General features: G+C 37.6%; 5 protein-coding genes and 1 long non-coding RNA gene across 13 annotated transcripts in view; 2 read left to right on the forward strand and 4 right to left on the reverse strand.

Moving 5' to 3' along the window:
* Positions 1-1725: 1725 nt before the first annotated feature.
* Positions 1726-81330, reverse strand: larp (La related protein). Of its 4 annotated transcripts, none has more exons than XM_019061848.2 (20): positions 80059-81329; positions 42329-42411; positions 37072-37128; positions 28750-28906; positions 25895-25987; positions 23154-23332; positions 22829-22947; positions 21870-22056; positions 20758-21373; positions 20432-20535; positions 19492-19649; positions 18475-18688; positions 17520-17699; positions 16759-16967; positions 15732-15880; positions 13912-14056; positions 13211-13320; positions 12255-12388; positions 11210-11363; positions 1726-10373 (listed from the first exon to the last, which is right to left on the reverse strand). In XM_019061848.2, the coding sequence occupies exons 1-20, from the start codon at positions 80684-80686 to the stop codon at positions 8665-8667; spliced, it is 5385 nt and encodes a 1794-aa protein (XP_018917393.2). In that variant the 5' UTR covers positions 80687-81329; the 3' UTR covers positions 1726-8664. The 4 variants fall into 4 exon arrangements, with proteins under 4 accessions (XP_018917393.2, XP_018917398.2, XP_018917395.2 ...); XM_019061853.2 differs by lacking the exon at positions 80059-81329 and adding an exon at positions 58216-58358; XM_019061850.2 differs by lacking the exon at positions 25895-25987 and having other exon boundaries at positions 80059-81330.
* On the forward strand, positions 35568-50160 carry LOC140224216 (uncharacterized). The gene is made up of 2 exons (XR_011899481.1): positions 35568-36232; positions 49613-50160. It is a non-coding gene; the product is annotated as an uncharacterized lncRNA (long non-coding RNA).
* A 1553-nt stretch (positions 81331-82883) lies between the features above and the next one.
* Positions 82884-89820, reverse strand: LOC109044360 (cilia- and flagella-associated protein 263). Of its 2 annotated transcripts, XM_019062067.2 has the most exons (8): positions 89467-89819; positions 88927-89043; positions 87927-88113; positions 87164-87388; positions 86652-86884; positions 85459-85589; positions 84265-84348; positions 82889-83419 (listed from the first exon to the last, which is right to left on the reverse strand). In XM_019062067.2, exons 1-8 carry the CDS (start codon positions 89597-89599, stop codon positions 83240-83242), a joined length of 1290 nt encoding a protein of 429 aa, XP_018917612.2. In that variant the 5' UTR covers positions 89600-89819; the 3' UTR covers positions 82889-83239. The 2 variants fall into 2 exon arrangements, with proteins under 2 accessions (XP_018917613.2, XP_018917612.2); XM_019062068.2 differs by lacking the exon at positions 87164-87388 and having other exon boundaries at positions 82884-83419; positions 89467-89820.
* A 1615-nt stretch (positions 89821-91435) lies between these two features.
* Positions 91436-96766, reverse strand: RpS16 (ribosomal protein S16). The gene is made up of 5 exons (XM_019062069.2): positions 96529-96766; positions 95242-95379; positions 94426-94557; positions 93279-93393; positions 91436-91649 (listed from the first exon to the last, which is right to left on the reverse strand). Exons 1-5 carry the CDS (start codon positions 96682-96684, stop codon positions 91504-91506), a joined length of 687 nt encoding a protein of 228 aa, XP_018917614.1. The 5' UTR covers positions 96685-96766; the 3' UTR covers positions 91436-91503.
* Positions 96767-97676: 910 nt separating this feature from the next.
* LOC109044338 (protein angel homolog 1) lies at positions 97677-110737 on the reverse strand. 2 transcript variants are annotated; one of them, XM_019062027.2, is made up of 10 exons: positions 110511-110737; positions 108830-108882; positions 107321-107398; positions 106687-106865; positions 104638-104701; positions 103896-104214; positions 102851-103127; positions 102207-102310; positions 101323-101448; positions 97677-100785 (listed from the first exon to the last, which is right to left on the reverse strand). In XM_019062027.2, the coding sequence occupies exons 1-10, from the start codon at positions 110543-110545 to the stop codon at positions 100623-100625; spliced, it is 1398 nt and encodes a 465-aa protein (XP_018917572.2). In that variant the 5' UTR covers positions 110546-110737; the 3' UTR covers positions 97677-100622. The 2 variants fall into 2 exon arrangements, with proteins under 2 accessions (XP_018917572.2, XP_018917571.2); XM_019062026.2 differs by having other exon boundaries at positions 108142-108882.
* Positions 110738-110969: 232 nt separating this feature from the next.
* Positions 110970-144179, forward strand: part of fry (microtubule binding protein furry) — a 41914-nt gene continuing 8704 nt past the window's right edge. The window contains exons 1-32 of one of the 3 annotated variants that reach the window (XM_019061957.2): positions 110970-111186; positions 111988-112134; positions 113093-113268; positions 113724-113926; positions 114711-114893; positions 115208-115415; positions 116186-116323; positions 116987-117221; positions 117881-118059; positions 118938-119162; positions 119637-119780; positions 120416-120644; positions 121253-121425; positions 121831-121972; positions 122791-122958; positions 123238-123433; positions 124478-124654; positions 127644-127808; positions 131014-131187; positions 132157-132306; positions 132678-132841; positions 133359-133687; positions 134117-134271; positions 134991-135151; positions 135876-136013; positions 136889-137022; positions 137579-137683; positions 138141-138275; positions 138857-139125; positions 139529-141791; positions 142374-142748; positions 143214-143288. In XM_019061957.2, coding sequence (XP_018917502.2) covers positions 111147-111186; positions 111988-112134; positions 113093-113268; positions 113724-113926; positions 114711-114893; positions 115208-115415; positions 116186-116323; positions 116987-117221; positions 117881-118059; positions 118938-119162; positions 119637-119780; positions 120416-120644; positions 121253-121425; positions 121831-121972; positions 122791-122958; positions 123238-123433; positions 124478-124654; positions 127644-127808; positions 131014-131187; positions 132157-132306; positions 132678-132841; positions 133359-133687; positions 134117-134271; positions 134991-135151; positions 135876-136013; positions 136889-137022; positions 137579-137683; positions 138141-138275; positions 138857-139125; positions 139529-141791; positions 142374-142748; positions 143214-143288 — 7755 coding nt within the window. In that variant the 5' untranslated portion in view covers positions 110970-111146. The remainder of the gene's footprint in view (positions 111187-111987; positions 112135-113092; positions 113269-113723; positions 113927-114710; positions 114894-115207; positions 115416-116185; positions 116324-116986; positions 117222-117880; positions 118060-118937; positions 119163-119636; positions 119781-120415; positions 120645-121252; positions 121426-121830; positions 121973-122790; positions 122959-123237; positions 123434-124477; positions 124655-127643; positions 127809-131013; positions 131188-132156; positions 132307-132677; positions 132842-133358; positions 133688-134116; positions 134272-134990; positions 135152-135875; positions 136014-136888; positions 137023-137578; positions 137684-138140; positions 138276-138856; positions 139126-139528; positions 141792-142373; positions 142749-143213; positions 143289-144179) is intronic. The other 2 variants (XM_019061959.2, XM_019061960.2) reach the window with 2 other exon arrangements.

The raw sequence follows: 144179 nt of genomic DNA on the forward strand, positions 1-144179 counted from the left end.
GTTTTACAAAATTATACGATTTACATGTTGATTTACATTTTTTCTATGACAAAATCCCGATTACACATTTTCTTTATGGCACCCTCGATTATACATAATGTAGGATAATGAATTGGAGGATTCATACAGTTTTTCAATATTCATGAAAATCCTGTGATGGGTGAGGGGGGGGGGGGGCATTCCCTCCCTCCGGGTGGGAGGGAATGCTTAGGCAGGGTGTCTAGTTTTTTCCATTGTGGGAAATCCTGATTTTTGACAGTTTAATCCTGATTTATTGCGGAGAAAATTTAAAATTTCTGCATAAACGTATGCGAAAGCATAAAAAACTCGGATCGGACAGCCGAATTTTCTCAAATCCTAATTTTACGGCCGATTTTCCCTCAAATCCTGATGAAATCGGGATTAAATCCTAAGAGAATCGGGAAAATCCTGATGCTAGACATCCTGTCAGGGGAGTCAAAGGGCGTTTTTCTCCTATAATTCATCTGTTTCTTGTGTACCTCTTGCAGGGCCGGATTTACCTACTTGCTGCCCATGGGCCGCCTGTATTTTTCCGCCCCCTTCTCATTCGTTTTGAAACATCAATAGATCGTATTCGACAGTGGTTCGATTTATCGTTTGGTTCAAAATAATAGAAACAAAAATTTTAGGATTTAATTCGGAAAAGCTGAAAATGATAAAATTCCTAACAATTCCACTTTTTTATTGCCATTTGGTACTCGAGAGAATAAAAATTCGATCACATAAGACCCGTTACCTCAGATTTCTAAATTGACTTTTGGGGCTGTGGTTACGTATTGAACCAATCGATATCAATATAATCTCACCTGTGTGATCTGTCGAATACGATCTATAAAAACCATCAAGTGAACGTGCTGGTGGAGGAGGGGTGTATATGAGACGCGTTTACTCGTGTTGAGCACATTTTTTGTGAAGGCCTTGTCAACACTAACAAAAGCTCGGTTCCGTAAATCCATCCCTGTTTGGACAAGGCCTTCCATTTATAAAAAACGAACGAAAAAATTATGAAAGAATAAATATAAATGTGGTTAATAATTTTAACTTCCGCCGCTGCCCGACCGCACTGTGTTGGCGCAATGCGTGAAGTATTCATGCAGTCTTGTAGGCGCTACGTGTTTCACGCCGACCGCTGCTGACCACACTGTTTGGAGCAATGCGTGAAGTATTATGCAGTCTTGTAGGCGCTATGCGTTTCATGCCGACCGCCACACCGCTCCGTTCCAGGCCAAATTGCGTGTTTGGTTTCTCTCTTAACTTGACTAATTAAAGGTGTTATCTCTTGTATCACCGGAAGACGACAAAATTAGAAAATTCATTTAGATGATGTAGAAATTTGTAGATGTCATGTTGATGTAGAGAAGATATTTAATGTAAAGAACTATTATGCACCTATTTTGTAAAAATGATGGAATGGATATCAATGCATACCTCCATTGCAACTTTTAAAAGTCTACAATTTTGCTTAATATGCACTTTTATAGGGAACACGACCAACTTATTTCTTTGAAATTTTCGGTGAAAATTTTTGGGTGGATGGAGGAAAATTCACAGAAAATGTTTAAAAACACTATTGGTTCATTACCTTTTTAAAGCGTCAAAAATGAGCCTGGACTTGCAACATTGTATCAGCTGTTTATACCACGTTTGAGATTCAGTTTTGTCGGAAAAAAAGGACATACATGTAAAAGAAGACAAGCCACTGAGTAAAAGAATAACTGTTTAATGCGTTAGAATATAATGAAATCTTAACAACACAACAATCGAATAATATTTACACAGTTTGAGTCAAAAGTCCCCTCCTACCCTTGAATTTTGAAACCCACCCATGCAGACAAAACTTGTACTTCAGTCGCAATGAAAACTACTTTTCTGCGGGGTTAAAATTTCAAAGAGAAGGGAATATGAAGCGGAGAATCCCTCCAGTGTTTGGTGTAGAAACTTGAATTGAGAGAAAATATAGATACATTTTATGCAAATAAATAAAGAAGTCTTTGAATTTGTTTTCAGGAGAGTTTGAGGGTGAAATAGATCCACTTAAACGGTACAGACATTAAATTCCAAGTAAGTAGAGAGGAGGAAAAAAAAATTGAATTGTGTAGTAAAGTAAGAGCGAGCAATAGCAAGAATCAAACGCAAAAAATAAACAGGCATAGCTGGCATAATATAACTTTTAAGCATGTTATTCCTAAAAAAACTACAGATTTAAAATTTTTATTCGACAGGTTCATCAGCAAACGTTGGACAACTTGGGATCTTCTCCACACATGGGAACATCCTCTAGAACTTTTTGTAGGCCCCAAAGGTATAATATATGCTTATTATCCTAGTTGACACCAAAAATTACATTTCCCAACAAAAAAAATTTCAAAAGTTGGTAGGAGAAGGCTTCTGACTCATGCTGTAGAAAGAGCAATAATATTACTTATTTAGAATCATTAAATAAAGAGTAAAATTACTGATAAAAAGGATACCTAATTGTAGGAATAATGAACACAGCTCTTCACGAAATTATTCACAACAAAAAAGTAAACTTCGTTGACTAATTACAGCATCATTGAGTTTACCTCTTCCACAATGGGGTCTTCCAAAAGCCAAATCTTTCTTCCTTAAATCCATTGTGATCAAATATTTTTGAAAAGAATACATACATGCAAAATGTGCTAACATTACCTGCCCTTCAACGTGGCAGGTGAAAGAATGATACAAAATAATGAGAGGTGCCTAAGTATGGGACATTTGTATGGTCAATCTGTATGAAAAATACACAATTACACACAAGAGAATTCTTTCAAGAATTTGTTTCTGAGACCTGCTCTCCATTAGAATTGGTTTGACAAATGGGAAAATCCTACACAGGTTTTTAATAATTTTGATCTAAAAATTCAACTTTTTTTTTACGTCGACACAGACTGAGTATAGTAAATGCAATCTTTCATTGTGCACGGTTCTAAGTTAATGCTTTTGTAAATAGGTACTGGAAAATATTTCAGTACTGTCTTAAAGTTATTGAGTAGAGCTCAGCAATCCTACTTTTCAACAAAATATAAATAAAGATCGGTGAAAACTATCTGGTCAAGTTTACTTTCCAGGTAATTCTTCTGAAGCTCAAATGAAAGTGCAACACCCAGGGCACCAAAATATTGATACAGAGTTCGTAGCCGAATCATGTAAAAATTCTCTATATTTAAACTGTAGTTGTTAGTACAGCAGGCATCAAGTGTAACTTAAATATATTTTAGGTTACTTGATAATAATGAACCAGAAATTCTCCTGGCAAGTCTCTCGGTGGAGTGATCTCTTTCACCTGTGGAAGACTAATATTATGTATTATCAATTTAAATCCTTGTAATCTCGTAGTGTTCTACAAACAAAGACAGGATTAGAGTAGGGTGCAAGTCTATTAAGCAAGCTGATTTCAAGACAACTGGAAAAAAAAGGATGTATAAAATGTGTCCTCTTTCGAGTTCCTATGATTATCAGATTTTTTTCCCCCTCTTTTATCTGATTTAGCTGCCTCTACGTATCAAGAGAGATATTTTTGGAGTATTTTGATTAATGATTTACCAAAATTTAGGGAAACTTTCTATCATTTTCCCAGAGTTGACCTTACAGTTGCCTAAATAACTTCACATGTGGCATTAGGGAGTTGCATTGATAGAAGATACGTCCTTTAATCTTCCCTCTGACTGTGTGTCAAACAACTGGGCTTAACGAAGCTCCATGTATAAAGCTAGACTCCCTGTTTTCTTCATGAAATTCCTCAAATCATCCTGATGTTCTTAACATTTTTAGATGAATTTCTTCCCTTCAATGTTCTGTATCCAGCCTTAAAGACACACCATACTAAAACCAAACTTTTCTCAAAATCCTTTTATTCCAATTGAAACAGTAATCAGCTCACTCCAAAATAAATTTTTTTCATAGAAAAATGGGATTAAGTATATCATTTTCAGACTTCAATTATAGATAAGTTATTGCTTTCAGTTTTAAAGGTTTCGCAAGAGGTGGTCGTTGTAGACACAAGTCCGTTTTTTCTTGAATTGGTTCACTGAGCATCAACTGGTTTAGGCACTTCGTGCATATGGTTGTGGGGAGGCACTTCAATAAGTCCACGCCCAGAAACCACTCAAAGAATGAAGGAAGTGTAACTTCTTTTGGATGAAATTTAGCACACATTTCATGACGAACATTCTCTCAGTACAAGAGAGTCTCAATTATCCTTGTAGCCTATTATCTTGAACCTTACCAGAGGTTTGCCACCTATTTTCTTGCGACTCATCAAAACCAAGAGGTCTCTACTCTAGCTGTTTTGCAACAGTAATACACATGGTTAAAACTTGGAAAATTCAAAGATAACCATCCTTTCTAAATATTAATTCTGGTTGATTGGAAAAAAAATCATGGATATTGGTTCAACCAATCTCTGGAAATATACTAAGAGAGCTTATGATGATAAAAACTTTAAAGGAAAGTGTTATTCTCTCTCTGATCTTCCAATGAGTCTGATCACTGATTTGTCTTGAAGTCTACTTTCCTTCAAGGATACTGCCTTTGTTGATTTTAGAGGCTTCATTTCTGAGATAAGAATTATCCACAGTTTTGCAATGTCATTACATCCCCTCCTAGTTGTTAAGGATAATTGAGACTTCTCTGTAATTACAAAGCCTTTGACAAGCAGTACCTTACTTTCTTCCTGACTCATTAAAGTGAGTATCTTAGGATGAATGTATGCATTGTGATAAATAATACTGATTTATTTATTTTTTTTTACTTCTCATTAGGACAGTTCAGAATTCCTTAAAGGGGCAAGAAAAAGAGGTTTAGGATCAAACCAGAAATATACCACGTCTTTTAGAGCGACCATGATCCACAAATGACAAAACAAATAATTTTCAAAAAAGACAGATTTGAAACCATGAGTTGAAGAGGGAAAATGCTGTGTTCATGAGGGATGTACAACTAATTAAAACTAAGTAAGAAATTGGTAAAAGAGAATAATGATCACAGGATCGAGAGGTTTTTTTAGACTAAACGAGGAGGGAAGAACTGGAACAGACTATGATGGGGCTCAACTCACAGGAGAGGAAAAAAGAAAAGAAAAAAACCTCTCCTACGGAGCATCTAATTATCTAGAATCAAAAAACATTTAAGAGTAAAAATGTCCTTCCTTCGCTATGGAAGAATGAGACTTAAGGATACTTCGGTAAGTTGTAAAAAATTTCTGGAACAAAACTTGTGAGGTAAAAGAAAAAACAATCTATTACATAGCTTTTCTTCACTACAATGATTTTTTACATATCTACCGTCATGCCTGTGGCTAATTGTCACATCTGACTGGCAGCGATACTTTCTTCCACGCCCGGCTCATCTTATGTGACATGTATGCCATATGGAATCAAAGATTCAATGTAGTCCTCAGTCTCACTGACAGTAGCACCTCCTTTGGGTTTACCACTGGACTAATTTCAGAGTGCCTAACATTGTAGGCAGCCATGTTTTCACAGGTTTTCAAGGTGTAAAGTGGCAAAAATGACATGAAAAAGAATGTGACTATTTAAAATTGTTTAGAACTCGCCAAGTATTATTTTAACATTCCTGCGACTAGTAAGTAGTCTCTGATTTAAGATTTTTCATAAAAACAATTGAATATCTCTCTCAGGAGACACTATAATTTTCCCACCAGTCATTACTTTTTCTTTTTTAAAAATTAACTGCAGTTAAGGTTTAAACAGTGGAGTGAAATAACTTTCAGTTAATAAATTCAATAGCCTCAAATTTTACATCAATTACTTTGACATATATGATTCAAAATTCTGTCACATCCAAAATAATTGTGTTCAAATGCAAAACACTGTTTCTGAGTATGATACATTGTCTTAAGAATGTTCACTTTTTTTTATTTGTACCACAATATTCTTAAATACTGTTAGTGAGCATTTAATCTATGAGCATTTGAAGTTTGATACAATTATTAAAGTGGAACCTGATTACCATAAGGTAGCCTACTGCATTGAGAAGCAAATTTCTTCAGTCGAAAAAAAATCATGAATACATACTTCTGGAAAATTTTCCAATAGCTCAAATCTGAGGAAATAGGGGTTTCCATAACACCTTAAATGTGAGCGACAGGTTTGAACCACTTAACCAGAGACTACACCAGTGCAGTTGTGAATCGCAAAATTCATGATATGGATTTTGGACACCTCAAAAGCAAGAGAAACAACCAAGAAAATACAATATGAACAAACAACAATATTATTCGTAAAAATCATGGTTAAACAAAGTCAATCATAGAAATACAAATTAAGAAAAAAACGATAATTATGAGCAAATGTAACATAATGTAAGTTTTGCGAATTTTGGAATCATCGCGAAAACATCCTTCCTATCAAGAGCATTGGACAAGATTGGCATATCGGAATTCACTTTCTTCGTCAAAAAGTTTGAACATGATTTATGAAGAGATAAACACTTTAACAATTTGAAAAATTGGTGATAAGTTTTATCAAAAGTGAAATTCTGGGTCATGCGTCAATTTCTGTAAAATGAATTGAAATGGAGATTAGAATCATCACAAAACAAGCTAGAAAGCAAACAAAATTTTAACAAAAAAAAATGGTTTTTAAGGGCAATGAAGAAAAAAAACCAGATTGACTGAGAAAAGTTTGACTTAACATTATCTTGCTCCTTGGAATTTCACTTTCCTGTCATTTTTCATATTAAGGGATAGAGATATGCCAAACTTTAACCAACCTTACCAAACTTTTCAGACATTTACTAGCTGGTGTCAAACAATATAATTAGAAAAAAATAGACATTTTAGCACTTAATTAAAAATTGAGCCAACACGCCTTGTTCCCTTAATGCCTTCTAAAACTTGATGCACTTGACATCAAAAATCATTGGGAAATTATAACTTAATCGAGGTAAAGTTAACATAGAAACTTAAGAAGTAGGTTCATGAATTTAGATTTCTGCGTAAAAGACTGACTCCAACGATCGGGTCGGACATCATAATCAAGGCATAACACTTCCACATAACGGCACTACACTTCTTTCAACCAGTCGCAACGGCGATACGACGTACTTACGATAAATAAGCAGAGCTAAAGGCAACGGTCCTTGAAATATAAAATCGATATATGCTACAAGCTTAGTGTCTAGTCCCAAATAAATAATACAAAATAAGATTTCTTACAACTAAAACTAAATATCATTCTTTTCAAGTTGACTAACATGTTTGAAAAGAAACTGTACAGAATTTACAAGGTTACAACAGTGACGGAAGAAACGATTATTTTTGGCAGACTTCGTAGAAAACAGGATAATATACGCTGGTGCAATGAAAAAATAATTTTTCCATTTCATGAAAAGTCCCCTTCTCTTATTCGCTCATCAGACTTGGATATTTGTAATCACTTATTGAGTCAGATTTAAATGTAAAACTACTGATGCCATTATCAGTATATTTCACATTGTTACAACATTTTCTTTTAGCAAGAGCCAAAACACTTTTATATAGATCTTTGGCTCTTTATGAAAATGTCAAAAAAAGAAGAAAAAAGAAAAAAAAAACTTTGTTCAAACTTCACAATAAGCAATCATGACCTGCTTGTTATCAATGCATAGAGTAAATTATCCAAAATCAAGAGAGAGGGAGCAATGCATTCGTCACTGTAGTAATATCACGTTTGTGTAAAAAATCATGCATTGAATTCAAGGGGACTGTACAACAGTTTGAAATAAGAAACAATAAAAGGAGAAAATTATGCATGAGAAAAAGAATTAATTCTTCTTCCAATCCTTGAACTTTTCCAGGATTTTTTTTTTTTTGTGTTTCCCTAAATTACCTGGAAACTAAAAATAAAACGGTTCATCCGAGTGACGGTGATTGTGAAATCAAAACCATAACAGCAAATTCAAAAGAAACCTGAGACAATAAAGCACTTTTTAGCTCTCAAAAAATTATTTAATTTTAAAAACGAAAAAAAGAAAACTTCTATTGATCAAAATAATAACAAAACTTGGTGAAACAAAAAATATCTCCGTTAGAAAAAAAAAGAAAGAAAACCTGCCACCTTTGTACTTGTGGAACAACAATGATAATGGGCCAATTTAAAAGTCTGACTCTTATTGTGCAGTGAAATCTGAGATGTTTTGGGTCACTTTGCGGTGTAACTTGATTAACACGGACACAATTTAATACAATCATCAGCTTAACTTCTGGATTATTCCAGATGGAAGCATTGGACATCATTTTTCAAAGAACAGTGGAAAAAATAATACAAAATAAAAAAATATGAAACTCACAGAGAATTATAAAACAGCAACTTAATTAATTCAAAATGACTGTTTCAGAAGAAATTTTTAAAAAATATCTGTCAGGGCACATAATCACAATGGAAAATCTCAACGGTTGCTTACACAATTTTTCAAAAATCTATCCGAAACAAAATGTTAAAACTTAACCTCGGCTTTTGAGCAAAGCTCAGGGTTTGATGATAGTTCTGTCCAAATAATCCGAAAATAAGTTGAAGGCAAATAACCGCTCTTCAACTTTTTATGGGCAAGGGCAGGACATCCGAGACACAAACATTTGATCTTCACGAATTTGAGGGCAACAAAATCTATCAGCAGTTAAAATTATGCACTTTTTTCACTAGACTGAGGCTTGGCTTCTGTTGCTTTCGGCTTAGCAGTGGTTGCAGTTTTTGCACTGTTCTTTGCTGCGTCTGTTGATTTCGATTTGAGGCTGAATGCGGATTTGAGCACTGACTCGGTTCTGCTGACTTTGGTCGCAGGTTTTACAGAGTCTTTTTTGTCCTGAACAGGTGTGGCTGTTTTGGTCTTCTTAGCATCTTCCACTTTCTTCTCTGCTGCTGCTTTGTCCGTTGCTTTTTCAGCATCAGTTTTTGGCGACTTGCCACCAGCGGCAAGATTGCAGAGCGACTTCACACAAACTTTGAGATTGGATCTAGTCGACTTGGCAATATCGGATAATGTAGACTTTTTCGCTGGAGGAGCGGGAGACTCAACTTTTGCTTTTGAAGCAGCGCTACTTGAGACTGGTGTTGTGACTTTGGAGGATTCTGGTTTTGTTACTTTGTCAGCAACTTTTGATTTCTCAGGGAGAATTTTTCTAGCAACACTGGGCGATCCCACAGAAGGTACAGCCCTTTTTGTCAAACCTGGTGACCCTGTGGTAGGTTTCTTTGCAAGAACAGGCGATCCTGTGGTGGGTTTCTTTGCAAGAATTGGTGACCCTGCTGCTGATGCTACTTTTCTGGCTAAAATAGGTGATTCAACGACTGGGATGACCTTTTTACTGAGTCCAGGCGATCCGGACGCCAGAGTAGATTTTTTTGCTAGACTAGGTGAGCCTGTAACACTGGTTTTTCTGACCACAGTCGGTGATCCTGTAACAGGGGTTTTCACACCAGACCTACTTAAAACAGGACTATCTGAAAGTTTCTTGGTTACGGTGCTACTGACAGACTTGGGTGCTACCTTGCTTGTAGTGCTGACTGGCTTTGCAGTGGTTACACTTCTACTGGTCTTCGCGTCAGTGGTTTTGGGAGCAACTTTGGACACTGAGCTGACCGGTTTCGCCGAAATTTTAGTCTCTGGAACTTTGTCTTTGGGCTTTACGGTAGATTTTGCATCTCCCTTGGCCGGTTCTACTTTGGCTTTTGATTTACCAGCATCTTTCTTCTCTGCTGCATCTGACTTCAACTCCATCTTTGACTCTTCAATTGGAGTAGATTTTTCAATAGCCTCAGGTGATGCTGGTTTGTTACTTGACGCTGTTTCTGTCAAAACTTGGCTAGTTAATTTCTCAGTTACAGTTTCTTCGACTACACCTTGATCTTTTAAGATTGATTCTACTGCTTCCTTCGAAGTTTCTGCGTCTGACTTAGATTTGATTTCTTCCTTGGTTCTATCTGCTGCTGCAGACTTTCCCGTAATAATATCACAGCATTTTTCTTGTGGCAAACTTGAGGCACTTTGTCCTTGATTGGTTTGATTACAGGGGACTTTATTGGTATCAAGTGCTACAACTTCTTCGAAGTTAGTCACTTTAATCGTTGGTGTGGTAACTCTGTTGGCAGAATCTTCATTTTCAAGAGAAGAGGCTTTTTTCAGAGCTGACTTCGGAACAAACGGCTTTGATTCTGGGTTGATCCTCAAGGCAAGTGGAACATCTTTCTTGCCTGAAAATGATATTGAAATAGGTTTATTACTGTTATAGGATTCATGCCGGGTGCGCTTGAACTTTGGTGCTGCTGATAGATCAAAATTGACTTTGAGAGTTTTATTTGAAAAGTTCTTCTGGATTGAGGTCACATCAGTGGCTGTAAAAAAAAAAAAAAAACGAAAAAATGTATTAGTAACAGAATGATCTTCAGTTTTTTATTAATTCTCAATAGAAATTGATGCAAAATTTACCTTTTTCTCCCCTTTAGATTTTTTTGATTTGTGGTATATTGAAAGAGTATATTAAGGGGTATCTTTTCCTAAAATTCCAACCCCTGAAAAAAAGGAAGGGTTCAAAGTTGAAATACCCAGTGAAAGAGTTTGCTGATTAACAGATAAAAATATTAACACTTGGCTTATACTAACAACTTCCAAATTAAGTACACTTCTAAGTTAGTATACATGTTACATACTTATCTTAACTCAAAGTTAGGATAATTTGACCCAGTCGCATTCAGGACAAATTTTTCCCCTTTGATTTTCATGGCTTTAGGAGGTCTTTAAGTTACAGGAATAACTATAAATACCACCCCAATTACATACTGATTAAGGCTCAAAAGCCAGATTTTGACATACAGAAGTTTTTTGCTGATCTTTCAATGTTGTGCAAAAATCTGAGTTAAACACACAACCAAACATTTTTGATGAGGTTCCTTAAAACGAAACAAATCCTATTTCTTGTTTGAGTTAATAGATCTTTCCAAAGATTCCTGCATTTTCCCCTGACTTATCAAAATTACTGACATTTTTAGCTTCATCAGCTTTTTCAACAAAACTCCTCTCACTAATTCTGATGCTTTGAGATGCTACAATTCTTTGAGTACAAGAGCTAGTCTGCAGAGAATAATTTCTTGGATTTACATCAGTGGATTATTTATTTGCTAACTATTTTATAAAGTACCTTCTGGAATAATAAGAAACATTTAATACTTACAGGAGCCAGAATCAGCTCTCCAGTCAAGAGACCCGGAGCCCATGAACTCGACTCTTTGACTTGCTACAGAGCCCCATGAAGACGAACAGCCAGCACTCTCTGATACACTGCGGTTTCGGCGTCCTCTTGAATTTCTTTCCTGCTGATCTCTCAACTGAAACAATGAAGGGTGAGGTTACTTTCAGAAGAACTGAAGACACTTTCATCTTTTTTCAAAGCCAAGAACCTGTAAGTTCTTAGTTCTTTTGAGACTACGGATTTTAGATTTTTTCATGCAAAGAGGTTTATTCTGCTTAGAACAATGCAATTTTCAAAGTTGGCTACGTTTATGTGAAAGAAGTTTACTAACACAGAAGTTCACACTTTTTTGTGTGAAAACATCTGATTCTGGATAATTTATAAATCTACAAGTTCAGAATGTGCACAGCCCAATTTTTTGTCAATGATCCTTGCATTGACTTGGCCTCACATTTCATTGGGGTTATGGAATGGGTATGGAAAAAAGCTATTTCAAAGCTTTAAAAATTTCAAAATTGCAGTTGTCTCTTACACCAACAAATAAATACACCCTGAGTAGACTGAATGATGAGTCAAATAAAATTGGTTCAAAAAATAATTGGAAATTTAGAATAATTTTTATGAGGTACTAGAATGGAGAGGAAGCTGAGGAAATCAACCACAGTCGAAGATGTTGGCTATCCTTGAAGATAAAATTCTAGTGCATTAATATGAGAGGGCACTTGATATAAAGCGAGGATTTTGACAGTTGGGTTGAGATTTTGGAGAACTTAAAAGCAAAATTTTTGGAAAAAAATTAATTTTGGTCTTTGGCACAAAATCTTTTTTCAAGTGACTATTCGCGATGTCTTTCCACAATTTTTCAGTTTTTGCCTGTCCACTTTCCATTTTGACATTGTGTTCGGCAGAAGAGATTGAGAACAAAAATTGAAAGAACAGTAAATACACCGGATTTTATTGCAGAATTTTCATTATTAAAAAGTTAGAGTTGAAGCATTAGATAAACAACGTGAGAGAAGATACTCACATTTCTCATCCTAAAATCTTCGATAGTCTTGAATTTAGACAGGTATTCTTTGAGTTTTGGACAAACTTGCAGTTTATCCGCATGCTTGTAGTACTTGAGGAATGCCCAGAATTTTTCCAAACCATACAGCTGACCTGTAGAACAGAGTAAAAAATATATTGGCAAGATAGTTTGAAACGAGACAACAAAAAATAAATGTTTTTCAAAAGAACCCACACATTTTCTATAAATCCAAACTCAATATGATTGATGACCTGGGATTAAGCTGGGGACGGAAAACGAGTCATAGGAAGATGATATGAGGATACTCGTTTCACGAGTTGATCATCAAGTTCTAAGGTCAGTTTGTAAATAAGTGAAGGCAAAAATACCGCAGGTGGAAGCTTCAAAGTGAACTGACTTATTTGAAATACAGGCTTTAGTTATCAGTGGGCTGAAAGTCTACTTAAAAATCAATGCGAAATTTTGCTCACCTCAAACAAAAAAGCCTACCTTTTTTTCCAAAAAAAATTAGAGTCCTTCTTGCTGAACGCTGTCCTTACATTAAAGCCAGGGATCAAAAATATGATACAGATAGGTTCTGCTGTACTCTACAAATTCTGAACGCTAATCTACAAGAGACTACGATCTAGAAAGTGATTAACAGTTCTATTTGAGAGGAGAAGGCGCCTCGGGAGAAATAAATGATAAATTTTTCGAGTGCTGCCTTGTTTAAAAATTTTGCTAAGAAGAAATCCTGCGATGATGAAGTGATGAAGCTTGAATTCTACTGAAATTGAATATTTAAAGATAATTTTGAGCCAAAATAGAATCTAGTAATGTTGACTAGAAACATTTCAATAATTGTTGAGAACGAAAATCCAAAGATAGTTATATTCCCTTCTGACTGTTCATTCTTGTGGAGCAAAATCATGTCACATTATCGAACACTTTTAAAAGTGAATTGAATTACTTACCATTTTCATAGTCAGAAATTGTTTCTGCCTGGAAGTCCTGATATAATTGAGGTCTGAATTTCCTTTCAAGACCGTAGCTATAATATCTAAACAAACACTCGTAGCCATACCTGGAACAAACGAAGAAACAGATAAATATCAATATATGCCAATTAAAAAAATTAATCCAGAGGTAAAAGATTTCTTTTGCGTTGTTCAAGAAATAAATTTGCAAAAAGATTAATAGATAAGCTTCTCGGTAAAGGCCAATACATAAGTACGTCCACAAAATCATGAAAAAGCGGAAAATAACCACTGTCACATACAAGTATCAGCGAGTGGCCACCATTGTGCATAACTTCTAGGTCCATTTCGTTCTATTCTAATAGCAAATATCCAAGGGTTGCCATTCAACTTCTTGAAAGATCTGTAGCAACCCACAAGTGTTCGCCAGAATAAAAAGGAACAAGTGAGGTCAATGAGGATTATAACTGATAAAAGCCCTTGGGTTAAAAGGAAACTTTGGTTATGATACTCCACAATTTAAATTAAATTAATTTATTTATTGCTCCTCAACTTCTTTTGGTTTTGAATTTTTATTCCAATATGGTCCAAAAGAGTAAAAGACAAGATGCAGAATACAGTCAGTTAAAAACTCTAATAAAAATGAGAAAAAAGGATTAAATTGACGACAAGGGACTGAGCGAGACAGATGAACTTACCTATGCCCATGCTCGGCATCTTCGATGGCTAAATTGCGGAACTCATTGTACATATTTTTATTGAAATTATCACGTAAAAAGAAGGACCAGAATCTGAAGAGAGTATTCATCTCTTGCGACTGACCAATCCCAAGACGACTCCTCTCTGAAACACAGAAAAAAGATGTATGTCACAGATTAGAATTGTAAATCTAGTAAAACTTTTTAGACAAAGAAGCATTTTGTCATAGGTAATCATTGAGTAAAGTGTAATAATAATTAATTAAATTATCAAACTTACACCTCCCAGGATTACTGGTATCATGATGTTGCCTAATGAAGGCATGAAAATTAACCATGGCGTTGCATTGTGCTTAATTATAGAATTTATTACAGTAAAACCTCGCTAAGTCGGTTTCCGGATAAGCCGGTAACCCGCTTTAGTCGGTAGAATCGCCCGGTCCCGTTTATCACCCATATAACACAATGCTAAATAAGTCTCGGTATCTCGGTTTGGTCAGATTCTGAACCCGCTTAACTCGGTGAAATTTTTCCATCTCGACCTGTTTTTCTTCGATCGTCACCCGTGATCAAGCGTAGGTAGTGTTTCCGTGCGCGGTGCGGTGCGGGTCGGGTCAAGTTACGCCACGAAGGGTGAGCGAATCTCCGAGAAAGCGCAGCGCAGTGCGAGAAACGACATCGGAAATAGAGAGATAAGGAATCAAAAACACTCGATAACGACACGAAAGATGAGAACAGTAGAGAGTAGGATATCTGATACCGCGTGTTATCTTATCGCGCGTGTGAAAACACGCATGCATAATTAAGCAATTTCACGCATCGATGAGTTGACAGGTCAAGTCGGCACCGGCCCCTCTCCCCCTACCATCTTGCATTGCCCTTCCCCGCTCCCCCCAGGAATCTTCCGCAGAGTTTTTCGGAGATTTTAGCGAGTATTGATACGTTGCATTTTCAGTTCAACGACCCGCCGTAGCGGGTGGCCGCGGCGCATCACCGCGCGGCATGCCGCGTGGGGTGCGCGGGGGGTGATACGCAATGGGGTGCCGCGGCACCCCAACATACGATTAACCCGATGACTTCATGATGCCCTGACACTTACAACACGCAATTTCAAGTGCATCTCATGAAATTTTACTCTTTAGTACCATTCTCTTCGATCAAATGGCTCTCCTAAACACTCCTACAAGTCACTCTACACGCACGTTTGCGTTTGTCCAATTTAGGGCGCGAAATTTGAAAAAGCGCGGCAGGAAAAGTGGCAGTCCGCGTAAGTCGGTAACCCGCTTAACTCGGTAAATTTCCTCGGTCCCGATGAAAACCGACTTAGCGAGGTTTCACTGTATAAGTTGAGAGTGCATTTAGTTCACAAGAATTTCCTCAGATTTTTCGAACAACATGGACCCATAAAAAATGAGTTCAAAGGAGCATGTTTTAAGCGTCCATAACAAGGCGCATGTCGGAGAAGCCAAAATGGTGTCCAAAAATATTTCTCATTGCAGTCAATCTCAATCTTGGTTGTCTCTGCCACCATGCATGGTCTGGGTAGCCGTTATCAATGAATGGCTGCACATACTATTCATTGCAGAAGAGGAGACATGCAATCCACATAGTGGCTGTATGATGGGAATGCCTGAAAGATATACAAGTTATGAAAAGTTTGAAAAAAATAAGCTATACCCTGGGATTTCAGCTCTTACAGGGCCTAATGAGCATCTTGTACTCGTTAGCCTATGATACTTGAAATGGAATTTGAAAAATGCGCAAAGATGCGCAATGGTCTAGGCTGATTAAAAAATTAAAAAAATAAAGTTGAAAATTACCTTTAAGGCATCTGTCATGGTATTTATGATACACCTGTTGTGTAAAACCATTCTCCTTGAGCAAGGCGTGAGAGGGGTGTTGGAACGAGGGAAGCGATGTTGGCGTACTGCTTAAGAATCCATCCTTTGGACTGGTTCCAGTGCTACTACTGCGTAAGACAAGGAATGATATATATTTCAAGTTTTTTTTTCATTATAGAAAATTAACTAGCCAAAACTGTCATGGCTGTTTGATGACTTTCAGGACATAAAAAATACCTTAAAGCTAGATATTTGAGATTTTGAACAAGAGGCTGGAATAATACACATGGCTTAGTTGTAAATTCAAAAAATATTACAGCTTTAGGAGAAGGAACTTTCTACACACGACTTGGTAAGCTCATCAATGAAGACCAAGGAACAAATTAATGGAGCACAGAACTGCTGCATGTGTATAAAATACTGAATTTTCTAATTATAATGAAAATTCTACATTGACAGAGAGTGAAAATATCGTTTGTGGTTGTAGTAATGGAGTAGGCAAAGTTTTAAAACCTTGAGGCAGTCATAAAATCACTTTTTTACTTGAAAATATTACGTCATAACTCATGTAATTTGAGCTACATGACTTCCGGACCAGGGAAACAAGCAATGACACCACAAAAAGTGTAGTTAAATTAGTTATTAAGATAACCACCACTATAACTTATCCGTGATTCTTGCAACCTCTGCAATATCTTTTAGTTGAACTTAGATTGCGCTTTTCTCAATTAGCACTGAAATAGACTGACAGTTTGATTGTCCATCAACTGGCAATGTGATTTCAACACTGATTACGCTTGATCACACCCATCAAGGTATGGCCATCTTGCTGAGGAACATATTATAAACTCAATTCTGATCAACTCTACAGGACCTTCCGTCTCCTGGAAAAACTTTACAGACTCAAGCCAAAGATTGACTTCAAGAAAATAAGTTTGGTTCTAAAGAGAAAAATTCTTTTGAGTGCGTTATAAATGATAGATAAAAGTTGCTGCCAAATGCAAACCTCATAGATGAAGTTCTGGGCCTGTGTTCTCTGACATCCATCACCCAACCAACATGGTGCTCGACAGGGGGGTTGGCACTGTGTCGTGTTTTGTGCTTGCGTCCGTGGGCTAGCCACTTCGTGCTTCTAGGATCCTTTACAACACCATAGAATCTGGGTTTGTGCTGGAATTTTGATTTGGCTTTGATTTCTTCGATCTTCTCCACAGCCTGATAGTGTACAAGAAAAAATGGCACAAATAAAACTATTACTTATCCATTAAGTTTCAAAAAACAGAAGGTTTTGATAAACACTGAGATCTAGTTTTAGAAAGTTATTCAAAATTCGTTCTTAAATCACAAATCTGAAAGACATGCAAGAGCTCCATTGCTTTATTTTTGATCATGCTCATTGCATCCTGCATGAGATTTTGATGAAGGGATGTGAAGTGTTGAGCTTCAATTCTTTCTCTGTTCAGTGGTTCTTTGACTCATGATCCGTAACTCACAGCAAGTTTGATAAAAAAAGATATACTTTAATTGGGTCTTGAGGATACCTGTATTTGAGAACTGGAAAAGATTGAAGAACCTCAACTTTTCTCTGTTTTAGGCAGATTCTTAGATATCATGACAAAATCACATTATTCAATTTATTTCTGGGTCTGAGGTTTTTTTTTTGTGACACATGAAGAAATCACAATCACTTCTCTTCATACTTTGCATATAACAGCACTTAAAATTAACTGAAGCATCAAGGATTAGTGGAAGGGGCAATTTACTCACAGTTGGAATATCATCAATCTTCTTAGAAGCAACTTCTGGCAGGACAGCATCATTGACCAGAGATGGTGGAGGTGGAGGCGGTACATACTCAGTATTCGTCACTGTCTTATTTCTCGGCATAAGTTTGTCAAAATCTTCTTGAGAAATGATGTTGACACTCTTATGTTGCTGAGCATACGACTGTTACAAAACAAGAGACGGAGATGAGTAAGACAGAGCAAAATTAATAAATGGATGCAAATATAGACCCATTTGACTACACATCAATTCAAGGATACAAAAAATAGCAGCTCACAAGCCAGAACAACATTTTTGGGTATGATGCAAAGAAACTTCATATTCGAGTAGGGTCAGATTGTCTTCTTGAAACTCAGTCATCAGTTTTTCTTAAATACCAAGGTTGATGAAATGAAAAACCTATGATAAGGCTACAATTTTTATCTTAGATGAGCCATTGAAATACAATTTTGTTAAAATGAGCATGGTTAAATGCCTTTAGATTAATATCTACATATTTCCTTTTGATTTGCTTGGTCTTTATCTTAGGAATAGCTGGATCATTAATTTTGTACATCATCATTTCTGAAGGGAGCTATCTGGATTACAGCATAAATATTTTTAGTAATGATTTAACTGTTCATGCAGATAGGCATAGTTTTATAAAAAACATGTGATCATCAAATCTAGAGAAATGATTAAAATGATGGTTATCGTGAATTTTTCCCAAGGAGTTCACTTACAAAAATGATGTGATTAGATTATGTCTCTGATATTGTAATCTGGGGTATTGAGAGGAAAAGTATGGTAAAAATATTCTGCGGAGTAAACTGTTAACAAAAATGGGTTTTTATTCATTTTTTTTCAGAAACAGGAATTATGAAAAATGGTTCTTGCTCCCCTACGCATACAGAGACACCCACCATGAATCAATACTCTGACATTTAAAGATACAAACCTTTTCTTTCCAAAGTCCATCTTCATACTGTTGCAATCCGATGTTGATTGCCTCTTCTAGATCTTGACTGATCTTAACTCGAGACAGAACTTCACCAGAACGGTCATAGCCCTCATGTTTTGGTGCTCGAGTGGGCGCATGGGTATTCTGCGTTATGATAAGCAATTTGTTGAGATCTCTGTCACTCATTTCATAGTCATCTTCATCTTCCGACCTGAACAAAAAATATTCATTGTAAGTAGAAGAAATACCTCTATGTGATTAAAACAACTTTGAAGATGGAACTCTCCATTATGTTGAGAAGAGGACAACTGGCGGCAATCTAGCAAGCCATAAACAGAGCCAGCTGGGTTGCGTTAAAATTTAATATCTTTGGCTTATGGCAATACAGAAAGGTCCACAGATTTCAGATATACTAAAACCTTGGGACAGCACTTTGTTTGTATTAAAAACAGGAACAATTTCTAAAATCAACTTTTTACTATATTCATTCTGATGATTGTAAAAATATAGTAACAGAGAAAAATCAGGCAGGAGGACATAATTCCAGTCTTTTTTGTGAAATCCTCTGACATTTTGCGGTAAAAACTTTTCCCATAAAAAGTTCGGGTTTTCTAGCTCTGTAAACAACCTACACTCATGGTGGAGACCACAAATGACTTCCTTAATGGTACAATTGTTGATGTTTGGCTCCTTTTCCTGCAATATTCCACTTCACTTAAGTAACCCTAACACACATTCATTCTGAGATTCTACAGTCCTTGAAAAAACACCTCTTGTCCTCATAAGCTGGGTTGGATCTCTAGGCAAAAATTCATTTAAAAACGAGCTAAAGGCCAAACCCTGAGAACACCTCACATACAGATAATGCAAAACAAATAGTGGCACTGTGATTGATCGATGAATTTAAGGTTGCGGGTAATAAGTTCAATTTGGCAAACACAGCAAGGAGAGTTTGAAAAGTTGAAGGCTTGGCTTTGCTGGATTTTAAAACTTTCTTGGAAAAAAGGGACTGACCATTCAGTGAATTGATTGACTTTGCCACCAGGCAGCGGGTTGTCTAACTCTTCATCGAACTGGAAATCCAGTTCCTCTCTCTCTTCATTGGCCAGACTTGGTTTCTTGCCACTCTTCTCAGGCTTTTGAGATCCAGATTTTGTGCGCCTCCTATTCACCTGCAGAAAAAAGAATTTTTTTTAGTACCGTCAGTATGTCATACAGTCGTGTGGCCAATACGGAACTGACCCTAAAAATCTTTCTATCTTCAAATATTCGAATTTTCATTTTTTCCCACCCCTCAAGGAATCTTCTACGAGCTAATCTTGCTTAATCCCTCCTCCCCCTTCTTACTCTCATTTGAAGAGGGATGCAAGTGCGGAATTCCAGTGGCATTACAATTTTCAATCGAAAATGCCATTTAATTAAATCATTTTCAGACTTCTTCACAACTTCGTATGGGTAGAGCCTCATAAGACTGATCACTTTCCAAATAATGTAATCGCCATAAACTAGATTTTAAGGAGAAAAGTATTATTCAACCTGCTGCTAATCTTGGAATTCCAAAAAATGTGTGCTTCTTTAGACAGCTCTTCAGAACTTAGAAATTATTGATGCCCAAAAAAATTTGCAATGGCGACCACTGTGATTCGGAATGGTATGAGAATAAATTGGAATACGTTAGTTTCAAACAAGTAATAAAAACATCATTTTTAAGAAAAATAATATCATTGAAGACTCTCTGGTGAATGATAGTACGGATTACAGTCTCATCATACAGAACACTTATGTATACTCTGAGTGCCTATTTTAAGATCAAAAATTTTGATTTATTTATCATTATTTTCTTTGTACATTTTTATTCTTGAAGGATCAAGAGTCTGACCTACAAATGAGACACATATTCAGGATTATGAGGATTGATTCATCCTGAATTAAATAGTAGATTTTAAGTTCTTACCTGGCGCCACTGTTTTTCCTCTTCATCTGAATCAATATCTTTACCAAGATGACTATCGTCTGTGAGAGAGGAAGAAATCGGTATTGGAATCACAGGTGTTGATGCTGCAAAAAGGAAAAAAGGTATTGAAGTTTTCTCGAATTAACTGACAAACAAATTACTAAATAAAAGCAGCAATTCTATTACATAATAGAAACATGTTCAATAGGCGACTCTGGGTGCAATAACTATGAATGGCTCCAGTTGCATTACTCTCACTCATTCATGACCGATGTATCACAGACTTTTCAAGAGAATTCATTACTAGCAATGCTTAAATGTCTTACCAGAAAGTACAGGCTCTTTCTCCATTTTAGATTCACTCTTCTTGACATCTACAGATGCAGTCTGTTTGATTTGATTTGCTTCTGTGCCTGCATTGTCAGTCTTGACATCTGCCTCCTTGCTGACCTCTTTGCTAGAAACTTCCGTTGCTTCTGTCGCCTCAGTTGCCTCAACGCACTCATCGAGATCTCCCAAATCACTGGCACGGTCCACTGTTACAGGGACAAATTCTGGCACGTTGGGATTCAGGTTCTCGACATGGGGGATGAACTCTGCAGGATTGATGTTCGGAGGCAGGACAGGGTTGTTAAGCTGAGGCTTAGGAGGCGGTACAACCGGCTGCGGAAAACTGACGAAGTGGGGCAGCGGAGGGGGGGCTGGAGCAGGTGCCTGCGGTGCAATGACAGTTGGAACAGCAGGCATAGCAGGCATGGCAGGTATCGCAGACATGGCAGGTACAGCAGGTACGGCAGGCATAGTTGGTAGACTTGGCATGGAGGGGATACTTGTGGGAGCTCCTAGGGGATGCATGGCCAACGGATGGATCGGTGTTACATAAATGGTGTTGCCCACAGTGTCTGGGATCGGCCATCTGGTAGGGTCAGTTTTCGTTCGAACCTGAAAAAGGCAAATAGAGAAATGAAAACTTAAGAGTGGGAAATTTTTCGTGCCGCTTATTGGAGTAAATTTCACTGTTGTCTCTCAAAAGATGGAGGTATTGAAAAATTCTTGAGATTACTGGGTCTTTTTCTGAAAGATCTACCAAGAGTATCTTTCATGGATTTTTGTGAATCAAAGGGAGTCGTTATTTAGGCATGCTTCAAGAGCAAAATTGGTGAAGGAGAAACTGAGGCAAGAGCACAACATGAAAACGTGTGAAATTAAAATTACATAATAAACTGCATTCACAAAATAAATTATATCAAATCCGACATTATCCAGGGCACCTGGCTCTTTCTGAATTGGAATCCACCCTGAAGAAGAAGACTTATGTCTGGAACCTTTATTTTGTTTGCTTTGTGAGCTGAGTTTAATAATTTTAAATTTAAAAATAAATTTAGAAGTAAACTTTAAAAAAAGAAAAAATCCACGGGGCCAGAGTCTTGAGACTTACCTTGAAATTATCAAGCTCCAACTTGTCTGACTGTTGTATTGCTGCAATCACCTTGTTTAAGTCTGGAGTCAACCCTCGCACACGATGGAAGGAAGCTATTAGAGTCACAGGCAGGAAGCCATTAGGATCCATTTTACGACGCAAAAAGACATCTTTACATAGATTTTCCTCGCTAAAATAATATTCTCTGGAAAAGAAGAGAGGTTTATTCATTACATTTAAAAATTAATGAAAAACTGGATTTGTTTTCCGAGATATTGACAAAAGCCTCGTAAGTTTTTGAGAAAAATTCAAGAAATGACACCTTGGCAGGAATTTAAACATCGACCTCCATTTTTGGCTTAAGATACTCTCATCTGATCATAATTGACAACGTAAATTCTGGTGCTGCAGTTAATCGAAGTCTTCCATCCCATCTCACTCAACCTGCGTATGCAACCAGAAAGTACACTTTTCTCCAGCCTATTGAATGTCACTTTCTAGGACCCCATGAAAATGTGCCTCTAAAAACATGAAATTTTAGGTTTGCCATGATTCCAAGCCTCGTCTACAAAATTATTTTCTGGTGTTCAGCAACCACTACAAAGCTGCACTACCTCCCAGAATTACACCAGTCATGTTACAAAAAGATCAGCATCTCTGGAAGCAGTGATAATGGTAGATTTTTCCGGTTTAATAAAATGGCTACCTACTTTGTAGAGAGAAAATAGAACAAGACAATTTTTGATGACCCTTTTCTATGAATTATGAAGAACAAGGCAAGAAATAAGGCTGGTGTTAAATATAATTTATTGACATATTGTAAGATAACATTAGAGAAATTTTGTGCCTAAGTTGTTCCTTTTCCGTTCTTTTGTGATGCGAACCGTGGAATACAAAAAACTCTTTGAGGACGTCTGATTTTATACAAAAAGCACTGTTAAAGTGTTTGAAAGATAACATAACTTTTTAATACTTACATTTGCTTTTTAATTAGTTCCGTCAAAGTATTGTCATCTAAATTATTGTACGGTGCAGCATTTTCGAAGTATAGAGTTCCATTCATTGGCATAATATATGTATTTGGAAACCTATTGACCTGTGAGTAAAAAAAAACAAATGGCTCACTAATATGGCAGAGAAAACGAAAGGCGTTATTGAAAAATTGAACACTACAAGGTCGAAACTGGTTAGTAACTGAAATGTTTAAAATTGTACTTCTCCTTTGATCATTTTAAATTACCATAAGAAAAAAGAAATCAGAATTTTTTTTTTTTCTGGAATAAGGATTGTTAGAAACCTTACGTTGGAAAAATCTGCTGGGAAGTCATAATTTTTGCGCTGGATCCTGCCTTGACGCATGTTTCCACGGTAGTTGTTACGATGGCCACCTCTGCCAGGTCGATTGTATCTTGTTCCTTCTCGACCCCTGTTTCCATCATCAAAATCTCGCTCTCGATCATAATAGCGGTTATTATAGTATCCTGAAATCATAGTTCAGTTGGTGAGAAAAGAATAACAAATAGGCAAAGTAAATGACGCGCAAACCGAAATTGAAAACTTAATTTGAATAAAACTTTGAGAAAAACTTACAATGACCCACTTTGATCACTTGCACAGTAGGTACATGGAAAAAAAAATTGCTGATTCAACAATTCAATTGCTAAAAACAGTGAGTGCAATGTTTCAACGCAGATTTTACAACAAAAAAATGCTACTTTAACCACATTGTAAACTAATTTAACCACGGGAGTGGTTAAAGTAGCATTTTTTGTTGTAAAATCTGCGTTGAAACATTGCACTCACTGTTTTTAGCAATTGAAGTGCTGAATCAGCAATTCTTTTTTTTTTTCCGTGTACTTCTTGAATTTTTAGAGTTTTGCATGAGCCCCAGGCAGCCATTTCTAATGAATAACGATCATTGTTTTTTGCGACGGTAGAAGGGCACCGCAGCAGGGATTTTAACACACATGGTTTTGCGAAATAAGCTGCAAGAGGTTTTTGAGGAGCTTTGCAATAAGTTTCTAAAACAACATCAAAAGTAACAATGGATATCATGGGCTGTTGAACTGCTCTAACTAATAAAATCATCTCTTGCAGTGCTCAACTTCTGAAGGTAATCTTTCAATCAATCTTCAACCTTTCTACTATCCTCCTTTGATTGCTAAATGTTTTGTTATCATTTGATTATCAGATTGTTATTTGCACACTCTCGCAGCTTTTCATTTATCTGAGCAGCTTGCTGCCTACCTAGGTAGCTTGATATCTACCGAGGCTGTCACAGTTAACTTAATTTGCGCCTTATCTGAGTAGGCAAATGACTATTTAATGTTGGAAATGGCTTTTTGCCTTTACCATATGAAAAAAAAAGAAAAAAAAAAAAAAATAAAAAAATAAATTGGCAGTGTAAGAACCAAAGCAATCAAACACTTTTCAAAGATGTGTAGAAACATTATTAGTTGTCACAAGGCCACCAAGCCAGTTTGCAAAAAAACAATACCATGCAGTTAGTAACTAGGTTAAGAATAGTTCTCATAAGGGGATGCTTGCAAGGTAGTAAATGATATCTACAACACAGACTAAGCAACTGATAAGAATATTTGAATCGGTGAGTTCGAAAACACACCAACTCGGAAAAAAAAATTGTTCAGGAAACACCTAAAACTGGGCAGCAGGCGAGGAAGTTAGTTTAAGATAAACCTTTTTGGTGCCAAAGGACAAGTACTTAGAGACATTGTAAAGCACCAAGTTGAAATCGATACACCATGCTTGATGACAGAGAATCAAGCGTTTACAAATTTCCGAGTTGGTGTGTTTTCGTTCTCACCGACTTTCAGATACTGATTTTTCATAGTCTGCCCTGAAAAATTTATATTTTTCGACTTGAATAACCCTTGAATATTTATATAAAACTTGTTGGTACAAGGTATACTGAACCGAAAAAAGAAAACCGCAAAATCGGATGGTCACCCGTTTCCCTTGAAATGGCCAAAGATTGGTATTTCCAATGAAATACTTTGATTTTTCCCTTTTCCTGTCGCTGTTTTGAGCACTTCCGATTGCAATTTCAAAATTTCCTTTGGCGTGCAGATACTTCTATCCATAATTGTTACAAAACCGTAAAAAAGTGAAAGTCGAAAAAAACTCGAGTTGGTGTGTTTTCGAACTCACTGTTTCATTTATGCTTAACTGTCTTACTTACTACCAACCATAGCTACTAATCATTACCACTCATCTATAGAAAATTTAACGCCTTTGGTGAACAAGGTGGACAAGACATTTCGTTGCTTGAAGGAAAAATTAGGTAGAGGTTCGATGACAGGGTGGGGTTTAACCGCATGTGCAAGATCTGAACTCGGGTAATAAAGCTAAGAATTGAATAGATAAGATAATTGACTTCAAAAACGACAACTGATGAAGCCTTCAGTTGTGAAGTTTCAATTTATTTAAATACACTGCTATCAATCAACTAAATGATACATTTTAAAGTCAAGAAAAAAGCAGAACAGTAAAGCAAGAGCAAAGAAATTTTTTAATATTTCTAAAAATAATTGAGATTTACTCATTTCCTCGATGACTGAAAATATATTCCCTCATCAGTGACTTCAATATAGTTCCACTTAATCCTCTCCCGCTATCTCACTTAATAATTATTAATTAATTTTTCATTTCAGAAGTTTTCTTGTACAGTTGTAATTGTAAACAAAACATAAACTAATTGTGAGTTGAGTGTTCTCTCAGAAGCGTTCATACTTTTTTATGCAAAACACATAAAAGCACACAAACACACACATGGAAACAAAACACTAGAAGCTGAGTCGTCACAAAATCGTCCTAAAGATAAGGTTTAAAGCAAGTATCAGAACTCCCGTGCGAGGTAAATCTGATATCAGTTAGGGTATGGTTCCTAAAAAGAAGCAACAAAATAATGACATAAGTTACTGCTCAACTAAATGAAATGGCTGCTCAATTCAATGAAGTGGCCATAATTATTATTTATCAAAAATAAAACACTCTTAACAATCACAAATGAAAAACGTCTTTACCATTTGATCTATTTTGATCCCTTGGACGGTTCATTCTATCTTTTTTATCGTAAGCTAAATTATAATCTAACGTGTCCCTTGTATTCCGGTAAGCTGTAAAAAGAAGAAAGTAAAATGTTTGATGTTAGAAAGGATAGAGTAAATTAGTAGAGTATTACAGTTTGCTGATTGTATGTTGGTACTTAAGTCAGTTAATGATGCCATCAATTAAGTGCAGTGGCGTGGCGAGCTTTGCGATGTATTGATTGATATGCCATTTAAACCTATGAAAAAAGGTCGAATATCAGGGCGTTCGCAACGAACACCATAATAATTGATTCTTTACCATAGCTTCAAATGGGATATTATCTTTAGTCAATTATCTTGCCTTGCCACTGATCAAGAGTGACTTTAAAGGACTTATTTTACCACCACACAGAGCAAGAGTTAGTAACTTTTCCAACTTTGCAAAATTTATAGTACCATTAAGTTCCTGATTGCAGTACATGACTCTCCTTTAGACTGATGAGTCTTAAATGATACAAATCTTCAGATATATCGTGTTTCTCCTCTCTATTTCACAGTTGAATTGAATTACTTTCTGTCATTTTTGCTTCTTGGCACATGAACACAATCAATAATCAGATTAGCAAGAACATGGAACCTTCATGTACAAGCAGAAGACTATTTCATTCTGCTCTTTCTGATCAAAGTCAGGAGATTTTGAAAAAGATGGCTGAGAAGAAGGTTTGGTAATCAGAGGGATATTAAAATTACTCAGTTGTCCGCACTCTGTTAGCAGTTTCATTATTAGTTTAGGATAGAAAAATTGTATGCATGGAATGAAAGTAAAATAGGTAATTGAACCCAAAAACACTATCATCTGAATAGGTACTGAAATGATTCCATAGGTGGGAGGTACAAAAAAATTGAGTAGAAATGGAGTGACATCATGAGACGTTAGATTACAGAATTTCCCATTGCATCATTACTTAGTAGATATAATTTTAGTTTAGTTATTGAAATGAGTAAGGGGTTCTTATCCCAATAAGGAATGGTAATGGGATTAATTGATCCAGCGAATGAATTGTTAGTTCCCTTTCCATTTCTACTCCTTTTTGTGGTAATTTCCAATAAAAATACACTTCCTAATGACATGTCTGCTTCAATACACGAGAAAAGCTTTTGGATTAAATTAACCCTCACAAGATGGCAATTTTACAAGCGCAGAATGGCAAAAGCATTTCTATCATTTGCAGGCAAGCTTTGGGGTCAAAACAGGTTTTGACAGAATAGAGTAGGAATCGTGAAAAATTAAAAGCTCCTACTTCATTTTCTTTTATCTTTCCCTTAATCAGGTAATACTGGATAAAGTAAACGGAAACAAGGCACTGGACTATTTTCGTGAATTAGGTAGTTCTTGAACCCATATCTAATTCTGGCAGACAATTGATGATTTGGTTTGTGAATTTCCCTCCAGCTTTCATTATACCTTAAAGGACTCTGAAAACTAAAATAATTACGGCTGTTGGAGTCAGAGCTGCTCTGCTGCATTTTAAAATATTTGATACGGACATTATGAAGCAAAAGCAATCCATCTTCATTCATTTGTGATCCCAAGTTGTATACAAATATACATTTCTCGAGGTCCACGAAAGACAGAGCTACACTACAAATAATAAATGCTGTGTGATGTGCATCAGTCTGCAACCTTTGAAGGCATTGCTACATCAGTCTCTTCTACAAAGCAAATCATTGCCTCAGCATTCATTGTGCCACTATGATCTCCACCGTAAGTTAAGAGTTTTGAAAATGGAAAAAGGTTTTTCCAAGGAAATAAGCAAGATAAGTTAAGCGATCAAAAGGGTGGCTTGAAAAAAAAGAATGAAGCACAAGCAACAGAGGCCAAAAGCAGAGGTGAAAATATGAGAGAGATAAAACAATTTAAGAATTTCAACAAGACTAAAAGATTATATTATTTACAAAATGGTTTCGGTGACCCGTCTTTCCCCTGTTTTAATCTTCGCAGATGAAGTATTTTGACATGCACATCCAGGGTAAGGTTTCATACGTTAAATTTTCTAAACTAGACTCCCATCACAAAATGGGTGGAAATGAAGTAATAACCGACGAAGGATACATGTGCAATATCACAAATACTACCCTTACCTCCTGGATCGATTTCTAGACGATTAAAATGAAATTTTCCAAGTCAGATTATAACTGATCAAATTTTCACTACAACAACGAAGAAATATTTTTTAGAATTCCATTGCTGTAAAAGAGGAAATGACTATCTGTGCAACAGAACGCCAATCGAAGATACATGTCCCTGATAATTGGATTTGCTTTTCAGGAGATATTTCTTTCCAGACAACAGTTTGACTTCCTCTATCCTCTTCCTCCTTAAATTTTCCACCCATCCACTCAAAAAGACAAACGAAACAAAGCTAAAAGCCGGCTATACCAAATGTGAAAAATAACTTGGATCGACCCCTCTGCTGCCGTGCTAAGGAAAAACGCCGTATGAACATCCGAGAGTTGCCAAATTTCCTCTCTTAAATAGTAATTTTTGAGACGAATAATGAATATTTCTACTCGAAAGTTTGTGATAATTTAGATCACACTGGAAAGAAAATTATCTGAGAAATGGACGGAAAATTTTCACAAGTTTTCCGGAAAATTCGTTTTACTAAAAGAAATTTGGCAACGCACGAAGGTTCACACGGCGTTCTTCCTAAGAACGGCAGTCTGGCGATGAGAGGTTTTCCGGGACGCAACACAATATTTCCTCCTTTTTCGTTTCACAAGCTTGGTAATCAATAGCTTTCAATGAGTCAGAAACATACAATGAGGGCGGAAAGTTGAGGACTTACTTTTCTTTCTCCTGTCCGAGTTATCGGCGGCAGAGGACTGGCCCGACGAATTTCCGGAGTAGGCTTCGTCATCGTGGTTCTCTCCGTGGATCCCATTCTGCCTCACTCCATTGTGTCCATTCGTTTGACTATTCCATTGCGCTAGATGGAGTTTTTTCTGCAACAAAATTGGGCAAAAATTAGGGACCGAAAGATCTTTCCATATCTGCAGAGAAAAAATAAAGACGCGCTGGCCAAAGAGTCACCCGGCGACCACTAACAGAGTGTCTACTCAAACAGGTGGGCCAAAAATCAGTACTTTCACAGTACATTCCCAACAAATTCAGTACTTTTTCAGTACCTCCATTTGACGTAATTCGAAAAATTTCAAAAATTTGAATTTCTCGCTCAAATAAGACAAAAATGACCAAAAAATGAAAAAAATTCCGGACCTTTTGCGGAATTTCCGCACTTTTTCAGTACTTCCGGACCCCCCTTAAAAAATCGGTACTATTTCCGGACTTGTAGACACTCTGCCACTCATAACGAAAGAGGCACCAGTTCCCAGATGGTAAGTAATAAAAGGTGGCAACAGAGCCGACAACCAGGGGTGCAGGACCTTTCAAGTTTCCATTTTTCCAGGCGCCCGCCTTCCGGCTTTCTACATTTTTCTCATCAGATTTCCAGAAAATTTTCCTCAAATCAAAAAAGAAAACCTTTTTCTCCCAACTCCTTCGACATTTGACTTTCGACCCCTGAAATTGTTCCTCTATCCACATTTGCATGCGCCCGGGAGGGGGCGTAATGGAGCATTTTCTGTACGATGCCGACAACCCTTGTTACCTGGTTTTTTTTTAACTTCGCAATTATCTAATAATATAATATAATAATATAAATACGAATATATGAGAAACGACGGAATGACTCCTGTAATCTGCGATGGAGTTAGGTACCTCGTTCAATTTTGTCCTTTCGTTTAAGGGCTCTTTAACCTAACTTCATCACAATTCTCAATTTTTTTCTCAAAATTTTGCGGAAAATGTATGTTCGTGCCCCGGAAGTTTTAAACTCAAGTTAATTTTCGAAACCCCTCCATGAGTGAACATTAAGTCGTAGAGTAGAATTGACTCTGATCAAAGCGTACAGATTGAGGACCTTCTCATATGTATAAATATGCTCGTAAATGTCAATGCTAACGTCTCCGTCTGGGCCCTAAGTCTCGCCGCCCCGCGCCCGCCGCACACTGGAGCTAGTCCTCAGCAGACGTCGGACAAAAATTGTTAACTAAATTTCATAATTTCGATGGTTATTTTGTCGAATAATACATTTTAAGAGTTGCTTTACACGAGAAATTATACGAGAAACCCGATGGAACCACTATTAAAACTTCAAATTTTTGTATTAACGAAGCTTTTAAAGTCTTCATGTTGGTCCGACTTCTCTCATGACCTGTCCCCTTGCGCGCCGCGACGTCGAAGCGTGGAACGATCGACGCGATCTTTCGCCGACACGACAGTTATCTCGCCAGCCTAGATGGACTTAAATCGAGCGAGTTAGTCCAAACCAACACAGACACAGACGCACACACACGAAAAAAATGAGGAATTTACTCGGCCTTGAGGTTCGCAGGTTCGGCGTGAAGTCGCTGAGTACCGACCGAGACGGTGTGCTTTTTCCTTCTCTCTCCGTCGAAGCCTCATTTTTCAGTTCGGATATAAATATTAATTTTTTTTTCGAAATTACGAGTATTTTCATTAAAGTTTTCGGCTTAATTTATAACGGTGATTTAGCGGGTGCGTTCGGTGCAGGGTATCTACTAAAACAGGCTGCCCAAAAATCAGTACCATCATAGTACTTTTTCAGCACATGCCTAAGAAATTCAGTACCTCTTCAACAGAAAAATTCAGTACTTTTTCAATACCTCCGATAAACGAAATTCCAAAAATTTCAAACATTTGAATTTTTCGCTCAAATTGCGACCAAAATGACAAAAAATGAAAAAAATCCGGACCTTCTTGCGGAATTTCCGCACTTCTTCAGTACTTCCGGACCACCATTAAAAAATCAGTGCTAATTCCGGACTTGTAAACACCCTGGTTCGGTGCCTTCGTTGGGCTAAATGATCTGAGTATCTACACCAAGGGATCTGCCTGCCTGGGATCTTCAGCCTGACTCAGGGTTGGTTCTACCGCCTATCGTCAAAAAATTATTGACCAAGTAAAACTTTTTAAGCTAATTTTGGGGACTATAGGGCATGTACGAGACATTTTACGGTCCGGACGAAATTTTTGGTTCTGGTGGGACATTTTGGAAACTAGAGTCTGAACGAACTTTAACAGGTGCCCAGAGAGCTTGCCAAATATTAACGAGAGGCTTAATCCGTATACGAGAGGTGATGGAACCGAGCTGACATCACACACATCGTTTTTTCTTCTATACGAAAGGACGTAACCTCGCTCCGAGGTTGCAAAACTGACTTAAAAAATTGCTGATATTTTGCGGGGTACACAATCAGGAGAAAACCAGTGAAATTTTAATTTAAAAATTCCCGACGGTTTTGGAGTTAACGTGCAATTTCGAAGGAACTTTTAGCGGCGATGAAATATGGTTACTTTCCTTTCGTCTGGAATACGACGCAGGGTGGATCGAGTCAATGGGAGAGGTCGGGCAAAATTTGGAAACTTCAAACGATAATAACTTCGTCTATACAAACTTTGAAATTCCAAAATTGGTTCCATCGATTTTTTCGTGAAATTTCCCTCTTGAGCCACTCCTTAAAAATTAAAATGTGACGAAGTAAACATCAAAATTTGGAGTTTCAGTCAAAAATTTCATGTCCGAACTCTCTGGTTGACTTGATCTACTCTGTGCGACGATAAGACCGTGGATTTCGTAGATTAATCCGCAAATCTCTAGGTCGAGTTGTTGTGAGAGCTCTAAATTTTTGTAAAAGCAATTTTCCCCACACTTTAGGGTCAAATTAATCCTCATCCTTGACTTTTCCTGGTTTCTCCGATAGCGGCCCCCACTGTTACTATCGGGACGGGATTTTCAAAGCCTGGTCATACACCTCTATAATCACACTATATGTAGACAAGGCTATGGAAGCAAGTACTCGAGTACTTGTTACACTGTATCCGGAAGTTAAGTTCGGTCGTATCAAAATGCTCCGCTTAATTTAGGAAAGACGTACAGACTAAGAAAAATATCCTCCCGAAATCAGAATTTCCGAAAAAAAAGTACGGTCACTTTTGCTGTGATCGGAAATTATGGGTGACAAATGGTTGTAAAATCGGGCCTTTCCCGCGACAGTTTAACAACTTTTACGTTGCAAACTTACGTTACAACTTTAACGTTGCAAACTTACGTTACAACTTTAACGTTGCAAGCTTACGTTACAACTTTAACGTTGCAAGCTTACGTTACAAATTTAACGTTGCAAACTGAGGTTACGACTCTAACGTTGCAACTTCGGCTTTGTAACTTTAACGTTGCAAACTTACGTTACGACTTTAACTTTACGACTTTAACGATGCAACTTTGACGTTACAACTTCAGGTAACGAAAGAGTGCAAACTGGGTGAGGAGGAATCAACATCCTCTAGGGAGGTGTAAAATTCCAAACTCTTGAACAGAAAAGATTTTTGACTCTTCAAAAGTACCACGGGCAAAAAATGCTAAAAAAATACCTCGAACTCGCACATAATGCATCCGGCTGTGTAAAATATGATTCTTCTTCTCATCCAGCGATTAGGACGTTTCGACTTCAGATAGATACGCTTGGGATTTTTTCCGGCCATTTTTAAGAGAGGGTTCACCGTACGAACAAACAACAGTGGACACCGTCGAGAATTACTTTCATCCTTGCGTTCGTTTTAAATGTTATTTTCGGAGAAGCACAATGCCATACGTCCAGAATGACGTCAGCAGACCATTACCGTCATAATAGCGACCTAACGACGGAAGCATAGCTGAGATTTCCGATTACCTACTGATAATCGCGCACAGAGAGGCACTTTTGATGATGATTAATTGGCGTATGTGAGATGTTGCCAAACCTGTGGGCCTACGATTCATAACGAAAAGGAGAGCTAAACACATACGTATTTAATTTCTCCAAACGGAGGTGAAATCTTTCGCTCCAATTAGATTAAGATTGTTCAGAAGATTACCGAATCATACAAAAAATCAGGAGTGATAACCCAGATTGGTCGTGAAGTATTTGAGAATAAGGTCCGTTAAAACACGAGTTTCAATAATTGGAGGCATGAAAGATGAGGGGTCGAAATGAACGTTTCAAGTTGAATTATGAAAAATTACAGATGAGCTCATTACATAATTAATTTTCGAACATTGAGGCGAATCAGTAATCTTGTTAGTTCAATTTCTCCTCAAAATATGACGTGAATTTTACTAAAAACGAATAAAAATGCTCAGGAAGAGATCATAATACGCGATTCGGCCTCTGCCGATTTAAATCGGCTACCTGTGCCTAGAATTGCGTTCGATGGCTGTTTGTTTGAATTAAGTCAAGGAAATAGTGCATTATCAGTTCGCAAATATTATGCCTAGGGCAGGGCACGACACACAGTGGATCGAGTCAATTAGAGAAGTCGGACATGAAATTTTTGACTAAAACTGAGAATTTCAGTGTTTATTTCGTCACATTTTACATTTCAAGTGGTGCTCCAAGTAGAAAATTTTACAAGAAAACCAATGGAACCACTTTTGAGACCTCCTTAATTTTTTATAAACGGAGTTATAAGCGTTTAAAGTTTCCAAATTTTGTACGACCTCTCACATGGACTTGATCCACTGTGCGGCACTGGAAAAATCACGCCATACAGAGAGAGACGAGCGATCAACACGTGATGCCGGCCGGCACGACCGAGTTAAATACGGCGACTCTACGGACATTTATTTGTGTTGGTTTCTTTTTTGAGACACAGGACCGTCCACGGAAAACGGGACCTTAAGGTGATTCGATAAGCTTTCTGGCGTGGTCGAACTGACATGCGATAAGTCGCACGCCGATTCGATCACGCCAGAAAACGTGACGAATCACTTTAAGTCCTCGTAGGGGTAGAGTCCCTCCATACCCGGAGCCAAGACATCTCGACCATAAGCTGGCCTCGGCTGGCCATGGTGTCACAAAAGTGTGCACCCAAACGAACGATAGTGGGGGATAAGGATAAGGGATCCTGCGATGTCTGTCATCCAAAACAACACCATCAACAAATATGATCATAACCTAACCAAAGAAATTGCAATAAAATAAAATGAGATTGTTTTGTGGATAATTTCTGTATCTATTTTCATTTTGGTGCGATGAAAATAACACTTTACTCTTGATAAATCACAATTAGGTTATTTTTCCATTACATTTTTTTTACATTCGAGCTACGACCCCCATCTTCGTGCACTCTTTTGTGACTCCATGAGCGAAAACCAATCATAATTGGATTTATTTTTAGGTCACTTTTAGCCCAACCAAGCCTGACCAGAATGGAGATGTCGTAACTCTGGGTGTAAAGGGTTTATTAATTTAACAAATAAAGTGCGACAACGAGTCTGCACCGTCAGTTACTGAGGTACATATTTTTCTTAGTCTCTAACTCTCAATGTCGATATGCATGCTGAATACTGATCGATAATCGACAATTCGCGGAAACAACTTCGAGCAATTTTCCGAGACGAACAGCATTTTAAACGATTTCATGATCAAAGTGCGAATGCTAACTACGGTGCGCCTACATTCTTTGAGGCAGGGAGTTTTTTCACAGTGCTGTCTTGACATTTTAAAGTATTCATACATCGGGGTGATAAAGCAGATCGTTACGCGAGAGTCGCAGACATGTCCCAAGAGTATGAAATTCTCAAATAAATTCAATTTACGGTACTCGGAAAATGCTGCAATTTCGACACTTGATCCCGCGGGCGCACAGTGGATCGAGTCAATTGGGGAAGTCGGACATGAAATTTTTGACTAAAACTGAGAATTTTGGTGTTTATTTCGTCAAATTTTAAAGTATAAGGGGTGTGTCTGAAAGAAAATTTCACAAGAAATCCAATGGAACTACTTTTGAGACCTCAAAGTTGTGTATGAACGGAGTTATAAACTTTCAAAGTTTCCAAATTTTGTCTGATCTCTCCTATTGATTCGATCCACTGTGGGGGCGCACTGTAGTCCTGATTCACTTTTCAAGGACTAGAACAGTGGCGTAGCGTGAATTGCGATATATCGATTGTTATGGCATTTAAACCTATGGAAAAAGATCGATTATTTAGGTGTTCGCTGCGAACACTCTATTTATCGATCTTTTTCCATAGGTTTAAATGCCATAACAATCGATACATCGCAAAGCACGCCACGCCATTGGACTAGAAATCATCAAAGCTGCTTGCTTACAGGGTGTCTAATAGAACAGGCTGGCCAAAAATCAGCACTTTTACAGTACTTTTTCAGGACATTCGCAAGAATTTAAGAACCCCCTCAAAAGAAAAATGCAGTACTTTCCTAGTACCTACCCCCATTTGACTTCATTCGAAAAATTTCGAAAAGTTGATATTATCACTCGAATTGCGACAAAAATGACGTAGACACTAAACATAAGTATGGCTTGAAGATTAACTAACTGCATAATCGCGATCTTGCGGGAAAATGCTCCTCTGAGCATCAACGCGCAGGGTATTGTATACTTTCCGCGCTTCATTAAAAGGGCGTAGTATGAAGGAAAAAATTCCGGACCTTCTTGCGAAATTTCCGCACTTCTGCAGTACTTCTGGATCGCCCTTAGAAAATAGTACCGATTTAAACCAATGCTATTTCCGGACTAATGGACACCCTGGTTTAAATATCACTGCATGATCGTGTGGCCGTGTCGATTTTTAGTAGACATGATATGAATTTAAAAGCGTGAGCAGCGTAGGTGGGTTACTTGAACTTACGAGTATTTCAGGAAAATCGATATATCTACAATGGCATTATTCCCTGTGTGGATACAAGAAAGACCTCTTCTTCGTGAAAACGTCGATTGAAAATCGTTGTTCTGTACGATGCGCGAGAGGACTCTCATTTTCTCGTCGGAGCGGTGATTCGCGCGAGAAAATCGCGGAGTGGGAGGAGGAGGAAGAAGAAGAAGAAACCCCGCAAACGAATTCGAAGCGGTCGGCATGTTAATGACGGAGCGATAGTCAAATGGGTTTCGCATTTACTTTGTTTCCGCACAGCCCGATAAAATAAGCTGCGCAGACTCGAACGCACACGTGAATCGGAGAAAGAAAAAAATGATTTTAAAACCACGTGGTAGAGAAACAAATTGACATCGACAGCGAGCACCATAATAATAACGAAAAAACACATTTTTCCTTTTATTTTAAGAAATTAGTTAGATCCAGTAACGGTATACTGCGTAATCGCACAGTTTTAATTACATCACAAAAATAAATACTGTCTTTGTTCCTGAAAATTTCTGCGCTGCATGCCGTCTTGGGCGTAGAGGCCGTAAGTCAATTTGAAGTTACTTGATTCAGGGAGAATGGAGGGGGGGGGGGGAGACTGGGAGAACCACCAGCTCGGAAAAATGAAAATGTTCAGGAGGCTCTAGAGGGTGAAGAAGTTGATTTAAAAAAAGGTTTTATGGTACTGTTTTGAGCCCTTCTGATGGCGATTTCAAAATTTTCTTCTTCATGTAATTGCGTAGCAATGCTGACCCGTAATGGGAAACTTTTTCGGAGAAACTTACTGGCTCTTAGAGCCAGTTTTTCATCACTGGTTAGAATTCGTCCTAAGCACATATTTCGATCAGTTTTGTGAGAAATCTGAGCCAAACATGTACAATTATACTCCAAGGTTGAGCATCATTGGTCGATTTTCGAGAGAAAAGATATTTAACCAGAACAATTAAACTTGAGAAATGGTATTCTTCACTTTTGGTACTGAGTATCACTTTCGAAACCGGCAGTGATGGGACTGGCTGTTCCGGGAAAACTTAGGGGGGCTCTGGCGAAACCACTAAAAATTTGTAACTAGGTAATAATTTGTATCACTCCAATTGAAAATTTGAAAAATTAAAAATTACTCTATTCTATTAGAACTAGCACCACACTGAAGAAAAAGAAAAATAAACTGAATGAAAAAAAAAATAATAAAAAAATAATAGGAATAAAATACAAAAATACAAAAAATTATTTTTGTGTGAGTTCATTATGTTTACAAGGACGCGGATACATTGAATATGATTGCTAGAGTCTGTTTCATTCTGTTATGTTCTGTTAGGGTATGTTTGCTAGGGTATAGATCATTGAGAGAGGGGTGAAACTATACGTTAACATTAAGCTTACCTCTGACACATTGATTGCAGTTTCTAGGGGCGGCCAATCTCCGATATCCGCCAAGTCCTGAAAAAGGAAACAGAGCGTTAGAGAAAGTTCAGCAAAGGGAGGAAAAAAATAAAGCAAAACGATGGGCTTGGACTTTTCCCACCTCGGGGAAGCCACACAAAGCTGTTTGACAAACTTTCGAGCTCGAAAGAGCAACGATCAACTCCTGAAAATGCTTTTCCTCCAAATCTGGCTATTAATGAAGCTTGAAGCTTCTACCGTTATATGGACGGAGTTAAACAGAAAGGAACCAAGCCACATCGGGATCGAACCGAGAAAAAAAGAGGTTTAAAGTTTGGCTCCTGCATAAGACTCAATGTAAAAGATAGACTTTAAGTTCAATTTATACAAAATATGCTCCAACAAAAACTTTGAATTTTTGGCGATAGATAGTAGAGCAGTGGTTGAGTTCAAAACCATTCATAACTCAATTTTTACCAAAATGTGAGTTGGTTCCTTTCTGCTTAACTCAGTCCATATTTCGGATGGTTGCAGACCGTTACGGCTGCGATTTTCCAGGGACCGACAACTTGTTGTGCATGCGCCCTCGACATTGACGGATCCAGCAAATTGGCAACGTTGCTTTTCTTCATCTAAACCGATAGAAATGTATCGATTCTTGGAGGGGCCAGGTGCTCCAACAAGAGTCGATTATTTAACATAGGTTTGAATGGAGGGAATCCGGTGTTGCCAAATTGCTGGCCCGCCTCTGGCCCTGGATTTTTCAAAAAATCGACACTACACAGATTTTAGCGTGGCGTAACGCAAGTCGGACCCTTGACCTCCCCCGTCACGCCCTCCTAGTAAAACACTCATCACCCGATCTACATCACCCTCTGTATAAGTAAAATACAGGCTTTTATGGACGCTTCTTTACACAAAAATAACCATGAAATATCAAAAGATCGACGTCTTACACAGATTTTTTCGAGACGCAATACATATGGGACCCTTCTTGCGGGTTTTAATTGAGTGCGTTGTGGTAACGAAGGATAGTTGGACCGAGACCCTTAGAAAATAATCAAGTCGCTGATCGATCGATCAGAGAAAGATCCAGCAGGCTGATTTTTGAAATTGATAGACAAAGTGATAGACAAAGAAGACATAGGAGTATGGAGCGATCCTGTTGGTTGAAATAGGTAGTTCTTGTAGACTAAGGGGGTAAATGGATAAACTATAGGGTCTCTCGTGGGTTGCCGTCAGTTCTATCACCTACCTTCTTTGTCCATTGCAACCAACCGCTTCCACCAGTAGGATCTTTCCATATCCCTTTCGTCTCTTTCGTCTAAAGCTTTGTTTACCAATCTAAACAATCAGCCTACAGAAGATCGAACCGAGAAAAAGAGGTTTCGAAATTTTATCCTTCCGTAAGATTTAGCAGCAGACCTGAGAACCAACGCCTACTCCACTTTCGAAATATTTCTTCTCATCTTTATATTTTTGACGGAAAAAGACCTACGGCTAGTTAAGCTCAAAACTACTCCTATAGCTCCTTCCCCGAATGTGATTTAGCTCTTTTCCGTTTAATTCGATCCAGTTTCTCAACGGTAGATCGGGATCGACATCGAATTTCAAAGGCGCCACCATCAACGTTTACCGAAACACATAAGAGGCGCTTTAGCGATGAGCAAAATCACTTTGTCTGACATAGAATTTCATTTGGTGCTGCCCTGCAAACAGGAATGCTGAATGCAGACACTGCTGACACGATACTTTCGAGGAACTGCATTTCCGTGCGAAAGGAACAAATATTTTTCTCCTGTGAAGCGTAAGTAATGAATAATTTCAAAATGAATGCTTCTGGGTGGAAATGCATACTCGGGTCATGTGATGTAAACAAACGTTTAGAGTTTCCGTTTTTGAAACTAAGCAGTCATTTTTCAATAAAAATAAAAAAAGGTCCCTGTCTTTGACCGTTGACTTCCGAATCACAAGCAATAATGTAGATTTGATTCCCTTAAAAAACCATGTTAATAGGAGCAGAACTTTCAGGGCGTTGCGATTGAGATAAGTGTTCTTGGAGATCCAACATAGACTAGTTCGATCCAACAATTGACTTCACAGAGAGAAAATTCAACGCGAAAGTTTGGTTAATACGGGAAGTAAACCACAAAATAACCCAAGTCTCCGGTTGACTCTCTGGGGTTTCTCAGTCTTTCCATTGCTTTCTGCACTAAATTCACCGCAGACTGAACCAAAACAAACACAAAAGGATTGGTTTGTGTTTTATTTTCTATATTAACCAAAAAGTAACACAAAAACAGTAATATTTTTATCAGTATAGTAGAAATTCAAAACATGGTAAGTGCTATCAGGTAGTTGGAAGATCGTGCATGGTGTTTCTCACTTCTGAAAAACTTAAGTACTCCGGCTCATAGACTTTTAATACGAAAATGTTGATCATATTTTTAGGACAGAATCATTACACTTCAGCATCAGGGTTCTTATTAAGCGAAAGAAAGAGTCACATACAAACTTAGGTACACCTGATGGCGCTGACCACGTTTTTAACTTCTTCTCTTCATTTCTGCAGACTTATAAGGTTAGCAACTGCGAACGAATCAGTCAGTTACAAAAGGGCTCTAGAGCCAGGTACACAAATACGAGAAAAACAGAAGAAACTGTACGAACTAACTCGTTTTAAATTGCAGCTTAATTAATAATGTGATCAAGTACATAATCCATCGCTTAAATATTTTAGGGCTCTGCGTTTTAGAAGAGGTCAAACAAAACGGTTAGTACCATTTTTCTCGAATTCTCATTTTTGGCGCTTGAGTCCTTTCGTAACTGACCGATCCTTGACATCAAGCTAAACGTCGCATGCGTCTTGAAGTGAGAGGCCTTTGGAATAAATTATATTTTGAAGCGAACTATTTACGAGAGTTAAAATAGCGCACCGGCAAGACAAACGCGCAATTCTAATCACTGGATATGAATATTAATGGAGGGATTCAAGTGCGAAGTTCTAAATCTTTTGGTGCTCCCACTCATGAACCTGACACTCAGGCCCAACTTCGCTGACGCTGACCCTACTGAGGGTCGCTCTCGCTCTCCTTTATCTCTAACTGTAGGTACAGGCGAAGCGAGCAGGTGGTCATGCCTCTTTATGTTCTTTTAAATTCTGCGTTTGAAAATCTTCACTATAGGGGTTTTCTTTTTTTGATCGGTGGTACCGCCGATCACCAAACTGTGTTCGTTAATTGATCCGTCGGTGCTGACGTCACGACCGGTGGAAGTACGACCGGTGGATTTGGTACCACCGATCAGTGATCGGAGTGATCGGTCATTTCTCCGATCACAGCTCCACCGGTGGACAACCTAACCTTACTTCAGCCAGATCTCAGGCCAAAAACAAGCAAACAAACGAGAAATCGTGAGTATTTCGCGCCTCCCGCCGTCGCTGAGTCTGATGATTCTGCTTGGATCGTCATTGTCGCCTATGTATTGAATTATGTAATATTTTTAGTGATATTTTCCCCCGTACTTTATTTGTAGCAAAAAAGGAGTTAATGCTGGTACATTGAGTATATATTTGCACTATTGCAGTATCATTGCGGTAAAGGTTTGATGAGAGGAAGAAATCCATTTGTTTACATTGGTGGAAAGTGTGTTCTTAAACTCCCGACTGATCGCGGGCAATTTCGTACCAAAATGGCGGCCGATGGATTTCCATCGGTGGATTTAGGCAGATCTACCGATGCAGAGCATGGTCTGGCTGAGGACCACTTATACGCTTCTGGAATGGACTGTTATACAAGGTTATGATTGGACTTTCTGCGATGAGGAGCTACTACTTCTGGTTCATCTGAGAACAGAGTGTCTACTAAAACAGGCTACCCAAAAATCAGTACTTTTACAGTACATTCCCGAGAAATTCAGTACCTCCTCAACGGAAAAATTCAGTACTTTTTCAGTACCTCCATTTGACGAAATTCAAAAATTTGAATTTCTCTCTCAAATTGCGACAAAAATGATAAACATTCCGGACTTACTTGCAAAATCCGCACTATTTCAGTACTTCCGGACCGCCCTTTAAAATTCGGTACTGCTTGCAGTTTTCCAAACTGCTTCGAAAATTCGAAGCTTTTCTGGGAGAGGCCCCCCGGACCACCCTTACGCCCCCCCCTCCCTTCGAGGTGTCTGGGTCCGCCTATGAAAAGTCAACAACAATAATGAGTTGTCGTTGAGAAAAATATCCACCATGTTACGGTCAGGACGTTCACTTATGAAGTAAAAGTGCTATCCTGTCTCGACTGAAAGTTTCATTGTTTTTCCTGTTTTGTTTCTAGCACATTCAAACAGCCTACTCTTGTTCTTTATCTCTTATCTCTGTTGTGTCTGCTCGAAGACTACCTTCCTTTTAAAACTCTTTTGAATTTTCATCTCAAAGCCTCATTTCCCATTAACGATGCTCTGTTCAAATCAGTCAACCCTCACTTTTCTGGTAAAGAGGATATTTCTCAGCACTCCTCAGTCCTTATCCCTCTAATGCATTTAACATTTGAACTTTCTATGTTTTATTACTACTGTACAAAAAATTATTTCACCAACTCTCCTCTTATCATAAGGATACCTTCTAATTCTCTCGAATCTTGTATTTGTTACGTTTTCACTTATCACAAAAGTCACAATCCTCTTCCTTATCTCCTTACGTCACTATTTTTTCACTTTCCTAACATTTCCGCTCGCTCCGTAATAATCACAAGGCTCTTTGGGACATCAAACATTTTTTTTTTTTTTTTTTATGGAAGATTCGTCAAAACACTAATAATCAATTCTAAAAATTATCTTACAGCAAGGATTAAAACACTTCGAGGTACCTAAAATCCAAGCCAAAATATTTCACCGAATAAAATGCGACATAAAACAGGCCATCTGCATTTTTGCACTAAAGTAAATAAGAAAAACAAGATGGCGGATTTTCCACATCATTAAAAAGAGAGGGAAGTCAGTGGACGTGAACTCTACATTAAATTCAAGTACTTCGAAACCCTGGAATTTACATGGGAAAAGTTGTCAATCGAACACTCGTCGTGAAAAGTTCTCAATCATACATTCATCAATTGTTCAAGGCCGCCGGAGTCTAACCATCGTACCTCTGCTCATGTTTCATTTTCATGATGGAATCCACCGAAGACTGGTATGATATAACAACGGTTAAACGAGAGCAACGCTCCGTGAAAAACGAGGAAAATGCAAATAAAGGGGAAAACCTTACCTTCTTTTTTCTCCTATCCTTGTTGGTCACTCCGTTGGTTTCCGCGGCAGGCAACGGGTCAACGCCATTGACGACTCCATTACCTGGAAGAATATAAACCATCGTCAGACCGTGTTCGGCAAGAGGAAAAACTCGTGGATCAACACAGAAAAATACGCTATCTCAACTGAAATATAACTTCTGATAAATCAAAAAACAACTTCAAGCAAAATAAGAAAAGAAATCGGCCGAGAAAGGCCTGAAATCGTAGTCGAAAACGCGCGTCTTGCGGGAGGAACGAAACAACTGGCTTTCAGTACGGTTGGAAATCGTCATTTGAACAGGACAAACCGTGCACGACAGACTGAGGACCTGAAAAATGGCTGAAACCATGGACCGGCAGGACGGTGCTCGGTTGCCAGATGGGACGAAAATCAGAGAATTGGCGCTGAAAATGTTCAGCTGTACCGTGCATTCAAAATTGAGTAAAACATTTTCCAAGATGACCAAGAAAAATCGTGGAACATTTCAAACCTTTCTATTTTCCTCTGGAAAATACAGCATGCGCGGGTATTTCGAACCGCTGGAACCAAAGGGCTTGTCGTGATAAAACATCTTTACATTTTAAACTTGAGGCATTTTTCGGTAAAAGGGCGTATGAGACTTGTAATGCGGTTAAGATTGTGCAACGTAGTTCTCTATTTGGACGTATTTATGCTAAAAGGAACTATTTTGCACGCAAACACTAAGCACTTAGTTCCTTTTAGCATAAATACGTCCAGTTTTAAGTAACTTATCCGGCAGTTCTACTATGAATTTTCCCGGAATTTGCTTCCAGTTTTTCCGCACTTTTGTAAGGAGGTGAGTAGACTGTGAATGAATTTCATCTGCCGCAAACGCTATGAAAAATGGCGTGCAATCTTAGCAGCATTGCAAACCTCATTTGCTCTTTTACCGAAAAATGCCTCAATTTATTAGCTTAAGCGATATACTTCCTTCTTTTATCTTTAATCTGGCAACGTTGGAATTCTTATCACAGATGCTCCGATGGCCGGCGGGGGTTTGTTGTCACCTTGCCGAAACCGAAGCGAAGATACGCCGATAACGATCTCGCTCGACGAAGTTGCCAATACTAGGGAAAATTTCCCCGAAAATCCCCGCACAAGTTGGGAATAATCTCCCTTCGTTGCTGCATTGCAACCGCGGCAAGCTCTTTATCATTTCTTCGACTCTCTAACCCACCTCTTCAGAATTAGAACCGAAGAACCGACAAATAAAGGTGGGCAACGCGATACCTGCGCAGTTGATGGGCTCATCGATAACTGCATCGATGACTACGTCATTCGATTGATCGAAATATAAATCCGGCACAAAGGAAGGCGAAACGATTAAGGAGAAATAGAACTAAAGAAAATATAACATAATAAGTGAGGAGTTCTTTGGGAAAAGGGCGTATAAGACTTGCAATGCTGCTGAGATTGTGCGACTTTGTATACAATTTGCAGCGAAATCAGTTACACGCACATGTAATTATTTTCACAGAAAAATAAATTAAAAATAAGATTTTTTCAGAAAAAAATTCCTAAGCAGTAAGGTTTTTGAACTGTTCCACTAGAAACGATGCCCTAAGTGGCACAATCTTGGCAGCATTGCAAGTCTTATACGCCCTTGTTTCAAAGAATTCCTCAATTGTTGAGGACTTCTTCGATAAAATGCTTCCAGGACTTTGTGTCCACCTACCTTTCGTCCATTAAATACATGTCCACCGCTATTTATGTCCACTAAACGTTAAGTCCAGTCTTCATTAAGTCCACATGATTTAATGTCCAACCATGAATACGTCCAAAATTGTCCAAATTGTGGACATCTTATGTCCACATTTTTTTCTTCTCATTTAAATGACAGGAACCACCTCAAGAATAAATGCATACTACTACTAGTTAGTTAGTTAGTTAGTTTGAGGCGTTCAACGTCACATGCTATTAACGGCTTTACTGAGACTTTAGAAAATAGGAGTATATACGAAAATTTAGATTTTTAAATTAAGAGAGGTGAAGAGCTCCTTCATTCTTAAAAACATTTCATTCATGAATCAAGTCATGAAAGAGAACAGACTCTAAGAGCAGATAAAAACATTTGTTCATGTGTACACTGTACGGATATGATAAGATGAAAACCAAAGCGGGAGCCTAGGAAACGCTCCAATGCCAAATTAAACATTTTTCAGTAACAGATGCAGTCAAAATTGAAAGTCCTCTTTAACTAGTTATTTCGTGCACCTTCAATCTTGTAGGGTACTGTGCAACGCCTCTGACGCGAAATAGTTGCTTACAGCGTTGCGGCGCGGCAGGGAACCAGCGCGACACGCGCATAGGCGCCTACAAACCTAACGGGATACTTCACGCGTTGCGCAATGCGTGAAGTATCCCGTTAGGTTTGTAGGCGCCAGTGCGCGTTCTGCGCTACTAACACGCCGCTCCACTCTGTGTTAGGTTCTAATATTTAAACTCGCGGAGTCAGCGTTTTTCAACTCATGATTTTGAAATGTTTCCACTCTCTGCATTGATTGTTTGTTGTGATTTGTTTTTAAAATGAAGTAATCAATTTCATTTAAAAAAAAGAATGTGCATTCAAAGCATATTTTAGATCGGAAATTTCAAGGATAGAAATGAAACCAAGTATTTACCAAAGACAATTTGAAAAGATGAATCAAAAGAAGAAATTAGCATTTCATTTAAAATATGAGTTACGATAACAACACCTCATTCTCTCTTCATTTTCTCATTTCGATATTGTCAATATAATTTTACACACGGACTAAAATATGACGCTTGAATTTGATTTAAGTGGACTTTACATTTGAGGACTTAACTTTGTGAACGTTTAAGTCATGGACTTAACAATAGTGTGGGCTTTAGAACTGTGGACGTAAAAATTGTGGACGAAAAGTCTGTGGACGTAAAAAAAGTGGACAGAAAGTCCGCGTACCGATAAAATACCGCATGAGGCTTACAACGTTGCTGAGATCGTGCGATTTCTCATACGATTTTCTGCGAGTGAAATGCATTTACAGCCAACTTTTTTACAGTTTTTACGAGCATTTTTACGAAATTTTTGAACCACCGAAAGTCAACTTATAAGACATTTCAAAATTCGGAATTTCAGAACGGCAATGACTTCAAAACGGGTACCGAGTATTGTTTGAGTCACAATAACTTGTTTATCAATTTCGCACAATGTATTTCTCCACGAGGAAATTTAAGTCGATTTTCAGAAACGCTTATCGCGTAATCGATGATACTTTGTCAAAAAAGAATTTCAGAAATGAAATCTTCGCACCTTTAAATGGTAAAAGCGACTTTTTGAGAGTCATGGACCAACGGAGTAGATTTTATTATTAAAGAAAATTGTCGGCAAAGCGTTAACTTCTCACAAAAATGGAGATTAGGATCCAGCTGCAATGACGAATTTTCAGTCTCATGTCTCATGTGTTAGCCTTTCCTTAAAGGTATTCTGTTGCAGAATAATTTGGAAAACCACTCAACATTGTGACACTTGTTTGACGCTCAGTTGGATGTTAAAGTCAGTTGTGATTTCTTGATATTTTTCCCCGTGTCTCTTTCCTTCGCAACGAAAATGGTAGAATGGAAGTCATGAATAATGAAAGGCACTCACCAATGGTACCATCGATACAACAAGGAAAAACATGATTAAAATGATGGATGAGAGGTATTTGTATAGGGAGTCATACCAAGCTGTACACACATTTTTCCTCAGCAGTGTTCCACAACTTTAAAATTATTGAAAGAAATGCGAGTGTTGAAAAATCGTGGTAAAGTCCTGAAAAATTTTCGGCTTTGATTCCTGAATTTTTTCCCTCATAATAAACGAAGTATCCTCAATTTATTTACGAGATAAGCGACATCTAATTTCTTGCGGAGAAAAAACAATGCGCGAGATGAAGAAACCAAGTCGGTCAAATAATGTGACGTCACAAATGTCCGGGATCCGTTCTCACCCAAAAGTGATCGTTTTAATTGGGTGGATACCAAAAAAACAAACTTGTTCTCCTCTCAAACTATGCTATAGGGAACACTCGCCATGTAAAAATCCTCGCTCCTTGCGACAGGCCTGCACTGACCTTTGTACAGAGATGCATGTCCAAACTGAATAAAATATTAATCTTTCGAGACAAGCGCTGAAGAAAGGTAATTTAAACTTATCAGATCCCATGGCTTGCAACTCTCACTATCAGCGTTGACCGTTCATGTTGATACCTACATCAGTTCAATCATACAAGCAACTGATTATAAGTGTCAGCACCATACTTTGCCCAATAAAGTCTTCCATTGGTAGGAGACGGTCTCTTTCCGGATATCACCTACGGGCTGCGAGAATCCTTAAAGAAAAACAATTCCGGCTCGAAACGCCTTCATTGTCGTAAGATACTTTCCGATTTGCCTCACTGTTAGTTTAGTGGCTTGGTCGGCCTAACCCAACTTGTAGCTAACGGTGTCCGATTGCCCACTTTATTCGCTCACGGGAATTTGTACAAATTTGACCTAATATATACGTTTAGAACCTCTTTGAATGTGAATTTTGACCTCGGTACTTTCTGTATTAACACCTAACATTTTTTTCCGGGAGTCCGTTTTTTCTCCGCAAATTTTTTGGGATGAGGGCCACATGCACGACTTATGCAATAAAAAACTACTAGCGTTGGCACATTGCCAAGTTTTTCTCACCGAAAGCAGATCAAGAAATATAATTTACGCATACATTACTAACATTTTATGATTCGCAAATACAGACTGCTTAAATATTGACGATTCCCTTCCAAAATAAAGGACGATGAACAATCTTGGCAACTTTGCAATGCTAGTAGCTCCTTCCTGCAAAATTAATAAGTATTACAAATTCCTAAGTACAGTCAAAAACTGTGCATAAAAATTCCTGATGCAACTTTAGTGAGGTCAGGCCTATGCAGTTCCTCGTAATTAAACACGTGTATTGACTGGTAAAGAATTGGTCTATGGGTCAAAATCTCAAAAACTTCAAGGTTAATTCTACTGCGAGTTTAAGGTTAAACGCTGTCTATAAATCGTCGTTTCCCGAACGAGCGAGCTTAACTCCATTCCAAGATTACAAAATTGACTCAAACAATTCGATATTTTACAAGAATATACCTGTGGAATTTTTCTCCAAAATTTGTTAGATTTTCGTATGAAATCAGATGAAAAATTAGTGAAAGTTTTAGTTGGAAATGCCCAAGAATCTATGGTTACAATTTAAATTTGCGAGGGGAAATTTGGCAACAATGAAATGTAATTACGTTCTTTCGTGAAGAACACGACAATAAGACCCCAGAAGCTTCCCCCAATTTTTAACCCACCCTCGATCCCTCCCCTTGGTGGATCCCCTTTACCCCTCCAAACCTAAGCAAATAAGGGGTTTGTTAGGGGGGGGGGGGGTTCAAAGTGCTTGACGTCGTTTAAGGGTCTGTCCCACGTATTCACACCATTTGCGGCCGACGACGGTAGCGAACGAAATTCGGGCCATATCTTATAGGCCGGTTTACGTGCGGCTGAAAGTTGCGGCAAAAATGTTGACTTCGCTATCCGATCGCTGATTAATGGTTCAAACCGTTGAGGAACCAACCCGCAAGGAAGGCGCGAGCCAGCTGTAAAAAAAGCTCGACTTGCGCACGGCTCGAGTTTATAAATACAATTTTCCCCACTAAAAGTCGAATTTAGAGGCCAAGTTTCGCAACTTGCGGTCGACCGCAAGACCGCAAGATTCGGGCCCGGATCGGCGAGTTATCAAAGCCCCGGAGGGGATAAATGAAAGTAAAGGAAAAGACGCAAGAGCCACGCAACCTCCCTTGGACGACCCGCGTTTCTGATATCCTAATCCTCGCGAGCCGTCGCGGCAAAGGTGATCGGGCGACCGGGGAGAGGGGGAGCTTTTAAGCCCGTGGGAGGGGGGGAGGGGGGAGGGAGTACCGGTGGAACGATCCGCGGACCCCCGCACGACCCCTCCCGCCCCCGGCCGGGAATAACCGGAATGGGAGGAGTCCTGCTGATCGGCTGATCGCCGACTGCCACCGCGCCGCTGCTGATACGATCTTGTGTAGGTCAGTGTGCACCGGAGCAGCTTCGTTCTTCTCCCCAAGAGCCGGCCGCGGAGGCAGTTGTCAAGACAATGGGCTCAGGCTCAGCGCCGCGTGGACCACGCGATTTTTAACCCCAGCCAGATGATGAGGACTGGAAAAAGAAAACGAGAGGAAGGGAAGAAAGAAGAAGAGAAGAAGGGACGAAAGAAGAAGAGAGGAAGGACGAAAGAAGAAGAGAGGAAGGAATGAAAGAAGAGAGGAGGGGAAGATAGGAGAAGAGAAGAGGGAAGGAGAAAAGAGAGAAGGAGAAAAGAAAGAAGAGAAGAGAAGAAAGAAAAAGAGAAGAGAAAATAAGTGAAGAAAGGAGAGGAGAAAGAGGGGAAGAAAGAGGAGAGGAGAAAGAAGGGAAGAAAGAAGGGAAGAAAGAAGGGCAGAAAGAAGGGGAGGAGAAAGAAGGGAAGGAAGAAGGGGAGGAGAGAGAAGGGAAGAAAGAGGAAGGAGAAAAAGAAAACGACAAGGATGAGGAAATTTTTCATTCTCCTTTCTCCTTCCGCCTCTTCCATCCTTACCCCTCTTACTCCTTTTTTTAACTCCAATCTGAAGATGAAAACTAGGGAAAGGCAGAAGTGAAAAAAGAGGAAGAGGAGGGAAGGGAAGAAAAAGAGGAGAGAGAGAAAAGAGAAAAAGAAAACGACACGGATGAAGAAAATTTTCAGAATTTTTCTCCTTCCTCCTTTTCTGCTCCTTACCCTTTTTACTTTCTCTTCTTTTTCTCCTTTATGTTTTTCTTCCTCTAATGTAGTTATTTTTCTTCTAATTGCTCCTCCTCTTGTTCTTCTATTTTCTTTCTTTATCTATATTTCTTCTCCTATTTTTCCTCCTGCCTCCTCTCATTCCTCCTCTTTGTTCTCTGTCTGACTTAATTTGAATCTTTTAAACATCAGCTCTTTCGAATCAAAAAGCAAAGACTGAGAGGAAAAAAGAAGAGGGAAAAAGAAGAGTGGTCCTTGAAAGTTTTCAGTTTTCCTTACAATAACTGCAGTTTTCGGACGTCTTCGTTCGACTGTCACGAAAGCGCAAGAGTTACAAAAGAGAGCAGGAGAAGAACTTCCAGACTTTAGCGTAAAATTTACGAACATTTACAGGTCTCTGCTAAAGTCCTTCGTTTCCTCTAATTTTCTTTTCTGTTTCAGCCCTTCACCAATGAAAAAAGCGATACTTGCTAGTTCACTGATTTTCTCTCGCTTCATAAATACGTAAGAAATCAAAATTTATTTTCTTCTCAGAAGAAATTGATTGTTTCATAGAAAAACTTGGTCGAAAGAAAAAAAAGAAATAGCTTAATTCCAAATTGGACAAAACCCGGTACTTGGAAACTTTTAAAATTGCCACTCCTGCGTACACCTCATAGGAACACCGAGAAAAGAGACGACCAATTTCATTGCATTGAAAAAGTGTGCAACGCATCACGCGTTACGGACAGCAGTAGTTGAGTCCATGCAAAATAACACGCATAAAATAATATTAAAGATACGGCTATTTCTTCATGAACGATGCACCGTGTCGTGGAAGAGCACCGAATGTGCGGGATCAGCATTCTCAGAAAATTCCCGTCAGCATGGCAAGGAGATCCGTGCGAAAAGTGTTCACGGCAAACTTCCTTAGCAACAGCACCACTCAACTCGGGCATGTAATTTCTTTCTTTGTAATTAATGAATTTTTCAATAAACGATAAGTTGAATATTTGCCTCCTTCCTTACAAAATTTCTTTACCCTTGGAGAAAAAAAAAAAATTAAGCTTTTCCAGGTAAGTAATAGAGAATTTGCACGCAAATCTTTTAAGTGCTTCATTTGAAAAGGCTTAAATAGCTGATTTCGCAGTATTGTTTATAATTTCTTTCTGATAAAGGGAAAAAGTATGAAAATAGATTCGAAAGTGGGGAAATTGCACCGCCTACAGTGACGTCATCTGGTAGCATTTTTTAAATTAAAACACATGTATTTAAGCAGATTAGATCATTTTGTCATAATCTTCTCCATATTATAATTGTTCCAAGTATGAGGCAATGGTATCTTTGTGTTAAGTTCAATCAGTCGTTTCCACTTGAGTACGAGACACATCAAATTTCAGACACCTGCAAAAGCTTAATTAAATCCGATTAGGAGGTTCATAAAATTGCGTTCCTTTGTACTCCCGGACATTTCTTGCGTGTTTTTATCCTTTGACTTTTCCCGGTTTTTTGTGTTTTCCCAAAAAGAATGGACTAGGCGCATCCGAACAGATTTGTTCCTCGTGGCCAAATCTCACAATAGTTGTCGGAGGACTTCCGCTTAAAAATACACAGAAAAGTTTATTTACTATTAATTACAGGTCGTCCGTAGCAGGGAAACCATTAGTAAACCATAAGAAAGAAGAACATTTTCCCTTCTGCAATACGCTTGAAATAGCGACACTAGGTCTCATATACAGATAGAGAAGATGTGTTTTACAGACCACGCACGCCAACAATCAAAACACTGCATGAATCGGGGAGGGGGGGGGGGGGGCAAAAGTAAAGTTCGGAGATCGACACCATTTTTCGCGTAGTGATGATTGGTGAGGATAGAATTCGCCTAAAGATGATGACTATTAAATTTCGAAATGAGCAGTTTGCTAGGCGAGTTGACGCAAATTATCTTATAGTGCACTGGAAAAAAACACATTGGATCTAGAGTCCAGACTCTAGAAAACATTGACAAGAAAAAGGACTCTTGATTCAATCAGATTTAAGCTTAAATCAAAAGAAAATCCGCTCAAATTAAGAGGCTTGGTTCTTGATTTAAGCTTAAATCTGATCGAATCAAGGGTATTTTTCTTGCCGATGTTTTGAAAAGTCTGGACTCTAGATACAATGTGTTTTTTTTCCAGTGTCTAGGTTTGCTAAGCGTTGCGTTGACTTTCGAACATAACTTTTACACTGAGGGGACAATATAATTGCGGGATCGCCAAAATATATTTGTTCTGGTTAATTGTGACAGTTTTGAAGTGCGAGCAAGACGGTCAAGATCAAAACGATTCGAAATGACGGGTTCGATGATTTTGAGGAAAGAAATCGGTCACCAGCGTCATTGTTTCCATGACAACAGGCAGCGCCTCACGGCCGAACTCTAATGACCTCTGTGTATTTCATTGATAAGAAATAACGTGAGAAAAAGGCTCGAACAACGGTTTAGCAGAAGTTTCGACACGAGTTCCCTACAAAATACGCAAAAAAAACAGCAGAGTCTACTTCGAGGAACAGTAACCGATCATAACCGAGAAAAAAGAGGAAAAAACCATGCAGAATTTGTTTCAGAACAATGGACCGTGCGAAACTACCTCTCTTTCAGTCACTGGTTACAAATAAAAGCTCCCTGACTTATCGAACTTATTCTGCTTATTTTTTCTTGTCGTCATATCTTTTGCGATAGATAACGGTTAGTGCTAATTATTCTTACATTGAAGTCTCTCTGAGCTAGCTGGCACGCAGCAGCGATGATGGGCGTTTGCTGAGTTTGTTATCACCGAAGTATGAAACCTATGCGTTGGCGGAATGTGCAATTATTAATTTCCCCCGGCCATCATTTTATCTTCGGCCAGTTTCCCGCTTCGAGAATGATGAGACCCGACCTCATCGATGTGCTCGGGATTCACCAATTAGCGTTGTCTTCACTCGTCAAAATGTCGTCAAAATGGAAGCTGAAAGTTAATCGATTTCAACAATACGTGGCTCAAAGTCGGGACTTGATGCGATTGATGAGTGTTGCAACTCAAAATAGAGCAGCGCGACTCTCTTTCAATCAACAATCGCGATCAGATCGTATTTATCGATTCACTTTGAGCTTCCATTTTGACGCCATTTTGACGAGTGGACACTGGGCTATTCGGCTCACCGTTTGAAATCCTATTTACACCCTAGGACTGCCCTGCTGAGGAATAGCATGTCATTCATGGAGAGAGGGTAGAGGGACAGGTAGACGGTGATATAATTGATAGCAAAAGCACGGAGACAAAAAAATACCTGATACAATATATTTTCAACACTTGGTAAAAATAACTACTTAATTAGTGGGAAATTCACTTCAAAATTCAAATTTTTAAGCATCGAACAGGGAGTTTGCCCTTCCTTACCTTCATGAGGCCCCATGTAATTTGAAACTTTAATTACATATATCTCGAACTGGCGAAAACTGCACTTATGAACCTTGCCCTCTAAGCCCCTCATTGCAGCCATGTTTCGCGCTGTTTCATTTGTTTTTAAACCTAAAAACTGGTGGGGGACCTCCACTTACGATTTATGACTTTGTCTGTGAGCAGCATGCGTCCATACGGTGTTTATGGACGTCTGTTATCAGCGAGGTATGAAGCATGTGCAGCTCCGCGTCGGCTCGCGGAGCACAATGGGTCGAGTCACAGGAGAAGATCGGACAGCATTTGGAGACTTTAAAAGCTCATAACTCCGTTCATACAGAACTTTGAGGTTTTGAAAGTGGTTTCATTGTGAAATGGAAATGTTGCATGTGTGAGGGCTTTGCGATTTGACCATCGATTCTTACATAAAAGTTCGCGAGAAACACGATGGTGCCACTGGTTTTCTCTGAAATCATCTCCCAAGCTCAATAAAAGCTCTCAAAGTGAGGCCAAAATGGAGGGGATATCCCACCCTACCCTGAGAGTCCACCTTTACATCAAAACAAACTCTCCTTACATAGATAGGGAGAAAATACATTGACAGGGCTGCCACTTTATCTGGGGACTCCAAAACTGAAAACACGGCAACCCTGCTAATGTATTTGCTCCCTATCTTTACATGGAGAGTTTGTTTTGATGTAGAGGTGGACTCTCAGGGTAGGGTGGGATATCCCCTCCATTTTGGCTTCACTTTGAGAGCTTTTTTTGAGCTTGGGAGATGATTTCAGAGAAAACCAGTGGCACCATCGTGTTTCTCGCGAACTTTTACATAAGAATCAATGGTCAAATCGGAAATCCCTCACACATGCAACATCTCCATTGTCTGCCGAACGCATCCCTTATGATTAAAAATTTGACGATTTAAACATTAAAATTTGCAGTTACAGTTAAAAATGTCATGTCCGACCTCTCTGATTGACTCGATCCACTGTGCGGGGGTTGTCCCGAGTCCGCGTCTGCGGTAGTACGAATTTTCCGGGAGCCGAGCTCCGAGCCTGTCTCACTGAACCGGTTTCTCCTCGGCCCGGAATCGCGCACCGTAAACGCTGCAACTCTGTTGCTAACATATTTTTCACGATTTTTAAGAAGCAATAATAATGGTCGTTGGGTTGGCCAAAAACCATTATTCTGATCGTTCGGTCTTGTAGATTAGTAAATGATGAGATCTGTCCTTTTGTCAACTTTCTACGTATTATTCTACGGTCTTCAGTAATAGTCGTTCCTTAAATACTGGAAAAAAGTCTCTTGCATCCAGAGTCCAGGCTCTTAAAGAATTTGACCAGAAAAAGTACTCTTCATTCGATCGGATTTTTGTTAGAATCGAGTCACGCCTCTCGATGAGAGCGGATTTTCTTTTGATCCAAACAAAAATCCAATTGCATGCAGGGTTGCCATAAAATTTAGAAAATGAAATTCCCTGACATTTTCCTTATTTCCCTGACACATTTTGGTAAAATTTCCTGACAATTGAGGATATGCCAGATGGTTAAAAAGACATAACTTCGAATAGGTTTCACGCAAAATCTATTGTTTGAAACGTTAAACCTAGTCTAGAAAGCAAATGAAGTTGACATGACAATTTTTCCCAGACACTTTCGTCATTTTCCTTGACTTCTTAAAATTCCCTGATATTTCCCGGGTTTCCCTGACTATGGCAACCCTGTCATGAGTATTTTTTCTTGTCAAATTTTTAAAGAGTCTGGACTCTGAACCCGAGAGACTCCTTTCCAGTAAACAGCCTTCCCCTGGAAAAGCTCCTTACGGTTTAAATTGCAGCTAAGGTATGGGGTCCAGAATTCTTGACCAATGTTGGCGCATCAAAGGTTACTTCCTCTTTGACTTTACTGAGACTGAACGCGGAGCAACCACTACAAAGTCGCGCAAACCAGCTCATTATTGATTTATAAACCCAAGGCGAAAAAAACCATGGTAATGGTATGCAATATCGCTGAGGATGACGTCAATGACGGTAGCGATACAGTGCATGCTGAACCAACTTTGGTATTTTTTCCTCTCCTTTCTTCGACGGCACACGGTACTCCGCGCTGCACCTGTCTCTTTGACGTAGAGGTCGCTGATAGTGATAGTAGCTCAGAAAACAAGGGCAGGACCGTTTTTGAAGTTGTGGACTGATCGGTCCACTCGACACCGAGATGAGGGAGAGCAAGGGAATTGGAAGTAGGTGATGGGGGGAGGAAAGAGAAAGAGAGAGGGAGAGATAATAAAATTATCATAATATAAAAAATAAAGTTCGAAAAAGAGAGGCCGATTGGCTTTAATCGATAGCTTTGACGTAATCCACCAAACGGGCAAAAAAATAGGACTGATGAACGAAGACACGAGAACGAGCTTTCTCTTGCCAGCGGCTCTGACATAATTTTTCGGAAACGGGCGCTGGACCTTCGATCGTATGTTTGGACAAAATTCGTCAAAAATAAACCAAGGATAGTCAGAAACAGGAGGTCTCCTCTTAAGTGCGGTATGCAGGACGTTTAGAGAGAATCAATGGTGAATCCATTCCAAGTGCTATATAACTGATGAGCGCCCAGGATGAAAAAGTAACCAAAATTTTGTGTTAATTTGGGAAGTAGAACTAAGTAACCTAAACGTGCGGTTATTATGTTTGGGTATTAACCAAATTTTTGGGGTTACATTTACCAGATCTTTGGGTTGAAAATTTGCAACTTTGTTGATGAACAGGCGCGAAAAGCTAAGATCGAACCTGGATCTTATATATTGGTGAGAGTCTAATATGCTAGCAACCTCTGATGTGAATATGAATATTCGAATGTTGCCAAATTGCCCTTGATTAAACATTTATTTTTGAAGAAAATTGAGTTTACTTTTCTAGGCATTTTTAGGATACTTCAGAGTCACTGACAAATAAAATTCCATGAAAAATAAATAATCACAAATTTTCCATTCGTATCTCATCAAAGCATAAGTGACGTCCAAAATCTCATTCATACATGGTGTTCTTCCGTAGCACGACAGTTATCTCCTAGCAAGGAGGTTACAGTCGATGACATTCATATTACTTAATGAAATTGCCAATGTGAAATCCTGCAGATGATGAAATCCGACATCACCGCGAACCGCGCATGTGCTTGGCAAAGATCACCGAAAACTCGTAAAAATTACTAGAGATGAAGGTTAAAATTACGTTTCTGTACCTTCAATTCCTTTAAACATTCAAAAGTTCCGTTCGCCCCCCCTTTTTTTTCCAAGCCGAATATTTGAACTAGCCCTCCGTACTGATGTCAATTTCACATCCTGAGAGACATTCAAAAAATCTGATAACATTGATTGGTGCGAAGAGTTTATCGTTCAGAGAGGTGACTACACGTAAGATTAGACAATTGTCAGCCGAATCATGTGTCATGTTTAAAAATAGCATTTTCGCGGTCGGGGGAAGGGGGAGGGGTGTAGATCAACAGCACAACTGAACATTGTATATAGACGCTACTAATGGAACCTCAAAGAAAAACGACGTATCTCCAGTTTATTATGAGGTTAAACTTTTGTTTTTGTTTGGACCTGATTGGTAGGACGGAAAATGCTTGTGGTAACGTCACGACTAATATACGAAATCATTTTCACAATGCATATCTGCAATGAGATCATGCAAGTTTAGTTAAAGTTCAAATTTTCCGAACTAACCTTAGCTTTTTCTACAAAAGGTAAAACTTATTTTCGATGAAAGTACCGTATAAGTTAAGTGAGAATTATTATTTGGTTGTTTATTAAAAAAATTGAAGATTCAGATAGCGCATCGTAGAGTTTAACCGAGCACAAGAGACTACTGACCAAGGCATGATAATGATTACCCTCCCAAAATACTAGTGACTTTCGCTCAGAGATATAATAGTGGCGTGGCGTATACTTCGCGATATATCGATTGATATGCTATGTGAACCTTTTGAAAATGATCGATAAACAGGGTGTTCGCGACAAATACCTTGAAAATCGATTCTTTACCACAGCTTCAAATGCGGAAATATCGATAATCGATCATTCGCGCCCTGCCACTGAATGACCGACCACGGGAAAGGGACTTTATTGCATCGATGCAATTTTTCTGGGAAGGCGATCGTAGTGTAAGGGCTGCGAGCGGTTTAGCTTTATGACAACAGAAGGCGCCAAAGTGCACTTTGTTTAAAAAAAATTCAGCCTCCAGCTCGTCAAGTTAACATTGTAAATGCAACTTTATTTTTAGAACGAAGTATTTTGAACTTCTGACTTCAAACTTCATAATTCCGGTTCGACTCAACACTTTACGACTATTTTCCGTGCCAAAATTCTAGTAAATCGCTCAAACAATGGTACCAGGAACTCGCCTTCTAGTTTTTTCGACACTATACGGAAAAAAATATCGATGGTTCCTAAATCCCTGATTCTGGCTGACCCCTAAAAAATTTAGTGGCCATAGTACTAGATTTCTCACAGACCTTATTACGCGTCCAGCAAACGTAGTTAGATGCGAGGTTGATAGTGAAAAATGTCTATCGTAGGTCACTAGATTTTAAGATTTCATGGGGATGACATACTACCGGTAATATAGTAACAAATAATATTATTTTCGTCCGAGTTGGGTCCGTTATCCTTTGAACGATCACACGCACAATACTTACTCTTCCCAGACGAAAGGACGTAACTAAACAACACCATTGCAAAATTATGCAATTTATAATGCAATATTTGCAATTCCGTAGATTGTGTTTACACTAGAAGACTATTACTGAGGAATCTCTAGCTGTAATATCTCTGGTTTTTTTTTTTTTTTTTTTTTTGGTCACATGCAAAAGTTGGGAGATGTTTATTAGGAAAATTACGCGATCATGCTCTTGCAGTAAATTGAACCGTTTGCGTTGATTTTAAGGCCTTAATATGGAGTTACGTTACGTTCTTTCGTCTGACGAACGCCGAATTCCGGCATCATCCAATTGAGGCGTTGGGTGCAGAAAGGGCATTACTTGGTTGCGGTGTTTCAAAATCCTCACTGCTAATTTATGTTTTAAAGAGAAAACTATTTAGTGAATTTTCGGAAATTTCTCGTTTTCAGCATTGCCAACTCATATAGTACATTCCGTAAAGGTTAACACGAATTACATGCATTTGCTTTAATCACTATGGATGACACGTAAGCGGAAATTTTGAGACACCGCAACCAGGAAATGCCCTTTCTCAGGGTGTCTACTAAAACAGGCTGGCAAAAAATCAGTGCCTTTACGGTACTTTTTCAGCACATTCCCAAGAAACTCAATAATTTTCAACGGAAAAATTCAGTACTTTCTCAGTACCTCTATCTGACGAAATTCGAAAAATTTAAAAAATTCAATTTTTCGCTCCAAGTGCGACAAAAATGACAAAAAGTAAAAAAAATTCCAGGCCTTCTTGCGGAATTTCTGCGCTTTTTGAGTACTTCCGGACCGTCCTGAAAAAAAAAAACAGTACTTCCGAACCGTCTTTAAAAAATCAGTACTATTCCCGGACTTGTAGACACCCTGCCTTTCTACACCCAGCGCTTCGATTAAATGCACAGAGAATCATGTCATTGAATGCACAGGAAAAGGACTTGCACTTTACCGGATGAGTCTGGGTTGCGGGGGGTGCTTCGCGGGGAGGGCCGAGGAACGTGAGGGGGCGCTAGGAAGCCCAAACAAAAACCCCGACGAAACTCAAAGCGTAAATAAAAACACAACAACGCGGTCACTGCACAGGTGCGGTGGACGCACTGACACCAAATTTAGGCCATGGGACCATGGGAGGCGTCTCGAGTCCCAACTCCCGGCTGCAGCCAAATTTATGGGAAATTTTCACATTTTCCCGTAGAATAAACCACGATAAGAAAGGCTTGTATTCATGGTAAAACTGGAGACTCTTGAATTTTCGTTTGCCTTGATCCAAACTTTCCCTCACAACTAATTTACTATTCAATTTCGCCAGTAATATGATAAGATATAGTAGGAAAGACATATCGCTGATGAAACCAAAATCCAAGTTTACGACCTGAATGCGGTTTTTCTGGGTGACTTCATTCTACTGTGAGAAAAGAAAACCCTCTTCAGTTCGTGAAGTTTTGGGTTCCTCTACCTAAAAATATTCTCTGAGAACTTGATGCAGAATTTATTTCGGAAAATTCTTCGGGAAAAATAAAGTAAAGCAGCGAAAATTTTGAGACGACGCAATCAAGTTATTTTGCCATTATTTTAGGCACAAAATAAAGATAAAATGTACTTAATAGTTAATTAAAATTAAATTAATCTAAATGTAATTAAAGTACTTCGCAATGCGTTGTGGCAAGGGGAGGGGGAGGTCCCTGATTCTGCGTCGCGAGCGTTTCCAAAAGTTTGAACGGTGGCTGTCTACAAAATGAAATAAGAAAGGACTGAATGATAATCAAAAATTAGTATGGGGAGAGAGGGGATGGACGTTTGTCTCCTTATTTACGTGCACAAGAGAAATTAAACACGACCTTGGAATATTGACAACTAAATAACTCTAACTCAAATACTCAACTCAAACTTAAGGCCCATCTCCGCAACATGTATCTGAACTTTACACGAGCCTAAAAACCCGAAGCGCAATTTTGTTTCTTAAAAAATAAAACTTTAAACTAACATTTTTCAAACAAAAAATAATATTACTTACGACCCTTCGTGCACCGGAGGATTTAATGCACTTTCAAGATGAGTATAATTACAAAATCACTACCGAATTTTTATTTTTTCAAAAGTCGGACTAACGTACTCGATTAATAGATAATATTTTCAACACGATCTACTCAAGGCTATGATTTGTAATTGAAACGAAAGATGAGAGCGGAGGGATTATGTCGAACTCGTCTGCGACGTGCAAAAGTAAACAAATACACTAAAAAATGGCTGCGTTGTTGTAGAGCTGTCAACCGAGTGCGACATGTGCTAAACTATGACGAAGACAACAGAGACGACGCATGGACCCTGATGCCGCGCTCGAGTGCAAAACAAATCAAATATGAAAACCCGCATCGAATCGCGACAGGGTTGGAAAAAACCGAGAGTTTATTGTTGAAAATATTTCAAAAAAGTGACAGCCTGCAAGAATTCACTGGAAAAAGTCTCTTGGATCCGGTGTCCAAACTCTAAGAGGATTTGACTATTCTGATTCAATCGGATTTTAACTTGAATCGAGAGCCAAGCATCATATTTTAGGTGGATTTTTTTGGGATTCACACAAAAATCAGGTTGAAACAAGAGCAGTTTTTCTTGTCGAATTTTTTAGGAGTCTGGATTCAGGGTCCAAGAGACTTTTCTCCAGAGTTGGGAATTCGGGTCACAGACGCAAATTCTTCAGGGGGGGGGGGGGGGGGGTAATTTTTGTGAGGCTGGGTTAAAACGTCAGAATTTGAAAAAAAGTCGCGTGAGGTTGAGATCTTGTGCCAACAGAGGCCGTAATGTTATTCATTCCTATCCAACACTTTTGGAATAACAATAAAAAATAAATAAAATTTAAAAAAATAAATAAATAATAAATAAACAATTTTGAGCCCCGATTGGGGAAATTTCAAATAATTTTGAATAGCTTTCTTCCGGAGCAGCGTTTTTGGAACAGCTAATTGGGGGCTTAAAAAACCAGAAATGCGTTCCAAAGTGGATGACGGGTCCCTGAATTTTAACACGTCTGGGGAAGCGTGAAAATTGGCAATGGAGGCGCTACGATTTTGGCCCGCAGAGATGGTGGTGGGGAGGGGGTGTGGATAAATTGGCACGGTGCTTATCAACACGGGGAGACGAACGCGATTGCCACGTTGCCGGCGGACGAACTTTCGAAGACACCCTCCTCCCGCCATTGTCCCGAGGGAAAGCAGGCGCCACCAGATTGAAACCGCGAATGAGCGTCCACTAAGGTGGGGTCAAGAGACTTTCATGTTGTCATTGCGAACTTCGCTTCGAGGTGACGCGCTAACTTGGATTTATATGGAAGGTGAAAGGGTTAATGGGGGATGGGAAGGGGTCGAGGAAGTTTTTTCCCCTCCCTTCCTTCCTCCTTTCACACAGAGGTGTAAATGGCCTTAGATGCTAAAGCACGGCTTTAAAAGAAACTTAACTTACTACTACTACTACTTTCTTTCTTTCTTATTTAACCTTCCCCCTCAATTCTTTTGTATTTTCACTGATGTAACCTTGATTTCCATGTAAACACACAGAGGTGTAAATGGCCTTTAGATGCTAAAGCACAGCTTTAAAATAAACTTAACTTACTACTACTACTACTACTACTACTTTCTTTCTTTCTTTCTTTCTTTCTTTCTTTATTTATTTATCTGTTTATCTATCTATTTATTTATATATTTATTTATTTATTTTTGTTTTCTTTGTGCACGACTTAGCACAAGAATTCCTAAATCAATTTGTTAATTTGTAAAAAAAAGAGCACATTAAAGAAGTAATAATTCATTTTGCGCTATGAGACATTATATCGAGGGCTAAGAAACAAAACCGCTTGGCTGACAAAGTTGGCGAAAATGAATTAGTGACTTTGCTGCACTCTACATTATAAAACCCGCAAGCTCATGTTTTTATGGTCTTTTTAAATGTTGCAAGGGAGCGCTGCTGAAATTTATAAAAAAATAGCAAACCTTCCCTAAAAATGACTAAAATTGCTTAGTTTTTCCTTCGTCCTGAAAAATCGTCAGTTTGCAGATAAGCGGTACTGCACCTCAGCCATCGATATGCAAATTAACTATATCAAAAGGCACCGTGTGCAGAAGATATGGGTGCTTCACAGCCCCTTCGACTTAAGTTCATTTCCACGTGGTTCCTCTTAGGAAAAAAAAACGTGCACATGAGGTGTCATGGCAAGGACCCCTTGAATTTCACAAAATTTCATACAGAAGTTCGCAGCGTGAAGACTAGAAAAATAAAACAAAAAATGTTCGAACACCGGATTCCCACGCATGATACTGACAAAGGCATCGCCTTTAGAATCTAGTTTGCCGGGAAAAATTAACTGAGAAGGAGATACAAAGAAAAGCATCACGGTACTCACGAACAATTTTTGCGAATCTTCGACTCACAATCAGTGGCTCTTACCTGAAACAGAAAAAAACAACAAAAACGTTAATTAGATAGAAGAAGGACGATAAAAGCGCCGAGGAGGGTCATCTCCGTGCTGTGAAGTGACATATTTGAAATTTAGAGAAAAACCGGTTTAAAGAGGAAAAATTGAATGGTGTCTGCCGACCTAAGCTCCTGAAAAATGTTTTCAACTTTAGTCAAGTGAAGTAGTTCACATAACTGGCTATTTTTTGCATTTAAACTTTGAGTATACTTGATTTTAAACAATAACTAAATCCTGAAAACACGTAATACAATAACAGCGTTTCAAAATCTTCGTTCACAATTCGTTTTCTTTTTTTTCGGAGAACTTGCAACTAGAAAAGCAGGGTTGCCATAACGTCTTCATCTTCAAATTACCTAAGTTTCCCTGACTTTTTTTGCTTTTCCCCTGATCCCAAAATTTTTGGATTCCCTAACTTCCCTTGACATTTGAGTAAAACTTCCACTTTGATATTTTCCCCTTACAGTTACACTCACTTCTCCTAAACGCACCTCGGTAAATTCCATGACTTTTCCTTTGAATTCCCTGACTTTTCCTAGTCGCCTTAAATTCCCTGACTTTCTCGATTTTCCTGACTGCCGGCAACCCGGTAACGTTAAAGTCTGCCGGGAATAATTGAGACAGGCTGAAGAAAATCACAGAAATATTTAAAACAAAATAGTATAACGAATTACTTTTGTTTTAAAAATAAAACACAAGAGAAAATGCTCAACGCCGCAATTTGAGATACGTGTCATTAGATTAAGTAAACCATCAAGCTTTTATTAAAATGTCCGATCGTTGAAATGTCATTGGAGCGTTGTCAGTCACACCGCGTAGGAATTGAGAAACTCGGCGGCGGACTAATTTTTGAGTGATAATTACCCGCTGACCGCGAGACCTTCATAGGTCGTTATTATTTATACATAAATAAAGCGTTGACACCGTGGGCACTGGTTGTGAGTCTACGGCATTCTTGTCGCTGATTAACCGTGCGCACTCCATGATGCATGGCTGCAACTCGCATGGGTCGCGCGTCGGCTGCATTTCACTTTTTGATCGCTTTTTCCCCATTTGAAGTCATGGTAAAGAATCGATTTTTAAGATGGTCGTTGCGAACACCCTGTTTATCGATACTTTTCCATAGGTTTAAATGGCAGATCAATCGATACATCGCAAAGCACGCCACGCCACTGTTTCTGATCCTTATTAGTAATTTCAATCTCAAGATTGCATGGACTCGACCGGAATCAGCCCGACTAAAACACCACTTAAATCCATTATAAATATCGATTTTAGGTGAGGTAAGCTGCCTCACCAGGAATCGACTGTTTTACATACATTTAAATGGAGGAAGAACAGTGTTGCCAACTTGCAAGAATCGCGACGGCATGAAACGTCGCCTGTTTTCATCTCATGTTTTTGTTTTTTCAAAAACTAAACTCACTTAGATTTGAAATATTATAAGGATACTCTTCACAATCGGAGCAAAATTCAGAGAAAATTTCAAAGTGGCATGCTGCTTAGTTCTCTGGTAAAAAAATGAAACATGAGAGGCAACTTGGCGACGTGAAATGCAAAAAGGCTGATTCTGGTTTAATGCATCTGATTAAACAATTGAAAACAACATCGGTCTGCGATATGTGCATTTCATGAATGGTCCATCATTTTGACGCGCTAAGTTTCAAGAGTCTTTTTTCCTTATCTTTTTTTCTTATTATAGGCAGATTATTGATTAGGAAAAAAAAAATACAGTAAGATCTATAAAAACGCCAAACTTCTTCGTCCGATATAAACGAAGAAATCGAACTTCGAAAAACAGGTTACCTGATGTCATCCCTCACTATACCATACGTCATGGCTCCGTTCACCTTGGTTTCATTAGTGATGTGCGTGTAAAAATCGATTTAGATGAGTGCACCACTGGATGATGAATCAATGTGGAGCACATCGTGGTAAGCATTACGGCGGTGGGTGACACCAATCACAGTTTTTTTGAAGGTCGATACAAGCTTGACGTTTGCACTGATTTTATTTTTCTTTGCTAGCCTAATTAAAATCGTACGCACACACAGTAACAACAGCTGTCCAAACGTAAAGTTTTAACATCCAATATTAACGCGAACATACTTTGGAAAAAACAAGATCAAAATCGATGAATATTTAATTTGGTTGTTACACCTGCATGACGGGTGAGGCCGATTCGGAATAATGCACAGCGAGTGCTCAAACGGTTAATGATGTCATCGAACATTTTTTACGAGAGGCGATACTTGAGATGTTGGACGAGTTAATGCACTTTAAATCGGGACAGAGTGAGGCTCACTACAAAAAAAGAGACGTTCTTCACAAAAAAAAAAAAAAAAAAAAAAGACTCCATGGGAAATTTAAGTGTGTAACTCACAAGAATTTTATAGCAAGTTTGATGATAAAGTTAGATGTACCTCACTGGCAATTTTGCCCAACAAGAAATTTTCACAGTAACTCAATAATCCCCGCGAATCATTTCTTTCAATGCTTGCGTAATGTGTGCGATTCAACCATTAAAACACGATTTCGTGACACGTAGAACTAGAGACCCACACTGGAAAAAAAACACATTGGATCTAGAGTCCAGGCTCTTAAAAACATCGACAAGAAAAAGTACTCTTGATTCAATCAGAGTCTAGCTTAAATCAAGAACCAAGCCTCTTAATTTAAGCGGATTTTGTTTTGTTTCATTCAAGCAAAAATCCACTTGAATCAAGAGTATTTTTTCTTGTCAATGTTTCCAAGAGTCTGGATTCTAGATCCAATGTGTTTTTTTCCAGTGCATCCCCATTTTAAAATTCTCAATAAGAATGATTCACTGTTGAATACCTCGACTTCCTCAAAAATTTTCTCTGCGATCTCGCCGGAAAAAGACAAAGAACTCAGCATTTGAACAGGCGAAAACCTGATATATACATACTTTTTTCATGAGTCCTGAAACGTCAACATTCAAACTGACTTTAAGACTCGTTGGCATAGGAACATTTCGAACTTCAACACCCTCAGCCTCAGTCGATTAGCTTTAAAAAAAATGCATATGATAAAGAGAGGCTGAGAAAGAAGTCCTGACGCACACGCCTTCTCTGGCGCCAACCGCCAATCTACGCTGCCGTATTAACGGAAAACAACGTATGAGCATTTAAACGTTGCCAAATTTCTTCCAGTTAACTTTAATTTTCCGGGGGAAATAATCAATATTTTCATTTGATTTTCTTACAGAATTTCCTTCACGATTCTATCTACTAAAAAAGGAGGGAAAATAATGAGAGAGAGCGAGAGAAAGAAAGGGTGTTACTAGAAAGAGAGGGAAAAGGAAAAGTAAAAAAAAAGAAGCAAATTTAATTTAATTAATTCAGCCGAAAAAATATATTATATTTATTGTTTTTTAATGTTTTTTTACTTTTATTCGAGAAAGACAAGAGCAGATCGCATTTTTCCCGACAGGAGTTCAGGCTTACAATAAGTGGGCAAAACCCATCCCTCCAATTTTTTTCTTCTTCCTTTTTCGTTTGTACCTACTATACTATTTCTATATCTATTCTTTTAGTTTATGTATATTTATGAATTTTACCTTCTTTTTACTTTAGTTGTATCCTTTTGTTGGAGCAGATGGAGAAAAAAAAATAAATTATATTATTATCACTGAGTGCAAAAGTTTCAAGGAAAAATATTCATAAATATTCTATAAAAAAAATTGTCTTTTAAAAAAGAAATTTGGCAAGGTTCGAATGATGATACGGCGTTTTTCCTCAGTAGAGTGCACGGCAGAATCGAAGGAATTAACGTGACTCCTGCAGCCAATTTGTCGGCTTAGTCAGCGATAGGCTGAGAGTGTCTTTTTTCCGTTCTATTTTGCAATTTTTTTTCCTTGTCTTCAGCCACGGAGACTCGTAGGCATAGGACGAGAGGGTGGGGCCGATGAGGTCCAGCTACTCAACCGAGGGCGTCTTGACATCGCGACAAGTTGGCCGAGGAAATAGTCGACGCACCGATTAGTTCTGTTTGTAGCACACCTGTGTTCTAACTTTCAATCTCGCGGAAGAACACTTTATTACGTAAACGAGGTCCGAACAGGGTCCGAAACTGCGGCAAAAGCCTTTTGTTTGAAGGCGGCGCCGGCGCATCTTGGCCTTGCTCATGTATACGACTTTGAAAATATCTTAATTTTTTCAGCATTGGCGAGTAAAGAAAAATTGGACTACAATTTGCAATTTGGACCTATAGATTCTAGCCCGGTTTATAAACAACGTAAGCGCCATTAATTTCCCTATGCACATGAGTATTTTTTCAGAAGAGCCAGAATTTTTAGTTCCATATTGCAAAATGCAGTCCAATTGTAAGTTTTTCGTTTTGTCTATAGTATTTTCGGCTATTTACACACATTTTTTCGGCATTTCCCTGATTTACTCCGGTTTTACGAGAAAAATTCCAAAGTAGGTAAACGTATGTCGAAATTCCCTGAATTGTTACCACAACATTCTTGACCGCGAAGACCATTTCATGACATTTCCCGGAGAGACTCTACATCGATGTAACCTGGCCCAATTTTGGCAGCGACACTCCGAGTCAAAAAACTTACATCATCAAGGGCATACTTCAGGGTGACAAGTTCTCAGATTACAAAATTCTTTGACTTTTCCGCATAAAGTTTCAATGTTTTCTGGGCATGGTTTCTTGGAAAAATGCTCTTCACAAAGAGACTTTTCAATTGAAGTCTCATGAACTTTGAAAAAATCCAAATATGAGAGCTTAAAGGCAAAATTTACACATGATAGTAACATTCGCAATACAGGGGTATGGAAAGAAAAAAAGAGAATTTTTCAGCCGGAAGAGAGACTTTCAAGCAGGTTCCACGGGAAAATTCCCTGGCCATTCCAGATTTTCAAATGAATTTTTGAGTAATATGCCACTCCTGGCTTACCATGGCTTAACCGGAATCGCAAGACTTTCGCAACTATCTTCTTATCAAGATACTTGCTTTTGTTTTTTACTAGCCTTTTGGAAAATTGAAGGGGGGGGGGGGGGGGGGCAACGAGCGGTTATCGGTGAAACCTAAAGAAATGAACTGCAGCAATTGGAGATTTTAATTTCAACAAGAGATACAAATCCATCGGAAAATAGAGCAGCAAAAATTCCAGACGAAGGAGAGACGCATGCTTACGTAAAAAACAATAATTCAATTTCAGTCCCCTATACATTTCCCCCTCATTTTGTGCACTTGTTTGTCTTTGAGATTACACTGTAAACATTCTCTCCATTAATTTATTTTCTTCTTTTTTTACAATCAGCTACTTCACGACTGCTTCTCCGCGTCGGAATCCGCTTAAAGATAAACCTCTTTTTTCGGAGCGAACACCAGCGTAGGTTGGTTCCTTTCTGCGTCACTCACTCCGAACGACTGTAAAATCATTTAACTACCGAGTAAACGTGTTTATCAACCGACTGAACATGCACTTCGCTGGGCTGGGAGAAAACTCGCTAATTTTCATGGAATTCTTATTGAAGTTACAGGATTCTTCTTATGGCGGGCAGTCAAGGCTACAACTTTAAAATTGACCGGAAATTTTGGGCGGGCGCGTAAAAACGTGGAAACTTGGTTGTTCCTGCGATCTTGCCCTGACTCTTCTCGCATTTTCCGATTTTTCCTATCCCTAATAAATTTTGCAGTGCTTACACATTCAGAATAGTAAAATAAAAAGTTTCTTAAGATCGACCGTTCCGCACAATTCGGCGTGCCACTGCGGCAAAAGGTGCGATTTGCCTAACTTTCCGACACTATTCTAGACCTTTTAATTTTCAATACATCTTTTTCGAGGTAATGATTTTTACTCACATTTCGAGAACTACTTCACGTTTGCAGTTTACTACGATGCGCAAATCACGAGATTAGGCGTATTTTTAGGGAGCTTTTTTTTCTTAGACAATGAAAACTGGGAAATAATTCAAGAAATCTCATAAATATCGCATGCTGAAAAACACGTTGCCAAAGCAGGTTTACCAATTGTTTGCTCAAAGGCGGATCCGGACACTCCGAACAGGGGAAGGGGGCGTAAGAGGGGTCCGGGGGGTTTCTACCAGAAATTTTTTAAATTTTAACAGCATCCACAAAGCAGTTTGCTTTAATTTCGTCATGAATAATTACCTAATGTCTTTCCTTCTTCGTCTCTACGCTTCTTCCTTCTTTTTTCCCTCTCTTTTTCTTCCTCCTTTTTTTCGGGCGAATTGGGGGGTAGGGGGTTAGGTACGACGACCCCCCCCCCCCCCCCGGTTCGCCAATGCGTTTGCTTTTCAGCTGCAAACATCATTAATTTTCGCAGTATCTGCGTACTTGAGTGCAAATCTTATACTCTGGTTCCAGAAGACTATTAAATATTTCACAGCTTTGTTAAATTCCATTAAATATTTTACGGAAACAAATCGTTCCAATCTTCCTTTATTTTCAAGGCACCGTGCATATTTCGCACGGCTGCACACATTATCGAGTGCGGTGATCCATTGCATCACAGACGGACGGCTCAGAGTCGCAGGGATTAGCCTAATGTGGCATCGCCCTGAACTTGGGATTTCAGCCTAGTCTAGCGCTCAGCGACTTCCCCCGTAATCCACCCCCCCCCCTCCCTCGAGGGACAGGCCTCCATAACCTCACAATTTTTATTGCACCTCTCACGTGCTCTGCTCTCTTTACAACCAATAACGCGCGTTTCGATCGGCAGTAACGCACATGGCAATTTGCACCCGAGTCTAGACGAGAGCTTGATGAGAAATCTTCGAGCGTCGAGTGTTGCTCGAAATTCTCGGCGGCGGGTCCAGAATCAATAGATTTCAGGGACCCCGTGCACTGCTATCACACTGAAAAAAAATCTAGTAGATTTTACTATACCCTGATACAGTGATACGAGTATGGTAATTAACACCAGATTGTATGGGAGCCTTTGCCATATTTTGGTAAGAATCACCTGAGTTCTGGTGAATACTACATTAATTCTGGTCATTTTTACTAAATAGTATCACTGTGTAAAAAATCAAGAGGACTTACGGCAGCCGTTACCATACTTTTTTTTTCTTCAGAGTACTAGTATCAAAAAGTTATGTTCGTAAGTAAACGCTTGGATTCGCCTAATGATGACTGATAACCAAAGTTTCGAGCATCATTTGTAAAAGTCGTTCCGGAATTCATCATTCACAGGTCCTTAATACTGCCGTGTTACGGAAAAACGCCGTATGAACATTCAAGAGATGCTAAATTCCCTTCAGGAAAATGTTTATTTTTGAGGAAAGATATGAATATTTTTCCTTGACATTTTCAGGGACTTTAGGTGACATTGCGTACGAAAATATCTGAAAAATTGGAGGGAAAATATTCATAAGTTTGCCAGAAAATTCGCGTTTAAAAGGAATTTTAGCAACGCCTGAACTCCTGAAGGTTCATACGGCATTCTTCCTTAGCACAACAGAATAGGCGTATTGCACGCTCCACAATCAGCACTGGACGCGGAATGAGCGAATTTTACCGGTAACGTTGCGGTGTATTTAAATATTGCATTTCTCAAAAAATTAACACTGTCGCGGTGTAAATCAGTAATGCTTCAGTTTCACGGCACAATGGGCAACGCTGTAATTTAGTTAAGACGTAAGAGAAACAATCAAAACTTCAGTTCGTGTCGACGGATGCTAAACGAATTTCATTTAACCCCTAGATGCAACTATTCGAACTCTGCGGATGTCCGCGTTGCATACTCATGGAAGCGAGGGCGTTTTGACTGTCTTGCTGTCCAGGCACTCACTAGTTACCACTTCGCCCGCGGCGTTTAGTGGAGCGAGTTGATGAGAGGACTTTGCCAAAATATGGAAACACTAAAAGCTCATCTATATATTTAATATCCTAAGGCCTTTTTTGGCCTCCAACAGTTTGTGCTAATTCGATCTCGGAAACTACTGGACCGATTTTCCTCGGATTTGTTTTAAATGAAAGCTCATAGGGTCTAGATGTGCCAAGACCCCTTCGTTTTTCGATTTGCGCGACTGACGTTGCAAAATTTACCTCGATTTGATAACGACATATTTGCATTTTTGATGCTGGACAGTTTGTGCTAATTCGATCTCGGAAACTACTGGACCGATTTTCCTCGGATTTGTTTTAAATGAAAGCTCTTACGCTGTAGACGTGCCAACATCCTTTGGTTTTTCGATTTCCGCGACCGACGTTGCAAAATTTACCTTGATATGATATCGACATATTTGCATTTTTGACGCTGGACAGTTTGTGCTAATTCGATCTCGGAAACTACTGGACCGATTTTCCTCGGATTTGTTTTAAATGAAAGCTCATAGGGTCTAGATGTGCCAAGACCCCTTCGTTTTTCGATTTGCGCGACCGACGTTGCAAAATTTACCTCGATTTGATAACGACATATTAGCGTTTTTGCCGCTGGACAGTTTGTGCTAATTCGATCTCGGAAACTACTGGACCGATTTTCCTCGGATTTGTTTTAAATGAAAGCTCATAGGGTCTAGATGTGCCAAGACCCCTTCGTTTTTCGATTTGCGCGACCGAAGTTGCAAAATTTACCTCGATTTGATAACGACATATTTGCGTTTTTGACGCTGGACGAGTCATATGGTTGGGCGACCTCCCACTCTCTGATTTTCCGTTTCCCTCTCCACGTTAACCCATCCCTACCTGCTCACAACACGTGTCACCCTTCTACCCTAGCATGGGTCCTACGGCAGTTTCACTCATGTCGGGGGTCGGCTCATGTCTTCTTCCGAGAGAATTGGTGATTTATCTTCACCTTTTCGCACCGTTACATTTTCAAAATGTGTTCCAATTTTCTTTTCCAGGAGTGTTATTTATTTTTCAAGGTTGTTTCTTTTTCTAAAAGTAGGTAATTTTTAGTTTCCTATTCTTTATTTTTGAATTTATCATTTTGCCTCCAGGAAGTCCTCTACGCACTGGTAGTAGCAAAATTTGGCTCGCGGAGCGAGCCAACAGTTACTCGCGGAGCGAGTAACTGGGGGTCCAGGGGGCTTGCCCCCGGCTAGCGGCGAAAGCGAGCGTAGCGAGCTGAAGCAGCTAGTATGGATGTTAATACCTAACGTAGATCATGTAGAAGTCACTTCATTGACTCACTGGAAAAAAATAAACCACATTGGATTTAGAGTCCAGACTCTTAAAAACATCGACAAGAAAAAGTACTCTTGATTCAATCAGAATCTAGCTTAAATCAAGAAGCAAGCCTCTTAATTTAAGCGGATTTCGTTTTGATTCAAGCAAAAATCCGATTGAATCATGAGTATTTTTTCTTGTCAATGTTTTCAAGAGTCTGGACTTTAGATCCAATGTGTTTTTTTTTTTCCTGTGTTCCCTAGTCCTCTTCGAGCAGCATCCCTTACGATGGAGATGTTGCATGTAAGAGGCATTTGCGATTTGACTATTGATTCCTATATAAAAGTTCACGAGAAACACGATGGTCCAACTGGTTTTCTCTGAAATCAACTCCCAAGCTCAAAAAAATCTCTCGAATTGAGACCAAAATGGAGGGAATATCCCACGCTATCCCGCGAGTCCATGTCTACATCAAGACAAACTCTCTATGCAAAGATAGGGAGCAAATACATTGACAGGGCTGCCACTTTATTTGGGGACTCTAAAACTGAAAACACGGCAACCCTGCTAGGTATTTGCTCTCTATCTTTGCATGAAGAGTTTGTCTTGATGTAGAGGTGGACTCTCAGGATAGCGTGGGGTATCCCCTCCATTTTGGCCTCAACTTGAGAGCTCTTTTTGAGCTTGGGAGTTGATTTCAGAGAAAACCAGTGGCACCATCGTGTTTTTCGCAAACTTTTATAAAATAGTCAACAGTCACATCGCAAATCCCTCACACATGCAACATCTCCATTGACTTGATCCACTGTGCGTCGGGAATTAGCTGCCCAACAAGAATCGCTGATGGTGAAAGAGCCATCGCTGCAGAATTTCGGGGAGTTCAACGCTCGTTACGGTCGGTGGACTCAAACGCAACTAGTTGCTGACTAATTAGAGTAGTGTTTTGCTGTTTTCGTAAAAAAGTGTTCCGTGTACATTTTTCGTAGCTGAATTCTACCCTGCGTTGCCTCCAACTTTCCACTTTCGGACCAAAGTCCACTTTCTTTCGCCGAAGCGTACAGTGCCGTTCATAAAATACACGACAAGAACAATGTATCTTAGAGACCTCGAGCACCTCCCATCTAAGCACACTGGGGGAAAAAAAAACACATTGGATCTAGAGGCCAGACTCTTGAAAACGTTGACAAGAAAGAATACTTTTGATTCAATCGGATTTTTGCTTGAATCAAAACGAAATCCGCTTAAATTAAGAGGCTTGGTTCTTGATTCAAGCTAGATTCTGATCGAATCAAGAGTACTTTTTCTTGTCGATGTTTTTAAGAGTCTGGACTCTAGATCCAATGTGTTTTTTTTTTCCCCCAGTGCATGTGATCAGGCGTAGGGCAGTAGCGTGGCGTGCTTGGCGATATATCGATTGCTCTGCCATTTAAACCTGTGGAAAACGATCGATAAACAGGGTGTTCGTAGCGAACACCTCAATAGTCGATTCTTTACCACAGCCTCAAGTGGGGGAATATCGATAATCGATTATTCACGCCTCGCAACTGGCGTAGGGTGTATCTTTTCGAGATATTTTCTGACTGATTCGCCGTTTCCCTGACGAGAGACAGTAACTCCATTCCAAGGTTGCAATTTTGCCAAAATTGCTTCAAACAATTCGATTTTTTACAGAAGTGTACCTGTGCAATTTTTGTTCGAAATGTGTATGATATTTGCAGGAGATCAGAAGAAAAATCAGAGAAATTTTCAGCAAAACTTTCCCAAAATTCTCCTGGTAAAAACAGGGTTGCCACAGAATTTAGAAAATGAAATGCCCTGACATTTCCCTGACATATTTTGGTGAAATTCCCTGCCAATTGAAGATGTGCATGACGGATGGTTAAGAAGGCATAATTAAAAATAGTTTTCAGGCAAAATTTGTTGTTCGAAACCTCAAACCCATTCAAGAAAGCAAATGAAGGTGATGTGACAAATTTTCTCTGACACTTTCGTCATTTTCCCTGACATTTCCCGGTTTTCCTTGATTGTGGCAACTCTGTAAAAAAGCAATTTGCGCAGGGAAATTTGACAACAGTGAAATGTAGTTGCGTTCTTTCGTAAGGAAAACGACGAATTGTGAATCAGGGTAACAAAAATTTTCTTGGATTTCAAAATTCCCTGACTATTCAAGATTTTGGAACATAAAATTCCCTGGCTTCTCAACAAAATTTTGGCATGATTTCTCCTCAACAAGTTCTTTTAGCCGAAAATGTAAGTGCAGTCTCTTTATAATTGAAAAAAAATGCGTTATTTTCCGGCGTAAAGAAAAAAATTTAAGGTGACCCAGTCTAACCATGGTAACGGAAGTCGTCCTCAAGGGTCTCAGGATGTGAAAATGGTGTTGGTCTTCTAGATCCTACCCTTTTTTTCTTCAAAACAATCACCACAAATATTCCAAACCCTACACCTAATAAATCCTACTCCTAAAATATTATACTAAATGTCTCTAGATGGCTATAGGCTCCTCTACGGGAGTAAAAGCCACTAAAATAACAAGAAGAAGAAGAAATTTAAGGTTACGCAACGAAATTTCCAAATTGTATTCCCTAATTTTCTAGAGTTGGGAAAAATTTCCTACGTTTTCGGTGACTTTTCAAGGAGCTTGTCACCCTTGCCTTCTGACTTCAAAGACAATACGGGCTGAAAAAGGATAATTTTGTCGATGCAGAACGCTAGAAAACGTAGACGATACTAATATTTCGATTCTGCCGTGATATTAGTTTATATTTTAAATTTTTGATTCGCTTCGGTGATAGGCTGAACGGATAAAAATAAAATTGAGACCGAATCCAAATGAGGTACACGAAGGTAGATACTTCGTGAAACTAGCGCGAGCGCGCGACATTCCAAAATGGTGGGTGAAGTAATTATGACCGCGCACTGATGCGGCAATTAAAATTTCACGCTTTGAGAGATACCTGATACCAATTTGGTTGAAATGGCTTTCCTTGCAAACTGCCATCACCCATCCATATTTAAAATATATGAACAGCTTATTAAGAGCAAGGACCGTACTGTGAAAGATTTTTTGGAGCATTGCCTCACATCATTCCCTGCTCATAGTCGAAAGGAAAAAAGAAAACGAATTTTGCTTCACCTTTGTAATCTCCCTTTCAAGGTTGCTACAGAATTCGGAGGATGAAATTCCCTGCCATTTCCCTGACCCATTTGAGTAAAATTCCCTGACAATTGAAGATATACCGGATGGTTAAAAAGACATAATTTGAAATAGTTTCAGACAAAATTTGTTGTTCGAAACGACAAACCCTGTCTAAAAGGCAAATAAATGTGAATTAACAATTTTTCCCCCTGACATTTCCAGGATTTCTCTGACTTTTTAAAATTCCCTGACTGTGGCGACCCTGTCCATTGATACAAAAAAATAATTTTTCATGCGTTAGTCTGCGTTGGTTCGTGTTGTGTTTTAATCTTCAATACAAGATAATTGTCCTTAACTTAGCAGCATCTCAGTTTGCGTCACGCACAAAATGAACAGACAAACACGAAAAACTAAAATGGAGACATTTAGTCATATCAATGCCTTGCTTCCGGACACAATCCGATAATTTTTCATGGAAAAAAACTCCGTGTAAAGCTCTTCGAGCCCAAAAATGTCATGCAAACACAGAGCTCGTGTTGATGTGACATTTGAGATTCTGCGAGTACAGGTCGTCAGAATCTCCTGTTTTATTTCAGGCTATTATCAATTCGTTTGATACCGAAGTAAATAAGTACATAAGTACAGAGATAAATAAAATATTGCAAATTAAGCAGAAATGCGTGCAGAGACACTGAAACAACGATACATATACAATGATTGGAGGGCGTAGCCCCGCATTTTTTCTCCGCATTGATTCACGGCAGCTGAGGGTTAAGAAAAGTCTGACTTTCCAGTAATCGTACGTTGCCCCTCTCAATTTGATAACGTCACCAATGAACATACTTAGACGTTTTTCTCCCTTTGCAGCTTGAAATTGCGATACGTTCAGTCTCGATATATTTGTCACCCCCCTCTTTCCCGGGGCCCCACTACATCAAAATTAACAATTTTTCTCCCGGTTTTTGGCCGGGGTGTCTACTAGAACAGGCTCGTCAAAAATAAGTACTTTTACAGTAATTATTCAGTACATTCTCGAGAAATTCAGTACCTCCTCCAACAAAAAAATTCCGTGCTTTGTCAGGACTTCCATTTGACGAAATTGGAAAAATTTCAAAAATTTGAAATTGCGACAAAAATTATAAAATTTAAATTGCGACAAAAATTTAAAAAAATTTCGGACCTTTTTGCAGAATTTCCGCACTTTTTCAGTACTTTCGGACCGCCCTTAAAAATTCAGTACTATTCCCAGACTTTCCGGAAGTTCCGGACTTGTAGGCACTCTGGTCCGATACATAGACCTTGCCTCCACCTGGGGGGGGGGGGGGGGGAGAGGAGGTTGTCCGTGGGATTTGTTTCAGGGAAAAATCTCACTTGCGGAGTTGGGAAAACTAACGAGTTAGTCAATACTAATCACAGTACCAAGCAGAGTCCTTTCGGGGTCCTGAGAGTGACTCAGAGAGAAGGAGGAAACATTTTGATGCTTTATTCGGGAAGAAGCCCAGAAGTTTCATTCTTGCGATTCGAACTTGGGACATACTCCATGAAACGTTCCGCGGAGAGAAAAGCCTATTCATGAAAGGAAATTGAATTTCGAGTATCTCTCCAGCTCAAGCAGAAATTTTTCTTGTGCACCCATCATTGTTCTTCAAAAAAAAAAAAAATAACAATAAATAGATAAATACCTAAATAAATAAATAAATAAAATAAAAACCGAAGGCCCCAGAATTGATTTTAGGTCAATGTTTTTTATCTCTCTTTTGACTGGCAGGGAGAATACCATATTTTTTTCTTTCTTTTTTTAAAATAAACCTACGTATAATTAGAGGTACCTTATACTTTCATTCTACGGCAAAAAACAGGGAGGATACACTCAAAAAACCATGGAGAGGCCATTATTTGCGGGAAATGACTGGACTAATGACTGTTAAACGGAATTTTTATGCCTCAGCAGTTGGAAAGAGGGGGCCAACCCGGTGACTCGTGCTCGTTATCAGCAGATTTGATTGCGAATTTCGTGCGTCGCGCAATATTTCTATCCTAGCAGAGACGTGAAATAACGAAACCTTAAAATCGTAAAATTTCAAGTACGTGAAACAGTTCCGTAAATTTCCGAAATTCATGCGCTGCGTGCTTCAAATTGCAAATTATCAGTCAAACACACGGTGTCTATAACTAAGTCCTTAACTTTACCAGCTGCAATAATATATACTCGGGGCGATATTATCAAATTTCCCCGATTTTTCACATCGACAATCCGCACGCATACGAATAAAAACGAAAAAAAAAAAGAAAAAAGAGGGGGGGGGGGGGGGAATGCATTCATTTCACTGCAAATGTCAGAAAATTGTGAGCCATTTCATCCACAAGGGTCCATCATACGATTAACTTAAGATTTCAATTACTAGTTGAGATTTATTCCTCTCTTCACAGTTCACACGAAGCTAAGGACATCGGGCTCCCCCTCGCGCGTGGGGTGACCTAAGAGAAACCCCCCCCCCCCCCCCTTTTTACGAGTCGTCTCTAATTGGCCAATCCGCCTGGTGCCCACTTGCTGGGGCCCTTAGGAAAAGTTAAATGACTTTCATTTTTCACCGAAAATGTCTCGAAAACAATGAAAAATTGATACGTCGAAGATTTCAAAAATCAATTTTCCAGATTTTTCTGAAGAAATTGATGGCTTTAACAATCAATACATGACTCATTAGTGCATGTATTACAACACATGTCTTTAATCTCAACACACTGAACAGCACGAACTGGATTTTTTTTTTATTTTTCCAACTTGAAATAAGACGCAAATTGTCAAGCAATTTGTATTTCAGCTCTTGTTTTCTCCTTGGGGTGCGAAATTTTTCGATGAAAACTGTTTTTCTCGACAAGAAATGAACTACAACAGAGGAGCAAACTGATTTCTCAAATTCTCGGGGCTAATGCGAACTTCTGACCTTGATGTTGTAGAATGAGGAATGTGCCGAAAATACAGCGATATTGAGATGGAGATCTCGATTAATTCTTACTCCAAGGAACTTTCTGCACCCCTCCACCGTGATATAAATTTGTTAAATCTGCCTGGTGATTCAACGAAAGAGCACATGGCACGAATCGCCAGATTTCAGTGGTCATTTCCGCAAGTTAGCAACGCTGTTATTCCCTTATTTAGATCGATTTCGAACGATCGATTCTTGTTGAGGCAGCTCGTCTAGGTGGATATCGATTGTTTTACATATACGTCAATGGACAAGATCCAGTCATTCAGTTAGTTTAGTATTATCCAGTTTCTAGCTCTTACCACACTCGAACTGTGTTCCTTGGTAGAGCGAATAAAGTACAATATTTTTGCAACTTTGCAATTCCTCATTAATTTTCCACCGTCAGTGTCTCATAAGGACTCATGGAATAATTGGTAAAAAAAAATGTATAGCACATTCCTTCCAAAAGTTAAAAAAACACGAATGATTTTGAAAGAAGCTGGGAAGTGGGCTGGCATGGCCTGATATTTGGTATCATTTAATTTTTTCATTTAGAATTAGAAATTGCTGCACTGATGGGAATACATAGCTGTAGTGTCGTTTTCTCCCTGCCAATATTCTTAAGAGAAACTTTTTTGATTTCTAAGAATTAAATAATACTACATCTAACTCATACTTAAAGAAAGGAAAAGAACCTGTCTGATTGAGCCTGAACAAAAATTGAACTATTGCGTTATAAAACAAAATTCATTAAATATGGCTGACAAATAAAAGAAGGAGTATGAAAAAATATAGGAAAAAAAAAGAAAAAATAGGTGATGTAGCAGTTTGAAAAAAAAAGCGAAGGGTCTATTTCATTATATTATCGAGCTAGGTGGAGGTTGGACATTTTACGCAGTAAATAATATTAGCTTGAGAGTTATTGGTAAATAGACTGTCTCACTTTCCTTATCTGTACGTACAGAGTATACGTATTGATACAGCTGCTCCTAACTCTAGTGTGATTTTGACAGTTCACAAACAAACGACTGTGATTCATTTAATCAACAGCGAAACAGTGGTAAAGCTAGGGTAAGATGCACAATGAATTTTAGATACTTGAGGCTTCCATCAAGGGAATAAAACTCGGAGAGAGAATTTAAAAAGTTAGTCCCTTGATAAGCACGCCTCTTGGTTTTCAACACTGAAAATTTCAAACTAATCACTGGATCAATTTTTAGAAAATTTTTGAAGGATGATAAGTACCTAAACGATTGGGCTAAAAAGAGATTTTCAGATTAAACGCTAAGACCGGGGCATGTTTTTGTTTCATAGTATGTTTCAGCATCAAAATGCGGCAATCATATTGACTAATTCTTTTTGGTATTCATCAGAATTGTTTTGGGGAAATGGTGAAGTTTCTTTTCAACTTCAATCACAGATCCCCATTTTAATTTCTGATTAAGGCACCCCTTTAAGTGGTACCTTTCTGCTGTATTGAGTAAAAAACCTCTGACTCAAACAAACATTGCTCTCCTAAAGTGAGGAGAAAGTCAAAGAAAAAGTAGATAAATCTTGTGACGATGCCGATTCAGAGGTTCTTTGAAACAAAGGCACATAAACTGAGCAATGCTACCAGGACAGCGCGACTGGTGCATCATATGCAGATGAACCATTTAAAAGATCTATAAGAATTTGTCTCCTACAAACTTATTTTCCTTTTTTCACGCATTTTGCTCTGAAAACAATGTGAACACTACTTGCTTTGGTATGCTACAAATGAAATAAGCCTTGCACAACCTTACCAGCACTGTAAAGCTTAAACGCCCTTGCTCCTTGAAAATTACTTATTAATGGGACGGATAAGAAAATTTGTTACTAATTCTTTTAATTCTGGTGATTATTTTAGCACCTTTAAATTTGTAACGATTACCTGACAGTTCTTCAGGATTCATCAATATTTCATAAAATAATTAGAATCTGTAAGAACCAAATAAATATGTTTCCACTAGCATTTGACTAATAAACTTCTTAGTTGATAAACATACCCATTTTTCTTATGAAAACAAAAATAATGACCGCACTTACTCTGGAATTTAACTGGTTATCCTGTTAAAATTCTTAGTGATTTCGATAAATTTTGATAATTAAAAATACCTATGCAAGAGCACACTCGACAATCAAAACAACAATATAATGACCAGCACACAGCCACCATAACAGTACTGATCATTGACTTGCGGTGCTGAGTGAAGTCAGAAGTACAGTACAGCACCTAAAAAAAGAATTTTCATCCTGCCGTAGGAACAATAAGAAGCTTTGGGAAAAGAGAAAGTTGTTAGGATATCATCTCCGACCAGCAGGTCAGTTTCAAAAGACAGTAAAATGCGGAAGACCTTTGAATCGAATTAAACCGGAATGCTCCGTAACAAATTGATCAGTAGAGTCACAACGGAATCTTGAAATTCAAGTTTCTAATAATTAGTTGCCGTAGATATTTATCGTTCAGCTTCTCTCCAATTCATTACACATTTAGAAATGAGTCTTGAAATTGGATTAATTTCGAATTGTTGACAGCATAATACACATTCCAATTGGGACATTTGTGACACAAGGTAAAGATATTAGCACAGCCTAGAGAGTGAGAAAGATTTTTGGCTTTCATCGAATAGTTCAAGCACTTTACACAGAGCAAGGAAACACAAATTTTCAGCTGCTGCAACATGCAAATTGCAGCATTTGAACTTCTGGATCTGGAGATTATGAACACACATGCGTCCCCCTGGTTAAACAAATGGGTCCGACGAGTAGAGGTAATTGGAGGGTGAATTTTACACAAACGTTGAACATAAAGCAGCCGGAGTCTCTGTATGTACAAGGCTGGGGGTGTTGAAAAAGATACCTGAAATGTTAGAGATACTATCTAAAATTCTTGAAAAGAAGGCTGAAGAAATGCCACAAAAATAGATTAGCGGATAATCCCATTCTAAACAGGATCGGGGTGCTTCCTGAAAGAGGTAACTTTTTCATAGGTTAGATAATAAATCAATAAAAAGTAAACGGTGCATTTTGGAGCAATAATAAATAGGAGAGAACTGAGAAGTTGGAGGTCCATGCCTGCTTACCTGTTGGGTGTTGTTGATGGGGTTGCAGAACACGTTTTTCGGCTGTCGGGTTGCCGTCAGCTTTCCCCGTAATGACAGCTGCACCATTTTTGAGGGTCCACGGGTTCACTTTGGGGATCGATGCTTCTACATAGGTTATTTTCTTTTCTGCCGATGCTCCATTTACTTTGTTTTCATCGCCAGCCTTGCCCTGGTTCACTTTACTTTTGTCTTCGCTCTGACTATCACTCTTATCGCTGACGGGACGTTTATCAGGCTTGCTCGGGTGTTTATTTTCTTTAACATGTCGAGAGGAATTTCGGGGGATTTTAGCAGCACTGGGGGCTGAAGAATTGTCAGCCACATTGGAGCTAGTTCCATTTTTTAAAGCCGTTTTGGGGTTCGAAAGTGCCTCACTTTGTGGAGCCGTAGCTGGCTTGCCACTTTTGGGGAGAGGATTTGAGGCTGTTTTAGGGACTGTTTCTTCAAGAGGGGCACTTTCCTTGGCAGAAGAACTAACAGCAGCCGTTGCGTGAATATTTTCTTTGTTGCTGTCGATGTTCTTCGCAAGGGCACTGGCATACGAGATGCCGGTGGTCTCCGGACCACTGGCCCCATCTTTAGCTTGCGCTGCAACGTGCGCCGCCATTGTAAATAAGCGAGTCTAGCGTCCTCTAAATGCACCGTCCACGAGGCACGGAGAAACGAAATAATTTTCGTCACAAACTACACGATCTAAACCGGTAGGAATTACGAGAAGATGTTGTCCACAAAATCATTTTCAACACAAAACCATCGTGCGAGACGAATAACACTGATTACAGATTCTCAAAATCTGTGAAAACACGTTGCCACTGACCACCCGTAAACACCATCCGTGCACCTGACCGAATTCAGAACTTGCGAAGCGAAACCGCACTGCTGATCGATAAAAATTATGCGCAAATGTGTGAGAATGATAAGTAAACCCGAAAACTGATCAGTAATTCGATATGAATCCAAAAATAACAGAAGCACAATGAAGAACGCCCGTGGTTGAGAGCGAGGAACGTATGTGTAAATATACAACGCACTAAGGTGAGGTTAAAAGTTGACCGAGCCTTCAGTTCGATACTATAATTTAAAACTATGGATATTCACACTTAAAAACACTAAATTATTACCGGATATTCGATAACTTCGTCAAAATATTTGATTTTCGAGTAATTCACCAGGGAAAAAAGCTAAACTTGCCAACTAACCATGTGGTGTTATCGTGAGTTCGACCGTCGGTAGTTCTTGTTTACGCCGACAGGTGCGCCACCTACTGAACTGAGCAATTTTTTTTTGTGCTATTTTTTTATGGTGTTTTTGTTTTTCCAAGACGTTTTTACGATTAGCGTGGCCAATGATTCAAAGACAAAGTGCTGAAGAGGGGGTGGAGCTTGCTTACTTCATACTAAACTAAACGATAAATTTGATGGCGAATGCCGAAGTTGATTGAAAATAGCGGCAGTCACGGCGTTACGAACTTATTGCGTGTGAATGTACATCAAGCATCTAATCTGCCGTGCTAAGGAAAAACGCCGTATGAGCCATCAGGGGTTGCCAAGTTTACTTCAATTAAAACCGAATTTACTAGGAAAATTAGGAAATTTTCTTTTCCAACATTTTCAGACAATTTTGAATAAAATATCTGCAAATTTCAAGGAAAAATATGCATGAGTGTCCTCAATAATACATGTTTTATCAAAGGAAATTTGGCAATTATTAGATGTTCATATAGCATTCTTATGGTAATAATGTGCTATGTCATACGGGCACAGGTGATGCTGGGTACAATACTATCAAGTAACTACTTATGATCCAGTTTTAAACTATGCTTATTATCTCAGAATATTTTGAAAAAAAGACCAAGTTTTTGAAAGCAGAGAAAAAATGAAGGGTGTAAAAACTTTCCTCTCGAAACTTTTCATTGAGGATCATACGCCCAGTGGCGAGGTCTAAGGAGGGGGGGGGGGGAGGAGATTTTTCCATCCTTGTGAACAGGATAAAGGAAGAAAAAAATATATGCATGCTCCCGGTGCAATTTTCAGTGTGGAAGAAGATGCCTACTTCAAAAAATTACTTTCGGCAGGAGGAGCAAAATTTTTTTTTTCAGGCCGGTGATGAGGAATATCCAAGATGCTATTTCAGTTGTTGCTACCCCAGTGCTGATAGACATTTGTAAAAAAATCAAAAAGGTAGGGAAATCTTTAATTTTTCGGCCTCAGTTATTGAGGGAGGAAATTCGCAAATTCTGTTGACCAATACCAATATGGAAAAAAAAGCAATGAGTGAAAACACAGTGCAGAAGCACCCTTTTCCATGTATTCCTGTCCATTGTATTTTCGTTGCAATTGATTAGAAAAAAAATGATCCTTACAGCATGGGCCGTTCTAGACCTCTATGCTTGAGGGTGCCGAGAGGCTTGGAACGAAAGGCCAAAGGCTTAATTATAGCGCTTTAGTGGTGGGAAGCATCCCAAAAATTTTTTGTTATGTGAAAGACAGTTGGGCTGATGTATTGTAAAAGTGTCCTCTTTTCGTCTTTTCTACGATGACTCCTTAAAGCTAACGATATATCCCTTTTTCCAGGCACGCATGATATGCAGTAAAATTATCCAACTGCTCAGTACAGTAATTACTTTTCAAAAAGAAGAAATTCAATTAACCAAAATGATACTGCCATTCATTTTTAAAAATTAAAATTAGATCTAAAGTATTCGGGCTTTTAAATCAATTGCTAAATCTTGATTGTACATTAGACACACTACCAGAATTACATTACAAAATTCAACATTGAGCACAAAGGGACTGAAAACTTTTATATGTAATCTCTGAAGCAATTCTGAAACTAAAATGATGAAGATTTAAGCTGCTCTCACACAAGCAGTCCCAACTGTACAGTCCGGCAGGGGGCAAATATGCCCACAGAATGTCAATTTTGCCAGCGAAATGTCATTGATTCTACAGTCGACCTGCTCGTTTGACAGTGGCTTGAAAATAAATTGATTAGTTCCACATTTTCTGAACTTAAATTAACTCCTCATTATTGCATTCTAATAAGAGAACAAAAAATAAGGCAAGATGATCAAATTCAATTTCATTTAATTTAATTCAAATCATACAAGATAGGTGGAGGATACTTGTACACTTCAAAGAACATTTTTTTTTGTTGATAATTACGAAACCCGGGAATTTCTGTAGGTCATATTTGATTTGTTGGTTAGAACTTTGAAATGATGCCTCACACAACTGAGCAATCCCAATTTGAGATTGTGCTTCCTTGAGCTGATTTTCAGTTTCCGTTCCAGATCATTGACGCAAAGTTTAGTTAATGCATATGACACCACATCTAAAGCCTTAGGAGAAGAAACAAACAAAGATAAAAATTAGTTGAAGTGAAAACTAAAATTTTACTTTTACGCAAAACGAAGGTTTTACTTTTACACAAACAGGATATTTATAGTCCTTTCAACTTCAAATTTTTCCTTGAAATTCAGCAAAATAAAAATCAAATTGAGTGAAAATGAGCAAATAAAAACGTAAGAGCAGATCATGAGTAGCTATCGTGAGTTTGATCAATATTCATTTGTGTGACTAATAAGTAACCGAGAATGAGAAAAAATTTTCAATGGTATATTGATCGAATTATGACAGTATATTGACAGTAAACTGCGCAAAAATGCGATTTACAGTAATACTTCAAAATCTCCCCTCTCGTTACATTTTTTATAAGGAGACCGAACCAACATCATGGCTTGAAATTTTCATTTAAATACTTTGCTTACAGAAGAAAAATCACCGAAGTTTTAAAGAAATGACATTTAGTAGTTTTGTGTGTAGAGAATACAAGTGAAACAGGAAGTCTGTAATGCTATAAGCCAGGATGTGCATTTTTTAAGTTTTGCTATCGATATGCTCTATACTAACATGTAGACACGATTTTATCAACCTTGTAGTTTTTTAAGAGTCTAACATGTGACATTTGTAGAAAGATATCCATTAAAGCTCAATCTGATATTTAAAAAAAAGAAAAAAAGTTGCTATGCAGTTGCAATGCATAGTTAATGCTACCTTGTTTCACTTTCCCTCATTGGAGGTCAAAAACTTGATGGAATGGAATACCTATGGTTCATAGAGCACATGGTTTTGAAAAAAATTGACAATGGATTCACTTAAAAATGAATGATTTATGTAGGATTACCTCTGTACTTTTGCCTGAGCTTTTGACGACATAGTTTTCCGAGATTAGAGCTTCCTTTCTTTTCTGTTTGATTTCCGACTCGAGCTGCAACAGTAAAATAAATAACTTGAAAATATTAAAAAAAAAAAGAAGTCTGAGTGCCTCTGCTGCATGCAACATTCAGCTTTCTTGCTCTAAAAGTTGAGTAAAAATCATAATTATATTCTAGTGGGTGGTTAGTACTTTCGACTTACGATTCCAGTTTAATTAGAATTGGATCATAAAAGTGTTTCTACTTTAAGAAAATGTTCAGTCCGACAACATTTTGTTTCTTTTTGAATTCGTATAATACAAGCCTTTAAAAGGAAACTTTCAGCCTTGCCATGCTCAAAGTATAGAAGGACCTGGTACAGAAAACCAAAGAATTTGGCACAGACTAAATTTGGTTATTATTTAAAATGATGTCCTTTATGATCTTTTGAGCATGATGAGTTTTTAAAATCGAACTTCCTATGTGAAAATTTTGAGAAAAGCGAGGCTGAAAAGTGAATATTTCAGAATTTTCACATGCACTATCTGGCAAAAATGGTACAACATCTGATTGTTAATCAAAAGGAGCTTTTGTTTCTTTGCCGGCCAAGAAGATAAAAGAGACCGAAAGAATCCAAATCCTCTGAGTGATAACATAGTACAGCACACCATCCACACACACATGCTGCATCTTCAAAGGAAAACGCATGTAAGAGTGCCAAAAGATTCACTTTTCAACTCCACAAGTATGCTTTTTCAGATCAAAATTGGCACTCAAATAGTTCGATCTTAAAAACTCATCATGCTCAGGAGGTTGCAAAGAGCATCATATAAAATAAAAACAAATTTTAGCCAATACCAAATTTGTTGGTATTCCGGGCAGAGTCCTAGCTTTAAGAGGTTATTTCAGGAAACAGTCATCTGCACCACAACAATAAATACACGAATTACTTATACATAATCGGGATTTTAAATTCTACCTGAAGTATATTCAAAATAAAATTATGTATCTAAATTTGTACTCATTGCGATAAAGAATAGCTAAATTAGCACCCAAATGTTTAAGTTATTATATATTTTCTTTCATTTCTATTGAGAGAGCTCTGCTGTGCAGTGAGCACTTGCTGAAATGAGCAAACATTGCCTTTAAAATATTCAATAACATGGAAAAACAAATGTACATACTTTTTTCCGTTTCCTACGAAGGTTCACAAGTTTCTTTCGATTAAGTTTGATGTGTTTTCTGATACTGTTCAGCTCTTGACTTAAAGAATCAACTAAATTGACCGAAGCTGTCAAGGATTTTTCAGCACTGCCTGGAAAATATCAGAGAGCAAGGTAAAACATACAAATGAACAAATCCATGAAAAACATACTGAGTAGTGTTCTTGTAATTTCATATCATTCATGTCATCTTATGGATGGAAAAAACAAGGCGGCCATTTCAGTTATTTTGGACTTTACTAGAGTAACGGACATCCAAATTATGAAAGCTCATCCTTTTTGTGGACATTCTTGGTTTCTACAATGTTTTACGAACAGGAAACTTACTCAAGACAGAAGACTTTGTAATCAGCAAGTATCACTTCCGAATTCATACTTTTTGTTGATCAACTTTTGACTCTATAACCAAAGATTATTTATTATGGGCAAGAAATAAAGGCCTTTCAACTTCCTAGAACTACATGTTGATGTAGTAGTAAAACTGTCTAGTTAAGATGCTCCTTACAAATAATAATAAAAAAAAACACCTAAAATTTTATAAATTTACTGTCTAGAGCTTACTGAATAGTTAAAGTGAAATTACTTGATTTTGAGAAAAGCGCAGGTTAAATTTTGAAAAGTAGAGCATGTTGGAAAGCTTCATTCTGCATTCAATATGACAAACAGTGAGCCAAAAGTTGTTATAAAGGTTCTTTAGTGTACTAAAATTACTTTTAGCAGAAGAGAAATTCCACATTATTGATTAAAATTCCATTTCTTCTATTCCTCGAATATTTTGCACTTGGCAATTATGACCCTATTGTACCTGTTTTCACATTGATGACCAGAGCTTGAAACCATGTATTATAGATTACAAGGTTGTAGACTTCCTTTCATACTTCATTTTTTCTTTGAGAAACAAGTCAACGTAATAAATTGAAAACTTTTTTCACTTTTCTTCCCTCTTAGCAGAATACTCTGTATAAATTTCAAGCTATAAAGTTGCCCTATTTCTCTTCGAAAAAAATAAAAAAAGAGGAGACATTTTGAAACATTGCAATAAAGATACGTGCTTTCTATCTTTCACCCTATATGAGTACTTGCTACAAAGTAGGGTGGAAAATACATTGTTGCTTTACAGAAAACAAATTGAAAAATAGATTACAAATGCAAACCTAAAGAACGTTTTGTTAAAGCTAAACAATGGCACTTCTGGTGTAGCAGTTTGCGCAATTCTTGATTCTGTATCTCCAAAACATCAAAGTCAATAGCATAAATAGTCGAACTTAGCTCTTCCTTATCTTCCATTCTCAGCAGTACTTTCTTTTTCTCAATACTTAGAATAGTTTTGTTTGTTTTCGCTTGGTTAATGTTCTGGATTATTTGCTTCAACACACCTCTCATAAAACTGAAAAATGTAAGATAAAAAAGTCTTAAGTCATGTACCATTCATAATTGCAAATCGCAACTCCTTATTGAAAATTCACTTGAGTGCGAGTGTAAACAGCATCTGTCACATCTTTCTGACCAGCGAGGGAAGAAAAGCTTTCCTCGATCGCTAAGTTAGTATTTTAATATTTTTCTAGTGATTCGTGTTAACTGCCGGAAAATTCACTTTGCAGCCTATTCTTGTCAAAATTGGCATGTAGGGACAGGGTCTCTACAAGTCTGGATAACCTAAACTTACCCTATATAGACGCCGACATTAATTTTGGATTTAGAATCAGACTTTGAAAGCAGCATCAATTTTTTTGTGTATTCCGTCAAGTCTTTTATTCGGATTGCAACTTCTTCCAAACAGGCTGTGATATTAGATTTTTGCCTTCTCATTTTGACAATCAAGTTGTTCAGTTTTGATTTCATGCTGTTCATTTCTCGACTGACAATATCGTGCCGAAACTCATAGCTTATGCTGAAAGAGAAAAAGAAGGAAAGGAATTCTTACTTTGCTGGTAGATTGAATTGAATTGGAGATGATTGGAGAATTTAACTTAAAATCTCTGTAGAAAAGTACATGCCTTGATCTACTGTCAGAATGAAAAAAATTAAAACTTCGATTGTCAAATTACAGCTATAGAAAATAAAATAAAAGACAGATATTTTAACAGGCTGAATAGCAAAGCAACAGTAAAACTGCAAGCACGCCTATCTATTCTTTATCTATACTCTGCTCTCGTTTTACTTTATCAAAAGAGAACAAAACACCACTCTTGCTTGACATTTCCAAATACTCTTCCAACAGAGAGGAAAAATTAGGGCAGTTTGGAAGTAACGACTGTGAAAATTTTTCCATTTAAAAAAATAAAAGTAAAACAGTAAGTCTACAACGTTGCAAACCAAGATCACAATAGGTATTTTCAAATAGCATTACATAGATTTAGTTCTGCTAGCAAAGATGGCTGTATTTATAAAATTGACCGTTATCACCCTGAATTCAGATAAATACTTACTGTGGTATTTTGAGAGATTCAGACGCAGGCAGCGTAAAAGTCGACGTGGGTCCGACAGAGTGCACAGAATCAGCCTTTGATATCTGCGAAGTTCGACTCCCAGCTCTTGATATAGGCTCCAGAGATTGGACGATGATTTGAGATTTGGCTATGTTTTCATTCACTTTTTCTAATAGTTTATCCATTCCTGAAAAATACAAGGATAATGAATGAATCAAATTAATGGAAACAAGATAGATAAATCTCACACAGCAATCTCTTTACTTTATTTCTTTTGTTTTCATTCCATCTCATTAAACTGGTTGCTTGTGATGGAAGCAGATGAAGTTTTTTTTTCTTATTTTCGCTTTTTTTAAGAGTATAGATTTGTTTTCTTCCAAGTATGCAATATCCACCGAATGAGGGATCTTTGACCGTGACGGTGCAACTTTCAGTGGAGCCATTTTTGTTGAGAGACCGGATTTTGATGAAAATTTCTCTTGATTGTCCTGTAGATTAAGTTGTGAGCTGTTCAGTTCACTTTTGTGCCGATGAAGGTGCAGCAGCTCCCTACTCAAACCTGATTAGGGCAGGACTTTAAGTAGCTTTTTTCCCGAAACAACGCTTTTTGAATGATAATAATAAAACAAATAAACTTCAAACCGACATAATCTCCATTTGGTTTGACGTTTCTTGTCCCAAAAAGATCGTACAACACTCTTCAGTTTTAGTATTAATAAATCAATTTTGTGTTATGAAGGATTTAGGAACATGGAACATGGATGGTTATTGGTCACATTTATGTTGATTTACATGATTGCAGTTTTCTTATTTCTGCTTGATAGAGCCCATTTCAGATTACTTTTCCTTTTTTGCTGTATGCGCAAGATAGGGATGATTACATACAACAAAAGTGGAAAAGTAAGAGCTGCCTACTTCAATTGCTTTGATTAAAAAAAATTTATTTTTCAAAAATTTTGCAAATCGTTGAGTAATAATTATCATAGTTAGGTAAGTATACCATCAATTGATGCAGGATCAACTTTCAAGAGGTACTTCTCCAAAATTTCATTTTCCACTGATAAGAGCAAATTTTTCTCTTCAATCTGTGTAATTTTGTTTTGAGCATCCGCATTCTCTGAAAAAAGAAGAGAGAGACAAGAGTACTGTATACTTAACTAAAACTAGGGTTTCTTTATAAGTTGTGTGTTAGTGCAAAACTGAAATTGGTTTCCCGTCTCAAGTGAAACTGAGCAAATTAAAAGCACTCATCTTCTAACTTTGCGACAGAACTTCCCAAGTATTTCGATAGATTTGAACTAAGCAGCTCTCTCCTTCATTTAAAAAGGGATAAGGTCGGTTATTTCAAGTAATTTAAGTCTAGAGCCCCAATTTTGTTAGCTCTAGCTGGCCACAAATGGAATTATCTGTCTCAGAAATGGTGGACTCATTCAATCAAAGAGCTTCTGCTGGCTTGCAGACAGTTCAAGTCAGCCTTAACTTAAACACCGACAGTCAAAAGAATTCTGTTCTGAATTAATCAAAAGAGAGAAATTTTTACCCCTGCTTAAAAAACCGTGATTCGCTGGGAATTGAGGTGCTAGAAGGCCTTCAGATCTTGATGACAATGACAGTTGGGTTTCACTTCCTGAGTCAAAATCTGATGGAGTTGCAACTTGTGACTGATCACTCATGTTGAGTTGAAATTCTGATTGATTTGGCCAAAAAAAAAAAAACACTTGAATGCTGTTATTGTTTCATGCATAAACTTCTTGAACGGAGTTCTGACCCTATCTTGGTTACCATGGTAACTACAAGGTTGTTTTGCATCCCGTTCAGAGACTGATGTAAAGATGGACATTACGATTTAAAACTACTTGATGACATTTCCTGACACTTATAATTTAGCATGAAAAAAAAAAGAAAAAAAAAAAAAAACCTCATCAGCCCTATTATTGCACATTATACAAATTCTCAGAAGATCTTGAGAAAGTATCCTTCCTCCATTTGAGGTTAATTTTTGCGAGAGAATAATTCATTTCCTGAAATCAAATTTTTTTCATCCCAAAAATACCACGGACATCTCACATGGCTACGAGAGAACAATCAGATCAGTATAAAGGGACAATTTAAGCCATCATAGAAAAACATCTCATCAAAAGGTGAATTTTGCGTTTGATTATTGGAAAGATGTAATGTGCTCTTAGACGATCGTTTCGTTAATTGCAAGAGATAATGGGTAAAACCAGTATGTAACAGAACTTATTCTCTTCTCCAGTAAATTTAACTTCAACAAAGCTGCCGTGGAGGAGGGTATTCCAAGTACTTCAACCAAAGTTTAGGTTTATTGGAAATACCATATAGGACTTCTGTCAAAATTAAAGAAAACATTTGTACTTAAGATAGAACATTCTGGAAAAAAAAAAAAAGAAAGTGTACTTAACTATTATTGCTGAAAGTGTGAAACCAGATGTTTGCATTCCCCTTGACACCAATCCGGCCAGAGGTAAAGAATTCATAAATTCCACAAACCACACACATTTTTCCGTAAGATCTGTCTGACAGGTCTCAATGGTTGACAATTCCATGTCAAGCGTGCAGTTTAAGCTAACTTAGAGAAGGAAAATGATTATTCATTGTGCGAAGAGACATGTTTTGGAAAAAAAGCTTGTTACAGTGATTCCGGGCCCTTTCCCAGAAAGCACATATGAAATTGAATGTATTTATGCTGAAAGGAACCAAGTGCGAATGAATATAAAACAAATTATGTAGCGCTTAGACCCTAAACACCTAGTTCCCTTTCATTTGATTCATTTTCATGCAGTTCCTTTCAGCATCAATACGTCTGATTCACTGTCATTTAGGACATTTCCTAAGTTAAGCTCTGCCTGATTTCGAACTGTTAAGTCTTGAGAAATACTTATTTGCCGCAATTGCGAATCTTGCAAAGTTTCTTGGTTCATCTAACCTACATTGACAATGATTTTTAGCAAAAAAGTAGCCAAGGCAACAATTACGCACCAGCATGATGCATGTCCCTGATCGACATGTTGTCTTTTCATGAACCAAACACACTGTGAGCTTCTTACAAAAAAACCGATTTCCTCATTACTTAACTGCAAGCCCAAATTTTGGAGATTAAAAAATTTTCCTATGTCTTGTTGGTAGGTTTTACTCATTTTATGATCAATTAATATATGAATAGGATGCCTTTTCTAAAGATTTCATGATCCAAACCTAGGAATCTTTATCAAGGGTTTGCTCAACATAAATTTTGCTCCAAAAGAACAAAACATGTTCTTTAAGGACTAAGCTTGAACTTTCACTGAATCAATTTTGCAAGATCTAAGAGGATTAACTTCACTTGAAGACAACTAGATACTGGCCACCTCCAAGGACCATTCGGATTAATTTCTGCACCTCTTGATGAGTTAGGCACTGATTCTGGCTTGTCAAATTCTCACTATATTGGAATTGCCGAAGTTTACAGCAATGAGAGTTTTCTTGGGTGCGGAGGAAAAAAGAAGAGATTCTTGGAAAAATCAATCCAGTGTATTAAAATAAAAAAAAAAAACGATGTACAATGAAAATACAAATCTTAACGGTAAGACTTTTGGTAGCGGGCTCGGGCACCTGGACCACCGAATTTCTTGGGCTCGCACCGACGAGGATCAGCAACCATCAGCGTACGGTCGTATTGGATCAGGACGTCTTTGATTTCCTTCTTTGAGGCTTCGTCAACAACTGAAAAAAAAAACAAAACACATGATCATTAAATGGGTAAAGAAACATCATTCCTTCCCAGGAAAAGCGATACCATTCAAAATTGAGAGTGTACATAAAGCAGGATTTCTATAATTTCTTCGTTGTCCGATTCCCTGACTTTCTTCTCCTTTCCTCTGACTCCCAAAATTTCTAAATTTCTAGACTTCCCCTGACCTTTAAACCATTTTAAAATTCAGAATTTCTACTTTTAAATATTTCAGTAGTGGAAAACGGTTCTCAAAAGTTGTTCTTGCTTTCTCGAATGGCACTAATCAATGCTGCTAAGCCAATGCATTGATCACGGAATTCCTTGAATTTCTCTTTGAATTCCTAGACTTTCCAGGTTTTTCAGACTGCAGAAGATCCTGACATAAACATGGAAGCCATGCAATATCATTAAACCACCATCTTAATGAGTTGATGAAAGGGTTATGGTGGGTTAATTTTTGCCCATTACATTCCAGTTTATCAGAAGAAGCAGTTCCTCCTCAAAAATTCAGCACAAATTATCGATTCTTCCTCATATTTCAGGCTCATTTGGAGCACTGACATGCATCAACATGGACCAACAAATTTTTATTAAAAAAAAATAATCTTACAGCAAACAGAGAAAAGATTCCCCGATTTGATCCCAATTTTGTGTGTAGAAGACACCCGCTGCTTCAATTAATCTCTTCTTCCACTTGCTACTTAGAGCGTTGAATGAAGAAGCAAGTCAAAAATTAACTCACCACTTTCAGTCACGAGCGGTACCTAACCCAACTGGAGGAAACTTGAAACTATCAGGGTCTAATACAAAGAGAAAATAAGGGTCCACATTGAACAGCAAAAATGCGTGAAAAACCGCCTGATCTTCCTGCGTTGCCTTATTAGCCAATCAGACACCTTACGACCACTTTTGAATTCCTTATGGAAAATAACATGGGGAGTAGACACCATAATTTTTTTTTAATTTAGCCGATTTTTCGAGAAAAAGATGTCCACGGCTGACTTTTCAAGTATTTGGCATTTCTATGGATGTACAATACTTTCCACTCTCTCAGAGATCTTGATTTTTAAAACATCAATTTTTTTTCACTTGGAACAATGTTTTTTACTGTTCCGCTGACTCAAGTGGAAGATAGTTGAAATTGAAGAAATCAAGATCTTTGGCGTCCTTCAGAAAAAGTGGAATAAGTTAAACATCAATAGAAACGCCAACTCCTCAAAAAGTGTGTTGTGGACACCTTTTTCCCAAAAACTAGGCTGAATTCGAAAAAAATATATGGCTTCGATTTTCTGTATAATTTTCGATGATGGATTCAAGATTGCTTGTAGGGTGTCTGATTGGCTGTAAAGCAAACAAGGGAAGATCTGGTGCTTATGCACTTTTGCTATTCAATGTACAGTACTCCTTCATTTTCTCTTTAGTCTAATTTCAAATAAAAATGAGTAAGAGGCATCTTCTATGGAAGGGCATTATTTTTTCTGGTAAATTCTATAATTTTTCCAAAAATGTTTTGTTTTTTTATGAGACCTTTTTTTCACAGTCCTTAAAACCAAGTTATCCTATTTACTATCGAGGGCTTTTAGAGAAAAAAGAAAGTAGAATAGCCTAAGAATACTCACATTTCTGATAGTAGGCTACTAAAGCTTTTGAGATAGCTTGTCTGATGGCGTAAATTTGTGACACATGACCACCACCATTTACACGAACTCGCATGTCAACATTAGAGAACTTTTCCTGCAAAGATAAAGAAAATATTTTAGTTCACTTCACTCGATCTAAAATCTGATAATTTCTTACATCATGTCACTACCATGATAATTAAAAAAACAGTTCAATTATTGCACAGTTATCGCTGATAAGATTCTGGGCTTCTACCAAAGTTATCAATTACTCTCAGAGAGGTAATCTCTGCTCTTACTGGGTCAGTGGTTAAAGAACTGTAACCCTATTGCCAGGGACAGTTTATACAGAGCCCTCGACTCCCATAAAAGTCAATGTAAAAGTCTGTGAGCAGTTACTGGTGCTGCAACCTTGCACAGGATGCCCACAACCAACTGCTATTAGAGCAAAGTCATCATATGTTGAGCCGAAAGCGAAGTATTGTTCATGTCACCACTCATCAGCGGTGCCATCTGACTGCATGTCTTAAACCTGTTGAGTGGTGCTGATTCAGAGCTAATCAGAGATTGACATTAGTCTCAACATACAATGACTCTGCTCTATCAGATGTTAGACGTCACAAAAAATCTGTAAGATCACATATATCTGCCATAAATCAGCCCATCAAAAATCCCATTCTTATCAATGGGGGTCAGAAATCGTTAAAAATGTACCAATTTTTCAAGAATTCGTCCGCCCTATAGGTTATTTTCCAATTATGTGCTTGACCTCCCTTTTGGTGCGGACGATGGTTGGGTCACGGTTCAGGGGAAGGATCCTTAGAGTTAACAGGGATCCTACACAAGGTTGCGTAGCCATTGGCTGGTCACACAAGTATGGTTTCCGCTATAATTCCCTACTATTGCTAATAAGTTCAACCTAGAGAGGTTGATATTTCCTAGATTGACAGATTATTTTTTTTCTTTCTATATCACATACACTTACTAACTGACGCAGTTGAATTCTATTGTAGAGAATCTCAGGCTTGACAAGCTTGTATCTTCACTTAAACTTGATTCATCTGAGGTTAGTCATGAGGATGAAATGATATAAATCTGATCATTAATGACTACTGTACAAAGAGAGGAGGCAATTTTTAACACTTACCTTTCCTAATAATAGAATTGGTTCTTGCAATTTGTATTGTAAAACTTTAGGTTCAATCATGTCCAAGGGCCTTCCATTGACACGGAGATTTCCCTTACCTCTCTTACAGTATGCAACAGCTGTTGCAGTTTTCTGGAAATAAATAGAGAGAAAATTAATACAATGTCGCGAATGAAATAATAAAAGGGAAACAAAAGTTTTTTGCTGAGCTGAAACTTATTCCTCCAAAACCTGGAATTTCCCCCGTGCTCCGAGCTTCTAAGTAAATATGTTTCTTTTGATGTGAATTTGCTTGTTTTTGTTTTTCACGTCCTTTACATATGATCTTGACATTTATTTTTGTTACTTTGGCGGCCATAATAATCTATTATTTTGCAATAATTGTATAGTTTTATAGAAGTTCCGGTTCCAGTTCGGACGAACCCGTGTGGACAGCATGCCTCGTTTCAAGGAATAAGTTCCGGGAACTGAGCAAGTTCGAGGAATAAGTTCCGCGAACTGCGCTCGTGTGGACAAGGCCTTAGATTCAAAACCCAAAGAGTTTCAGAAAGATGATTTAAGAGGCAATGGTCCACTTCTACTTTTAGTGGTCAGAAATATTCAGTGGCATGCCAAGCTTTGCAATGAATCGGTTGATCCACTCACCATTTGAACACATGAAAAAGGTTCAATTATCAGGATGTTCGCAATGAACACCTTGATAATCAATTCTTTACCACACCTTCAAATGGGAAAATATCAATAGTTGATGGTTCACACCTCAACACTGGAATTATTGATCATTGATATTGCACTTCAATGAAGAGCATCGCTCACCTTACGTCCAAAAACTTGCACACATTTGATAGCGACTGCTTTCTTAACAACTTTACGCTGTCCTGGGGCTTTTGGTTTCTTTTCCTTCTTCTTTTTAGGTGCCTTTTTGGGTGTCTTCTTCGTGATAGCTTTTACAGCCTGAAAAAGGAGAAAGAGAATTGATGAATATACACAAACTACCTGATGATTGAAGGGCACTATGAGCACCTCTTGCCTTCCAAAAAAACGCTAGCACTCTAGAATGATAGGTGCTAAGTGGAGCAAGTCATTTAAACTTTTCAGAAATGGATTCTTATGCAGTCAGCATGAAAGCTTTGGAAAATTATTAAATCCTGCGCCATGCATACTTTCTTCCTGTGAAAAGTATTTGGAGCTACTAAAATTATGATGTTAGTCACATTTTGAAAATAACTTGACCAAACCCATAGAACAGGCAACACCCATTGCTGTTCCGGGGTACTCGATTAAACAAGAGCTGTGCTAAAACTGACCTCAAACTGTGCACCAGCTTGCTCATGACATTTTGCAACAAAATTTGCTGCCTAAATCACAGAATATGTAGGCTAGCGCAAACTGAGGGTTCACTCCTGTTTACTTCAATGTATCATATTTTGGACTTTCCAGCATTTCTACATTGTTGCCAAATGATTGTCTTAATTTGTGTTTGACAGTAGCTGGAGAAAGGCACGCTGAAGAACAAACCGGCAACGTTAAGGGCTGCCCTGGACTCCGATCTGTACATAAAACGTAAACATTGCTTCCTAGCACTGTACTTCTTCTTCAACAGAGAAGTGCTGGGAGTGAACCTTCTGTTGGCACTAGCCTGTATATTCTGCGCCTGAATGGCTTTCAACTGGCTCTGTTTAACAGTTTAAGATATGAATTTGAATGGCACTGGTGATAAGTTGTGGCGTAAACAGGACATTACTTATATTATTGCGTATGAAAGCTGACTCCAATTAGTGTAGGAATAACGGATCCTGTTGCACGGTTCAGCAACAGGGTAAATATGATGGTTGAAGTGTTCGAAATAAGGAAAGGCATTCCACACAATGGCCTGATGTTTCGATAAACAGCGATCGACAGCAGTAACCATGCCACATAGATAGGTACTACAGGCACATTGGCATAGTGGAATTCTGAGCTGCTGAGGCATAACAGTGCAAGAAACAAGGTAATTTCATCTTAGATAAACAGCGCGATAGGGACTTTAGGCGTCCGTAATGGAGCGAATACGGTAAAAATGACGGCAAATAGGCGCAGGACATGTGGACCATGCGGTCTTACCTTCTTCTTCTGGAGCAGTTTGATTTGCTTCGGTGCATCCTTCGCTCCTTTTAAAGCCTTCTTGGGTTTCCTCGCTCGCCTCCTTTTGGACGTCTTACCGTCAGGTTTGGGTTTGGCCTCGCCGGATTTAACTTTTTTCGCGTCGTCGGTCGTCATGATGGAAAACCACTTGCACGTAAGTAACCTAAACGAAAAGACGAAAGCGAGGTAAAATGGCGGCGTCCCTGTGTACTTGCGCAGGGGGCAGGAGCAGTGGCGGAGTTGTCAAGTTCTACTCTGAAATACATTAATTTCAATGTTTTTTTGAATATTATCCCGGAATCGAATAGAGACTATAATTTCAACTAAAATTATTTTCGGAGGAATTTTCTAGCTTTTTACTACCACTGTAATGATGAATATTGTTTATTCTTGATACTGGATTGATTGACTTTACAAATAATCTAAACCTATAGCTTGGCAGCAGTGCAGTGACGTATGAACCAATGAGAATGAGATCTTTAAGCGCGCAGTTCAAAAGAGATATGTTTAGTGGAATTCTAATTTGAACAAAGCCTTATACGACTTACGGTTTCCCTATGCTATTCTATTGTTTCCTATCTTCGAGAGCGCGAACGAATATCAGCCACTGAAACTATAAATACTGAATTAAAATTAAGGAACTCCTGATACCTTTAGAAGTCTCAGAATTACATTGGAATCTGAACAGGCTCAACTTTTGGCGCAAATAACACTGCAAGAGACGCAATGGAAGATTAAATATGTTTTTAGAAGTTTTTAGGTGCACACTGTAAGTCCTACGGTAGTGCTGAATGCAACTTTGAAAAATAAGAACAGTAATTACGTAAAGTGTACGAAGTGAAACTGATATAAGTAAATTTACAGGAAAAAGGGAGGTACTGTTTGTCAGGAATTGGAGTTGATCACTAGTTTTGATGTAAAATGCAAAATGTAGCATTTAATATGAAATTCTTTCCTTACTGGAGAAAGATATAATGTGCAAAACTTTACCAGAAAATGGGACCATCTTTCATTTATTGTTGTTTGTTCACTTGTTTCAACTTTTCAACTCAACAATGGAAATTGGAAAACAAATCGGCAAGTCAAATCATGGATGTGCGACTTCAGACACAAAAGAACAATCAATAGAAAAAGGAAACATTTTATTTATCAATCAACAAAGTACTTAACAGGACAAAAGTAAAAGAAACACTAGATGAGTATAACAAACTCACATATATGAGCAAGTCATTTGTAGAAAAAAATTAATGCTGAACAAAAATATATCATTCTGCACATGACACAACATACCTACAGCAACATAATTAGAATGAATTTAAAGACATAAACGTGGTAGTTAATTACACGGAAAGCGATCCCCTTTCTTCAGAACAAATTAAATTTGGTAAAATAAGGCCTTGTTAAATTAATGTTTGTTAATAGACCTGAAAATGTTTATCTCTGGTAAGTGCATTTAACTATTGTTGTCGGGACAATTATAAAAAATTGACAAATTTATAAAGCCTGAAATGGTAAGAGGCTTGCATATTGGCGGGAAATCGTCACGTAAAAACACTCTTTTTTGAGGTAAGTAAGACAAAAACCAAATCAAATGCGTACCTATTTTTGCAGAAATTACATAGGGCAGACACTGTTTTCTCTTTGTGCACAGCCTATAACAATCCATTATATGAAGAAAACACTACAAGAAAATTCTTCACCTACAGCAGAGGTCACATAAATTATAAAAAATTTCTGAAACTGTGGGTTTGGTTTGGATGAATCTGAATCATATTAACATTTACCCTACCTACTTTCCTTCTTTGTGATCTTTAAACATGAACTAATTTTGTTCCACACTTAAAAATTTAGTTTTGAGCAACATGCTGACGATAGGTTACCAGACAAGGTATGAATCAAAGCACCATGTTGCATGTGTCCTCAAAATTTAAAAAGAAAGCAATTCACGCAACAGGAAGTTCAAAAATTAACCTGTAAATGAGATGTTAACATGTATGCTGAACACAAATAAAAAGGAACAAAAATCACATAAATAGTGTTATCTTTAAGGAGGTAATTTTTGGATTTCCTAGGATGAGAATCTTTTCTACTAGACCACTGGACAAGGCATAAAATTAAGCCTTAGGACATGTGCTTTCTCATCAAAATTTAACAGAAGACAATCTGTACAAAGAAAATATCTGAAAATAACTCCTTACCAAGATATTAACATTTCCCATTGCATAAAATCAAACATCCTACCAATAAAAGAACAATAATCTAGTTGAGTTAAAGCACACAATAAACGTTACTGCAACAGTCGTTGCAGTATAAAAATATGACAACTTCAATCTCGGCACTTAAACTCAGCTATTGCAAGTTTCTTACGCTAAGGAGAATACAAGGTGGGAAAAGTACACTGCTGATCGAAAAGACTGCCAAAACTGTTGTAGCGTGAATTGATTCTAAAGGACTACGGTTTTTCTTGTGAGCGGTAAATTAAAATTTTTCATAACCAGTGCTGAATAAAAACGTTAGTATCTTGATTGGGAGATAATTTCAGTAATTATCGTTGTGCAAATCGTTTCGTCAGTGAAATTTTGAAGAGGACTTATCAGAATGCTTTTGTACTTTGTCTTGTGGTCCATTGTAAGTAAAATTTAGGAGAGAAAACAGGTGATGAATGGAGAGCTTTGATTGGTATCTCGTCTGGTGTGCCATTGTAAGAAATTTTATAAACGTCAGCAGAACCAATTCAGAAAAACGTTTTTAGCGAAGAGATGACTGCCATTTCTGTGGAGAATCAGTACAAATATGTATAAAGTCAAATGTAAGGAAGAAGCAAAAACGGTTAAAGAGAAATGTCATAAAAACATGAAAAATTCGGAGCTATCAAGACTTAACCCTGTGATGAGTTTCTGAATGAAAATAATGATATATGTAGTAACTTAGTTTGTACAAGCAATGTAAAGGTTTAAAAAATAAAGAAATCTTAAAAATTAGAGGTGAGAAAAATTACATAATAATGACAAAAAAATTCTTATAGGATGAAAAGTAAACAAAAACATAACATTAATTCTGGCTTTTCTAACAAGAGTACGCCTCAGCTTTTGGCACAGGGCCCAACATTTCCTAAAAACTCATAAAATGGCTCAAGTTGTAATATTGAAGAACCCCGGAAGAACTGACTTGTATTGTGAAAGATTTTGAGAGTGTGGACAACTAACCAGAGAAAATATACACTTCAAGGATTATGACTGATATTTATTAATCTTGAGTGCCTTAAAATTTGGTTTGCCTGAAGGGGCCGAATTAGTACTTAACAGAAATAATTTTTATCTCATTACCAACTTATCAACAGACGAGGGTTGAAGCTTACAAAATATTCGAGATTTTAGCCATGATCTTGAGTCTCGATGTTATAATTTTCATTGTTAAGAGTTAAAATTAAATGCAGATTTTTTAGAATTTAATACAAAGCAAGAAATGAGGGTGTGTCAACTCCCTGAAGGGCTTTGAGAGGATAGGGGACTAGGTGTCACTGAGTGCCAGAGAGCGCCATAAAAGCGGCTCCTAATGTATGTATAAGACGAATACCTTTTTCTTTTCATGTAAAATGAAGTTCGGCCGTAGGAAGGATAGTAAATTGAACATTTCTTTGCTCCAATGGTCTGTGGTCTCCCTGTTCCTCAAAATATTCAGAGACTAAAAACGTCCTTTTTCTTTTTGAAAGGAAAAGGTATAGAAAGGTAGTTTATGGCTTTGAACGCCCCCTAACTACTGAAAAAAAAAGAAAAAAAAAATCTAGAGAAGCTGATCGATAATGAAATTGCAATTGTTCTTTGAAGAATTGGTTTGATAGACTCACATAAAAAATTTAAAGAAAAACAACTTAATAAAAAAATGATCTATGGTTGGCAGAAAATTTTCACCTAAATTTTACAAGCTTTGATAGGAAATCCCAAAAGGCCTTTGAAATAATTCTTCAAGTTTCTACCCTAACATTTTTTCTTGGATGTTTCTGAAGAGACCTTTCATGAGATGTTACCAATAAATAAGAGTTGGAAGAGAAAAAATTGGGAGCACATGCCGATTCATGACTTAGCCAAGAAGAATGTAGAGACTAGGGGTAGATGATCGGAGCCACAGAAGAGATTTGGAATTGTTTTCAGGTAATCTGCAGCTTCATTTGCCGAAGGCAAGCCTTTGAAGGATACTAAACGCAGGCTAGACTCTTGTTCTTGTTGTATTACAGGACTGAAAAAAACAAGAAGAAAACCGAATTAAGAAAAAAGTAAACTTCTACGTCAATTTATGAAACTAATTTTCTCCGGTAAAATAATGGCAGAGGATTAACTTAGAATAACAATAAAATTTTCCTTTGATAGAATTCAACTTCAATAAAGTCGGCATTGTAAAAACTGCTAGCCTCTAGGGGGTAGGTAATGAAAATTGTTTAGACATTTTCTGGGTATTTCTGGGAGGTTAGAGTGAGCATAAACCAGACTGCCAAACTGATTTAACGAGAAAGTATTTCTGGTGGGTTTTCAGGGTGTTTATCAGTTATAAAAAACCAAAATTGGGGACTTTTGGGGATATTCGGGACACCCTTCCAAAATCGGGGATAATCGGGGACATTGGGGACCGGTAGACACCCTGGTTTCCACTCATTTTACTGATTGAAAAATAAACTAATGAATTTTAATTAATGCAATTTTTTTCGTCAGAAGAACAAATACATATATTTTTTAACCAATCATGGACTAATTTCAGCAGACTGAAAATTTTTCTTACCTGTAAAATATGTAGTCAACAGTGATCCACCAATCTTGATGCGTTGTCACTTCTGGTGCACCATTCTTCAAGTGAGGATAGACTGACTTGAATTTTAAGTTATGAGATAGGATTCCAGTGCCGTATCTGATGTAATAAAATCAAATACAAACAAGTCAATATAATATAAAATTGAAAAATAATTTTACTTGCTCATTCATATCTCATTGTACTTCATTCAAAAGGGGGAGAATTTAGATGGGCGTTAATGGGGAGTTCCAGGTAAGACAGATTTTTTTTGTGCTCATTTTAATCATGAACCGCAATTCATATTGAATTTGATGCCATGATATTAATGCCTCTTTCAAAATATCTTGGGCACTTGTACCTGCTGAAGGCTAAGCATTGCGTACACAATATGTGGTACACAAATGTGTACCAAGCAAATGCAGAGGATACTGTATTTTCACGACAGCACTTAATATAGGAAAAAACAGATAAGAATAATAGATAAATGTGTGCCCACACCATATAAAATGGAAAGTAAAAAAAGAACATTACAGTTAAAAGCAAACTACTGTCTTCCGCTTGATACTCTACTTTAACAAAATCAGATAAAAACAAGACAAACAAACAGGAGACAGTGCTAACAGCATTTATGAAAACCCCGAAACCTTCGGCTGAAAACCCAACCGTTATTAGCTGGTAAAAAAAAAACTAAATTTTGTATAAAAATAAAAATTAAAAACCTGAAAAATTGGTTTCGAGCTCCAGCATAGCAAAGATTTGAAACATTATTACTGGTTGCTGACTTTACGAAGGCAAAACACAACATCACACTGTTACAACTTATTGCTTCTACTTATATTAACATTAACACGGAGCATGAGGCAAATGGTACTAACTTGCTTTGCGAATCTGTTCTGTTGAAATTCCGATCATCGCTGTCCCTCCAATTGGGCTCCTCACTTCGCCGATACCGATCACTTCTCCGTTCACTGTTGTATAGCTGCGGCAAGGACAAATAAAAGAAATATACGTAACTGGACACAAAAAAAAAGCATCTTAGTCACAAAAAATCGACAGTGAGTTATTGAAATTAAGGACTAGACAGAAGTTCTACAGCAATTTGGGACAAAAAACGCCCTATAATGCGCAACAAGACCAACGTTCCGGCAGTTTGAAATTTGCAGTTGTTCCTTTGTGTTCTCCTTCTACCATAAATGAGATTCAAGCTTAAGTATGCCTCAGCTAAACATTTCTTTTAATATTTTCAAATTAAAATCGAATTCAGCTTTTGAAATGCCCGATGGCTGATTGATACCAATAGATTTTTGGAGTGACTCAGACAATAATTCTACAATTGCAAAATAATCTGTCTAGCTACTGTCAGCCATTTAGCCCCCATGGAATCTACCGGTGCAAATTGGATTAAATGGTGTGCCAGTAAACGATTAACTTAATTATTGCTGCTTTTCCCACTTCATGTTTCATGATGATTAATATTATCTACTTTCACTCAAAATTGATTATTCATTTTTCATCTTACCGACACTAGGCGACTTTCTTCCTCTATTGACTGCCTCATGAACGTCCGTTGGGAAATGAGTTTTTCATGTTGGCAATTATCCGTTATGCCTAAGTATGGAGGTAACAGGACTCTAGGTAAAGTGTGAAAGCTATTTGGTGAATCTAAAGTTGAAAGGTTTCTTGAAGACAGCTGTTCGTATTGAAGCTTGCCTTCTGTGATGAGATTGTAGACACCTGACTGTGGTGACAGATTCATGTCTCCTGTTAAAATACACGGGTGATACATCGGGATCAGTCTGAAATGAGAAAAAAATTCATGATTTCGATTGAATTAAAGTAAAAACGGTTGCTTCTAGTAATATTTGAAAAGTTTCAGACTTTTCCATGACTTGACCTGGGTTTACAGAAAGAAAGCCCCGCCAACATATACTGAAATTCCCTGACAAGCCCTAGTTTTACTAACAAAAATGAAATCACTGAATATAGAGATGCCGAGATTCCCTGAGTTCTCTGTTCGTACCAAAGAAGTCCTGGGGATTAACATAAAAATTTCCTTACATTTCAGATAACCAGAATTTTCAGTTGCCATCATCAGGTAATACGACGGTGCAAGTCCGCAATCACATAACTCGTTTGCGGTGTCTGAAAATCTCCGCAACTATGTTATTTTTTTAAAGGAGAACAAATGGACATGATTCTTTGAAGTTTTTGCAGAATTTTCCTCGCACATAGAAGAAAAATCACGGCAGTTTTAAAGAATTACCGTTGAGTAGTTTTCCGTTTAAAAAATAAAGTATGACAGGAAGTCTGCAACAGTAAAAGTATATGATTGTCACTGCAACACTTCGAATAAAGGAACTTCCTAACCGTGATCAAAATTTAATGATTATTTCAATACTTTCATAGTTTTTTTTAAATTCTCTGACTTTTTTCTGTTTTCCCTGACTCTTGCGACTGATTTTGACCAGAAGAATTTTGATTCTGAATTGTGAATTGATACTGCCACCAGCTAACCTACAGCATTGCTGCAGTAGTTCAAGAATTAATTATTTGGTTTTATTTACTTGTCGCCTTGTCTTAATGCTCCGCTGAATGCGAGTCGCTCCACTTCCGCAAGCAGGAGTTGCATTTGGACAAGTTTGATGTCATGTCTTTTGGGGTTGTACAAAAGGTGAGTTGTGGCAACGATGAATTCATTCCCTTCGGAATCCTTCGGTTCGAATCGGGCCACGATGCCAATATTGTCACGGTCCAGGAGTCTCACACCTGGCTGATAAAATTCTACAAAGGCGTGCTCTTTCAATGTCAGTTTGTCAGGCCGATAGTATATTGCACAGCCATCAATTTTGTCGTTTGTTCGCTTCTTAAAAATACCTGTGTAACCTGAAAAATTTTCAAAATTATTAAAATTTCATACATGTAGTTATGAGACCATTTGAGGTAGTGGCATAGATATGTAGGAGACCCCCCCCCCCCCCCCCTACGTTTACGGCTCTGTGCCTATTTTCTATTCTTTCTTTAATTTTTGCACTCTCCGCAATGCTGCAAGCGCCCCCCCCTCCACCCCCACCCCAAAGGCAAGAGGGATAGTTACACTACTGATCTGGAAGAAAAGACACCTCATTCCTGTAAGATTAAACATTTTGATAGGATTTTGATCAGTGAATGCCCAAAGTCCCAAAATATAGTTCTTTCATTTATAATAGTTTGGACAGAGAAGTTCAAAGGACAGTTCTGACAGATTTTATACATTTTTTGCTTCAAGGGAAACTTTAACTTTAATAAAATTGTAAACCCAAAACTTACCTAGATTCTTGAGTTCTGATATGGCGTGAAAACTTTGTTCCTCAACTTCTTGCAAGGTGAGTATCTGAAGGAAAAAATTCAGTATTATGATAAAGACGACTGTGTAGAAACTATAAACTGAAGAAATAATAAGGAGGGGCCTCTAAGGTTCTCTAGTTCAGCGGTATCCGTATTCTCTTAGTGAGCAGCTCCATTATCTGACCAAAGAGTCTATAATACTCCTGAATATGTGATAACTGGAAATTGAATCAATGAGTTCGAAAACACACCAGCACAGGTTTTTTTTTATTTTCACTTGTTTACGGTTTAGTAACACTTGTGGATAGAAGCATCTGCACGCAAAAGGAAATTTCGAAATTGCAATCGGAAGTGCTCAAAACAGCGACAGGAAAAGGGAAGAATCGAAGTATTCATTGGAAATACCAATTTTTTTCCATTTCAAGGGAAACGGGTGACCATCCGATTTTGCGGTTTTCTTTTTTTGGTTCAGTATACCTTGTACCAACAAGTTATACAAATATTCAAGCGTTATTCAGGTCAAAAAATATACATTTTTCAGGGCAGACTATGAAAAATCAGTATCTGAAAGTCGGTGAGAATGAAAACACACCAACTCGGAAATTTGTAAACGCTTAATTCTCTGTCATTAAACATGGTGTATTGATTTCAACTTACAAGGGGAGCTTCCCAAGTGTAACCGGAATTTCGAGTTGAAATTTCGCATGAGGATACTAGAGATGATTTTAGGGATGCCGTATTTTTTCGTTTTTTCGAATGGGGTCGGGAAAGCCCTCAAAAAAAGGGCTAAAGATGCGGAAAAAACGCGTGCGCTAGCGGCACAAGGTAAACATAGGTGATAGAGGCACTCAATCCTTATCAGTTCCGCATGGCCAAACGGTAGCGCGCTCGCTTCGCATGCGTGAGGTCCTAGGATCGGATCCTGATTACAGTTCGTAATTTTATTTTACTTTATGCTTGTTTATTTTTCACTTACTTTATTTTGCACCATTCGCTCCGCAAACCGACTTACGAGGTAGAACACGTAGTGACTGAAGATTTTTTACATATGCTGATAAAAACTCGAAGTTTCTCTTGGATTGAAACGTTATTTATAATTGAATAAACAAAACACTCTAAAACTCACCAAATTTCGTTGCCAAGCTGAATTTCTGGAGTATCAGTCAGATACAGATACAGATTCGACTGATACTCCGGAAATTCAGCTTGGCAACGAAATTTGGTGAGTTTTAGAGCGTTTTGTTTATTCAATTATATATAACGTTTCAATCCAAGAGAAACTTCGAGTTTTTATCAGCATATGTAAAAAATCTTCAGTCACTACGTGTTCTACCTCGTAAGTCGGTTTGCGGAGCGAATGGTGCAAAATAAAGTAAGTGAAAAATAAACAAGCATAAAGTAAAATAAAATTACGAACTGTAATCAGGATCCGATCCTAGGACCTCACGCATGCGAAGCGAGCGCGCTACCGTTTGGCCATGCGGAACTGATAAGGATTGAGTGCCTCTATCACCTATGTTTACCTTGTGCCGCTGGCGCACGCGTTTTTTCCGCATCTTTAGCCCTTTTTTTGAGGGCTTTCCCGACCCCATTCGAAAAAACGAAAAAATACGGCATCCCTAAAATCATCTCTAGTATCTTCATGCGAAATTTCAACTCGAAATTCCGGTTACACTTGGGAAGCTCCCCTTGTTAGTGCTTTACAAAGTCTCTAAGTACTTGTCCTTTGGCACCAAAAAGGTTTTTCTTAATCAAACTTCTTCGCCTGCTGCGCAGTTTTAGGTGTTTCCTGAACAATTTTTTTTTCCCGGGTTGGTGCGTTTTCGAACTCACTGATTCAATTGAGGCTTAGATATTTGATCCATGCATTGATTTCATGCAGAACATGATATTTACTGACATCACTTTCTTTTCAAAGTCCGTCCAAATTTTTCCGTTACTATCCTAAGTGTTAAGTGGATCCTACTTTTTGAAGCAAAAAGTTATACAGAGCAAGAGAGGGGAGAATTTATGAAGTGGTGTTATGCTTACGTCTGCGTTAGAGTCCTTGATTTCTGATAGAATTTGAGTCTTGCGATACTCCCAATCCAAGGAAACATTGAGGCTATTTGAGTAAAGGTATCTATGTTGTTCCATCAACTTTTGCGATAGAATGTTCCATGAGAGAACTCGAAAAACAAAACCTTCACGGCTGAGTTTTGGAGCGGCTTCTGAACAAATGTTGACGTGTTTCAGTTAAAAATTTGGTGAAGGAACTACAAATCTTGACAAAATGAAAGCAAACCACCTATTCTTTCAAAGTTGAACGGCAAACAAAAAAAAGGTTAAACATTTCTAAAAATAACTCTTTTATCAGCAAAAATATAAAACTAGAATATAATTAGTGATATTTAAAATATTAGTTAGGTACCTTATTTAGCGACCATTCAAGGAATGCATCATGCTCTAAGGGTGGAAAGGGGTTGAGGAGAGCATTAAACTATTTGGTTTTTAAAAGTTAAAGGATGGGGACCTGAATATGAGTGTTGCAGAGCGCCAAAGAATGCTGAAAAAGCGGCTCTCATGTATGTATCTTTAACTGACTTACTTTTTCTAAAATAAAAAGAGTCCTGAGCTCCTCTTAAAATATGTCTCTTGATGAAGTAAGGAAAAATTGAGGACTTACCATTTGCAAACATTTCTTCGCCAAACTTGGTGAATTGTTCTTGACGAATTTCCTCATACTTTTCTTTCCCTTGTTTGGCTGGAAAAAATGCAAATCAAAAAATTGATGAAAATGTTCACTTCAAGACATTTCCAATGCAAAAAAGGGGCCAGTAATTTTTTATTAGTCAACATATCCAAGTGCCGAAGAATTATGCTCACACATTTGTGAAATAATTTTCTTTACTTTTGATTTGAATTAAGATTAGACCATGTGCAAAAGTTTTACCACAGGAGAAGAGAACAATAGCATTGGCAAAGTTACGTGTGGTGAATATCTTGTCAAATACATTGAAAACTGAGCGACATATGCCTATCGATGACCAAAGTACAAAACTACTGATTTCCGTTTGCGACATTGCAGACTTCCTGTCATTTTATTGTTTCCTTGGAAGATTAATCAACGTGATTCATCGAAAACTTACTTGATTTTTCTTTTTTGTTGAAAGAATATTCTGTAAAAATTTCTAATTTAAGAGTTGGCTTGTTTCTCCTCAAAAATATAAAAAATACCTAGGAGAAAATATTTGGAAACGCCGCAATGGAGATACATGGTTTTGCACTTTAGCCATCCATAAAATGTCTGAAAAATTATGATAATGACTTGTTGAGAGCTTCTATTTATTCCCAGTATTCCCTGTTTCACTTAGTATTACTGTACACTGACAAGAAACAGTGTTGAGAACAATTAACAGACCAATTTTAGCACTATTCACAAGCTCTACTCCAGAAATACTTTTACACCCATTATAAAGATTTCTTCATGTTAATGATGATAATTACCTGCTTCCTTGATTTCAGCGGCAGAGAGAGTTCTCTGGGACTGGAAATCCTCTTCGTTTTTAAGAAAATATCGGCGCTGATCATTCTGTTGGTGGCTGTCATAAAGTACCTGAACATCGTCTCTCTCAGGCATGTCAAGAATGACAACATCATCATCGCTGTCCATACTCGTAACTGTTACAGTCTCATCAAATTTTTGCGGCGTTGTGCTGCATGAGGCATTGCTGCGACTCATCGCGGAGATCACAAACTTGTTAAAAGTAGGGAAGTACTTAGCCCATGATAGTAAAACTTTAGCTTTCTTTGTAACATAGTTAGCAGTTTTTTTCTTGTTTTTTTTACTCTTGTGCTTCCCTCGCATTAGATCATCAAGCACTGCATGGAACGAGTTTGTGCTCACAGATAGTAGTTTTGAGGAGCTTACAATGTATCTGTGACTGAATGAAGACTTAAAACTATCTGGTAGAGGGTGGGGATTGGAACGCGAGAGAATGGAAAAATCACGAAACAAGAAGACTGAGCGACTATTTCGTACAAGATTTAACATTTGACCTGACAAGAGGTAAGATTTTATTCAGACATGTCTGTAAAAAATTCTCACCAATTATAAGCAGAGGTCAAGTTTCACTTTTTAAATTTGGGACAACTCAGGGAGAAATGACAGAAAAAAAGTAAAATTAAAACACACCGAGTAACTCCAATTCCGACGGGCCTGAGCAGATGGTTACAAAGTAAAATAATCTGAAATCAGAATAGAATTAAACATCAACTGAGAACTGAATAAATTCTGAGGAGTTAAACTGATCCCCAATTCAGACATTCAAACTTTTCATTCAATCTTTCTTCCACTTTTGTGGAATGAAAATTTGGATTGCGTGATACTGACACAAGATCACAACAATCGGGAAAACGTTGAACAGTTTGAAGCTGACATCACCTTCAACTTTCCATCTAACTGGCAACGCCAATTTGATGGAGAGTTGAACAGAAAGGAAGAACAAAATATTTCCAACAAACATGCCAAAATTGAATTTACACAAACTGGAAGCTAACAAAAATATTCTAATGCCAAGGTTGTCACAATATCACACAGCAACAGTAAATGAATCAATTTATTTGGCATTCAACTTTCCATTGAGCTTCTGCTCCTCTTCAGTCCAATGAAAAGTTGGACTGTACAAATTGGGCATGAAGGTATGTTGTTGAAATCTACCTCCCTTTTGTTGTTTGAAACTTCAGCTCCAGCATGCTCAAGAAATCATTGAGCGTATAGGAATGATGTCAGAGTTCTTCAGAGGTAAACAAGGACGTTAATGGATGATTCAAACATTGTTCAAAGCTGCCGTATTGTCATTGATACGGTAGTTCTGCTTCCAGACTGTTTACTTCAGCGACACACCTGATGTCAAACAACAGACTTGCTGATTGCAAAAATCACTTTGCATTTTGTGTTGTGAATCGTGAAACCTTGTGCGAACAAGGATCAGAGACTACCTACTTTACGGCACCCAAAAAATCTCCTCTCAAATGGGTACTATCATTTTTTAGTCAGAGAGAGCCTGTCAACTAGTTTAGTTACTTTCCAATACTATTTGCTCAACAAAAGAAGAGGCATTAAGTATGGTAATTTTTTTTTTTAAATCAATTTCAAAGAGCCCATCGGCTAATCCCACACGATTACTCCAGCCCCAGCTGACCATTGCCTGAGACTAGGGATGGACGAATATTTCAATAATCGAATATTTGATATTCGAATCATCAGCATCGAGATAATCGCATCACATTCGAATGTTCGTGAAATTATTCGAACATTCGAATAATCGCATTCGAATTCGATATCAATTAAATCTCGTTATTAATTAAAACTCATCCACAACTCCACACGGAAATGACTGACCCTCTTAGTTAATAGTGTCATTTATCCCTCACGGCTCATAAAAATTCAAAAAATCAAAGCAATAATCGAAAATATTCGAATATTCGCTTCCAAAGTATTCGCGATCGCAAGATTTGAATATTCGTTTCCGAAGTATTCGCAATCGCAAGATTCGAATTCTCAAATAATCGCAATAATCGCATTCGAAAAGTTTCGAATATTCGCATTCCAATTCGATATTCGTCCATCCCTACTGAGACCATCAAACTTAGGTCACCTGACCAGGAATCGAACCTGGGACCTCTTCGTCATAGGGCCAGCGCTACAACCCTGACACCACAGGAGATCGACAGAAAGTGCCGATACAGAGAGAATTCAAGGGAGAAGAATAACTGCCGACACAAGAAAAGTAAACTTACTAGTAGCAACTACGAGCTGGAACCAGAATAATATTAATTCATTGATAAGAAAAACTAAGGTTTTGATAACTTACAAGAGTCGGATTTGATCTGTTTTGCTTCTCAGCATTCTAAGCTGTGTCTCTGGGTAAGTAAGCACGCAATATGATCTGACATCACTCCATAAAGCCCGAAAGTTTTCGAAAATTAGAAAAAATTTTGAAAAACTAAGAAACTCTCCTGAAATTTTTAGAAAAAATCACTCTTCACTGGCAATTTTGCAAGAAAATCATCAGCATATCAGCAAGTCAGGGAACAGCATCAACGTAAACAGTGAAACAGTGGTTCCTTTCGGTTCATTCCGGATGTCAGGTTCAATGAAATTCACCGAACCGGAAACCAATGCCGGGTCGGAAAATTGGGAAATGAGACATTTGATTGGCTTGTTTGAATTAAGACTTTTCCTTCTGAGCGGCAAAAATCAAATGAGCCAATCAAATTGTAGGAAAACTGCCTTGTTGATATTAAGTTCGATACATCGAAGTCGTTTATTATTCGAAGTATTTTTAGGTTAGCCCATTGATAATTGCTGTGAATTGAGAAATTAGACATTTTTTAATGTAGTTTCGCCCTGTTTTCTCCTTTATTTTCTATTGACATCTGGAAGTCTGTCATCGGTTCAATGTAATGTTCGGTTTTATAATATTTTGTTTCTAGTTCAACAGTTAAATATGCTCATTGAAGATGAGAAAACCAGTGAATCAGTGGATGGTGAGTCAACCCGCTATATGTATTTCAACTGATTGCCATCATTCATCTCAGCAATTTCTCTTTACAGGATCGGATTTCGAATTTATAAGCTTGTTGGCGATACCAATAGTAACAAAGTTCTAAAAACAGGAAGGACATTCTCTGGAGAGCTTGTTTCAAGAATTGCTCTCATCTGCTGCTCATCTGAGATTATACGGCTTCAGGGTGGGGAAAGTTACAATCGGTGATTAAGAAGGATGACTTATCATACAAGGACATACATACTAATATCATGTACTCCACCAAATAGCTATTAATCATTTCTGAAAGTCTTTACCTCTAGATCCTAGTCTTGATTAATCATAGAATTTTTGCTGTCTTTTGTTTTACATCATCTATCTCAATTACGAAACTGAAATACATGCATTTTGATTAAGTTGGTTCGCAAGCTTTACTTTTAAGTGTTGTCCAGATGAGGCTTAACCAATACTTTCGAATGAAATATTCGATACTACTCATACAGAATCCCAGATGAATCGCCCAAATTTTTTCAATGATGAGTCTCAGGTTTGCATGGACAAATTGAATTGTGACATTGTCACGAACTGGTAAATCAAAAAATGAAATTTTCCAGTCTTCCAATTGATTGATATCTTTTCATGCAACTGGAGTTAGAAACACTGACTAAGATTCCCAATTTTTAATGTGCAATCGTCAAAGAATCTTCGGGAAATGTTTAATCTTCCACACTAATGTAGTTTGCAAGTTAATCTCAGTTTCAGCACATTTATTCATATTGTGATGACACTTTTTCTCTTTCAGAATCGAAAAATGATACAGGTCACAGCAGTGCCTGTGACTCAACTAGCTCTATTAAAACAAATGGGGAGAGAAACGCAGCACCAGATTCTTACAATGATCAAAGAAGCACTGTTAGCAGTGGATTTCAAAGTGGCTCCACATCATCAGGTAATATTACATCGGCCTCTTAGTGGCTAGCCATTAAAGATTCAATACATTTTATTTTCTATGCTGTAATTTTGGTAGGCCTTTTAGTTTCTGTTGCTTGAAGGATTATGATAGCTCTCTCTAAGAGAAGATTTAAGCTGTTACGAAGAGCGATGTGACAACATGGGGCGACGCCCAGCTGACGCGAGAAATTCACAGGGAGAGGACATTCAGGGGACCGGCAGATATAGCATGGCTCACGCCAATTTAGATTTTCGTATTGCGATATTTTTTTTAAGTTTTTTTGATGAATAAAACGTGTGTCTCATTTACAAAGTCCGTCGTTCTTTTTCCACCGCTTCCTGGAGAACCTGACACATGTCACAAAGCAAACCCCTGGAGAACAGAATTATCTCAATGTTGCATATCGATGGCTAAAGAGTGACACCCCATATCTCCATTGCGGTGTTTCAGAATCCCCGCTTGTAGTCTATTTTTTGAAGAGGAGCAAGTCAACTCTATAGCTTGAAATTTATACAGAATATTGAACAATTAGAGAATAAAATTCAAGGAATTTTCAAGAAATTACATTGACTAATTTTCCAAGGATAGGAGAAAATATGACTGAAAGTCTACAATATCCCAAACGGAGATACGTCATCTCGCTCTTCAGCCATCGATATGCAATCATTACGAGATCAGTTCTTGACAATAAGAGCCCAAAGTTCTAACTGCAGTTACGGCCACCCCTCTTTTTTGCATCATTTTATGAATTTCCTTAGCCAACTCCTCAGAAACAGTTATATCATTTGCCTAAACATTTTAGTCCGTAAACATACATCTGAAGATTGGGAAGTTGAATCCTTGTATTTTGCTTCAAAAAAATTCTAAATTGACAGTCTTTAAGGCACTCCAAAGTTCATTTTTCTAAACTGTGAGTATGCAGTATCTTACTAACTTATTTTTGCTCTCCATCCAGCTGACAGCGGCCAACGCAGTTTTGCCACGATTCTTCCTTGGGGTGTGCAAAAAGAACGGCTAGCATATCCGTTTGTAGACATGGATATTCGACCTGGTGAATATGTCATGAGAACTCTGTTTACTGATTTCACTGTTCAAGCTGAGCGGAAAATGGAAGCTGTCATGGCTGATTTGGTATGATCTTTAAATTTGACTTGCAGAAATAAACTAATCATCACTCATTCAATTGATGTTGAATGTTTGAAGATGTTTAGAAAAGACGAGACAACTATAAAGTATTGCAGTACATCCAGAGACATTCATTTTTATTCCTGAATAATATGTTCTTCCAAACTTTTGAAAGTACTCCAAAGCATATATAACTATAGGGTCAACGATTTCTTGCCTGAGGTTTTCTTTATCATCAGTCGACTCAGATTACAATTTTTTTCTCAGAATAATTCCGTAATTTTACTTTAAACTCTTTTGTCAAGTGCTCAGTATTACTGTGATATTTTAAGAAGGTTTTAATGCTGAGTTCAGTTCAATTTTTTGGTTTATTTACATTTCTGAAAAAAGGTACATACTTTTTATCAACCGAACTCTTTAGTTTTTATGAAAGCCAAATACATATTTCGGTAACTTTTCAGGAACGGCCTTTATCTAAAGTTCTACAGCGTGGGGAAGACAGTCAGTTTGATCAACTTTTAACAGCTTTCGGTTCAGTCGCAGAGCATTGCTTACCATCAATTTTAAGAGCATTACTAGCTTGGTATGAACGGCAGATGTCTCCTCCTGAAGTGTTCTCTGGAGAGGCTAAGAAATCAGATAAAGTGGACTCAAAAGGAAAGAGGTGCGCATTTATCAACTCCTTATTTCTTTCCAATCTGTTTTAAATAACTATGAGGCTAAACTACCCTGCTGCACTAAGGAAGAACATCATTTGAACATTTCAGTGTCACCAAATTCCCTAGGACAAAATATTTCATGTCACGAAAAATCATCAATGTTTTTCCTCCAAATTTCTGATATGATGTATTATAGTGGTAGAAAGTAAGTTCCAAAGTGTGATAAAGTGAGTCTCAAACATAAAGTTTCAAAGAAGAAATATCACACCAACAGTTTTTGTGATGCGACTCTAAACGTTGACCAAGGTGTATCTTTTCACCACTGTTGTCAATTTCCTAGAGCATTCCATCTGTCGAAGTTATGTCATTGTACCGTCTCGTAGTTCTCATGGTTTATGATGTATTTTCTGAGCTTGTTGACGTTCATAGTGCATTTTTTTTTGAGTATGCCTTGCACGTTTGTTTATATAAGTTCATCACTGAATAGTAGAAAATTACAAAAATGAATGGATGGAATGGAACGGTGGATGGCTGCAAATTTTGGCCAAAATTTATCAAGCAACTGAGTTTAGTTCTTGACCTCAGCGGAGTGTTTTCCTCCTTGGGTTACAATCCTGCCGATTTGGTTAAAAAAGTAGACCAAATCCACCCGCTGAAATTTGCCTTTTGTTTAGAGAATTAATTCTCTTCTAGCTGCAAATTCATGGATGTGGCATCCCAGAACTGAGGGGAAAAGATTTAATTTCTTATTATCATTAATTTGGTTCAAATTGCCTTTTTCTTTTTCAGTGGTGAAAATTCTGAAGTGAAAGAAGTGGATGTCGTCCTGGAGCGTCGTGATTTGGCAGTCGAGTTCATATTTTGTCTAGTATTGATTGAAGTTTTGCGTCAGTTACCATTTCATCCTGGCCATGAGGATCTTATTTCTTACATCGAAAATTTAGCGTTTAAACATTTCAAGTACCGTGAAGGGTAAGGATTCCTCATATTATTCTTAATGAATTATAAAAATAAAAACTATTGGATCATAATCCTACATGAGGTTCCGAGGAGCTTACATCTGTTCCCTTTAAATCTTGTACTCATTTCCATCCAATTGTGCCTCCTGTTAATACCCAACAGCAGGCAGCCTCCTTAGCTCAGCTCAGTCCTCTGTAACATATGATGATCTCTCTGATGATCTGATACTCTGATGATCTTTGAAAACTTTACTGCAGAGTAGCTTTTTGTTAGTTAAATCAAGCTATGTGGGTTAGTATTAAGCTTTTGTACCTCGAATTTTGCAGATCTCAGAATAGTCCAAATGCTGATAACATTCACATGGTTGCCGATCTTTATGCGGAAGTTACGGGTGCTTTGGCTCAATCAAGATTCCCCTCCGTACGCAAAAAGTTCACTGCTCAGTTGAAGGAGTTGCGTTCCAAGGAACCATCAACACACACCTCTCAGTCAATCGTATCTTTGCTGATGGGAATGAAATTTTTTCGGATAAAAGTATGTCTGTGTACTGAATATATCACAATAAGTACTACTTTTTTTTTTCATTATTAAATCTTTTATTGCTTTGCCTGTTAATGCAGAAGAAATACATTTCGACATTATCTGAGGTAATACATATCGAGTAATTTTGATTTTCTTATTATTTAATTTATCAGCTGCAAAGCAGATCAATTTTAATGTTAATCATCAATGAATGTGAACAGTACTCTCAGGAATTATGTATCTAAAAGCAAGAAGAAGATTACTATCCACTCCTCCATCAAACTTCCTGTCATAATAGATTTTCATTCCCTCCAAAAGAATGCCCGTGTACATTAAATTGTGAATATTCTCAGCAGATTGAAAAATGCTCATTCCTTATACTTTTTGAATTTGTAAGTGTAGGGTTTACGTCAATTCCCAAGTAAGATATTCAATGAAGAGAATTTTTTACATCATCCTATCTTGAAGTGTCTCATGAGCTGTATCTACAGTAATTTTTACTTATTTTTTCACCATGACTTCTTTGAACTCCTTTGAAAGAAAAAAAGTATGGTTTTGCATAAAATGTAGTTTGAATTGGTCACTTGTTCTCAATAAAACAATCGTATGTTGGGATTTGATTTTATGATGAAAGTTAATATGACTGGATTATCGACAGTCATTACTCATTTGCAAGAAGAAACAATGATTCAGTGGTAATGGAGGGTCCTTTGAAGTTCAGGCAATCGTTTTTATTCCTTTACCTATCGTCATTCTGATGTGAATAATGATTGTTCCCACAGATGGTTCCTATTGAAGAGTTTGAAGCATCATTCCAGTTCATGCAAGAAAATGCCCAGTATTTTTTGGAAGTTAAAGACAAAGATATCAAGCATGCTTTGGCAGGATTGTTTGTTGAAATTTTAGTTCCAGTAGCAGCTGTAAGTGATAGAAATTTTCACAATATCTTATGAAAAAACTTCAACTGGCAAGGTTGCAACTATTCATTCAAAGTCACTTTTAAAAAAGTACTCACTAGCAATGAATGTTTCCAAATTCTTTCTCATGTATCCATTTTTTAAAAATTTTCTCTGTTAAAAATAAAATCGAGCTAGTGGAAGGAGGAAAATAAACTCTAGATCTAGACAACTGGTATAACCTTCAAAACCAAGGTAAAACCTGTTCACATTGGTGTACTTACTGAGAGTATACATGCATACTTTCACTGCCAATTGGCAGCACTTTCCTCAATTAAAACGTCGCGAGTCAACGTGTGTTTATGTTTCTGTCTCTGTGGCGCTAGAAAAATGTGCAGAAAAAAAAGGAGCAAACTGCAGTGAGCTATTGTAAAACTTATAAGTAATGGTTTATAACCAGCGTCAAAAATTGGCTAGCCTAATGTTTGAGCATTCACTGTTAGTCATGCATCAGTGTCTGACGTTGGTTTGCTGGTGTCAGCCCTTTGAGCCCATCGCAGTTCCTCGGAAATACCTTAGGGTCAGGGCCATGGATAGGGTCTTGAATTCTATGATCTGACAGGTTTATTTGTAATCTTTGTAATTAGTAGTGTTCTTTGAACTAATTCTTATTTTTCTTGGTTTCAGACTGTCAAAAATGAAGTGAACGTTCCTTGTTTAAAAAACTTTGTGGAGTCATTATACTCACAAACACTAGACATGTGTACCAAATCAAAGCATAGATTAGCCCTATTTCCTCTGGTAACATGTTTGCTCTGTGTGAGTCAAAAAACATTTTTTCTTCAGAACTGGCACTATTTCCTAGCCATGTGCCTCTCTCATCTGAAAAACAGAGACCCAAAAATATCACGTGTTGCGTTAGGTAAGCTTCATATTTCTATCTTATGGAGTAATCTTTCAAACTTACTTCAACATCAAGTTGATGATAGACTTCCAAGCTGCTATCCCTCCCTTTCTGGCATTTATCATATTATCAGAATGCATCAATTTGGAAGTGACTGAATTATTTCTCCTTCAATCTAAATAAAAAATTGTGTAAAAATGATGTAAGTCTGGTGACAGTATTTCCAGAGTCAAAGAGATGGCACCATCAGATGTACATGCAGACAGCTCTAGTACTGATGCTTCAATTAGGTTAAAAATGTTCCAAGTCCTGAAGTGGGACAAAAGGCAAAAACTTTACAGGTGTAAAATTGGCCAGAAGACGAACAATATAAGTCCCTCTCAAATTGAGGATTGATCGATGTGTTCATTTTTTTCACTCATTTTTTGCTGAATAAAGGAGATTTATGTAGACTAGAATCCTTACCAAAAAAAAACAATAAATAAATAAAAAAGTTTTCTTGAGTTTTTCAATTGTATCTTGAAGTTTTCATTTCTCTCCTCTACTCTAATTTTTCTTTTCTCTTTGTGCTTTAGCACACTTAGTCATAATAATCGAGTTCACATAAAAACCAAATGAGGAACCTTTCAAATAAATTAATCATGAAAAATGCAGTAATTGTATGAATCATTTTTCAGAATCTTTGTACAGACTTCTCTGGGTTTATATGATAAGAATCAAGTGTGAGAGTAACTCGGCCACTCAGTCCCGCCTCCAAAGTATTGTCAATTCACTGTTTCCAAAAGGATCCAAAGCTGTTGTTCCAAGAGACACGCCTCTCAACATCTTTGTAAAAATTATACAGTTCATAGCACAGGTAAAACTTTTCTTCTCTCCTCTCTCTAGTTTGCAAATTCTCCGCCAAGGGAAAATTTACAGAGTTAAAAAGTTGGAATAGTTCAACGCAAAATTTTGTATCAATAATCTCTAGAAAAACAATGTAATGTCTGTATTAGTCATGAAAACGGTAGAGTTTGTTCTGCTCACTTGGTTTTCCTAGAATTGTTTTTTTTTTTTGTTTTGAATTTGTCTAGAATTGTTTGATCAGAATTGTTGACTGTGCCTCCAATAGGTCAGGTGCAACAATAGATAGATTGCATGAAGGGATTTTGAAAACAGGAAGGCCTATCTGGGCAAGCATAAAAATCCTGCAATACTCACCCGCAAAATTGCACCTTATCCTAAGAAAAAGAATCCAAAAGAAGAAAGATCACTTTGAAATTTAATACATGTTGAAACATGCAGGGTCTTTCAAATAGGAAGGCTTTGAACTTTCTGCATTCCTGGAATCATTCCTTTATTGAATGTGTAACATAACTAATCGCAGTAACACCAATTCGTTAGTAGATAGGAAATGCAAAATTCAGCAGATTTTTTGTCTTTGCTTATGTATTCTTAGGTTTATCTTTTGTTCTTTCACAATCTCCAGGATTAAGATTTTGGAAAATTTTAATTTTGATGAGGAGAACTCAGAGTGAATTTTCAAATTCTTGTCAAGAATACCTACATTTTTTTATTAAATTCACATTGTTTTCGTTGTTGATTACCAAAAAGAGAAACTTTTTCCTCTCAATTTTTTTCAGGGAAGCCTTTAAAAAGTCTTGAATCATTTCTGCTTGGATTTTTTAGTATCTTCAGAAGAATTTACTGTAAATTTTTACGAATTGCTGAGAATGGTTCTTGGTTTTTTTCCAGGAGAGACTTGACTTTGCAATGAGGGAAATAGTGTTTGACCTCCTGTCAGTTGGCCGACCGATAAAGTTGATTTTAACTCCAGAGCGGATGAGCATTGGTCTGAGAGCATTTCTAGTGGTCGCTGACAGCTTACAGCAAAAAGAAGGCGAGCCGCCAATGCCAAGAACTTCTGGTGCTCTTCCATCCGGGAGTACGCTCCGAGTGAAGAAAACTTTTTTGAATAAGGTACTGGCAGTCATACTCGAATTATACTCTTACTGTCATTACTTCCACTTCCTCAAATATAATAAATTTGCAGGTCAAAGATGAGTGTGTCAGTGATATCATTGGCACCTCCAGTGGCTTGATTGCTGAATTGTTAAATGACCAAATATGAATTCCTATCCTACTATTGCTATTTGTTAATCAAAGTCATTCGATAATAATTCAAAAATCCAGATGGAGGTCCCACATCCTGCAGGATGTTTTATAACTTTTTCTTTCACAAAACTGACTGAAATTCTACTGCTGGTGGGGTCAAACAAAGTTTGAGGTCCTGCAAGACCTTCATTTTAAGGATCTGAAATTGTATAAAAATAGCCCAAGCAAAAAAACATGTTAAGAATGTTATATTCCTTCTACAAAAAAACATGTTAAGAATGTTATTTTCCTCCTACGCAAATTTAATATTTATTTTATCAAATGTTCGATGTTCACTAGATGCTCACTGAAGATACAGCTCGCAGTATTGGAATGGCTCCTTATTTTCCTCACGTCAGACGCGTTTTCGTAGATATATTGAGAGCTCTCGACGTACATTATGGACGACCTCTCACCATGACCAGCACACAAAATGTCAACAAGGTAGATATAAATACGTATTCTTCTGATCTCTTATCCTTACACAACCTTTATCCAAAATGTATTGCAAATAGAGAGTTTATAGGATGGAAGTAGTAACTTTAGCTTAGGAAAAATTAAGTGCAATTTTGGATCAATCCTAAGTTCTTTTAATCACTTGGTTACCATCATAAATTAGTCTCATCTCTCAACCATCATTTCTATCTTGGTCAATAGCTAATTGATAGGTAAATTGTGGAAAATGAGAATTTAGGATGAAGCAGTTCTGAGTTAGCTGCAGAATTATGTTGTGTAAAATGCTTTTATTCTTGATCAAAGAAAATGGGCCAAAAGATTGAGAAATTGATTAAAATCGTCTCAGCAGCAACATTTTCACAGCAAATGTGTTGGACCTGGAGAATTGGACCATACTTTGCAGTTGGGAGCTACTATCTCTGAGTCATCTAAAAAATCACTTATCTGCATAGGGAAACAAATGACACATCATGTTTTTTGTGCGTGGTCCAATTGTTCTTGCCAAGCCAGAAAAAAGAGCAAAAAACAGCAAAATTTGCTCTTTTCAAACCGAGGTATCTACCAATCACCACAACTGTCACTAAGTAATTTAATGCATGTATATTTGTGCTTATCTTATCCAGGAGCCAGACGAAATGATCACTGGTGAAAGGAAGCCTCGAATTGACCTATTCAGAACTTGTGTGGCTGCTGTTCCTCGCCTTATTCCGGATGCCATGACTGGCTCAGAACTGGTTGATTTACTGTCTCGACTAACAGTTCACATGGATGAAGAACTGAGGGCCTTATCATATCAGAGTCTTCAAACTCTGGTCATAGATTTTCCAGATTGGCGACATGATGTCATTCTCGGTATGGGTTTTCTTTACTTTTGTCACGTTTCATCAAGCCATTATGAATTCATCCATTTTGTTTTCCTGTAAGGTGATCAGTCTCATGTGTTGCTCATTTTTGGTGACACTTTTTCTTGTGATGGGATTAACATATCTACCTTTATTTCTCGTTTTTTACAAAAATTAAATGCAGAAGAATCAAATTGAAGAATGTTGCTTTTTAACTCTTTCATTACCAGGCTAGATCCTGCAAGCGCATGCTGTACAATAGAGATCGGTTATCATACAAACAAATTGGAGTGCTCCTTATCAAAAAGCTGTTAAAGATGAAGTTCAAATCCCTTGCAACAGACAGAACTACAAACATGAATACTTCTCAATGGAAATTTTTGAGTAATGGCGAAAATTATGCAGGGAGGATAGGGTTTCGTAGATGCTGCGTTAGCCGTAATGAAAGGGTTGTAGAGCTTTGGTTTTCACCATCATTAACCTTTATATTCCCTCTCTCTCCAAAGTATGTACATTTTATACACATATGTACCAAATTGCAAAGAAACAGGTAATAAAAGTATTCGTAATGAGTAAGAGTATTATTTTATTAAGACAAGTTAAATTTTTTCTGCATAGGATTTACACAGTTTCTTGCTCGAGACATTCAAGATACCTCTCCGCAACTTATGGACAATGGATTGCGCATGCTTCTTCAGCTTTTAACCAGCTGGAAAAATGCTCTCAGCCCAACAACCAAAGGAGATACGTTACGCAACTCAATCACTTCACGTCCTGTCGATCAACCACAGGTTATTATGATTCCTTTTCTGCATATAGGAAAATAATAGAAAAAGAAAAACTATAGAAATACCAGAACTAATAGAACTAATAGAAATACTATGATCCTTAGTATCCTCTCAGGATGTTTGTTCTGATGAAGCCAAAAATTAGGATTGAAGATGGCAAAAGAGCAATTACAATAAACTGATCAATCTCCGTTGTCGCCCTGAAGTTGTGTATAGATGATAATAATTAACTTTGGTTTTGATGGTAAAGGAAAAGTCAATTGAAATGAATATATTTCTTTATTTGCCCTTTTAATGTCATAATGGTCCAGCTCCTCTATCTTCAGGCGCTCTTGGCGCATGGCACTGGAGGAAGGTAGAGTACTCGTCTGAGTTTAATTTTGTTTCGTTTTCTTTTTTTTGTTCCAGATTACCAAAGATGAGTCATTGATGAATGTCTTCCATAATGTTCAGGGCTTCGCTCTAGTCATGTTGTGTAATTGTCGCCTGTGCCCTCGGCGTCTTGCAATTCATGTATTGCGTGAAGTCAAATTTTTGATCAAAGCTGTCGGTAATGTGGCATTTTTTATTTAGCTCTTTCAGTTTTGAACCTTGATTTTAGAGTAATCCTCTGCTTTTTATTCAGTGTATTTCATGTTTAATGTTTTATCCTCATTAAAATTACCTTAGTATGTTTTTATTGTTTACTGAAGTAAACAATAATGGAGTTTAAGAAGGGATCAATTATTTATATTCCACCAACAATGGGTATTGCACAGAGGGTAAAGAGCACTGAAATTTGTTGAGAAAGAGGAGAAAACGGAAATCATCTCTTGATCAGCACCTATCTAAAAACTCCAGGTCACTGTTAAACTTCATATGAATATTCAAAATTATATTGCTCGTATTGTACTTCTATTCCTATAAATTGTTTCATTTTTATTTGTAATTAGTTTGACTCATTCAAGCTGTGGAGAGCAAACAAAGTAGAAAACTTTGCTTTGTATGAAAATTGTTTTTGCTTTTGTTTTTGATATTATGTAATTGTAAATTTTTTCAAACTCAGCCTCTTGAAGGATTCTTGAAATTTTGTGCTTGTCCAGCGGAGAAAAGAAGACAAAGGTGGAATCTAGCTATGAGGTTCGCCAATTGTTAAGTTGAGCAGCAGTGGCTGAGCTTTTTAGACAGGTTAGAGGCCTTTCTTTGGCGGCAGATAAACGGTCGATTATTGAGCATGAAAAGACGTATCTGCTGCTGCTTGATCAACTGACCAATAGTTTTAATAATCATAAAATTGCCAAAGTTTCAACAATATCGTAAACCACATACGTCACGTAGTGCTCTTCTTTATTGATGTTAATACTGACTGTACATCTTTATTTTTATAAGGCTGTGATAAAGAACAACCAGTGATAGACGTAATTGATAAGTGCTGTCCACAAGTGCTGGAAAAATGTCTTCCATATTTACCTGCAGCAGAGAAGACAGCTGCTCTTTCTGCCTCAGTCATTGATTTGCAGTGGATAGCGGACAGAAGCTCATCTATATGGACAGCAGGTAATCCAATTAGTTTTTAAATGAAATGAAATTAATTCAGGTTTCGCAAAGACAACCACTGCAGATTGAGTTTTAAGATTCTGATTGCAAGTTCTCAGTTCTTGGTTCCCATTGTAAGGATAAACTCCTATGCTGATGAGTAGGAAGAAAAAAAAACAATTATGTCAAATTTATTAAGTTTGGTTCAGTGATACTTCGTAACAATTTGTATTAGGCTTTCCATCGGTTGATTTTTCTTTTTTCGAATGGCCTTTGATTCTTTGCTCTGTAATTTCCCAGGTGTTCAAGAAGAGAATAGCTCAAAAAGCAGTTCCTCCTTTAACTTGATGAGCGGTGGAACAGATCCTTGGGGCATTTGCTTGTTCGGTTTCCTAGAAAGAGACAGAGTTCTGTCACAGTGCCCGAGCGTAGTGACCCAGGCATGGCCGTTTGTCTATTCAAGACTTCATTCATTATTTGCTGTCATTGATCCAACGTAAGTATTTTTATTTATCTATGTATATTTGTATGTTTCTTTTTCATGGCAGATTGCATCTAAAGATATTTTTCTCATCATAATCATGGTCTGTTAAGTATACATTTTTTTTTACCTTCGGTCAATTTTGTGAGCGTTATCAGATATTTCCTCATAATGAAAGTAGCATTGCTGTTTGTTTGTATCCAAGTATTTGGGACTGGCCATAGCTCTAACACAGGCCTCTTGTAAATCACGAAACTTCGGGCAGAATCCCTCTCATTTTCATTGGTTTTTGATGATATATTGACCAAAAATCTCAGACTCCTCCGGTAATCATGTAATTATTCAACTTGGATTTTTATGTAGCATTCAACTTAAGGCTTTCTTTCCTTATATACAATGAACTAAAAAGCCTGTTCAGACCCTCCGCCCTTTGAGTGCTACATATGTGCATAGTGTGAATGCACTCTCTCTGAATAGTATAGAAAGGAGGTATATCAATGGTGTAACAAGAAAGAAATGTTTCCTTGTTTTCAATGTTGTAGTTTTTTTATCATACGGTATGTCTTTGAAAGACAACCCATCACTTTAATTTTCCTAACTTTCTTGTGAACTTTTTTCATCCTGTCAAGAATATAATTGGAAAATTTCACGCAAAGAAGTTGTGTGGTATTCTTTCAAGGATATCAAATATGTACAGAAATTAAGCAATATAGCAATCAAAATACACGTTTTTTTTAAGTTTGTTATCCATTAATGCTGAGCTACTGCTCCAACAAAGGACTATCTTTCAAACAATATCCCTAAAATTATCAGAGTGACTCTCAAAGCTATGAACTTGTGGTGTCTTGCAATTAGTTATAATTATTCACGCAGCACCTGACAGGAGACTCCGAAGCTATTGTCCTGACAAGCTAGTAGTTTTTATTTTATTTCAAGGATACATTTTTTTTTTTTTTTCTTTCTAATTTGGCTTTTTACTTCTCTGTTGCTCTCACTGTCAAATCGAAATTTCCTTGGTAGCAATTTTTTTTGAAAGATCCATTTTTGTGCTTTTAACAGGCCTGTCAACGATAACAGAGCATCAATTCTGAGGAGCTCAGCTCCTCCTCGAAAGCCGGTCACCGAGCGTGATCTTTATCTTGCACTCTGGCGCTACTATGCAGGGTTTGCGATGCGTGTTGTGCCTCCTGCTCCAAGTCCAGTTATTCGCTGTGCCTCACCAGATTTAAGTCTAAGGTATTTTTGTCTTGTCTTTGATTGCATCCATCTAATTTTTTCGAAAGCCCTCAAGGTGCATGAATTTAATGTTTTAATGTTTTTCCAGCAACTTTGTTATTGTTTGAAGCAAATGTTTTCTGAGTGAGCTCGTTCAATGCTTTTTTTTTATGTGACTTCCATTGCTTTTTCCCCCCTCCTCTTTTGAAGTATCCTAATTTTAATTTTTCTACCAATTCAGTGACAAGCACTATCCTGCACAGAGTTACTCTTTTGAAGTTTTTTCCCCCCAGATAAGTTGTAGATTTTTTCTACGAAATACTGGTCACTGAAAGTGAATCCTTAATGACAAAATTGAAGACAATGCTGAAAGATAGAGTAGATGTATCTAGCCCAAGGCTACCTGTACAACAGAATGCTTCATTATCTCAAAACGATGTAGCTGTAACTCTCCATGATATTACGTTAAAAAAAAAAAGTTCCATCTTAAAATGCATAATTATTTCCATTCATTCACAGAAAGCGGGCAGCAACAATAGACCCACTCGCCAATGACTTTTCTAATCAGTAAATTGGAGATCCTAGAAAATGTTAGCAATCATAGCAATGCACAAAAATCAGAGGATATTTTTAACTTCTTGTCAGTTAACCTGTCCGCAACAATATCGATGACTGATATGATGTTACAAGTAGTTGAAGGGAATTAGGCAGTATTTCTGATATCTTTGTAATCGAAGACATCTCAATGAGAACCAAGAAATGAAAAAAATGAACATTGTAAGATAGACAACCTTGAAATATGAAGTTAAAATTGTAGCAGATGAGCAATTGTAGCACATGAGCATCAAGATTGACTGATCCTGCTGATTTGAAGGTTTTATTAATCAGTTTGTAGATGGCTGCAATCAACAAAGTTCCATTGGCGGATTCAGCAATTTGGCAACACTGTTTTTCTCCATTTAAACCTATGGAAATATATCGACTCTTGGAGGGGCCAGGTGCTCCGACAAGAATCGATTATTCAACATAGGTTTAAATGGTGAGAATCTGGTGTTGCCAAATTGCTGGATCCGCCTCCGCAAAGTTCAAGCCTCAATTACTTTCAGCTATCTACATGTTCATTTCCAACCAAAACCCATAGCAAAATATAATAAGAAGATGAGTAGATGTGCACTGTAACCTGATGAGCATTAGTACAATCGCCTGCAAACTGAGTTTGTACCGATTGCTGTTCTAGAACTCTTAATTAGTTCGATACCAATTCCTTTTTTAAAAGAATGTTACTGTTATTTACTTCCAGTCTCTGAATGTTTAGTCCTTCTTACTTGACCTAACCTACGTGCTTAGTAGCATCTTCCCTCTAACAAAACTTTGGAAAATTTTAGATCTTGCATTAATGTCAACTAAGTAGCATGTTTCTAATATGTATAAGTATCCCTTAGATTTCAGGATATTAATATTTTTTATTTGCTTTTGCATGAGCTACAGAGGAGTATCTTCCTCGCCCAGTTTAAGCGATAGTATGAATTTGATATGAAAGATTAAGGAAATAAGGGGATAGGGACTCTAACGCAATTTAATTTGAGTCCTGTTTGACGTATCTAGGCCTTTTTTTGACTGCTAGAAATAGCAAAATCTTTAAACGAAGGCACTTGAAGTGTTTGGCGAAAACTGCTTTAAAGGCAGTCAATAAATGACTCAAATTTTTTCTTCCATCATTTTGCCTATTTTCACCCTGGTAAATATTTATTTTTACATCGCAGATTTTAATTATTCGTATTTTGTCTTGAAACTCAATTTTGACTACACAAGCTTTAATGTGAAAAAATTCTGTTGCTTTGATCAAGGTAGGAAAATCTGAATCCTCTGAGAGGAGGGATCTTAAATCTCGTCCAAAAAATTTTTCAGGCTTGGAGTTAATCAAAAATTTTTGGGCCAGGACTCTAAATCGTATTTTCAATGGAACACTAGACAAAGTGCACATACATGTGAGCTGTGCGATATATGCTTTCCCATCAGAATTTCCTCCAATGCATAATATGCAACACAAAAATTATTAAAAGTGATTTCTCAACATGATATTAACATTTTTCGACGCATAAGTGCTAACTTTCCGCTCACAAGAAACAAACCATAATTCTCTTGGGTTAAATCTTGCACTAAACGTTATCAAATCAGTCTGCAGTCTGGATGTATGCCAATCTCAAGCTCGGCACCTTGGCTCAGCTGTTGCACGTTGTTAACTTTGTGAAGAACACGAAGGGGGAAGGAGCACTGCTCAATAGAGAAGCCTACCAAAACCGTTATGGTTTGCAATTTGATTGACTTCTAGACTCTAGTTTTTCTTGTGAGTGGAAAATTCTAATTTTTTGTAACTGATGCCAAATAAAAAGTTTATATCTTGGTAAGGAGTTAATGTTAGTTATTTTGTCGCTCGAATCATTTTTCTACCTGAAATTTTGAAGCGGAAGCAAATATCAGAATGCTCAAAGTTGTGCCTTGCCTAATTGTTCATTCTGGCCAAAATTATTGGTACATTATCAAGTGGAGCGTGGGTTAAGAAAATGGATCAACAGAACTGGCACATGGACAGCTCGTCAAAATATTTTCAAGCATATTATTAAGAATAGTAAGACTTTTGTTATCTAATCATTGCATGTTCTTATTATCTGCTGTCTAACCATAGCCATTTAATGAGTGTGGATCTTATATTTTAATTGCTTATTATTTCTTTGCGTTTAGTTAAGATAAAAAAATCTTTCAAAGCTAGCATATTCAGTCGGTGAAGAAGTAGAAATTCAGTGTTTCTTAATCTTATGGAAAAAGACTATTTTTAGGTTTCTTGATTAATTAACATGGAAAGACATCGGATTGACAATGCGCATTTTGAACTCCTCTCTCCATTTATGTATGCGCAAGAGGACCTAAACGGACAATTACTTGTGTCGTTCGTAAGTTGGACCATTTCAGCACTTGTTCTACCAGCTAATTATGATTTGTTTGGGTGAAGGATTATGAATTTTAGTGGGTTTGGCTCTCTGGGACGACATGAATCAATGAGCTTGCAGGGTTTCTTTATTGGCGAGTCAGATGAGGATTTCCAACATGATCCTACTGCGCTGAGTTGCATTCCGCTACATCAGACTGTGAGCAAAGCAAGGCACAGGCGAACTAGGTAAGCTATGGAAATGTCTAGCTCATCTGATATCACACTTTCAGGGGTGGTTCTCTAATTCCACTTTGAGTCTAGCTCAAATCATTCACATCCATTTAATTAATAATTCAAAGTGTCGTCCCAGCACAGACCTCATTTATACAATTCTAGTCATGAACATCCGAAGTGTATACTCCTCTCCATCAAGTGTCTGTCAGATAGAGGTCTGGCGTGAGCCACTTTTGAACAAGTGTCTTTCATATTTTGTACAATGCCTTAGTTTTGATTGCAATTTTCAAACCTTTGCATCTTCAAAAGATCAAATCTCTCTCATATTGCACCCTGGATTAGGTAACAATATCACTAGTCACTACATGTTAAGGGCAACCCCAAAATCAGATCTTAATTCTTAAAACTAAGAAATGCCTGTTGAAAGTAGTAGGTAACCAAAAAATTAAATAAAATGTATCGAGTCCTCGTAAAATTTCATGCTCTATGGTGGCTGTGTTGAAAATTCTCATGGTTTTCAAGCTTGCAGACTGAGTCGGCCTCTAGAACCTTGTGTGTGAAATTGAACTTACTGCACAGGGTGATCCGAAAGTCTTGCATCTCCAGGGCGAAGCATCACTCTTGTAACTTTTGAGCAAATTGAAATAAAGACTTGTTTTCCGAGTGTTCCCAAGTCAAAGAAAACGACTTTTGGGAACCCCTGAAATTTTGAAGGGACCACCCTAAAAAGGAGCAAGAACCCCAGAGGTTACAGGGATGATACAGGACTTTTCGATCACCCTGTATAGTGCTAAATTTTGAAGCTGATGATAACAAGCCAGATTTGAGTGTTAATGAGACAAAATATTGACCATAATTTTTTTATCCTGCTCAACTCTCATCTGTATTTTCAAATACGATAAAATAAAAGGATAAAATTATCCTCAACAATGCCTTAAAAAACTGTGTTTAAGTAATTGTAAATTTTTTGGGTCAGTGGGCTGTTCGTCTTATATTTAAAGATGAGTGTAAATAAAATTGAAAAAATCCCATTGATAACTGTGTTCTTTGATGCAATGGTCGGTGGAGATGTGTGGATGTGCATATAATTATGATTCAATTCTATATTTTGATCACGCATTGGAATCATACTCTCGAGCTGATTTAGTCATGCCCCAATCTGATTATACCCGATGATTCCTCTAATTGTTATATGTGTATAGTGTATAGAAAAGATGAAAGTAAGAAGCTTGGCGGAAGGTGAAGTAATGAAACTTCCCACCACATTCATCGAAAGCCCACTCTCTTCCTTGTCCTCACATATCTCGACTTTATCAGTTGATCGCAAGCACCCATCATCCAGTTTTTGCGCTTTCTCACATCATAAATGCCCTTTATTGCCGGCAAGTTTTAATGACTAAAATTTAAGATAGGTATATTTCTCTTCACTTATTTTTTTTTCAATTAAATTGTATGTTTCATAAGTTTGGCACCTGTTTAGCATGCTTGTGATCTTGATTTTTGCATGTGCATGATTTCAATTATTCGATATATTTTTTTAGCATTCTCATATTTTTTTACTCACTCGATGAAAATTCCCTGGCAAAACAGATCATTTGTTTCATCAATGAGCTGTGTTGAGTCCCACACAAGGAGGAATCCAAAAGTAACAAAACTCATGTCACTATATTTCCGCGCTTTGCTGTTAGAATTTTGCCTGTACAGAGATGCCAAATTTCTCCTGATTTGACCTGCTAACATGAAACGCTCATACACCTATTGGTTTTCCCTCATACTTGTATAATTCAAATGAATACCTATCAGTGTATCGATAATCATTTTTCATCCTAACTCAACCTGTGATGAAGTTTGACTTGTATGCAACATAAATATTTCAACAGGCTTTACTCTCTTTGTCCTTTCTTCAATTTACAGTCGTGTCTCGTTGCGATGTTTCTGAAAATGACTTTTCTCTAGAAACAAGGTTCATTTTTCAAGTCTTGACCAGCGGTTTCTGGAAATAACTTTTTTCCGGAAACAACCCTCTACTTCTATTTTCGTTGTACGTTGTAACGAGATACAGCTGTGTTGATTTGATGATTAGTAGGTATGGACCAATAGACAAGGTCTGAGATGAAGCATTTCTTCATTATAATTGACTTCAAAATTACATTGGAAAAAAAAAAAAAAAATTACTGGGTGAACAATTAATTCGAGCAATTTGACAAATTTTCAATAAGATTTTTCTCGCAGTAATAAGTTGCAAAAGTGCACCAATAATTCAATTTCATTCAGCATTTTTCTCGGTTTAGACCTCCAGTAACCGTTAACAAATGAACCTTTATTTTGTTTTTCCTGTATGTATGATTGTATGGGTTGTAATTTTCGTTGAGTTCAAAAAAATTACAAATCACATACTAAATACTTAAATTGATTAGATTCAAAAAAGCTAAAGTGATTGATGCTCAGAAAAATTGTGATGCACGCTGTTTTCATTAAGTGTATGCATGGATTTTTTTTTTTTTTTGTATCATACATTTTTATCCGAGTCTTGTCTTCTCAATTTCGTCTGTGTAAAGTGTACGGGTACCCACTCGTTCCTAATGACTTGAATAATTTATCTATAGTTCTAGCCAAGTTTTAAAATTAGATCTTCATAATCTCATGATCAGAAATTAGGAATGGTTCATTTCAGCAATGTTACATTTTTTGACCTTGACTCTTCATCTTCTTAAGGCCACAAATAAATATATCCTTTTGTCATGATACATTGAATTGTCTGTTACAAGAATTTTAACTCTGAATGTACATACTTTTTACGGCTGCTTCTTTTTTGGAATGTTATATAGTGAAGAGCCTGCACAATGATGTATTTATGAGAATATCCAAAACATTCAGATTTTATCAAGGCCAAACAAGACCCTTAAACTATTGAAAGTTTTACTTTTGGTAATCTCTCTTTTGTCGAGGATCAAACTAAGAAATTTCCCATTTGAAAACTGAGAATTTCACGTGCAGAAGAGGAGCCCCCCCTCAAATAGAGGCTCAAATTATAATTCCTTTCAAAGCTCCATTTTCTGGTTAAATTGTTGTAACCTTTGGTTGCTCCTTGATGCCTTTACAAGTTGTAACTACTTTGCAGATCAATGAGACCTTCTCTATTCAACTCTAGTTCTTTTTATCCATCACAAATTGATTTAGAACATTATTTATGACCTTATTGAATGCGCATTTTCAGCTCTTCGCCAGACAGTTTGACAATGGCAGAAAGAGGTAGCGGAGATAAACAGACACCCACCGTATCCCCAGCTGGACTCTACAAGTTAATTGTTCCTCTTCTACGCTGTGAAACAACTGATGTCAGAGATGCAGCTGTTTTATCTCTTGGCAAAGTTAATTCAGATGCTTTGAAGTAAGTCAAGTTAAAATTACCTTTTTAATTGAAGCATTTTTTCCTTCAAAGGAGGTATATGAAGGTTCTAACAATAATTGCTCAACAAAGCTAAAATCAAGGAATGCTAAAATCAAGGAATGTACCAAATTAAGTAAAATAGGAATTGCGTAACTTAAACAACTCAAACTCTCTTTACTTATTCCTTTATCTCTGTGTCGTTTTGGAAGGTTTGCCTCCCTCCCTTTTTAGCAGTGATTATAGTAACTCTAGATATTATATATGATATGATATATGTATAGATGGACTCTCCTAAACGACATACAGATAAAGAAATAAGCAAGGAAAGTTCTAGTTTCTTAAGTTCAACAATTTTCATTTTATTTCAAGATTTATAATCAAAGAATTATTCTAGAGGATTCATCAAGCACAACCTATACTGAATGTTAAGATTGCAACTTCAAATCAAAAAACTATGCATTGGCAAAATGTGAGAATTCCTCTCTGTCTAAATGAACAAACCTGTAATAATTACCACTTCTCATGCCTGCAGCAGGCAATGAAACACCCGGGGCAACCTCTTTGCAGCTCCGGTAAATTCTTAAATCATCATGAACATTAAAGTTACCTACAATATCTCATGAAAATTTGAAAAATAATCATGTTGCTGCATAACTTTATTGTCCATATTCACTTACATTCACAAAACGTTCAATTAATTTTTTTAGTATCTGCTGCAATACCCCAAACCCTTTTTTCCCAAGGTTTCTCATTGCATCTCAAAGTCAGAAAATTTAGTTTTAGACAGCAAGAATCTATTGAATTTCATATTTTTGTCAATTTATCTGAATATGTAGAATTATAATAGTGTGTTTGCCGTCAGAAAGTAAATTTCAGATCTCATTTGAATGACGGGTGCTCTGATTAACGAAAGCGGTAGTTATGTGCCTTTTTTGTTTTCACAACATCATGTATTGGATTTGTTTCCAGAGATCTCATGGAAGAATTGGTCGCTTACATTCGAGAAGCAGTCGATAGAAAACAGGAAAATATGCGCAGAAGGCGACGCAGAGATGCTTTAAGATTACAGTTGGTGCAGGTCTTTGAATTGATTGCAGAACATGGCACTTTTGGAACAAGGTATGATTCAGCTCACTATAGTTCAAGTTCATTCCTTCAGCAAACTCTGTCTTCCTCTATCTTTAACTAGCAAGCTTTTAAAATTTTTAAAATGCATCAATGGCAATAAGACATCTTAACATTTTTACTTTTTTTTTAAAAAAATTTGTTGAGCATCAAATTCTGTTTTTTTAGATACCATTTAAAATGTATATATTTCTCAACAAGTATTATTTTAAGAAGTACATTTAGCATTTTCTGTATCAATTTTTTTTTCTTTTTAAATAAAAGCAATAATTCTATTTTGATTTCAGATTCTAGGTAACATACAAACGAATTTAAACTTCTTATCTTCCATATTGAATTTAATGTGATTTTAAATTTTTTTACAGTATCTGCGTTCTTGATCGAGACACCCATTCCCTACATCCCACGATAGTAGAATATGTTGATGGAGCTCGACTCTGTCTTGAAGCAGAATCTGACAAGGAAGCTTTAGGTGACATAAAATTGCACTTCTGCAATTTTATTCGTAAGATGTTGAAAAGTTTCTCACGTAAGTCTCTAAATTTTCAATGAACATATTTTTATTTACCCATCTGCTGAGGATTAAGTATTGAACCATTTCGAGGTTTTTAAATCGAAGTTCATAGAAGAGTTTCTTATTTGAAACAATTGCTGAGAATCGCCCATTCACTCTAGTGATTGTTAAAATTAAAATTATGTATGTGATTGTTTTCTAGTATGTAAATGCCATTTATTTTTCACCAAGCCTCAATGACTTCATACTCCATTTAATCTGATTTAATCAAATGGAAAATGTCAAGAAAAGGATAAAATCATTTGTTCCTTACTTATTAAATAATTCTAATTTTAACTTTACTTTAATATCTGCTGAATCAATTAATTTTTTAATATTCTATCTCACATTGAACATTTTGACAGAGACACATGCCTAGGGAAACTTCATTTTAGCCCTAATGTATGTAATGTATGTGTGTAATGTCATTTTTTACATGATGTAACCCATTCATTTTTTGGTGAAGTTGAATATCTTTTATGTTTTTGTACAGTGGAAATTTGTCAGACTCTGTTAAAGAGAGATCTCCGTCGAAATCTGTTTTTGCTTTTCGCCAACTGGTCTGGAAACTGGGGTCGACCTTTGAGTAGCTTTATGTCATCCTCAATGTGCACAGTTGGTGCAGCAAGCACCTCATCTCTAGCAAGTAACACGCAAGATGTGCCGAGCGCCAAAAATGAAGAAGAGTTACAGTTCTCTGCTCTCCAGGCAATGTGCGCTGTTCTTTGTTGCGGCCCCTGTTTTGACCCCCAAGGGCTGCTTTCGGAGGATGGTTCTCTCTACCCGTGGTTGGACTTGTTGTTAGCATCCGATAATGAAAAGGTAAAAATTGTTTCTTGTAATGTTTTGATTTTAAAGTAATTAGCGAGCACAAGTATGTTTTGCTAATCTTGAAGGAACAGTTTGCACATAATAAAATTCATAATTACAAAGCATTAGTAAAATTGCAAGCAAAGATTGTGAATTGGCATTTCTTTTGCGATCATGATCAGGTGCTTTATCCAGCCATTCGACAATGCAACTGTACACAGTGACTAACCGGTACCACAGGAGACAGTCTATCCATCTCACTTCTGTGTTGCCAACTAAACCACTTATAGGTTATGCATAGAGGGAGGGAGAGTCATTAGAAACTGGCTTTTCATATTTTAAACGGGAGATTATTTTTTGCTCAAAAAATATTCGTTCCTTTTGTACTTCTGTAGTTCTTTTCTCTGGATCTATCATATGGTCTTGTTTTATTTTTCTCAGATTCGACAATTAGGTGAGGAAACGGTCATACTACTTTTAGAGTGCAATCCAGATATGGGATCCCTTCTCGACTGGGTTGTCGATCGATGCTACACAGCTGTTCCAAAAGTCGCCGATAGTTGCTTCCTATCGCTTGCTACAATCTTTTCTACAAGGTAATTTTTTTCTTTTAATCTAGTCAGAATCAGCTCAAACAGTGGCAAGTAATTTTTACAGTGTGTCACCATGCATACACTATAGTTTTAAGTCTTAGAGGATGTTTAAAGTGGAGAGTTTTTCTTGTGCTTACTCATGGCCATTGTCATAGAGAATAAAGGATTGTAATAGACCCAGGATGGTAAAATGGGTGCAAGATCCCTAACCCTGAGCTTGTCTGACTTGGGGGCGCAGCGAAGCTCTAATCAGGGGGAAATAATCAACAGCACGTCTCCGATAGGGATCACACTTTTATTCCCTCTACGCGAACTAACAAAATACAGATATGCACACGAACCTTATGACTACGGAAATGCTCATCACACAACAACTAAGCTGGCCTATCTCCGAGTGCTTAGGGCATCGGACCTCGGCGAATGCCTATACTCCACAACGCGTAACCGACTGCCCAGAGTCAAAGCTGAAGCCGGCCGAACTTAGCTCCGGCCCTGAAAAGCCGGTCATGAGGCATCACTCGCCGCAATCCAAAACACAAAACACTCGGTACAAAGGACACACACAATTTCCCCGGAAATTGCGTGTGATCCATTTCAGGATTATAAAATTTTCTTTGCATAGAAGACGAGTAATGAATAGTAAATTACTCTAAAATTGTAAGTACAACTTTAATTTGGGAAAAGGTTTTTTTCTGTTACTAACGTTTGCTCTTTTTGTTCAGAGAATATCCATGCGACCACTATACTGCAATTATAAATGTGACTTTGATGAACACGGGATGTCCAAGAACTTTGGTGCATGAAACTGCCCTTCAACTCTTGCAAATATTAGATAAACGATTCTTCGGCACTGTTGGTCTAGTACCCTCAGAAAATGACACTGGTGAGTCTTTCTAATTTATTTTTACCGCTCAAATATCATGAAAATTTGAATATGTAGCGCCGCTTTATTATGCATTTTTGAGACAACGCTTCATAAAAACAAGCAGAAATAAATCAGGAACTTCTTTTATGCACCAAAAAGAAAATGAGAAGTTTTGCTTACCCCAGGTCAAAACAAAAGATCAATGAAGAGTTTCAATTTAAAGTGATTAAAAAACGCGAATTACCAGGCAGTTTTCAATTAAATTGTGAGGACAAGAAATCGTGCTTGAAACGTAATGAGGTACGGATGAAAAAACACAGTTTTGTAAGCTTAGTCAGCGGATACCTCACATTGTCATGGACCAGACGGGGAAGAGAAAATTATTACAAAAAATATTGTTATGGTTATTTAACTGCATCTACATTTTTAAGAGGGTTGCACAGGTTACGTAAGGCCTTGCTAAACTCCCCTCCTGCTGCTAGTTATGCAGTGGAGCGTAGACTCAGAACCTCTTTCCACATGGGTGTGCTACTGTGCTACGTAATGCAAGTATCTTCTTCTTATCAAATAGCAAAACTCCTACAAGACCGATATCAAAATTATCAGCACAAACACTCAAATACTAAACATAGTGTATTTCCTTCGGAATATACACTAAAAAAACCTCAACATTTTTTAATCTCTAGGTTTTATCATATATATTATTGGCTGCAGTAAAAGATTATAAAAATGTAATTTTCAGAAGACGGAGAAAGAGGAACCTTTAGAGGAGGGACCTTGGACCTTCTTTTGTCCACGACAAGTTATTGTAGATCACAGCTTCATTTGTCTCAACAGCTGGCCCAATTGCATCCAGAGCTGACCATGCCTATGTTTTCAGGTTAGTCTTACTTTTTGGTCCATTGAATGCTGAGGGAAGTGTAAGTAGTGGTAAAAATTTAATTTTTTCCCCACAAAAGATTGAAGAAGAAAATAATTTTATTTTTTTGAAGGGGAAACAGAAATTAACAAAAGTATAAATGAAACTCATATATGCCTAAGAAATGTGAGATCTAAGTACCTTTCCTGACGTAAAATTTCAAGAGAAGTACAAAGGTGCCTTTGGTTGTCTCTGAAATGAACCCCCAAGCTCAAAAAGAGCTCTTGAAGTTGAGGCTCTAATTGAGAAGATTCCTAATGGTACGCTAAGAGTCCACCTCTCTATTTAGTCAAACTCTCCGTGCGCAAATAGGGAGCAAATATGTTCAAGGCTCGAAGGCTGGAATCAAGGCAACTCTGCTAACATATTTTCTCTTTGTCTGTGTATGAACATAGACGAGGACTCTCAGGATTGCGTTTGAGATCTTCTCAATTACGGCCTCACCTTTAAGAGCTTTTTTTGAGCTCAGGAGTTTGTTCAAGAGAAAACCAGTAACTTTATCATATTCTTCACTATTGCAAAATTCTAGACTTGATAAAATACTTAAATAGTAAATCCGTGACAGGTGTAAGAGCTCCATTGCTCTAGTTTATATCGATATCAGTTTCCTCGATCTTTGCAAATATTGATCCAAATCTCAGAATCTCCTGCTCAACTACATTTTTGAATTAGAATTATCAGGATTTTAAATTAGCTGAAAGCCCCTGAAGGGACCGCAAGATCGATCCGTCAAATCTGTTATCTGGAATCTGATGGAAATTGCGATCTTCTTAATTGAGGCCTTACTGTATGTATCAATAATAATTTTTAATTTTATTTGATGTGTCATCCATCAGAAATCACGCACCGCTTTCAAACTGCAAGGCCTGAAGTAAGGCAACTCCTCTTACAGTACCTATTACCATGGTTACATAATATGGAACTGGTGGATCCGAACGTCCCTCCTGCAAATCCTCTGTCTTATTATCAAGTAAGAAATAAATGGGTGTTGTATTACTTTTTCAATCTTAAAGGAACAGATGAACTGAATTTAACAGAAACACAATCGGTTGCATTTTGAAAAAAAAAATGAAACGAGAGTAGTTTTGAATCCAGCTTTTCGTTCACTTTTTTCCTGTCAAAAATTTAAAGTAAAAAAAAAACATTTTGAACATGAAAATGGTCGTTCAACTATGTCCTTAAAATTTAGTCTTATGAAGAAATAAACTTCCAGCCTCTTTCTCTGTTTTGTATTCAGAGGTCAGTATAACATTATTTTAAGCACCGAAAAAAATATCCACAGTAAGAAGAGCATTATCAAAAAATCAAATGTGGAATGTTCCTGTTGATTCTGTTACTGTCTTACTACCGATCAATTGAACTTTTTAATTTCTATTTTTTTTTTTTTTTTAATTTTTTTTTTTTTTAATTTATTATTGAATTACACCTACTTACAAGAGTATTAAGTAATTTAATTTCTAATGTTCTTAAAAATTATAAAAAATAATAATGGATTTGTGTATTTAAAATCAACATCTCTGTTTCAGTACTATGCAGGGGATGTAGGTCGTGGAGGATGCCACAGAGAAGGATGGGGCTCTGTTGAAGCAACAGAGATGGTGCTCAATAACTTGTTTTATATCACAGCCAAAGTAAGAAGTTGTTCATTCAATCATTCATTCATTCATTCATTCATTCGTTTCACTAATTTCTAACTTTCTTCTTTTTGCATGCCCTCTTGATTTTTCTTTTTTTGGGTTGATTTTTATGTCTACCGTAATGCTGATGGGAATTAAATATCAGATATCAAAGCAAGACTACTTTTCTTGTCTTTCAAAGTTAAGTGTGGGTTTCAGACTCTTTTTCTCTTGTAATGAACGTAAAGTATGCAAATAAAATTTTAAGAGATTGGTGACTTGGGGAGTGGTGAAGGAGTCACCAAAAGCGTTTTTCAAGAGCATCATTTATACGGATTTTTTTACTTTTTTTCTCCAATGCTCCAAATCTAATTAACGGGGTTCCTTTAAATGTTCTAATTAAACTTAAATGCAATTTTTAGAAATTTTTTGATGTCAACTAAAATTGATAAAACTACCTGTCAATTTCCAGCTTGCTGATCAACATCCGAAAGAGATGGAGGATGTTTGGGCCACTCTCTGCTCTTGCTGGCCAAACAACATGAAAGTCATAATTAGATATTTCATCATTATCTCTGGAATGGCTCCAACTGAACTCCTTCCATTTGTAAGTTCTTGTATATCATAAGTTTTTCTCTCAATTTTCAATCTTTGACAGCTGTGAGGGAAGATTTCTGCAGGTCAGGGAAGTTGCTCGACAGCAATATAAAATTTACACAGTAATTTGTCGTCAATTTTCAAAAAGCAGCACTTAAAGAGTAAATTGGTTGAGTCTGTTCATTGGGGAAAAAAAAACTTGTTTTGGTAAAAACTTCTACTGAAGTCATGTTAGCCTGGAAAAATTCTGTCTAGAGCTTTCATTGTTTTCCAGTAAAACTGATATATTGTTCATCACAATTCAACAAAAAACCTATCTTTCTGAAACCATCCTGCTCACTTTCTTCTGTGTACAAAGCAAAAATTGAGCTAAAATAATATTCATAAAAAAACCCACGAGACTTAAAACTTATGGTAACCAAAAAAGGCTCAGATGAACTAGCTTTGACAAATGATTTCCAGATCTGACAAATTTTAGCTCTGATAACCGTTTACACATATTTGTACTTATTGAGACTAATTTTTCATGAAGAATATCTCAAATGATTTTTGATGGATATTTTTTTAAACTTGTATTTTTCTTTTTCCCAGGCCAAAAGAGTTGTCTTGTACTTGGCAAGAGCACGCGCTGATCGACTCCTCGATGAATTGATGACTGAATTGCAAACTGTAGAGACATTAAACTGTCTGATTGAGCGGACAGAGACTCCACCATTTTACCGTTTGACTAGTATGCGGAAGACGTCCAGTCACTCAGATCCAGGCCCAGGACAAAACGACATTGGAAGCAGAAATGATCTAGCCGTTGAAAAAGGAACTATCCACACAAAACGACACAGTGGTGATGATCCAGGAAAAGGGTAATTTTTCCAAACAGCATTTTTAGTGCAGATGTAAAATCTTTGTACTTATTAACAAGTATGTAGATGTTGCATAAGATAGTCCCTCCATGCCCAGAGTAGCGCAGTGTGGAATCCATTTCCGATTAGCTCCTTAGAACAAAAAAGTTGCATAAAAAAAATAAAGAACTGTAAAATATTATTAAAGCAAGATGGTAGTTGGAATATTCCTAAGATAAACATTTTACGAACTGGACATGGATTCCTGTCAAACGGAAACATCAACTGTTTCATTTCAACTCTATACTAATAACTCTTCAATAAATCACTGGTTTTCTCAAAATAGAAAAACATCAGTGAGAGATTTTACTTTTAAGTATTTTTAATTCCTTTGATTTATTTTCTCACCTTTTTTTCCCCACAGAACTGTCAAATCTGAATCTGCTATCCGAGATTTTGCATCCGGCAAGTTTGTGCCCCCTCGCGGTGCCGATAAAATTCGAACGGCAAGTGGTCCAGCGGTGCTTTCAGAGGACAACATTACAACCTCAAACGAGCCAATTTCAACTCAACCAACTGCGTCTGCAGACACTGAATCCAGTTCCAAGCCAAACGAGAAGAAATATGACATTCCACAACCACATCCACTGCCTATGCCCGAATACGGAGGTTATTTCGCCCCTTTGACGGAATATCTTCCGACAAATATCCAGCCCAACAGTGGTTTCCATCGGTGCAATGTTGCCGTGATGCTCCTTACAGATGTGGTAGTCGACTGCTTAGATTTGGACTGGTCGATTCACATTCCTCTGATGCTGCACATCTTATTTCTGGGTCTTGATCATGCACGAGTTTTAGTCCACGAGCACTGCAAACAGCTACTTCTGAATTTACTTCTTGTTCTAGCGGACCATTCAGATCATTTGTCCGTCGCTCAAATTTTGCTGAATCGTAAAACAGCACAATTGGGTCTTGGACTGCCAGCACCAACTGTTGATGTCTTGCAAGCCAATTTCACAGAGCCAGATTCAGGATTCAGTAAAACTTACGGAACTCCAGCATCATCCAGTCTAGCTGTAATTTCATCCTCTAACAATGATCTCAGCAGTTCGTTTTCAAAACTTACGACAGTGGCAATAACAAACACTGAACCGTCGGAATGTAGCAAAATAGATCCTGACACCCCTATTCAGGACATCACAAAATCACTAATCGATTTTCTTGCAGCTAGAAAATACCAAGCGCTGTGGAGTTATGAGGATATAACCGCCAAAATGTGGACCTGCCGCAGTGTTGAACAGCTTGAAACATTTTTACAGTACATATTACGAGTCTTTCGTGAATCCATGCCCCATGCCCTGATCTCCGAAAGATGGGCCCAGACCGCGCTTCAGCTAGGTCTATCTTGTTCCTCCAGGCATTATGCTGGGCGATCCTTACAGATATTTCGGGCATTACAAGTTCCTATTACTTCTCGAATGCTGTCTGATATTTTATCCAGACTTGTCGAAACTGTAGCAGAACAGGGCGAGGACATGCAGGGCTATGTGACGGAGCTTTTACTAACTCTTGAAGCAGCAGTCGACTCTTTGGAATCTGATTTTCGGCCACTAGATTTCATGAAGGAAATTTTCAAATCAACTCCAAATTTGAATAACAAAGAAGTGGTTCTAAGTGGCAAGAAGCCGCAAGGTATTGAAGTTACACAAAACTGTGGAGCCATTAGAGTGTGTCCCATGCCTCCACATAATCCCCTCGTAACCGGACACATGCGTAGTACAAGTTATTCTGTTTCCTATTGTATGCGGAGGGGCACCGGATCTCCTTCTAGCGTCGACACAAAAGATTTACAATCCAGAGAAATTGAGTGTCGCAGGGGTCTTGCAGCCAATAAGTACACGACAAATTTATGCCGGTCACGATCTGCCCAGAGTTTAAAGCTGCTTGGAGATTCAGCCACTCAGGATGATAAAATGACTATTTTAGCTCAGCTGTTTTGGCTCTCTTTGTCGCTGCTCGAATCTGATTATGAGCACGAATTTCTCCTTGCCCTAAGACTTCTCTCAAGGGTTCTTCACCGCTTACCTCTTGATCGTCCGGATGCAAGGGATAAAGTTGACAAGCTTCAGGCGCAGTTGAAATGGACTTCGTTCCCGGGAGTTCATGCCTTACTTCTCAAGGGTTGCACAAATCCTAACACATATGAGCCTGTTGTAACTCTATTATCTCAGTTCACCCCTCTACTAGACTTGCATGTTGTTGATCCAACACAGAGCATTGCATTTCCTATGAACGTTATCTCATTGCTGCCATATATGCTCCTCCATTACGAAGATGCAAATGAATTGTGTGTTTTAAGTGCTGAAAATATTGCACAAGTGAGCACTGAAAAGAGTAAAAAACTAGAAAATCTTGCCACTGTCATGACTTTGTACAGCAGGAGAACTTTCAGCAAGGAGAGTTTTCAGTGGACCAAATGTGTTGTCAAGTATTTATACGATACATATGCGCATCTTAGTTTCAACATGCTCGCTTTTCTAGTTGAGGTTCTTGAAAAAGGTCCAGCAGCAATCCAATCACACATTCTGAGTATCATTCATTGTATGCTTCACTATGTTGATTTGGCCTCCGCAGCCGCCCAACCTTTCAATGCTGATTTCCTTCGAGTCATCTCAAAGTACATTGAAGTGAGTATTAGAACTACCATCTGAAGCAATTACTTTTTTTAGGCTAATATTAATACTTGGTGAATTTGGTTTCCCGTCATAGCCATAGGGAATTTCATGCTGTTTAAATGGTGGTTAGGAGTAGAAAACTAAGTAAAGTCCTATTTTGAAAATTTGTCCCACATCTGTGATATCCTTAAATTTCATACAGCATTATGCAGTTTCCTGAGTAAAAATGATGGTAGTGACTGCATGTTATGGACATCTCAGTGCATGAAAACAGCGTAACCATTTCATTCTTTTAATTAAATTTTTTAGCATCATATTGTTATCAAGTAACTTTTCAATTCTGGCAAACTTTTGGAGTATTTTCATCTCCATCTCTTATCTACAATGTGATCGTAACCCTTAAATTTATGTGATGGATTTACAAATGGAATATGTCAGCAATATTTCCTCTTTAAATTCAGCAGCGGTAGCTATCTCAAATGAGTTGTTCTCTTAAACATCCTTGTACTCTGCCCTTAAAACAATTAATTTTATTATGTGTCAAAATTTTCTCATTGTAAGGTATTCTAATTTCTGATTCGTCCACATTTTCAGGGACCACACTACAAAGAGGCCTTGAAGATATTGAAACTAGTAGTAACCAGGTGCTCGACGCTGGTAGCACCCCCAATATCATCTCACCATCAATATCATTGGGAAACCCATGCTTCTGCCCCTCATCCATCATTCACTGATATGGACGTCTTCACCAAAAAAGAGTTACCAGGGCGGACAATGGAGTTCACCTTTGACCTATCTCAGACCCCTGTGATTGGGCGCCGTGCCTTTTCAACCAGTCAAGATGCTGCTTTTAAGAAGACTGAGAATACAGCAATAAGCAATTCTGTTACCTCTCCTTGTAGATCTTCATCTTTATCCCCCGCTGATAATTTGTCCATATCAGGCTGGAAAAGGCCTTGGATGTGTCAGGTAACTGCATTCATTTCTGCTGGACTTAAACTAGTTTTATGATCAATGCAGACGTGAAAATAGGCAACATTTGTAATGAAATTAATGTTTTTAAACAGACTAGGTATCATTAAGTAGAGCCCTAATAGATGAAAAAAATATGAAATTGAATAGTAATTTAGGTAAAAAAAGTGTTCTCAAATTTTTAAGTTGAATAACATAATTTTATTAAAGTAAACTGTAACTTTCCTTGTTATGTCATGTGAAAAAACTATGGACACTATGGATGCAATCTGACGCTTTACACAAGGAACAATTAAGCGGAATAATGAAAAAATAATTGATATTTGCATTCAGTTGTGAATGTCTGTCGCATCAAGTATCAGTTGATTAGCAAGTTTTTTATTTATTAGCCTATCCATTTTACTCACCATCAATCTTCATTTCTCTTCATGTTTAAAGTCTTTGTTACTCATATGATTCCAGAGTCGTGTCAGAGAGTGTTTAGTGAACCTGCTGACAACCTGTGGTCAGCGAGTTGGATTACCAAAGAGCCCGTCTGTAAGTAAAAGAAAAATATTTTCCTCCTCTCCATTTATTTTCTTCAAATTCTTTTCTTCAGCCACATCATCAGTGCTCGAAACTCACATTTGAGTTTTAGGAGCCATGTGGCGCATCAAGCCCGATTTTTAGGCGCCATTGAAGATTTTTAGAGGCCAAATTGACTTTTTGCCTATAAATTATGGCGCATTTAGTGAAAAGTCAGACTTAAGATGTATTCGTAACAGAACTAGTAAGTAGCTGTATAACTTGGAGAAGACAAAAGCACTGAGAATGAAATCGGGAAGAATAAAAAAAAGCTTTCACTTGTAGTGCTGACAAATCTGAGTTTTCTCAGTTCAAATAGATTTGTTTTTCTTTCTTTGTGTGACTTCCTATGAAAATCCAGATTTTTAGGGGGCAATTTTTAGGGGCCGCGTTGGCGCAGAGCCTTCATTTTTTAGGCGCATTTGGCGCATTGGCGCCTGTGAGTTTCGAATACTGCACATCATTCATGTCTCAATAACTTAGTTGGTTTTTTTTCTGAGCATCAACTTACTGAATTGGAACGTTATAAGATATCAAGTAGACGTAGGTATGATGCAATGTTAATCTTTACTTTGTCGTAAATTAGATCATCATTAATGCTGACTATTTTCATAGGCTTTTTAATTGAGCAGTTTGATTTAGTTACCGCAACCAAATGCCTTTTTTTTTCATAAAAAAGTAAATGAATCAATTTAAATTGTGCAACTTCTCTCATTGATTCCAACTTTGTAGTCAATAGGTCAGTCGCTTGGCAAATTGTATTTCATATCTTGACATTTTTGGTTGTTTTTGCATAAAATTTTGTCTTTCCATCAACCCCTAACTTTCTCTTTCGATTACTAAAAAATTATATACAGCAGCAAA

Source organism: Bemisia tabaci, chromosome 3 (assembly GCF_918797505.1).
Source record: "Bemisia tabaci chromosome 3, PGI_BMITA_v3".
Classification (NCBI taxonomy): Eukaryota; Metazoa; Arthropoda; class Insecta; order Hemiptera; family Aleyrodidae; genus Bemisia; species Bemisia tabaci.

Coding starts and splice junctions, on each gene's coding strand:
- LOC109044360 (XM_019062067.2), bottom strand. CDS start 89,599: ATGAGTGATCAGTCACAAGTTGCAACTCCATCAGATTTTGACTCAGGA. Junction 86,885..87,163: donor AATGTCGGCGTCTATATAGG/GTAAGTTTAGGT, acceptor TACATTTTTCAG/TTTTATGAGAGGTGTGTTGA. Junction 83,420..84,264: donor GCTCAGGCAAAAGTACAGAG/GTAATCCTACAT, acceptor TCTTCTCCTAAG/GCTTTAGATGTGGTGTCATA.
- LOC109044338 (XM_019062026.2), bottom strand. CDS start 108,688: ATGTTAAATCTTGTACGAAATAGTCGCTCAGTCTTCTTGTTTCGTGAT. Junction 104,215..104,637: donor ATCAGAACTCAAGAATCTAG/GTAAGTTTTGGG, acceptor AAAATTTTTCAG/GTTACACAGGTATTTTTAAG. Junction 100,786..101,322: donor GTTGACTACATATTTTACAG/GTAAGAAAAATT, acceptor TGTTTTTTTCAG/TCCTGTAATACAACAAGAAC.
- RpS16 (XM_019062069.2), bottom strand. CDS start 96,684: ATGACGACCGACGACGCGAAAAAAGTTAAATCCGGCGAGGCCAAACCC. Junction 94,558..95,241: donor TGCAAGTTTTTGGACGTAAG/GTGAGCGATGCT, acceptor ATTTATTTCCAG/AAAACTGCAACAGCTGTTGC. Junction 91,650..93,278: donor AGTAGCCTACTATCAGAAAT/GTGAGTATTCTT, acceptor TTTTTTTTTCAG/TTGTTGACGAAGCCTCAAAG.
- larp (XM_019061848.2), bottom strand. CDS start 80,686: ATGGCGGCGCACGTTGCAGCGCAAGCTAAAGATGGGGCCAGTGGTCCG. Junction 28,907..37,071: donor CTGCAATCAATGTGTCAGAG/GTAAGCTTAATG, acceptor ATTTTGTTGCAG/AAAAAACTCCATCTAGCGCA. Junction 22,057..22,828: donor GAACTAATTAAAAAGCAAAT/GTAAGTATTAAA, acceptor CTTCTTTTCCAG/AGAATATTATTTTAGCGAGG.